Source organism: Nomascus leucogenys, chromosome 5 (assembly GCF_006542625.1).
Source record: "Nomascus leucogenys isolate Asia chromosome 5, Asia_NLE_v1, whole genome shotgun sequence".
In the NCBI taxonomy this organism is placed as follows: Eukaryota; Metazoa; Chordata; class Mammalia; order Primates; family Hylobatidae; genus Nomascus; species Nomascus leucogenys.
Genome location: NC_044385.1, coordinates 139,594,475 through 139,725,529, shown reverse-complemented (window position 1 = coordinate 139,725,529; position 131,055 = coordinate 139,594,475). Strand labels below are relative to the sequence as shown.

The 131,055-nt window shown below is 47.1% G+C and overlaps 2 protein-coding genes and 1 non-coding gene across 11 annotated transcripts; 2 read left to right on the top strand and 1 right to left on the bottom strand.

Moving 5' to 3' along the window:
• Positions 1-36,131: 36,131 nt before the first annotated feature.
• On the bottom strand, positions 36,132-94,870 carry TMCO3 (transmembrane and coiled-coil domains 3). Of its 6 annotated transcripts, none has more exons than XM_030813733.1 (13): positions 94,603-94,870; positions 89,794-90,314; positions 86,354-86,533; positions 83,467-83,658; positions 81,737-81,865; positions 80,053-80,145; positions 73,819-74,005; positions 62,915-63,032; positions 50,947-51,142; positions 45,445-45,595; positions 38,878-38,957; positions 37,840-37,989; positions 36,132-36,930 (listed from the first exon to the last, which is right to left on the bottom strand). In XM_030813733.1, the coding sequence occupies exons 2-13, from the start codon at positions 90,235-90,237 to the stop codon at positions 36,817-36,819; spliced, it is 2,034 nt and encodes a 677-aa protein (XP_030669593.1). In that variant the 5' UTR covers positions 90,238-90,314; positions 94,603-94,870; the 3' UTR covers positions 36,132-36,816. The 6 variants fall into 6 exon arrangements, with proteins under 6 accessions (XP_030669593.1, XP_030669595.1, XP_030669596.1 ...); XM_030813735.1 differs by lacking the exon at positions 94,603-94,870 and adding an exon at positions 93,969-94,161; XM_030813736.1 differs by lacking the exon at positions 94,603-94,870 and adding an exon at positions 93,522-93,634.
• Positions 94,871-94,972: 102 nt separating this feature from the next.
• DCUN1D2 (defective in cullin neddylation 1 domain containing 2) lies at positions 94,973-129,440 on the top strand. 4 transcript variants are annotated; one of them, XR_004030219.1, is made up of 8 exons: positions 94,973-95,274; positions 102,009-102,225; positions 105,340-105,508; positions 111,736-111,866; positions 123,624-123,775; positions 125,373-125,455; positions 127,098-127,194; positions 128,398-129,195. XR_004030219.1 is itself a non-coding variant. In XM_003279771.4 (7 exons), the coding sequence occupies exons 1-7, from the start codon at positions 95,272-95,274 to the stop codon at positions 128,475-128,477; spliced, it is 780 nt and encodes a 259-aa protein (XP_003279819.1). In that variant the 5' UTR covers positions 94,980-95,271; the 3' UTR covers positions 128,478-129,440. The 4 variants fall into 4 exon arrangements, 3 of the variants coding, with proteins under 3 accessions (XP_030669592.1, XP_003279819.1, XP_030669591.1); XM_003279771.4 differs by lacking the exon at positions 123,624-123,775 and having other exon boundaries at positions 94,980-95,274; positions 128,398-129,440; XM_030813731.1 differs by lacking the exon at positions 123,624-123,775 and having other exon boundaries at positions 94,981-95,274; positions 101,869-102,225.
• Positions 106,576-106,739, top strand: LOC115835345. The gene has a single exon (XR_004030328.1). It is a non-coding gene; the product is annotated as a U1 spliceosomal RNA (small nuclear RNA).
• Positions 129,441-131,055: the final 1,615 nt, after the last annotated feature.

Sequence of the window (131,055 nt, the reverse complement as noted above, 5' to 3'; positions counted from 1 at the left end):
AGCCACATGTTCCACAGAAAGCCCTCATTTCTCTTAACAAATGTTAACAGAATTCCCTCTAAAATTTTGGTTGATGATCCAAGTATTTTTAGCCACCGCCTTGCCTTGCAGTCTCTCGACTGGGTTGCTGAAATGCAAACTTCCTAAATAAGCCCATAACCCTCAGAATTTATCTAAGCCTTTGGCCTCCCTGTATCTCTGGAGCCTGGGCTGTTTAGGAGACAAAGTTCTTTGAATGATGCACTCATTCAGGTGTTGACTTGCACCACATGCCAGAGGCTGGGTTCAGCCCTATGGTTCGGGCCAGATACTGTCTTGTTTTGTGCATGTGGGCACCAGATTCAGCTACCGTCCCAAATATTACATGGAAATGGCCTGTGCTGTGTTTTACTAGAAGTGAACGTGTCCTTCCCAGGAAAAGTCTTCATCTCCAAAAAGCTGTGTGTGTGTCTGCTCCAGAGTCTCCAGGCATGGTACAAACTCTCCCCACCAATTCCACACCCCCATTAAACTGTCCTCTCTTTCAGAGAAAGAGAATTTTCTAATCCTGTTTTAATTCTAAATCTGCTAATTACATATCCAGATTGTCTTTTGTTTCCCTCCTCGATGACATTGGTCTTTTCTCCAACCATCTCCTATGTTCTGCCTTCTTCCATCACCATGACAAGAGGCCTTCGGTGGGAGGACAAGCAGGAGGCAGGGACTCATGGAATTTATTGGGAAAGTTAAAAAATAATATTCCTGGATATGCGTAAATGGCATTTTCTTGATCTTTGGTAAAATGTCAATAAAGGCATCTCTAGAAAACTTTGCTCTGCGTATTTGAGTGTATCATAAAACACAGGAAAATCTGTGTGCTTTCCCAACCTCCAGGTCTGTCCCGTGTGGCTCTCCTTTGCTCGCGCAGATCAGCACTCCTAAGTCCCCCCACCACCCCCAGACACAAAGACATTTTTGTCTCTCTCCTACTGCATTATTGCTCCTTTTTAAAATTCCCGGTCAAATCTCAAGTTCTCCCTCTTGGAAGGAAGGTCAGTTGTGATCCTGCCACATTAGCATGCTATAATATTATTTCTGTCTTAAAGACTATCGCATTCATTTATAGTCTGAAACCACAGTTCTTTCAAAATCACCCCTTGGAGCTGACAAATTCTAGAGGATCATCACCAAATTTATAAAAGTCGAATTTACCCCAATCGACCAATTTTGCCTACTCTTTAGACACATTCCCTTGCTTTGATCTGGAATCTTCTCTGGCTTTTGCAATGAGAGACCCCTTGGCATCTTGGCGATGGACTCCACGATTCTCCTGAAGTGTGCCTGCCCTGCGGCTTGCTTCGCTCTGGCTAAGATGATGTCAGGTGATGTTCTGTGGAGTCCCATGATTTCAGGTTGAAAGATCTATGTTCTGGCATCATCTCCTTTCCCCACAGCACCCATTTGTCATCAGCCCAAGGTGAAGCCAGCACCAGGAGCCTACAGAATAATTTTGTTTGAGAAATGTGGCCTCACATGCAACTGAGTGCCTTTGGGCATTTTTCTGCTGCCTGCCCACTCCTCTTATGGATTCACAGAAGGATCTTAGCATCCGCTGGACACTAATGCTGAGATGATGGGGCATCACATCACTATGGATAAATGGTCTTAGCCTCCGTGATGTGCAAGTTCCTTTAACTGAGAAATAAGTGGATAAATATAGTTTGTTAATAAGAAGACAAAACCACAGTTTCGAAACCCTTGCCTTCCTTGCATTCCTCCCTCCGCAAGCATTTCTGAGCTCCTACTAAGTGCCAGACACAACTCTGGGTGCTGATATTACGCAGATTAATAAGAGACTGCCCAGAGTCAAACTGGAGAGACAGATGCACCTGCAATTATAATGGATGTGACCTGGTGGGACACGCTCATATTCACGATTGGGAAGGGGGGTATGGAAGCACAAAACAATGATTTCTCCCTGCACACAGTTGGCAACCCTTCATGGAAAAGGTGACAATTGAGAGAGACTATGACCAGCTGAGTACACAGGTGTGTCTGAGTGTGTGTGTGTGTGCGCACACACAGACAGAAACAGATCAGTTTTGGAAAATGCTCTTAGCACTTTGTCCCATTATCCAGAACTTAGCTCATGGCCACATTGACCTATAAGATGCTGGAAATAGAGTCATTACCCTGGGCCATATGACTGCCTAAGCATTTAAAGATCTACAAAAGAATAACGTGGAGAACAGATATTGGGAGACAATTGGCAGTTTCTTCTGATTGATCAAGAGAGACTCATGTTTCAGAGAGGTGAGGAGGATCGATTGGAGAAAGACATCTGAGATAGGACATCAGATAGAAGACGAAGAACCAAGGGTCCTGGTGCAAACAAACCATGGCCAGCATGAGCTAAAAGCAGGCCACTGCAGGATCAGTGCTAATCAAGGTGCTAGCTCAGAAACAACGCAGCAGGCCGGGTGCGGTGGCTCACGCCTGTAATCTCAGCACTTTGGGAGACAAGGTCTCTTTTTGAGACCAGCTGGCCAACATGGTGAAACTCCGTCACTACTAAAAATACAAAAAAAATTAGCTGGGCCTGGTGGTGGGCACCTGTAATCCCAGCTATTCAGAGGTTAAGGCAAGAGAATTGTTTGAACCTGGGAGGTGGAGGTTGCAGTGAGCCTAGATCGCACCACTGCACTCCAGCCTGGGTGACAGAGCAAGACTCCCTTTCAAAAGGATTAAAAAAAAAAAAGCAATGCAAGCAGGAACCAAGCAGCCGGTCCAGACAGAACCAGGACACTGAACAGATGCTAGAATGAGTCTGCGCCAGATCTCATCAGAGCCCTGTGCTCCAGACTCACATCCTGCCTGGGAGCTTTCCAAGGGCTGTGCGTCCTCCAGCCCCTAGCTTTCCCACTCTGGATGGCAGCAAAGTAATAGTGCATCTTCAATGGTGGGAGGGGGCACCTGCCTCCCACCGTGTTTAGGTGCATTTTCTAAACACAAGGAGCTGCCTGGAGGGCAACAGCCCGCAATGCGCAACCCTGATAAAAGAGGCTCAAGAAGAACCATTGTGCCCCTTCCAGTACATGAGGATGCTGCAGAAAGATGGCTGTCTATGAACCAGCAAGCAAGACCCTCATGAGACTTAAATTTCAGTTGTTTATAAGCAGCCCAAACAGACTAAGACATCCACCCAGTCGTTCATACAGAAACCTAGAAGCCAAATACTTCATTTGCCCTCACTCCAACCACTTACCAACTTGACATATCTTTAATTCCTCTGTTTTTCCATCTCCTCTGCTACTACCCTGGCCAAGATAGCATCCTCTCCATTGAGGACTATAAAAATCACTCCCTTCATCCAATCTTGTATAATCTAATCTGCTATCTATTCAGCAGAGTGATATTTTAAAATTGGAGATTAGGCCGGGCATGGTGGCTCACGCCTGTAATCCCAGGACTTTGGAAGGCCAAGGCAAGAAGATTGCTTGAGGCCAAGAGTCTGAGACCAGGCTGGGCAATGTAGCAAGACTTTGTCTCTACCAAAAATTTTTAAAAAATTAACTAAGCATGGGCCAGTCATGGTGGCTCATGCCTGTAATTCCAGCACTTTGGGAGGTTGAGGCAGGTGGATCACAAGGTCAGGAGATGTAGACCATCCTGGCTAACATGGTGAAACCCCATCTCTACTAAAAATACAAAAAAAAATTAGCCAGGCGTGGTGGTGGGCTAAGTGCCAGACACAACTCTGGGTAGTCCCAGCTACTGGGGAGGCTGAAGCAGGGGAATGGCATGAACACGGGAGGCAGAGCTTGCAGTGAGCCAAGATCGTGCCACTGCACTCCAGCCTGGGCAACAGAGTGAGACTGCGTCTCAAAAAAAAAAATTAGCCAAATGTGGTGGCACATACTTGTAATCCCAGGTACTTGGAAGGCTGAGGCAGAGGATTGTTTGAGACCAGTGATCACACCACCGCACTCTAGCCTGGGTGACACAGTGGGACTTGGAAGGAAGAAAGGGAGGGAGGAAAGAAAGAAAGAGAGAGAGGAAGGAAGGAAGGAAAGAAGGAAGGAGGGAAGAAAGGGAGGGAGGAAAGAAAGAAAGAGAGAGAGGAAGGAAGGAAGGAAAGAAGGAAGGAGGGAGGGAAGGGAGGGAGGGAGGGTAGGAGGGAGAGAGAGAGAAATAAATAAATTAGGTCATGCTGCTTCTTGCTTAAAAAATTCTTCAATGGATTGACCTGCTTACTGGGTTGATGAGTAACTAGGAAGCATGGCAATAAATAAACTCCAAGTAAGACTTCTTATTTAATGCACTGCTATCTCATAAGGTATAGGAAATGTCTCCAGGGACTGTACTCTGGAGAATGTTCCAGGTGCACTTGAGAAAAAATTGTATCCTGCCATTTGTTAGTGGCATGTTCTATGTATGCCTGTTAGGTCCAGGTGCTCTATAGTGTTGTTCAAGTCCTTTATTTTTTTATTGATCTCCTGTCTGTTTGTTCTATTCAACATCTATAGTTGGGCACTGAAGTCTCCTACTATTATTATAGAGTTGTCTATTTCTCCCTTAAATTCTGTCAATGTTTGCTTTGTATATTTAGAAGCTCTGATATTTAGTACATATATATTTATGATTGTTGTATCTTCTTGGTGAATTGACCTTTTCAAAAGTTGTCCCTTTTATATATATCCTTCTTTGTTACTCATGACAGTTTTTGACTCAAAATCTATGCTGATCTTAGTATAGCCACTTTTCCTCTCTTTTGGTTACTAGTTGCATGAATATCTTGTTTTATCCTTTCACTTTCAACCTATGAATGTCCTTAGATCTAAAGTGAGTCTTTTGTGGACAGCATATAAAATGCGTTTTTTAATTTATTTTGCCAGTCTATAACTTTTGACTGAGGAGTTTAATCCATTTACATCTTTATACATTTTCTGCCCAGTAACATAGATTTAAAATTATTTTTATGTATTTGTCTTTTAAATCATGTAGGAAATAAAAGAGTGGAGTTATAAACCAAAAATATAATAATAACGGCTTTTCTACTTGCCCATGTACTTACCATGTATTTACCAAAGATCTTTATTTCTTCACCTAGTTACTGTCTGGTGTCCTTCCATTTCAACCTTGAAGGACCTCTCCTTTAGCATTTCCTGCAGGGCAGGTCTAGTGGTAATGAACTCCTCAGCTTTTGTTTTTCTGGAGAATGTCTTAATATTTCCCTCATTTTTGAAGGGTAGTTTTTCCAGCTGTAGAATTTACAGATTGGCAGGGTTTGGCTTTTTTTGCAGTGTTTTTTTTTCCCCCTTCACTTTAAATGTATCATTCCACGAGGCATTGGGCTTCCATGATTTCTAATGAGAAATTGGCTATTAATCTTACTGAAAATCCATTATAAGTGACAAATCACCTGCTGCTTTCAAAATTCTCTTTGTCTTTTGAGTTTGATTATGTATCTTGGTGTGGGTTTCTTTGAGTTTATTCTACCTGAAGTTCATGGAACTTCTTGGATTTGTAGACTCGTATCTTTCATCATATTACACACAATGACTAAGTGAGATTCCACAAATGCAAAGATGGTTCAACATAAGATAATCAATGTAACACATCACATTAATAGAACAATATGCAGTCGGCCCTTTGTATCTGTGGATTCCACATCCATGGATTCAACCAACCTTGTATTAAAAATTTATTTAGACCTACAAAGGTTGCATCTGTACTGAACATGTACAGACTTTTTTTTCTTGTCATTATTCCCTAAATACAGTCTAATAACTATTTTATAGCATTTATATTACATTATGTATTATAAGTGATCTACAGATGATTTAAAATACACAGGAGGGTGTGTTTAGGTTATATGCAAATACTATGCCATTTTAAAAAAGGGACTTTAGCATCCATGGATTTTGGTATCACAGAGGATCCTGGGACCAATCCTTCATGGATACTAAGGAACAACTATATATACACATATACACACACAAGCATGTATGTTTGACATGGTATGCCAATGTTTGCTGCAGCATTAATCACAATAGTCAAAAGATGGAAAGACCCTAAGTGCCCATCAACAGACAAATGGATAAACAAAACATAGCATGTACAAGTAATGGATTATTATTCAGCCATATAAGGGAATGAAATTCTGATATATGCTATAACATGGGTGAACCATTAAAACATTATGCTAAGTAAAGTAAGCCAGACACAAAAGGACAAATGCGGTGTGATTCCACTTATATGAAATATCCAGAATAGGTAAATTCTTAGAGACAAAAAGTAAATTAGCAGTTACCAGTGACTGTGGGTAGGTGGTTACTCCTCAATGATTACAAAGCACTGTTAGGGGTGATGAAAAATGTTGGAAATAATTAGTAACACTGTGAATGTAATTAATACCACTGAATTTTACACTTGAAATGGTTAAAATGGCAAGATATACATACACACACACATATATATACCATAGTTTTAAAAAATTATTAATATACCCCAGTTCAGAACAGTGAACTGGTTCTGAATTTTTAAATTATTAATTTAATTTTAAAAATTAATAATATACAAAGATACCATCATGTACTGTAACTGGGTGAATTGCATGGTATGTAAATTATATCTCAAAACTATTTCTAAAAGAGCTATAAAGGACATTTTGAGGACAATGGGGAAAGACCTTACATATTCCAAATATTAGGTAAAAGAAGGAAAAAATTATTATTTTGCTAAATGTGATAATGGCATTTTGGTAGTTTGGGAGATTATTTTTATTCTTAGAAAAAGCACAATGATGAATTTAGATACTAAGTGTCATTATTTTGACTGTTTTTAAGTGGTTCAGACAAAAGTGTGTGTTTTTGTGTATGTACTTTCATATGGGAGAGAGCAAGAGAAGGGGAGGAGAGAGAACGAATACGGCAAAATGATTTTTAAAAACTGCTTAATGTATGTTGTGTATTTTACTATTTGTTCAATCTCTCTGTGTTTTGAAATTTGCAATATAATTAAGAGAAAATCCCATTTCTATTCAAATGAAACAGAAAGTCCTAACGAGTGCAACAAGACAAGAAAAAGAAATAAAAAGGCACAAATATTGAATAGGAAGAGGTAAAATTCTTTTTATCCTCAGATGATGATTGCAGATCTGGAGCACCAAGGACTCAATTAAAGTTAATCAGTAAAGTTACAAGACTCTCTAAATACAAGTTCAATGCAAAATAACATTACTTACATTTCTATATACCAGCAAACTATTGGATAATATATTTTAAAAATATTTTCTTTTTTTTTTTTTTTTTTTTTGAGACGGAGTCTCGCTCTGTTGCCCAGGCTGGAGTGCAGTGGCGCAATCTCGGCTCACTGCAAGCTCTGCCTCCAGGTTCACCATTCTCCTGCCTCAGCCTCTCCGAGTAGCTGGGACTACAGGCGCCCCCACACGCCCCTATTTTTTTGTATTTTTAGAGAGAGGGGTTTCACCATGGTCTCGATCTCCTGACCTCGTGATCCGCCCGCCTCGGCCTCCCAAAGTGCTGGGATTACAAGCGTGAGCCACCACGCCTGGCCTAAAAATATTTTCATGTCATTTAAGAATACTTATGATGGCATGAAAAACAGCAACTAATTAGGAATTAATTTAGATGTGTAAAAGTTATTTTGAAAAAATACAAAATATTGCTTTACAAATCTAAAGTAGACCAAAAATATTGGAGATACAACATATTCGTTGATTAGAAGACGCAATAGTGTTAAGATAGCCCTTCTCCCCAAACTAACCTATGGGTTCAATGCAATCCCAATCAGAATCTCAGCTTTTTTTTTTTTTTCGGTAGAAGTTGACAACTAATTTTTTAATAACCGGACTTTACTAAGAGCATTATTAAGTTCACAGCAAAACTGAGCAGAAAGTACAGAGAGTCCTTATATACCTTCTTTCTTTCTCCCTACCCACAGACTCCTCAACATCCTTCCAGAGTGGTGCATTTGTTACAATCAATTAACCCACACTGACACATCATTATCATCCATAGTTCATAGTTTACATTAGAGTTCATTCTTGGTGTTGTACATTCTATGGTTTGGACAAATGTATAATGACATGTATCCACAATTATAGTACCACGGAAAATAATTGCACTGCCCTAAAAATCTTCTGTGCTCTGTCATTTTATCCCTCCCTCCCTTCTAATTCCTGGCAACCACTGATCTTTTAACTGTCTCCATTGTTTTGCCTTTTCTAGAATGTCATGGAGTTGGAATCATACAGTTGTAGCCTTTTTAGATTGGCTTTTTTTTTTGAGAGTCTCGCTCTGTCACCCAGGCTGGAGTGCAGCAGTGCAATCTCAGCTGACTGCAACCTCCATCTCCTGGATTCAAGTGAGCCTCCTGTCTCAGCCTCCCAAATAGCTGCAATTTCAGGTGCGTGCCACCACGTTGGCTAATTTTTGTATTTTTAGTAGAGACAGGGTTTCGCCGTGTTGGCCAGGCTGGTCTCAAACTCCTGACCTCAGGTGATCCACCTACCTTGGCCTCCCAAAGTGCTAGGATTACAGACATGAGCCACTGCCCCCAGCAGATTGGCTTCTTTTACTTAGTAATATGCACTTAAAGTTTCTCCATGTGTTTTCATAGCCCTATAGCTCATTTCTTTTTAGTACTGAATAATATTCCATTATCTGGATGTATCACAGTTTGTTTATCCACTCACTTATTGAAGGACATCTTGGTTGCTTCCAACTTTTGGCGATTATAAATAAAACTGCTATAAACACCCATGTGTAGAACTTTGTGTGGACATAAGTTTTTGACTCATTTTGGTAAATACCAAGGAGCACAACTGCTGGATCACATGGTAAGTGTATGTTTAGTTTTGTTTATTTTTTAATTTTTTATTTTTTGAGACAGAGTTTCACTCATTGCCCGGGCTGGAATGCAATGGCACGATCTTGGCTCACCACAACCTCTGCCTCCTGGGTTCATGCAATTCTCCGACCGCAGCCTCCCAAGTAGCTGGGATTACAGGCATGCACCACCATGCCTGGCTAAGTTTTTTGTATTTTAGTAGAGACGGGGTTTCTCCATGTGGGTCAGGCTGGTCTCAAACTCCTGACCTCAGGTGATCCGCCTGCCTTGGCCTCCCAAAGTGCTGGGATTACAGGCGTGAGCCACCGTGCCCAGCTGTTAGTTTTGTCAGAAACTCCAAACTGTCTTCCAAAGTGGTTATACTATTTTGTATTCTCACCGGCAATGCATGACAGATCCTGCTGATTCACATCATTACCAGCATTTGGTGGTGTCAGCAATTTGGTTGTTTGCCAGTCTAATAGGTGTGTGGTGGTATCTCATTGCTGTTTTAATTAGTACTTCCCTGATGACATATGATATGAAGCATCTTTTCTTATGCTCATCATCTTTGCCATCTGTATAGCTTCTTTGGTGAGGTGTCTGTTCAGGTATTTTGCCCATTTCTTTCTTTTTTTTTTTTTCAAGATGGAGTCTTGCTCTGTTGCCCAGGCTGGAGTGCAGTGGCACAATCTCAGCTCACTGCAAACTCTGCCTCCTAGGTCCAAGTGATTCTCCTGCCTCAGCCTCCCGAGCATAGGTGCACGCCACCACACCCAGCTAATTTTTGAATTTTCAGTAGAGATGGAGTTTTACCAGTCCAGGCTGGTCTCAAACTTCCAACCTCAGGTGATCTGCCTGCCTCGGCCTCCCAAAGTGCTGAGATTACAGGCATGAGCCACCGTGCCAGTTTGCCCATTTCTTTCTTTCTTTTTTTTTTTTTTTTTTTTGAGATGGAGTCTCACTCTGTCACCAGGCTGGAGTGCAGTGGCAGGATCTTGGCTTACTGCAACCTCCACCTCTCGGATTCAAGCGATTCTCCTGCCTCAGCCTCCCAAGTAGCTGGGACTACAGGCATGCGCCACCACACCCAGCTAATTTTTGTATTTTTAGTAGAGATGGGGTTTCACCATGTTGGCCAGGATGGTCTCAATCTCTTGACCTTGTGATCCACCCACCTTGGCCTCCCAAAGTGCTGGGATTATAGGCGTGAGCCACCGCGCCCAGCCCCAGTTGCCCATTTCTTAATCAAATTGTTCATTTTCTTACTGTTGAGTTTATAGATTGATTGCATTCAATCTATACTAGAGATGAAGTTGGGAAGAACTGACATTCTGACAATATTAAGTCTTTCTATCCATGAACATGGATGTCTCTCATTTATTTAGCTTTTCTTCGAGTTCTTTCACCAGAGTTTTGTGTTTTTCCTCATATAGATGTTGTATGTATTTTGTTAGATTTAAACCTAAGTACTTCATTCTTTTTTAGTATTACTGTAGATAGTAGTGTGTTTTAAATTTGAAGTTCCACTTGTTTTTTACTGGCATATAGAAACGCAATTTATTTTTGTTATATCCTACAATCTTGCTATAATTGCTTATTAGTTTCAGGAGTTTTTGACAATTCTTTTGGAGTTTTTACATACACAACCAGGCAGTCTGGTAACTAAGAAAGCTTTGTTTTCTCCTTCCCAATCTGTATACATTTTATTTCATTTTATTGTCTTCTTGCGCTTGCTAGAACTTCTAGTACAATGTTGAAAAGGATTGGTGAGAAGGAACATCCTTGCCTTGATCCTGATCTCAGCAGGAAAGATCTAGTTTCTAAATATGATGTATGATGTTAGCTGTAGGTTTGCTGTAGATATCTTTATCAAGTGAAGAAGTTCCCCTCTATTCTTAGTTTACTGAGTTTTTTTTTTTTTAATCGTAAATAATTGTTGGATTTTGTCAGGTGCTTTTTCTACATCTATTGATATGATCATGTGATTTTTCTCCTAATGTAATGTGATAGCACTAATTGATTTTTAAATGTTGAACCAATCTTGCAGACCTGGATAGATACCACTTGGTCATGGTTCTAAATTCCACTTGTTCATGGTGTATAATTATTTTTATACATTGCTGGATTTGATTTGCTAGGTTTTTTTTTTTGTTGTATTTTTGTTTGTTTGTTTTGTTTTGTTTTTGAGACAGTGTTTCACTCTTGTCTCCCAGGCTAGAGTGCAATGGTGCAATCTTGGCTCACTGCAACATCTGCCTCCCGGTTCAAGTGATTTTCCTGCCTCACTCTCCCCAGTAGCTGGGATTACAGGCGCCCACCACCATGCCTGGCTAATTTTTGTATTTTTAGTAGAAATAGGGTTTCACCACATTGGCCAGGCTGGTCTCAAACTCCTGACCTCAGGTGATCCACCCGTCTCGGCCTCCCAAAATGCTGGGATTACAGGCTCGAGCCACCACACCCAGTCTGATTTGCTAGTATTTTATTGAAGACTGTTGCATTTATGTTCATAAGAGAGACGAGTCTGTAGTTTCTTTTCTTGTAATGTCTTTGTCTAGTTTTGGTATTATGTTAATGCTGGCCTCACAGAATAAATTAAAACATATTCCTCCGCTTTTATCTTCTGGAAAAGATTGTAGAGAAGTGGTATAATTTATTCCTTAAATGTTTAGTAAAATTTACCACTGAACCTATCTGAGCCTGGTGCTTTCTGTTATTCATTATTGATTCAATTTCTTTAATAGATTTAGGTCTATTCAAATTGTCTATTTTTGTGTGAGTTTTGGCAGATTGTGTCTTCCAAGGAACTGGTCCATTTCATCTAGGATACCAAATTTGCAGGCACAGAGTTGTTCGTCGTATGCCTTTATTACCCCTTTAATGTCCATGAGTTCTATATGAGGTCTAATGGCCCCTCTTTCATTTTGGGTATTAGCAATTTCTGTCTTCTCTGTTTTTTCCTTAGCCTGGCTAGAAGTTTATGGATTTTATTAATCTTTTCAAAAAACTATCTTTCAGTTTTATTGCTTTTCGCTATTGTTTTCCTGTTTTCATTTCATTGGTTTCTGCTCTAATTCTTATTATTTCTTTTCTTCTGCTTACATTGAATTTAATTTGCTCATATTTTTCTAGTGCACTAATGTGGAGGCTTAGACCATTGATTTTAGATATTTCTTCTTTTCTAATATAAGCAGTCAATGCCATAAGTTCTCCTTTAAGCACTGCTTTTGCTGCACCCCACAAATTTTGATAAGTTGCATTTTCATTTTCATTTAGGTCAATGAAAGATTTTTAAATTTCTCTTGAAATTTCTACTCAGGCCATGTCTTATCTACAAGTGTGTTGTTTAATCAACAAGTAGTTTGGGATTTTCCAGTGACAACCCAACTTGAAATTTTATATAGAATACCAACAGACCTAGTAATTCCAAGACAATCTTGAAGAACAATAATGTTGAAGGATTTGTACTACCAGATTTCAATGCCACATTAAGAGAGTGTAGTGATGGCATACGGATAAATAAATATAGCTAAAGAGACCAATGACACAGAATAGAAAATCCCAAAATAGACTCACATATTATATTTACTTTATTTTCAACAAAGGCATCAATACCATTAACGGGAAAAGTCTTTTCAATAAATGGTGCTGGATCAGCTGGATCTCATATGGAAAAAAAAATGAACTTTGATCTCTACTTCACACCAAACCCCCAAATTAAACTGTATGACATTACATTAATTTTAGCTTTATGAAAGCTAAAATTAGATATTTTGAAGAAAATAGGACCTTGGGATAGGCAAGAATTTTTTAAATAGAGCAAAAATAGCACCAAGTATAAAAGAATAAATGTATAACTTGGACTTTTTCAAGATTTAAAACTCTTGCTCATCAAAAGCAAGTTTAAAAAATATTCGTAGACTAGGGAAATATTTACAACACTAATATCTAACAAAGAAATATCCATAACAATTAAGAACAACTACAAGTTAATAAATAAAAGAAAAATAACTCAGTTATAAGATTGTCAAAAAGACTTGAGCTATAGTAAAGAAGAAATCCAAATGGCCAAGAAACATGTGAAAATGTTCTCAGCCTCTTTAGTAATCAGAAAATGCAAATTAAAAGCATAGGCAAATACCATTTCGTACCCATCTGAATGGCTAAAAGGTAAGGGATTGACAACATCAAGTGTTGACAAAGAACGTGACACAAGTGGAACTGTCATATATTGGTGGTGGGAGTGTTAAATGTTAAAATTCTTTTGAAAAACTGACTTACATTCCCTAATGAAGTCAAACATACAACTACTCCATGGTCCAGCAATTCCACTCCCAGGAATATATCCAAGAGAAATCAATGCATTTGTCTATCAAAAGACATATTCTAGAGTGTCTATAGGCATCACTGTGTGTAATGGGACCTGTCCCAATGCTCCCTGACAACAGGACAAATTCTGATAGAGTCACACAATGGAATAAACTGTCCACAACTACAGGCAGTAATGGGGTAAAGTTCCTCATAAATACTGTTTTGAGCAAGAGTATCAAGACACAGAAGACTACATTTTGTGTGGATCCATGATTATAAAGTACCAAACAAGTAAAATGAATCTAGTTGGGACAGAGGCTGCTGGTTGGAAGGTGGGAGTAGGAGTGGAAATAAATGGAAGAGAACACAGGGGGTCTTGGGGTGCTGGGGAAGCTGTGTTTCATTGATCTGGGTCTAGGTTAAATAGGGGAGCCCAGTGAAAATTCATCAAACTGTAAACTTGTGATATTTGCACCTTTCTATACATATACAATATAGCAATGAAAAGTAAGAAACCAATCCAAAAGAAATCAAACCAATATCCGATTTAACAATAGAACAAAATATGAAATACAAGGAACAACTCTAATGAAAAATGTGTACAACACAATACTATAAAATACAACTGAAAGACAGAAGAACTAAATACATAAAGGTATATGCTGTTCATGGCTCAGAAGAGTCAGTGTTGTCGATGGGCCAATATATATACACATGCAAAGATTCTTGGTCTCATTAATTATTAGGGAGATACAGATCAAGACCACAGTCAGAAATCATTTTATGCCCATATGACAGGCAAACTTTAAGAAGTCTGACAATAGCAAATACTGGAAAGGCTGTGGGCCAATTACATCTCTTACACATGGCCAGTAGGAGTGTGAGCTGATACAGCCACTTTTGAAAATAATTTGGCACAATCCTATTAGGTTGAATATTTGCACACCCTGCTACCCAACAGTTTCACATTCAGGACCTGTCCAAGGGATCATGCTCAGCATCAATGTTTACGCTAACAAAAAAGTGGAAGGCAGCTCAATGTTCAACTATAGGACACCAGATAAAGTGAGGAGTATTCCCACAATAGGATAACAAGTGAGAATGAATGAAGTAAAATGTCCCTAACGCCCACATATAATATCATATCCTTCTTATAAAGTTTAAAAACAAAAAGACAAAACTCATGTATGCATTATATATATAAAAAAAAAATATATATATATGAAAAGAGACAAGCTAGAAAGGGTAACAAGTGTCAAAGTCAGAGTAGTTCTTTGGTTACTTTCGGGGGGAAACTTAGGGAGCTGTGTCTCATCATGTTCTTGGGTAGGGCTGTGGTTACACTAGGATTTGTTATGTTCAGTGGACACATAAACCAAGAGACAGAACTGGACCATGCCTGCAAGAGTGCAGCTGCCACTGAAACGAAGATAAGAATCAACCCTGTCTTCCTACCTGAGGGCAGGCTCTTCTCATTGTCAGTCCTTCCAAATCCTGCCAACTTCCAGGGCTCACCTGACCTCCACATGTTGACTTTCGCCTGTGTGGCCCCTCCTCTATCACACGTCAGCAAACCGGAGAAGTGAAGGGGATCTTAGAGCTACTTTTACTTCTTACTTTATATAATTTTGTTAATAGTGAAAATTATAGGCACTTTTTCTGGCACTTTTCTGTATTTCCATATAAATATATAAAACAAAATCTTAGTTTTAAAAATCTAGAGAACATGGGGCCGGGCACAGTGGCTCAGGCCTGTAATCCCAGCACTTTGGGAGGCCGAGGCGGGCATCATGAGGTCAGGAGATCGAGACCATCCTGGCTAACACGGTGAGACCCCGTCTCTACTAAAAACACAAAAAATTAGCCGGGTGTCTTGGTGGGTGCCTGTAGTCCCAGCTACTCATGAGGCTGAGGCAGGAGAATGGCGTGAACCCGGGAGGCGGAGCTTGCAGTGAGCCGAGATCGCGACACTGCACTCTAGCCTGGGCGACAGAGCGAGACTCGTCTCAAAATAAATAAATAAATAAAAAATCTAGAGAACATGTTTTAGTACAGAAGTTGGAAACTGGTGGTTTACCCTACCCAGGATTAAAAAGAAAAAAAGCAAAGAATATTGCCAACATTTAAAAATCACAAAATTTTATACAGAAGTCCATATTTCTGGCTTCTTTTTAAAAATCAGACGATCTGGCCAGTGTTTGTGCATTACTACTTAGCAGCTGCCTGCCAAGGCTGAGCGGCACCAAGTTCCCACCCTTCTGATGCCACACTCAGCTCATTCACGCTGCCTGCCTGGCCGCGGCATTTGTTCACCAATTTCTCTTTAGCATCTTCCCTTCCCTTACATGGTGCGCATGTTTGTCTCTGTGTCCTGACATGAAGGAAGCCTGTTCTTAGTAGCTCAGGGTCATCATCTCCTTGGGCAGATGAGGACTCTAACAAGAATCCAGGGAAATGACCGCACACCCTGGCACAGAGGTCACCCCAAGCCAGGCTCCAGGTGAGCCATCAGTAGACAGGGCTCCAAGGGTGAGGGCAGGAGGTGCCTGAGTTGCTGTCAGGGGTTGTTGGCCTAAAGAGCTGAGATCTGTCCTACTGGGAGGCGGGAAAATAAATCCATGATGGAACCAGACCATATTTCACAGGGAGACACAGGCGGGTGATAGGCACGGCCCGAGGAGACCACTTGACATTTTGGTACAGGCTGAAAAAGAAACAATTCAGAGTTCAGCCTTTTATAGAAAATTATCAAACCAATGTTTAAAAGAAACATTCTCACTCAACACCTGAGACTCACCTTGTCTGAGCTCAAATCACAGTGTTTGGGCCTCAGGGGTGGGCAAGAAAACTGGGTCAGGATCAGAGAGGGCTGCAGAGTGGGGTGGGGACCGTGGCAACACCAGGCTGGGCCCAGGCAATTCAGAAGGGCCCGGCATGGCATGATGCCCTCAGGACACTGACCAGAAACCAGACCTCAAAAAGAAAGAAAGTCGCGGCCAGGCGCGGTGGCTCACGCCTGTAATCCCAGCACTTTGGGAGGCCGAGGCGGGTGGATCACGAGGTCAGAAGATCGAGACCATCGTGGCTAACACGGTGAAAGCCCCGTCTCTACTAAAAATACAAAAAATTAGCCGGGCGTGGTAGCGGGCGCCTGTAGTCCCAGCTACTGGGGAGGCTGAGGCAGGAGAATGGCGTGAACCCGGGAGGCGGAGCTTGCAGTGAGCCGAGATTGCGCCACTGCCCTCCAGCCTGGGCGACAGAGCGAGACTCCGTCTCAAAAAAAAAAAAAAAAAAAAGAAAGTCGCACTCAACAGGGAATTCGGGTTCCCTCTGGCCTGCACCTTTTCCTTCTTTCAATCTTCTGATTATTAAAAGGGTGAATTACCTACATCAGGCAGGGCTGTGGCTGTGGCTCGGATCCCCGCTGTCGCCCGCCCCGGCCCCAGACCTAGAACCTGACGCTGGCCTCTGAGCGCCAGGGCCCTGCAGGTCTCTGCGATGCACATAGAGAGGAAATGTCCACGCCAGCTCAGACCAGACAGACTGAGAACAAAACAGGCTCTGCTGACAAGCGCACACGAGGCTCAGGGACCACGGGTACTTTCAGTCAGGCCTGAGCCGCGAAGGGCTGAGCAGCGCGCACCGGAAGGGGTGAGGACCCTGCCGGAAACCCACACGGACAGAAAGACGCCCTCGGAAGACCAGGATGACAGCAGTGCTGTGCGGGAAGACGGCACCGTGATCTACACTGGCAGAAGCTCTGCCCACGTAAGAGTATGAGGGTCTGAGGGGAAAGTATGAGGCGACGGTCTGTGGGTCTGAGGGGAGGGTCTGAGGGTCTGAGGGTCTGAGGGGAGGGTCAGAGGGTCTGTGCGTCTGAGAGGAGGGTCTAAGAGGACAGATTGAGGGTCTGAGAAGAGGGTCTGAGGATCTGAGGGAAGGGTTGGAGGGTCCGAGAGGAGGGTCTCTGGGTCTGAGGGGAGGGTCTGTGTGTCTGAGGGGAAGGTCTGTGGGTCTGAGAGGAGCGTCCGAGGGTCTGAGGGGAGCATCTGAGGGGAGGGTCTGTGGGTCTCTTGGGAGGGTCTGAGGGAAGGGTCTCAGGGTCTGAGGGTCTGAGAGACCTCAGGAAAGGGGGTCTGAGGGTCTGAGAAGAGAGTCTGAGAGGGAAGGTCTTTGGGTCTGAGAGGAAGATTGAGGGTCTGAGGGGAGAGTCTGAGGGTGTGAGCGGAGGCTCCGAGGGTCTGAGAAGAGGGTCTGAGGGGAGGGTCTGTGGGTTTGAGGGGAGGGTGTGTGGGTCTATGGGGTGGGTCTGGGGGTCTGAGGGGAGGGTCTAAGGGGAGGGTCCGTGGTTTGAGGGGAGAATCTGTGGGTCGGAAGGGAGAGTCTGAGGATATGAGTAGAGGGTCTGAGGGGAGGGTCTGAGGGTCTGAGAATAGGGTCTGCGGGTCTGACAGGAGGGTCTCTGGGTCTGAAGCGAGGGTCTGAAGGCCTGAGGGAGGGGTCTCATCCTCTGAGAAGAGGTTCTCAGGGTCTGAGGGGAGGGTTTCTGGGTCTGAGGGAAGGGTCTGAAGGCCTGAGGAGAAGGTCTCATGGTCTGAGAAGAGGTTCTGATGGTATGAGGGGAGGGTCTGAGGGGAGGGTGTGTGTATCTCGGGGGGTTCTGAGGGTCTGATGGGAGGGTCTGTGTATCTTGGGGGGGCGTCTGAGGGTCTGAGGGGAGGGTCTGAGGGTCTTGAGAGTCTGAGGGTCAGACAGGAAGGTGTTTGGGTCTGAGAGGAGGGTTGAGGTTCTGAGGGGAAAGTCTGAGGATATGAGGGAGGGTCTGAGAGGAGAGTCTGAGGATCTAAGGAAAGGGTCAGAGGGGAGGGTCTCTGGGTCTGCAGGGAGGGTCTGAGAGTCTGAGAAGAGGGTCTGAGGGGAGGGGCTCAGGGTCTGAGAAGAGGTTCTGAGGGTCTGAGGGGAGGGTCTCAGGTTCTGAGGGGAGTGTCTGTGTATCTCAGGGGTGTTCTGAGGGTCTGATGGGTCTTTATATCTCAGTGGGGGGTCTGAGGGGAGGGTGTGACAGTCTGAGAAGAGTCTGAGGGTCAGAGAGGAGGGTGTTTGGGTCTGAGAAGAGAGTATGAGGGGAGAGTCTGAGGGTATGAGAGGAGAGTCAGAGGAGGATCTCTGGGTCTGAGGGAAGGGTCGGCGGGTCTGAGAGGAGGGTCTGAGGGTCTGAGGAGATAGTCCATGGGTTTAGGGGGAGAATCTGTGGGTCTGAAGGAAGGGTCTGAGGGTATGACTAGAGGGTCTGAAGGTCTGAGGGGAGGGTCTGAAGGTCTGAGAAGATGGCCTGAGGGTCTGAGGGGAGGGTCAGAGGGTCTGAGGAAAGAGTCAGAGGGTCTCTGTGTCTGACAGGAGGGTCTGAGAAGAGGGTCTGAGGGGAGGGTCTGTTGGTCTGAGTTGAGGGTCTGAGGGGATGCTATGTGAGTCTGAGGGCAGGGTCTCTGGGTCTGAGAGGAGAGTCTGTGGGTCTCAGAAGAGGGTCTGAGGGTGTGAGAGGAGGGTCTGTGGGTCTGAGGGGAGGGACTGTGGGTCTGAGAGGAGGATCTGTGGGTTTGAGGAGCATCTGAGTGCCAAGGGGAGGGTCTCTAGGTCTGAGGGGAGGGTCTTAGGGGAGAGCCTCAGAGGAGGGTCTGTGGGTCTAAGAGGAGGGTCTGACGGGAGGGTCTGAGGGACTTATAGGAGCATCTGAGGGTCTGAGGGGAAGATCTGTGGGTCTCTTGGGAGGGTCTGAGAGGAGCATCTCAGGGTCTGAGGGGAAAGTCTGAGGGTGTGAGGGGAGGGTCTGAGTGGAGGGTCTGTGGCTCTGAGCGGAAGGTCTGTGAGTCTGAGGGAAGATTCTGAGGGGAGCGTCTGTGGGTCTGTTGGGAGTATCTGTGGGTCTGAGAGAAGGGGAGGGTCTGTGGGTCCCTTTTGAAGGTCTCTTGGTCTGAAAGGAGGGTCTGAGGGGAGGGTCTGTGGGTCTGAGGAAAGGATCTGTGGGTCTAAGAAGAGGGTCTGAGGGAAGGGTCTGTCGGTCTAAGGGGAGGGTCTGAGGGTCTGAGGAGATGGTTTGGGGATCCGGGAGGAGGGTCTGAGAGTCTGAGGGGAAGGTCAGAGGGGAGAGTCTGAGGGCCTGTGGAGAGGGTCGGAGGGTCTGTGTGTCTGAGAGGAGGGTCTGTGCATCTGAGGGGAGGGTCTGTGTGTTTGGGGGGAGGGTCTATGTATCTGAGAGGAGGGTCTGTGTGTCTGACAGGAGGGTCTGTGTGTCTGAGGGGAGGGTCTCAGAGGAGGGTCTATAGGTCTGAGGGGAATGTCAGAGGGGAGGGTCTGAGGGTCTGTGAGGAAGGTCGGAGGGTCTAAGAGGAGGGTCTGTGGGTCTGAGAGGAATGTCTGTGTGTCTAAGAGGAAGGTCTGTGCGTCTGAGGGGAGGGTCTATGTGTTTGAGGGGAGGGTCTGTGTGTCTGAGAGGAGGGTCTGCGTGTCTGAGGGGAGGGTCTCAGAGGAGGGTCTGTGGGTCTGAGAGAAGGGTCTGAGGGGAGGGTCTGAGGGTCTTAGAGGAGCATTTGAGGGTCTGAGGGTTGGGTCTCTGGGTGTCTTGGGAGGGTCTGACGGGATGGTTCCTGAGTCTGAGGGGAGAGTCTGTAGGTCTGAGGCAAGGGTCTGAGGGTAGGAGAATAGGGCCTGAGCATCTGAGGGGAAGGTCTGAGGGGATGGCCTGAGGGTTGGAGAATAGGGTCTGTGGGTTTAAGATGAGAGGTCTGAGTGTCTGTGGTGAAGGTCTGAGAAGACGTTCTCAGGTTCTTATGGGAAGGTCTGAGGGGAGGGTCTGAGGGTCTGAGTGGAGCATCTGTGGGTCTGAGGGGAGGGTCTGTGGATCTGAGAAGAGGGTCTGAGGGGAGGGTCTGTTGTTCTAAGGGGAGGGTCTGTGGGTTTGAGGGGAGAGAGTCTGCGGGTCTGAGAGGAGGGCAAAGGTCTGAGGGATGGGTCTATGGGTCTGAGAGGAGGGGCATGGGTCTGTGTTCTAAGAGGAGGGTCTCAGGGTCTGAGTGTAGGGTTTGAGGGTCTAAGAAGAGGGTCCAAGGGTCTGAGCAGAGTCTATGGGTCTGAGGGGAGGTTATGAGGGTATGAGAAGAGGGTCTGAGCATCTGAGGGGAGGATCTGAGGGTCTAAGAAGAGGGTCTGAGGGTCTGGAGGGAGGGTCTTTAAGTCTGAGGGGAGGATCTGAGGGTATGAGAATCTGAGGGGAGGGTCTGTGGGTTTGAGAGGAGGGGTGTGGGTCTGAGGGAGGGTCTGAGGGTGTGAGAAGAGGGTATGAGGGTCTAAGGTGAGGGTCTCTGGGTGTGAGGATCTGATGGGAGGGTGTGTGGGTCTGAAAGGAGGGTCCATGGGTCTGAGGGGTGGGTCTGTGTGTCTAAGTGGAGGGTCTGAGGGTCGGAGAAGAGGGTCTGAGGGCCTGAGGCAAGCATTTTAGCGTCTGAAGGTAGGGTCTGAGAAAAGGGTCTTAGGTTCTGAAGGGAGGATCTGAGGGGAGGGTCTGTGTGTCTGAGGGGAGGGTCTGTGGATCTGAGGGGAGGGTCTGTGTGTCTGAGGGGAGGGTCTGTGATCTGTGGTCTGAGGGGAAAGTCTGGGGGTGGGTCTGAGAAGAGGGTCTGAGGGTCTGAGGTGAGGGTCTGTGGGTGTGAGGGGAGGGTGTGAGGATCTGATGGGGGGTTGTGTGGGTGTGAAGGGTGGATCGGTGGGTCTCATGGGTGGGTCTCCGGGTCTGAGGGGAGGTCTGAGGGTCTGAGGCGAGCATCTTAGGGTCTGAGAGGAGGGTCTGAGAAGAGGGTCTCATGTTTTGAGGGGAGGGTCTGTGGGTCTCAGGGGAAGGTCTGAGGGGAGGGTCTAAGGATCTGAGGGGAGGGTCTGTGGGTCTGAGAGAAAGGTCTGAGGGTCTGAGGGGTGGGTCTGAGGGGAGGATATGTGGGTCTGAGAGGAGGGTCTGAGGAGAGATCTGTGGGTCTGAGAGGAGGGTCTGAGGAGAGAGTCTGTGGGTCTGAGGGGAGGGTCTAATGGTATGAGAAGAGGTTCTGAGTGTCTGAGAGGAGGGTCTGAGCGTCCAAAGGGAGGGTCTGTGCATCTCAGGTGAGGGTCTGAGGCAAAGGTCCTTGGGTCTCAGGGGAGGATCTGAGGGTGTGAGGGGAGGTTTTGAGGGTCTGAGAGGAGGGTCTGTGGGTCCGAGGTAAGGGTCTGAAAGGATGGTCTGTGGATCTGACAGCAGGGTCTCTGGGTCTGAGAGGAAGGTCTGAGGGTCTTAGGGGATTGCCTGTGGGTCTGAGGGTAGTGTCTCGGTTTGACAGGAGGGTTTGTGGGTCTGAAGGAAGGGTCTGAGGGTGTGAGAGGAGGGTCTGTCAGTCTGAGATGAGGGACTATGGGTCTGAAAGGAGGGTCTGTGGGTCCGAGAAGAACATCTGAGGGTCTTAGGTGAGGGTCTGTGGGTCTCTTGGGAGGCTGTTTCAGTGTCTTGGGAGGGTCTGTGCCTCTGGGAGAAGGGTCTGAGGGTCTGAGAAGAGGGTCTGTGAGTCTGAGGGGAGGGTCTGTGGTTCTCAGAGGAAGGTCTGAGGGGAGGGTCTGTGAGTCTGAGAAGAGGGTCTGAGGGGAGGGTCTGAGGGGTGCATCTGTGGGTCTGTTGGGAGGGTCTGTGGGTCTGCGAGGAGGGTCTGAGGGGAGGGTCTATGGGTCTGTTGGGAGGGTCTCTTCATCTGAGGGGATGGTCTGAGGCTCTGAGGGGAGGGGCTGTGGGTCTGAGGGGAGCATCTGCAGGTCTGACGGGAGGGTCTGAGGGTCTGTGGGTCTGAGAGGAGGGTCTGAGGACTGATGGGATGGTCTGTGGGTCTAAGAGGAGGGTCTGACAGAAGGGTCTGTGGGTATGAAGGGAGGGTGTGAGGATAGTTTGAGGGGGGCATCTGAAGGGAGCGGAGGGTTTGAAGGGAGGGGAGGGTCTGTGGATCTATAGGAAGTGTCCGTGGGTTGGGGAGGGTCTGCAGGTCTGAGGGGAGGGTCTGAAGGTAGGGGATGGTCTGTGGGTCTGTGGGAAAGGTCTGTGGGGCGGGGAGGTTATGGGTCTGAGGGGAAGGTCTATGAGTCTGTGGGAAGGGTCTGTGGGTTTGAGGGACTGCTTCAGGTCTGTGGATCTGTGGGAGGGGTCTGTGGGAAGTGTCTCTCAGTCTATGGAAAGGGTCTGTGGGGCTGAGGGAAGGGGCTGAGGGGATCACTTGTGGGTCTTTGCGAATGATCTGAGGGGTGGGTCTCTCAGGCTCTGAGTTAACTGCAGACATGATAAGTGCTGCGGAGGAGGTGTTAGGAGCTACAAAAATGCCACAGAGAGAGACCTCGCAATGTTGTTGTCAGGAAAGTTGATCCAAGAAAGTGTTGTGGATTTAAGATCTCAGGGATGAGTGGAGAGAGACAGCTGGGGTCGTGTGGACCAGAGGGAATTGGCGAGAAGTTCTTTAAGTCTGATGGAAGACTCTGAAATTTATCTTCAGAGTGAGTGGGAGCTGAGGCAGAGTCTGATTTATCTTCAGAGTGAGTGGGAGCTGAGGAAGAGTTTGGGGCAAGTGGATGGCTCTTTGTTGTTGTTGTTTTTAACTTTTTGTTTTAAATGAATTTGAGACTTACTAAAAAGTTGCAGAAATAGTACCCAGAGTTCCCACATAATCCTCCCCGGCTTCCCTCATATCCATGTCTGGCATGGCCATGACACAGATATTAAACCCAGCACCTAGTGTGACACCGTGGCCCGTGCCTGTAATCCCACAATTTTGGGAGGGCAAGACAGGAGGATCGCTTGAGCCCAGGAGTTCAAGACCAGCCTGGGCAACACAATGAGGTCTCATCTCTACAAAAAATAAAATCAAATTACCTGGGTGTGGTGGTGTGCGCCTGTGGTCCCAGCTACTTGAGTGGGGAGGATCACTTGAGCCCAGGAGTTGGAGACTGCAGTGAGTCATGATTGTGCCACTGCACTCCAGCCTGGGTGACACAGCCAGACCCTATGTCAGCCCTAACCATCCTTGTCCTGGGGCCTGGGCATGGATTTTGCTGTCTCGTGTTCTCAGGACTGTATGAAGTCCAGCCCATTTGGCAAGCATCCTGTGGAGGTAAGGCTGTCTCTCAGTGGCTCCTGAGCTGATGTGTCCACCTACAGGTCCAGGTGGTGTCTGCCGAGTCTCCTGGTCAAATCGCCGTCCTTCCTCTGTAGTGGATAATCGTCCTGGAGACACTGGGAGACCAAATCCTGATTCTCCTGGAACTTCTCTGATTTTGGCTTCCATGGGGGTCTTGTTGGCAGCAATCAGTTCCGTGGACTTTGCCTGGTGGTGATTTTCTGTTTCCCCCTTTCCTCAGGCATTTATCCATCGAGGTTCTCCTGCAGGGAAGAGCAGTTGGTCCCTCTTCCCCGTTTGCGTGTTGACACGGTCAGTGATGACAGCAGCGTGAACTTGCATGCATTTACTTTATTCTACAGTTTGCAATCAGCACAGCCATTGTGCATTTTGTTGCTCACACCACCCATGGTTGGCCCCTATGTCATCGCAGGGAATGACATTGACAGATTTACAGTTTAAAGCCCCTGCTTGCAGTGTGGGAGTGGGGTGTAACTGGCCAGGGATGGACGCAATGAGATAAGGCCCAGACTTCCCACGGTAGCAATGTCATCTCAGTGACTAACGAGGAGCTGAGAGCTTCCTCAGTATTCAAAGCCCTTCTTCACTGACCTAGCCCTGGGTAGAATGCGGGTTTAAAAAGCCTAATGTGGTACATGCTTGAGTCCCTCCGATGTTCTAGAAACAAAACCTGCTTTCCTTGAGACTTGCTTTCTTGTATTTGCTTAAAGACAACGCGACCTCTCAGCGTGGCAATTCCAGAAGCAGGTCACTGGACAACTTGTTAATTTCAAGCGCAGTGACTGGGATTTCAAGGTGAAGACTGGTCCACCCGCTGGCTTTCAAGAGTGAGGACAGTGGTGCCGCCTTCTAACTATGCTTTTTAACAGGATTCTGTTTGCAGTGTCACAAAGTGAGCCACTGGGAGGCAGCAGAGCCCTTGGAAGGGAGGTGCATCTGGCAGCCAGAGCTCATTGCGGGACCACCCACAGGCATGCGGAGCATCTTTGCTTTGTGGAGCCTGGCCCCAGGACTGCCGGGAGGGGAAGAGGCTCAGCTCCCACACCCAAAGAACCTATGCCACACCGGGGCCCTCTCCAGCCTCACTGGCAGTGTTTCTGGGACCACTCCCCAGATTACTTGTCCTGGGGTCTGCTAGGGCAGGGAGGCAGGGCAGCCCTACAACCCCTCTGCAAACACACACATGCTCTCACCACAAACAGAGTAGAACCGCACCACATGGATTCTGCATAACGCCACACTGGGGCCCTGGATGTTTCCCCCTCATCCACCTTGTTTAGAATGTAGAACGAAGTCCAAAGCTTTTCTTCTAACAGTTCCAGGCAGGTTGGCATATCGAATCAATCCAAACCCAGTCTGCCTGTCCTCGGATCCCCTCTGCACCACAAAGCCCAGGCAGTATGATCACCACTTGCCAGAGGCCCTCACAGCTGGGCCTTCACCTGCGACCTGGGTTCCACACACTGCTTTACCTGCATGAAGCTTGGGGGCAGAATTGGCCAACAAGAGGTGCAGCTACACGTGAGTGGCCTGGGCCTCCCGGAAAGCCTTTGGACATTGTGCGGACTGCAAAGGAGCTCCTGGGGCCCAGTGCCAGTGTTGCTCATGCTTGGGCACCTCTCCTGCCACATCATCCCTGGCGGTGACGTCCACCGGCTCTCAGCCCAGATGGGGAGACCATCGGTCTTTATCCCTGAGTAAATCTCAATCTGCTTCCACCTGCTGGGGGGGATTCTGTGGTTTGCAACTAAGCCTCTGGAACCGAGGGCAGGATGGGAGGGACGTGAAGTGGGCGCTACGTGGTGGGTGCTGGACAGTCCTTCCTGGTTGTGTGACCATGAGCCAGTGACAGCCTGAGCAGAGGGAGCCATGATGAAGCTTGTCGCTGTAGCGCGCCCTGGGCCTCAGCCTTGCAGCTCCAGGGGTGGAGCCCTTCCAGGAACAAACTCTTCTCTGCCACTCTGTGGACAGAAGGCCCTGTCCACGTAGGGGGCTCTCACTGCCATTCACACGCCTTGACCCTTCACTCCCCTCGTGAGACTCAGAGCAGCCCTTCTGAGAACAAAGCGCAGTGAACATCTCTGGAGACACCAAAGTCCCCTCAAGTGAGAAACAGACTCCTGAACGCAGGTTTTCAGGATGTGAACCCCGGCCCAGAGCCTTACCGATGGATGATGTGCCTATGCAGTCCCCAGGGTGCCTTTGACCTCTTATTCTGTAACTTCACATTTCAATTAAAGTGTTGAGGGAAGATGGCCATGACCAACACCAACTCAAAGCTGTCCATCAATACAGTGAAGAAAGCAGCCTCTGAAGTCAGCTTTCAGTGTGTGAAAGGCAGGCTGCCCTATTACAGGGCTCTCTCTGTGAATGTCACTGTCCTGTTGAGCAGCCTTGAGTGAACAACTGGACCTCCACGGCCACCATTTCCTCCCTTGCAAACCATCATGCTAGTCAGCCCCGGCGTCCAGGACCGACTCACAAGGCCACATCTTGGTGAGCGGCGGGGTCTCGGCCGCAGTTCAGCTGGGTAGGAAGTGCCCTTTGGCTTCTGCAGCAGGGCTCACTTTCTGTACGCCGCCCACCCACAGGCCCGTGGGACCCGTCTGTCTGTCCTTGGGCTGTCTCCCTGTGCCTGGGATGTGGCAGCAGTGGCCAGTGTCCTGAGCCCCTGCCCTCTGTGAGGCTACCACGTCCTGGCTGCTGGGCCCTCCTCTTGCCCTCCGGTCCCAACTCTGAAGTCTGAGAAGCTTTGTCCAGCCCCTCCCAGCTTCTGCCTACATTGCATGCCTGCCTCCCCTTTCACCCTCTCAGCAGAGACTGCAAATGTTCCTGCTGCTTAGGCTTTTGTAAAACAAACACCAGGAACACAGGAAACTAGGTTTGTCCTGGGGCTGGGGCTGCCAAGAACACCGAGATGCTGGGGGAGGAAATGCCCATCTCAAAATCTGCGCAACCCCGTCCAGACCCGCGACCCCATCCAGACCTGCCACCCCATCCAGACCCGTGACCCCGTCCAGACCTGCGTGTGCTCAGGGGGCGCAAGCCGACACTGACACCCGAAGCGAGCATGGGCTTAGAGAGAAAGCCCCCCAGAAATGTGCTCTTTTCCCACAGGGTGCAGGTGACACCTGCTCGGACACATCGGCTTATGGACACATTGGCTTGTAGGGACATCTCACCCCAGACCACTGAAGCAGCGGAGACACTGCAGTGATGCAATCACCCCCTTCATCAACCTTTAAATTTGAAATAGTGATGCCCCCCTTCACCCCACCCTCTTTTTTTTTTTTTTTTTTGAGACAGAGTCTCGCTCTGTCTCCCAGGCTGGAGTGCACTGCTGCAATCTCGACTCACTGCAACCTCTGCCTCCCAAGTTCAAGCGATTCTCCTGCCTCAGGCTCCCGAGTAGCTGTGACTACAGGCGGTGCCACCACGCCCGGCTAATTTTTTGTATTTTTAGTAGAGATGGGTTTTCACCATGTTAGCCTGGATGGTCTCGATCTCCTGACCTCGTGATCTGCCCGCCTCGGCCTCCCAAAGTGCTGGGATTACAGGCGTGAGCCACCGCACCTGCCAGTGACACCCTTTTATTGTAATCCTTCACATAGACAACAGCTACATGTATCCCTTTTCAATTATTTCCTCACAGCCCCTCATACCTCCCCTTGCCTCTAGTTCTTGGGTCTGTTTCTCTGGGCCACACTTCATCTTATTCATAGATCATGGAATAATCTAGTTAGATTGTGAAAGGAAAGATTCCAGTTACACACCCACGGAAAGAGAGCCACAGCCCCATCCCCAACCTCAAGAGCACCCCTAGCCCTGGGTTCTCAGGACTTCATTTCACAGCCCTCTGGTCATTGACCATGCCAGGCAGCCTGTTTCCTGCCCCTGCCATTTGGGCCCTCTTTCCTCAGTGACATTACACCTGGTGGCTTCAGACTTTCTTGACTGCCTCAGTGAGAAGCTACTTTTTGCATCATCAGCACACACAAACACACACGAGTGAGAAGTAGGTGTAAAATGGAACCAAAAGCTTCATGAGATGGTGCACCCTCACCCTCTATTCTGTTCCACTTCCCTTTCTAATGGCAGTCATCATCTTCCAAATTGAATTTGCTCTCCACTGACAGGTTGCTGTTTGAGAAAGAAGCCTCTAAACCATCCTTCAAGGGATCACAGCATAGCAACCACTCCCAACTCTGTTCCTTGGGCCCCTCCTCTGAGTGCCATTATTCTCACTGCCTGGATTCACTCATTCAGTCAATGAGCAAACATGTAATGAGGGACAACTGTGCAGATCCGTGCTCCTCATGAGAGGGTCCCGGGCCAGCAGCAACAGCAATGCCTGAATATTTGTTGGAAATGCACATTCTCAGGCCTGCCCCAGACCTCTGGGGTTTGCCCAGCAACTGGGTTTTGAGAAGCCCTCTCATGATGATTCTTATGTCCTCTCAAATCTGAGAGCCTCTCTGCTAGCTGATGCAGGCTGTGCCACATAGCGCCAAGTCCTCCCAAATGTGTTGACACCATGGGAACAACGCGTGGCCTAAGGGATCTCTTCAGAATGCTCTGTCACTGTTTCACACACTGAGGGACTAAGAACTGGGTGAGGGCCTGCTCCCCCTGAGGCTGCATGCTTTCAGATTGTTCTTTATGCCAAGTTGTTTTGGGAGCTCCCTGCTAAACTGGGGTTCCAGTACCAGAGTGGTTGGCAACCCTGCCCTCTGGAGAAATGCAGGGGCCAGATGTGATGTTTACCATGCGCCTTCTATGGGATGCTTCTCTTACCTGATGGATGGCCTAATGCCTGGTTGTCCATTGTGTGCCTGGGGTCCCTCACATGGGAAACTTGCTTGCAGTGGCAGATGCCCTGAGGCTCGTGTCTGACCCATGTCCAGGATTCGCCAGCCTGACCACTGCCCTAGGGCTGGAGCCCACTCTTATGTTCCCTCTGCCCACTGGGAACCAGGGAAACAGCCTGGGCAACCCCTAGTTCTTCTAGCGGAAGATGCAAATTCAACCCGGCCCCCACACATGCACAGCTGCACACACACCTGCACACACACACCTACACGTGTGCATCTGCATACATACACCTACAAAGACTCACTCACAGATCCTGCGTAGGGAGGGGCCCATGAGTCAGGAGGGCTGTCTTCCATCCCTGGGTCCCACCAGGCAGAAGTGAAGAGTTAAGCAGAGAGAGAGAGAGAGAGAGAGAGAGAGAGCGAGCACAGCAGCTAGTACTATAAATATATAGGGGAACAGGGTGTGGTCACTTTAAGTTCACAGGCAAATGCCTGACTAGGGCTCTGCTTCTAATACCCTGGCAGAAGCCTGGGCCCTGTCGTTCCCTTACACAAATGTTACGGCTGGGCTGGGAATAATGCCTCAAAAAGCTGTTGGAGAACCTTTCATGAGACTTCTTCTTGAGCTTTCTGGTCCTGTAGTAAATCTGATGAAAGCTGTGGACCCTCTCCAGGTAAATGCAAATGTGTACATGCTTGTGCACACACACACCTACACACAACTGCACACACTACATACACATCTACACATCCACACCCACACACGGGGACATTACCCCTGGACACACACCTACATACATGCACACACACCTACACACACACCCCCACATCTACACACACCTGTGCACACACACCCACCACACAACCCCACCCACGAGGGACATTACACTTGCACACACACATACCTGGACACACCTGTGCACACACACCTGCACATACCCACACATGCAAACATCTATGCATGTGCACCTACACATACACCCCTACACACATCTGCACACAAACACATCCCATACGCCTGTGCTAACATGCCCACCTGTACGTGCACACCTACACACAACTGCACACACCTGTGCACACTCGTCCACCCATGCACACCTGCACACCTGTACACACCTGTACACACACCTACACATACCTGTGTACACACACCTGCACACACACACACCTCTGTAGGCAGAGGACCAGTGGTTTGTTTCCTGGAGAGCTGCCTTCCTCAGGCCCCTCCAAGCTGACCAGCTGCTCTCTCCCCAGATGGGCAGCTCTTGTCCCAGAACTCTGCTTGGAATCCCCTCAGGGTGGTGCTCTGTGTGCTGGACTCCAAGCCATCTTTCTTGGTTTTGAAACATTTCCTACAGCAGCTTCCAGAGGAGGGGCTCGTGACTCTGAAGACATCTTTATTATGCTCTTCACGGCTCATTCTCCAGGTATCGGATCCTAGGTGGAATTCATTTTCCTTGGGAATCTCAACAGCTTCACTCTACTGCTTTCGTGTTGTTGAGAAGCCCAAGGCTTTTTTATCTCTGTCCCTTTGCCTGAGAGCTGATTTAGTTTCTTTCTGAAAGCTATTTAGAACTTTATTCAATGTTCTGAAATTTCGTGATGATGTGGTTTGTGAGGGACTTTTTTCATTTACTGTGTGGGTATCTGTGGTGCCCATATGACTGAGACAAAGAAATGGAAAATGGCAGGGAAAATGTAAGAAAATTAGAGGATCAAACCAGGCAGTCCATCATCCAGCCAAAAGAGGGTCCAGAAAAAGAGAACCAAAGACACCAGGGACAGAGCTGCCAGAAGCAACCTGGGAAAGTCCCCAGGTCTCAGGAGCATTGGCCAAGCTCCTAGGTTCCACCGTCTCTTCCCTCTCTCCTGAGTGTTTTTATTTTGGTAATCTTTTTTTTTTTTTCATTTCAAAGAGATTTTTTCTTGATTATTTTTCATGATATTCTGTTCTTATTTTATGGATGTACTATCTTTTCATACATCCCTGACAGTGTATTAATGGTAAGTTTTAATTTTATTTATTTATTGTTCTTTTTTCTTGGAGACAGACTCTCGCTTTGCCACCCAGGCTGGAGTGCAGTGGCATGATCTCGCTCACTGCAACCTCTGTCTCCCAGGTTCAACCGATTCTCATGCCTCAGCCTCCCGAGTATCTGGGACTACGGTTATGTGCCACCATGCCTGGCCACACACCTGGATTTTTTTTTTTTTGTAGTTTTAGTAGAGACAGGGTTTCACCATGTGGCCCAGGCTGGTCTCGAACTCCTGAGCTCAGGCAATCTGCCCTCAGCCTCCCAACGTGCTAGGCGTGAGTCACTGCGCCCAGCCTAATGATAGGTTTTTAAAACATTTTCCATGACATTTTTTTCTGCTTCCTGAATTCTCTGTTTTCATTCTTCTGCTTTGGTCTTACCTGTAGGAAAGCCCCTAGGTGGAGGCTGTTCATTCATATCCATATATATATCCATTATATATATACACACATTTTTTTTTGAGACAGGTCTCACTCTGTTGCCCAGGTTGGAGTGCAGTGGCATGATGATGGCTGACTGTAGCCTCGATTTCCCGGGCTCAAGCCATCCTCCCACCTCCTGAGTAGCTGAGACTACTTGAGCACCACAACACCCACCTAATTTTTGTATTTTTCGTAGAAACAAGGTCTCATCATGTTGCACAGCCTGGTCTCAAACTCCTGGGCTCAAGTGATACATCTGCCTGAGCCTCCAAAAGCACCGGGACTTCAGGCATAAGCCTGGGGAACAGCAAGTCTTGTTCATTCATATGGAAGAGTTAAGATGCTAAAATGCTCCCTGGAAGTTCTATGAGAGGGTGGGTTGTCTCCAGGGGTGTCATTCCCCAAGGTGAGCTGATGTCAGGTCTCCTGTCTTGGCTCACCCAGAGTGTCTGGAGGAGAGTCCTGCAGCCCCTTGCCTTGTGGAAGTTCATGAAGTAAAGTCACTATTCTGGGAGGAAGCCACACCTCTCTGTCCCAACCCCCTGGATTATAGGTGAAAATAAATTTTAACTTCTAATAATCTGATGTACTGCCCAAATTCTTGATGATTTTAGGAAGCCCAGTTAGTCTCCTCTTCTTTCCTGAAAAGCCCTAGCTGTTCACAGTGTGTTTTCACCACTCACTTTTGCCCAGCTCATGCTCAGGGGTTCACTTCTTCATGCACCACTGGTAAAAATCACAGGTGGCACGATTTCATCACTCCTTTTCAAAGCGTTGACGATGCCAGGCACAGTGGCTCATGCCTGTAATCCCAGCACCTTGGGAGGCCAAGGCGGGCAGATCAGCTGAGGTCAGGAGTTCAAGACCTGCCTGGCCAACATGATGAAACCCCATCTCTACAAAAATACAAAAAGTAGCCGGGCATGACGGTGGTTGCCTGTAATCCCAGCTACTTGGGAGGCTGAGGCAGGAGAATCGCTTGATCCTGGGAGGCGGAGGTTGCAGTGAACCGAGATCATGCCACAGCATTCCAGCCTGGGCGACTGAGCAAGACTCCATCTCAAAAAAACGAACAAACAACAACAAAAAAACCAAAGTGTTGACGATGACCAATCGATTGATTGGAAAGAGGAAACCCAAGCCCGATGGCTTTGTTCTTTTTTATTTTACTTTTGTTTTCTTTTCTACAGGAAGGAGGCTTTGGTCTTGCAAATGAGGGGAGCATTCCGGCCCAGGGGAAGCTCAGTGAGTAGCGGGTGTGGATTTGTGCTGCCGGACTTGGATGCATGACATGGCACAATTGTTTATTCTCCTTAATTAAATTTTGGCTGTGAGTTCCCAACTACCTGGCAGAAATTTAACCTCAATCATTTTTATGGGTGTCTCTCCTGCTCTCAGAATCAAACCAGAACATTCTGGAGAGAACCTCCAGTCTTCAGGCCCCTGTGGGGGAACCTAGGTGGTGTGGGGCCAGGTGTCCACGCCCCAGTGCAGAAACAGATGTCAGTTCCCCTTCCATGTCCCATGGGAACCTCTGGCACAGCTCCCTGGCAGTGGGTCAGGGTCCTCTCCCCAAGCCCTCATGACACCCAGAGGACCCACCCCTCACTGAGAAGCCCCACCCTCGGCCGACCCCTCAATCCTTCGGACACTCCATCTCTTTTGCTGCTTAAACCAAAGCCAAAAAGACGCCCCATCACCCTCCCCGGGGCGAGGGAAGGCAGAGGTCACAGGACACAAACCCCTCGCTGCTCTCAGGAGAAGTACCCTCCTTCCTTCTGGAAGGGATTGGAAAATGAGACCAGCCTCTCTGTCCAGTCCCCTGGCAGTGGGTGCAGCTTTCCATGGCCAGCCTGAGAGCTTCCAGGTGACTTGCTGGAGGGGGAGGAGCCCAGAGGTTTCCCTGATGAGCTGTGAAAGGGCTTCCTGAGGGCGCTGAGAGATTGAGCAAAAGGCAGACAGGGAGGAAGGGGAAACGCTGGGTCCCCAGGGGGATAGCATCTGTACATCTCAGGCCCTGGAGGGACGGGCCTCACAGTGACATGAGCATGTGTGGCTGCAACCCTGGAGTCCTGGACAGAGGTGAAGGCACCCAGGATGAAAGGACTCGGGTAGGGTGGGCTTCGGACAGACCCCTAAACTCCAGAAGATTAGCAGGGACATAGGCGAGGCACTGGAATCACACAGGAGAAGAGTCCCTGGGAAGCTGGCGGCAGCAGTGTTATTTGAAGGACACCACAGTCATGGTGTGAGCTCTGCACTGGAGGAGCGCCCTGTCCTGGACACGGGCCGTGCTGAAGAATGAGGAGCGTCACAGACTCGGGGACTCAGGCGTGTTCGTCTGTTCTCATGCTGCTATGAAGAACCTCCCCAAGACTGGGTAATTTATAAAGGAAACAGGTTTAATTGACTCACGGTTCTCCATGGTTGGGGAGACCTCAGGAAACTTACAATCATGGCAGAAGAAGAAGCAGACACATCCTTATTCACAAGGCAGCAGGAGGGAGAAGTGAGAGCACTAGAACAAACTGCCCCTTTCAAAACCGTCAGACCTTGTGAGAACTCACTATCATGAGAACAGCCTGGGGGACATCTGCCCCCATGATCCAATCACCTCCTTCCATCAACCCCTGACGATTACAGTTCAAAATGAGATTTGGGTGGGGACACAGCCAAACCATATCATCAGGGAAATATGGGGCGGGGAAGCCAGGAGAGGAGAAGGCAGCAGGGAGGAACAGGGAGACGTATGTGGCCCACCAGGAACTCAGGGACGCGGCTCCAGGCCATGGCCATGTCCTTGCAGTGCACTGCAGGGCACCAAGGGTGGGCACTGCCCAGTCCTGTGGGGATGAGCACGTGGTTACAGGAATGGGCTGAACTGAAGGAATTATAAAGAAAACCAAAATGGATTTCAAAATTTTTTCTTTAAAATATCTCCATGCAGTTTTTATAAGTTCCCATGACATTAATAAAAGTATTGTAAATTTCATTCATTCAAAAAATACATAAGAACTGCCTATTATGTATTATGCACCAGTGTTAGGATTTTTTATCCAAATATTTTTCCCAGTTTTGTTTGGCTTTTAAATTTGTTGATGATGCTTTCTGATATGCTGAAATTTTATATTTTCATATGAAATAGAATTTTTAAATAGTACAATTTCTTTCATTTCTCAGTGTCCCAAAGAACTTTTAAGTATCCTGTTTATAAATATTCAATTGACCCATGTTTATGGTCTAGCCTCATAGTCCTGCCGTGTGGGCCCGTGGGTCTCCCCGCAAGCTCTTACTTTCCCAGGGCCTGTCCGAGTTGAGCTGGGTGTTGCCCAAGTTGAGCTGGGTGTTGTTGGGTGATACAGGTCTGCATGGGCAGATGGGAGGCAGCTTTTGGGCATCGGGGAAAGGACACAGAAGCAGAAATATCAAAGAAGAAATAAAACTGGCCTTGCAGACACAGAGGCCTCGCTGGTTGAGAATGGCTGGTTTTGGGGGGAGTGCAAAGGCCGTGTAAGCTCCTGGCTGGAGCTCGAGACAGGAGACTGGACCACCCAGGTCCATGCTCCGGGGACACGTGGCCCAGGCACTCCCTACTGTCAGCTGTTGTTCAGGTTGTTATCGAGGCCGCCAACACCCCCTCCAGCCTCAAGCATCCAGGTTGGAAGCTCAGTTCCATAAGCCTGGTCTCAGATGTTGATCTGGTAGGATTTCACCCTAACCTGATGACAATTTTCAAATTTAAGATGAAGATGTCATGACCAGGCTGTTTAGCCTCTAGCAAACACGTCCCCACAAGACTCACCATGAGCCCGTCCTCCCACTTCTTTCTAGTGACATGCTACACACTGGGGAAATGCTGAGAGCAGCGTGGGGGCAATGTGGCTACTAGGTGCTTGCGTCGATCGGAGACCCCCGTCTGGATGACAGGGGCAGACATGATGGGGATAGGATGGGAGGGTGCAGCTTTCTGGAAGGTCTGGATGAAAGAGGAGTCATGAGGTCAAGAAAGGATTCTGCTGGGTCAGCATGGGACAAACGGGCAGGTCACAGATGAGGAAGTCACTAGCAGAGAGGTGGGGGTGAAAACGGGAGTGACGGGTTCACAGAGCCAGGTCCTGTGGCTGGAGTGGGGCAGGTGGGCCCAGCTGGGGCTTTCAGGACACCATTCCTGGGCAGTTAGGGTCTTGCCTGAGTGCTCAGTTAGGCAGAGACCCTAGCATGCTTTCTCTTGTCATTCAGGGCACTTCTTATTTCATCTTGCAGAGAGAGGCTAATTTCGTGTTTTGGGGGGAATTTGATGTTACTCTCTCATCAAGTAGGTTTCCTTCAGTTTAACAAAATTAAAAAGCCCCAGGTGGTCACAGGTGTTGGAGACAAAAAAAAAGTCACCCTGTTGCAGACTCCACCGTATCCTGAATGCCTGGATGGGGAGAAGGCGAGTGCACGGGAAGATGGAGTGTCACAGGCGTGGCAAAGCGGCACAGGGACACAGCGATGGGCAAGTCAGCCTCAGGCAGACAGGCCACACCCAGGTGCTTCACATGCACCTGGCAACATCTCATATATCACAACGAGTGGAGGAGAAAACAGCACTAGACCATTTGGGATCATTTAGAAATGAAAAACCAATGCTATTTTCTAAAAATAAACATGTTTGTATCATTTCTCTGTTAATCTGCTTCAGACTAGATACAACTTACTTCAAAATGTTTTAATTTATACTACTGCAATCCATAATTTATGTGTGCAATACATAATTACACCTGCCATTTTTACCTTCTCTATCTCAAGTATTTTGGTCAAATTATTAGGCTCTTAAAGCTGACACTTATAGGAAAACCCTGGCTTAAAGTACTTGCTATGTTGTACACAATAAATATGTTGAATTTTATCTGTCAATTAAAAAAATTCATGCAGCTGAAAAAGCCTAATATGGTACCTGCTACGGTTCAAATGCTTCTGTCCCCTCGATGCGCAGTGCAAGCGTTGGGAGGTGAGGCCTGCAGGGAAGTGTTTAGGTCAGGAGGAATCTGCCCTCGTGAATCAGTGCTGCCACACAAAGGGGCCTGGGGAGTGGTTGGCTCTCCTGCTCTTCCACCATGTTAGCACCCAGCCTTCCTCCCTCGGGAGGACCCAGCATTCCAGGCGCCATCCTGGAAGCAGAGAGCAGGCCTGACCTGCCAGCACCTCCATCTTGTTGTCTCCAGCCTCCAGAATTTCGAGAGATAAGTTTGTGTTCTTTGTAAATGACCCAGTTTCAGGCATTCTATTACAGCAGCACAAAACAGATGAGCACAATGTCCCTTAGGGAAGTCCTTGTGAGGCTCAGATCCTCACCTGTGCAGTTTTCTAAAATGGGGCACATAATCACCAAATAGATGTTTAAATATCAAAAGTTAGAACTTATCAATTAACACTGCATTAATTTGGTGTCTTGGAGAATAGCATGTTAATATAGAAATCATCTTAGTAAAAAAAATTGGCTGAAATTTTGTGTAAAGATAAACTCAATACAAAAAATTAATAAAAACAGATTTTAATAAATTTCAATTATACCCTGATCATAAATTATCTTTATTAAAGAATACATATTCTTGTGATCTAAAACCAAATATTTTAAGTGATATATCTAATAGAAATTGACATGAAATTATTTCATTTAAAAGTTACAATAAAAGGCAAATAGACATCCATATTTGCCTCATTTTAGAAAACATAGGCTTTAAGAATCAAAAGTAAGCTTCCAAGCTCATGGCCAGGATTACAACTTCATATTACAGAAATGTTTAATAACAAATATTTGACCAACAGATTATAATTCTGAAGTTGTACATTGTTAAAAGCCTTTTAATTTTGCTTCTTTACTAAAAAAACTATGAACTGATGAACTCACAATAGAAAATTAATAATAATTTCAGGGAAAAAAAAAAGGCACGTCCAGGCACCACATTCAAGGCGATTGGTAAAACGCAGTGTCCTGGGTCTACTGCACATAATCAATGGACTGCAAATAAACTACTCTGGAAAATTCTAAAATAGGACAAGAATATTCTGTAAAAGCCGGGATAACACGACTGCACTGACGCTTTGCTAGTGAGCTGTTCTGTTGCCAAGGTGCGAGCTTCCCAGAAGGAGCAGCTGCCAGCCATCTAAGCGCTCACTCCCCACAGACGCCTCCCTTCCACGGTCCATCACCTCCGTGCCGTCAGAGGCTGGACCGTCTCTCTGGTCTGGGCACACACCTCGTGATTGCAGCTCTCCACAGCACCGGGGCGAGCAAGAGGCTGAGTGTGGTCACACTCAGTATAAGGAGATACACCTGCAACAGCAAAGTGCAGAGCGAGTCACAGAGACTGTCAGGACTAGCACCTGCAACAGGAAAGCACAGGGCTGGTCTCACTGAGTTGGGAGGGACACGGCAAAGCTAGAGTCCTGAGGCTGAGCGCAGTCACACCAAGTGCTGGGAGGGACACCTGCACATCATAAATTCACTACTATCTCTTTAAAGCACATCGAAGTACAGCCAGAAGTTGAGGACATTGGGATGGAGGAGGGACTGTGATTTCAAGATCAATGATGCATGGTTAGTCCTGATGGGCCACAGGGTAACAGCTTTAGCCTGTGTTTTCCTGAAGGCCAACCCCAGGCCACAACAGTAACAAGCCAGCCTGCCCCACAGCTTCCCTGACCCTGGGGATGCGGCCTTGGGTCAGGCCTCAGGTGGAGCTTCCTGTAAGCAATTCTACTTTTCAGCAATTACTTCCACTGCACTCAACACCTGGACTTCTACCCGCCTCACACTTACAAAATGCAAGGAGACAAGCCCATGAGTCCAAATGCCCAGGGCCATCTCAAGTGTCCACAGGAACCTCCACCCAGCTCTCAGGGCACACTGGCATTACTGGTATTGCATGTTTCTGGGGTGCTACTTATGTGCACACTGGCAGTTCAGCTTTAAAAAGTTTTCTTTCAGAAGAAATATCTGACATTTAATTAGATTGTTGTAAAAGGTTAATGCAACAGTTCAAGCAGTACTAACTGCAACTTTCCTCTGAAAACACCACGTGCTGGATGAGCAGAGAGCAGCCAGGCCTCTGCGTGCCCACCTGGAGGAGGACCCTGCCCCCAGGCGTCGCTGTGCTGCCGAGCCGCCTTCGCCACACCCGACTCAAACCCAGAGTGCAGCCCATGCTGCCCGAGAAATGCTCCGTCGGGGGAAGCCACTCACCTCCCGAGAGATGACGCCCGCTCTTCGTGCCCGGCTCCCCAGGACAAAGGAAAACTCGCTGACCTGGGCAAGCCCGGCGGAGACAATCCACTTGATGTACTGGCTGCTCCTCGGCAGAATGAGAGACAGGACCAGCGCCGCCAGGAGAAACTGCAAGAGCGGTTCATCACGTCACTGCTGAAGACCGGACCCGCACAGAGTTAAACACACACGAAACAGAGAACCCAGACGAACCACAGGGACACTGCGATGGTCCCTGAATAACATGTCAAGTAGGGAAACGCACAGAAGCACTCCAAATACCCGAAGGCACCAAATACACACAAAACCTCTTAAATAATCCACACAGAACAAAAAGGCAAAATTAAGCCTTTAGGTTCATTAGCAGAAAATAATAAGCCTTGCCCACACCCCCCGGCCCCCGCCCCAACCAAACTAGATTAATAGCATTAAGCATGGGGTACTGAAGGTGGAAATTTCTTTTTAATACAGAGAGATGCGTGTCTCTGGGCTGAGCAGCTAAGAGCTGGTGGAGTGGTCCAACGATCATCACAGCTTCTGGCTCCTTAAAATGGAAACGACCTCAGTCACTGTCTATGAGCCAGAAAGCCACTGGTTGCTGACTAGGTCATCACACCTTCAATTAAATGTGAACACAGGCAGCTCGATCACTGGCAGTCACGGGGGACAGACGGAAAGTGCCTACACCATTTTCCGGTCTTTAAAAAGCACATCTGCATCTGTCAGAGGAGGATGGGCTGGACTGTGGCCAAGGTCCATCCTGAGGGTCCCAAAAGGTAGTTCCCCCCTTTAAACACCCTCAATTCTGAAACAATTGATCACATGGACAAACCCAGACGACCCAGCCTAATCTACATCTGCCTCCCCCGGGGTCCAGTGGCCCAGTGGGCCTCCTCCGAGATGAGGGGCAGGGCCGGCTCTGCAGGCCCGATGTGGGCCCCACTGGAAACCAGGGCCACAGGGAGGGCTGTGCTGAGCCTGCAAACTGGAAGGGGCGTGGACCCTTCCAGTCCATACCTTCATCACCACCACTGACAAGGTGAGGAACACCAGCACTGTGAGCTCGTACGCCACAAACGTGGGGAACACGTGGAGCCCTGTTGGGAACAGGACAGACATGTTACGACCACAGGACAGCCTCCCCCAGTGCACGCCATTTCTCACAACTTCAGTGTGTCACTTGCTTCAATACAGGAATTAGAATCCTAAATCCTCCCAAGTGCACATGTGAAAGCAACAGCAAATGCTAAAAAGCCGTCCCTTTCCTGAGCGAACCGGGGAAAAGCCTGCCCCAGGGTGACCTGTCTGATATGGTGGGATCCCAGCTCCACTCCCTGCAACGGGCCTCAACTGCAGAGAACACAGCAAAACACACAGAGGCGGCACTCGGCCTGGCGCTCCTTCAGGAAATATTCCAGCTAAGGTGCAGATGATCCCAGAGGCCACAGCCCCACAGTGCCCAGGAGTGCCAGGCTCACAGGACGCCTGTGGTCAATGTTCCTTTCCTTTTATTTGGCTCACACATTTTGAAAAACAACCGGAAACGTCGTATCTACATATTTCTTCTCTCTGTTCTCAGGGCTCTCGGAAACCATGTGTGGCTGCCCACTGGGCTGCTCAGTCCTGCTGTCCTGCCGAGTGACGCGGAGGGGCCGGTGGTGCTGGGGCTGGGCCTGAACTTGGGCTCAGCTCTCCAGCCACACCCTGGGGCCGCCCAGCCATGCATGTTGGCCCTTGGAGGAAGCCCGGCAGCCCAGAGGCCTCCTCTCGATCAGAAGGACCCAGACCCCAGGGTTAGGTGCGCGGAACAGGCCCATGACCTTTCTGCCGTTCACAAACCACTGTCTCTACCTGACCCAGAAACACAAATGTGAACGCTGGCCTTTTTTCTCTTGCTGCCACCTGGGGTTCTCTTGCGCTTGAGGGCTGCCTTCTCCGGCCACCCAGTCTTCTAGCCATGGCCCCTCCTCCTGGGTCTGGGTCTCAGAGCTGCCCCCTCCATGCCCACTCTCAGTGCTCCCCATGGCCCCTCTTACCCCAGCCACCAGCCTGGCCCCACTGTGTCCCCCTCATCAGCCCCAGCCCCATGGTGGCCTGGGGTCCACCTCCCTCTCTCCCCAGCTGTCAGCCGAGCCCCGGCCCCAGTCCTGCTTCCCCCCAGGATGTCTGTGCCTCTGCCCTGCTGCAATGCCCGGTCCAGGCCGCCTTTGGCCACATTGGTGTCTAGGAAGTCACTACCGTCACGGCCCTACGTCCACGCCAGCACAACTGAGACAAGCTCACAACAGTGTATGGCACAGGGGATGCTCCCACCCCTCCCCAAAGGGGGCCCCACTTCGCAGCCACACAGGTACCCAGGGCTCCCCACCTTGGGCGTACCGGGCTGCGTTTTCTCCCCGCTGCTGCCCGGTGGAAAGCCTCCCCTTCATCTCCAGCCCCACTGGCTTCCTTCCTGCTCAGGAATGTCCTGTTCCAGAGATTCCAGGCTTCCTTCCCACCTCCTACCTCTGGACTTTTCCACGAGCCTCTCTTCCTCCCCAGCACGCCCTGAGCCTCCACCTCTGTACCTGGTGCATCCCTCACCCCGGCCAGTCACTGATGCCCCGGAGGCTCCTGTGCTCTCAGCTGAGCTGGGCAGCTGTGTCCCTGCATCTGCCCCCCACCCCACCCTGGGCTGCAAGCTCCTTCAAGGCAGGGCTGCCCTGGGGACATGGCTCACTCCACCCCTGCCTGAGCTCAGAGCTCCTGGCCCGGGGGGCGGAGAGGGGTTGGGGGGAGTGAGCCAATAATTATGGAGCTGAATGCATTCCAGTCAGTCCCCAAAACAGCAATGAAAGTGAGAGACAGGAAACCTCCCTTCACTTTCTTTCATGAGCTATGCTGACTTTTCTATGTCGGGTCATTTATTCTCAAAACAAACATCAAATCTATACTTGGTGTAGCATTGAGAAACTGTGGGCTCTGGGCTCAAGTCTTGGGTTCCCGGAGCCCACCGGCCCTACAGCGCCCAGGAGCACCACACTCACTAACTGTGGACCCAGGTCAACGTTTCAATCTCTGTGTGCCTCAGTTTCCTCATCTGTGAATGTGGATTTGGAGGCTGAGTAAATGAAATATGCCATGTGAGGTGTGTGCCCAGCCCACGGCTGTGCTAAGGACGCAGCCTGCACAGACACCAGGCCATGGCGTGAAGGTGAGTGAGGCTGGCAGGGGTGCACACCTGCGTCCATCAGGGAGGGACGCCCAACGGCAAGGCAGCTCCCAGCGCTGTCCCAGAGCCAGCGGTGCCTGCTTCTGAATGCGGGGAACATGAGGAGAAGAGGATGAAACCCTTGCTGAAAATTTCACAAGACACACCCAATGACTGACATTGTCGATAAAGCTGGAAGTGACTAGGAATTAGGGAGCTGGGCAGGCATCTTCCACAAAGGCCAAGATGGAAAACACTTTGTGCTTTACGGGCCACTGAGCCACAACTACCTGCTGTGGACTGAGCTGTGTCCTGCCAACTCCTATGTCAGGCTCCAGCCCCAGTGTGGCTGTATCTGGAGATACCGTCTGTGGGAGCTACTTAAGGCAAAATGAGGCCATAAGCGTGAGAACCTAATCTCTCCGCGCAGGCCATGGCAGCTGAGCCACGGATGACGCAGCCAGGAGGCACCATCTGTGGAGCAGGCATGGCCCTCGCCAGACACCTGGATCTTGGACTTCCAGCCCCCACAACTGTGAGAGATAATCATCTACTGTTTGAGTGCCCAGTCTGGAGGATTTTGTTGATGGCCCGAGCTAATAAGTAGCCCAATAGCGGCTGCTGATAAAGAGTAAATGAGCAAGCGTGGCTGTTTCCATAGAGCTGCATTTATAAAGGCAGGTGGTGAGCAGGCCTTGGGCCGCAGTTGGTGAACCCTCGTCTAGTGGGAAGAGCACCTGCTCCAAAACCTGGGCCGGAGCCACACTGCCACACGCCATCCACGAGACCCCGACCTTGCTCCATGGTGCCTTCTGGGCCATCCTTGGGCACAGCAGCCCTTCCTCGCTCGGGGCCTAAAGATTGCCCTGCCCCTTTCACACCCTTCAGATGCAGCCTCAACTCAGAAGCACAGCCTGGGCCTCACCCAGCGGGCATGAGCCTCGGGGCTGGAACCTGAGAGTGACGCCTGCCGGCCTGCAGGTGGCTGTGGCTGGGGCTGTGGCTGTGGCTGACCTGCAGTGGAGTCTCTGCAGCTGCACCAGGCAGGCAGCCCAGACACATCTGCTGGAGCTGGGAGCTCCACCCAGGTTTCTGCCACCCTGAAGTGGACATCGGGTCCCACTCACAGAGGCAAAGGTGCCGTCTGAGGCAGGCAGATGCCATCTATGTGCTGCCTGGACTCCAGAACAAAAATAAGGTCCTGGCTGAGTTAGTGAAAAAAGTGAGCTATAAACAAGTTCTCGGATGGCAGAAAAATTAACTTGAATTCCCTGATATACTTAGTACAAAAAACTAGAGCAAAAACACACAGAATGATGTGAATAGAAAGGGTTCTCAACATAAAAGAATTCTAGTTTGAAGATAATTAAGGCAAGCATGTCTGTGTAAATAACATATTCATGAAATTTTAGATTTTTAACAAGAGCAGCTCTCAGACACGCACGTGCAACAAGACACCGGGTCACACGCCACGGCCAGGGCAGCCTGGGGCTGGAGCAACGTGGGAAAAATCAGGTTGGGCCTGATCCATTTTATTAGTCCTCGTCTAAAAGAAGTGAAAGGAAGATCAGGAAATCAGTTTATTTAGCTTGCTGAGGAGGCATCACCAGGAGCAAGGTTGGGGGCACAGGGGGAGGAAGTGGGGGTCATGCACAGAGGGAAGGCGGGGGGCAGGGGGAGAAGGTGGGGGTCACACACGGAGGGCAGGGGGCGCAGAGCAAGGGGATCAAACGGCAGCTGAGAGGCTCTCCCGGGACACACTGACTCGTGAGGCTGCACTGGGGTCAGGAGGTCACGGAGCCCCTGCTGAATGGTCCTATTTCACCTGAGGCAAGGGGCGCAAGCCTCCCAACTCTGTGCTGCTTTCAGGACTGCCTCGGCTATTTATGGCCTTTGAATTTCCACATAAAATTCAGAATTAGCTTTTGAATTTTCCATTTTGTTGAGGTTGTGCTGAGTCTGTGGCCCCTGTAAAGGACAGGGCATCTCAGACCCCGTGCTGAGTGGACAGCTGCCAGGGATGTGTCCCGACACCAGACCCCTTGTGATTCCACCCTTTCAAATCACTACTCCAGGCTGCTCCACAGACCCCGACAAAGGGAGATTTCCAGAGTGGCCCATCTCACTACGCTCAATTTAAACTTTTTGTGTCAAAATTAGTATTTCCTCCAAATGTGCCACTGACATGTTCGTTTCTGTGGCTGACCCTGAGCTCCCACGACTTGCCCTGTGTGGGCACCGATGCCCGTGATGAGGAGGTGATGAGAATAACACACGTTCTCCCCTGAAGGTGATCTGGACGCTTTCAATGCCCACTGACAGCACACATCTCGGCGGTAATAAAGCATGGCAGTGATCAGCAATCATGTGCGTGGCACCACACATCTCGGTGGCACCCACACATCTCGGTGGCATCCACACATCTCGGTGGCATCCACACATCTCGGTGGCACCCACACATTTCGGTGGTAATAAAGCATGGCAGTGATCAGCAATCATGTGCGTGGCACAATCTTCCTCCTGCAGAATAGCCCGAGCAGCCAAAGCAACTCCAAGAAAAGAAACAAAGCCGGAGGCACCGGAGTCCACCTGACTCCAAACTCTAGCACAGGCTACAGCAACCAGAACAGCATGGCACTGGCACAGAAACACGCAGGCCATTGGGGCAGGTAGAGGACCCAGAAATCAGGCCGCACACCCACAGCCATCGGCTCTTCCACAAAGCCTACGATAACAAGCACCAGGGAAAGGGTTCCCCACTCAGCAAACAGTGCTGGGATCACTGGCCAGCCACATGCAGAAAACTGACACCGGACCCCCTCCTGACACCACATACAAAAATCAAGTCAAGGTGTAATAAAAACTTAAATGTAAAGCTGAACACTGTAAAATCCCTGTAAGAAAACCTCTGAACATCGGCCTTGGCAAAGGTTTCATGAAGACAACAACAGACAAGTGAGACCAACTAAACCAAGGAGCTTCTGCCCAGCAAAGAAGCTCTCAGCAGGGCAGACAGCCTATGAATGCAAGAAAATACTTGCAAACTATGGATCTGACAAAGGTCTTATATCTGTAATCTATCAGGAACTTAAACAAATCTGCAAGCAAAAAGCAGCCCCATTAGGAAATGGGGAAGGACATGAACAGACCGTCTGAAAAGACATTCACACGGCCAACACGACACGTATATGGAAACAACGCTCAGCATCACTGGTCATTAGAGAAACGCAAATCAAAACCACAATGAGACACCATCTCACACCAGTCAGAATGGCGATTCTAAAAAGTCCAAAGGCAACAGACGCTGGTGAGGTTGTGGAGAAACGGCAGCGCTTAGACACCATTGGTAGGACAGTAAATTAGTTTAGCCGCGATAGAAAGTCTGGAGATTTCTCAAATAACTGAAAACAGAATTACCATTGGACCCGGCAATCCCACTGCTGAGTCTGCACCCAAAGGAACATACGTCCTTCTGCATAAAGACACACGTGCTCACACATTCATCACCACGCCATTCACAGTGAACACACGTCCTTCTGCATAAAGACACATGCGCTCACACTCTGCATAAAGACACACGCGCTCACACATTCATCACACCATTCACAGCGAACACACGTCCTTCTGCATAAAGACACACACGCTCACACATTCATCACCATGCCATTCACAGCGAACACACGTCCTTCTGCATAAAGACACGCGCACTCACACATTCATCACCACGCCATTCACAGCAGCAAAGACACGGAATTGGCACAGACTGTGAATTCCAAGGATCCCACTGCCCATCAACTGTGGACCAGATAAAGAAAATGTGGCACATATACATCAGGGAATGTTACGCAACCATAACAGAATGAAATCACGTCCTTTGCAGCAACACGGATGCAGGTGGAGGCCGTTCTCCTCAGGGAATTAACACAAGAACAGAGCACCAGATACCGCATGTTCTCACAAGTGGGAGCTCCACACCAAATACACGTGGACACAAAGACGGGAGCAAGAGACACTGGGGCCTGTGCGAGGTGGAGGCTGGGAGGAGGAGGGTGAGGATTAAAACACTACCGAGGGTCCTATGCTCATTACCTGGGTGACAAAATCATCAAAGCCCTGTGACACTCACTACCTGTATCACAAACCCACACACATACCCCGAGCCTAAAGGAAAAGCTGGACAGAAGAAACAGTATAATAAAATAAGATTTCTCTGCCCTCTATAAAGCAGACAACAGTTTCTGGCTACTAGCAATCCAAATTGAAATATGCTGAATACACTTAATTTTTAAGATAACCATTTTTGCTATATAAAATATATATGCACATAAACATATTACAGAACCACTCTGCATGTGTTTAACCAACACAACGATAATGTAAAGAAGGAAGATTACCTATGGAGGCGAAGAAAACGATGGCCAGGAAGTCGCGGATGGGTTCGATGGAGGTGGAGATCTCCTCAGTGACCACGGGGCCCTGAGAGGAGACGAGCGCTCCGGCCAGGAAACAGCCCAGCTCCATGGAGACGTCCAGCAGCTCTGTGACCTGAGAGAGGCAGGACGGAGCTTTACATGAGACCCCAGAGTGCACCAGGGTCACCCCCATCCCAAGGCCGCCCCGAGACCCAGCAGAACCACCACGACAAAACACAGAAGCTGCGCAAACGGAGCGTGTGTGTGTCTGGTCCTGGGGCCTCTGCTGGGTCTGAGAGGTGACATGTGGAGGCTGCTATTAGTTGAATTAACCTTACTGGGAGAAAAAAATTATTTAAAAATATTTGAAACAAATATCCATATAGATTGTGCTGAAATTTTTGAATGAGAATATTTTCCAATTGTTTTAAATATTTGTGATACGTTTTCTTTACCTTGAATCAGAATAGCCTGGTGGTAGTGTTAGAAACGCATTCCCATTACCAGCCTCAAAGCAGAGAGAAAGCGACAGGACGACAAGCAACGGCCCCAGGAGAGCACGAAGCCAGAGAGAAGCATCGGCGTGTCCGCAGAGGCTGATCTGATAACCCAGATTCATGGCCACATCAGAGTGCCGGCTGGACAGCCACGACACAGGAGCCTCAGGGCAGCTCTGCGAAACGCAGGCTTACGGCAGCCTTCCAGATGAGGCACGGCTGACACTGGCCAACCTGAAAGATGATTTTTATCTTGAGAAAACAAAACTGTAGACGATAGCAGCATCAGATGAAAAGAAACTCGTAAAGAACTAAGATTGATAATGGCAACAAAAACATCACATTCTGAGGGTTCAACCCAAAAGAAGGCCTGCACCTGACACTGCAGGACACTGAGACCCACGAAAGACAAAAGACTGAGATGACAGTGCCAAGGGCTCAGCACGGCGCAGCGGCGGATGCTCCCTCCCCTGGCCGACAGATGCACAGGAACGCCAAGAGACGTGTGTGTGTGTGAAACTGACCAGCTGAATCTAAAAACTCGAGTGGAATTTGGAAAGAGCACGAATAGAGCCAAGACGACCTTAGCACAGAACAAAGCTGGGCCCAAACATGGAGACGAAGCTGCGGTGCAGCCGAGGGCAGGCGGGCAGGGTCAGAGGAGCATGTGCACACACACACATGCACATGTGCCACAGGTACACACACCACACACAAAGCAGACACACACGAACACATACCACACGCATGCCACACAAAGCACACACATATGCATGCACACATGCCACACATACACCACACACCACATAAAGTACACACTCACGCACGTACACATGCCACACGAAAGCACACACATGAATGCACACACAAACGCATACACACACACGTAACATGCCACACACAAGGCACACACATGCATGCACATGTACACACATCACATAAAGCATACCACACACATGCACACATGCCACAAAGCACAGACACACGTACACCACAAAGCATACATGTACACACCACAAAGCACACACATGCACACGCATGCACACAGGTACACATGCCATGCATAAAGCACACACACGCACACGCATGCACACACAGCTACTTGGTTTTTGACAGGGTGATGCTACAGAAGGGGGGAAGGAGGTCTTTTCAACACATGGCATTCAGAAACGCTCGTGAATGAATGAATTCTCACCCACTCCCTCACTTCCAACACAACAGAAGCTCACCTCTGGGTGGACTGAAGATCTAACGAGAAAAGCACAGCAGAACGCTCACTGACAAGAGTAAAGGGCATCTTCACGACCCAGGGGCAGGCGGATCTTTCACACACAATAGAGAAGATAGCCACGAAGAAAACAACTCATAAGTGGATGACGCTGAAATTAAGAACTTCTGTTCATCAAAAGACACCGTTAAGAGAGTGAACAGGCGAGTCACAAACTGCGAGACATTGGCAAAAACATATCTGACGTGCCGGCATGGAATGTTTTTCAGCCATAAAAAGGGGTGAAGCGCTGGTGCGCACGGTGACGCAGCCAGACCTGGAGGGCGTGACGCTAAGTGGAAGCCAGACACGGAAGCCGCCACGTGACATGGCAGGAAGCAGTGGCCCACGGGGCCAGGAAGTGGCTCCGTGGCCTCAAGGAGGTGGGGAGAGAACTGAGAGCTATGGGGATTCCTTTGGGGAGGTGGATATAATTGGATAGTGGTGATGGTGGCAAAACATGTTGAATGCTGACTTTCAGATGATTAAAACGGCGAATTTTATGTGAATTTCATCTCAGTAAATAAATTTTTAAAAAGGACAAAAAAATCTGCCGGCATATAAAAAATAATTCCTACAAATGAGAAGAGAATCCTCACCCTACAGAAGAATGACCTGGAGGCTTTAATAGGAACACCGCCAGGACAACACCCAGGTGCCACCAAGCTTTTGAAAGGGCTCGAGGGACTGGCCATCGGGAAGTGGATGCTGGAGCCCCCATCAGAGCCTTGAGATGCTCCACACCTGGAGCAAGTGCAAGGAGGCTGTGGAGCACAGCGCGCTCGTGGCACAGCAGCAGGACAGGCTGAGCCTCCGGAAGGGCTCAAGAGACCAGCCATCAGGAAGTGGACACTGGAGCCCCCATCAGAGCCCTGAGATGCTCCACACCTGGAGCAAGTGCAAGGAGGCTGTGGAGCACGGCGCGCTCGTGGCATGGCAGCAAGACGGGCTGGCACGGCGATTTTGGGGAAACCCACGTCATGACTAAGGCTGAGCTCCTGTTTACTGTGATCCCTGCAACCCTACCTACACAGGTGCTGTACTAGGCTCATCAGCAGTGAAGCACCTTCCAGAAACATGAGAATGGGCAGCAGCTCTAAATGGAAACGAATCCTAAGACTGAATGGGGGAAAGAATACATTGTGGCATCGGGTGCAGATGTGCAGAAGGCCCAGCACCCCAAGCGGCTGGCAGCAGGTGCAAGGTGAGGGCTGCCCAGAGAGCGGGAAAACCTGAGAGCCAGGCAGAGTCACTGTAACGGAAGAAGCCACTGGGAGGGCGACACAGACATTGTCCAGATAAGACAATTTCGCTGGAAGTTATTTTCAAAGACAAAAATACTCTGGAATGGATAAAGCAATGTAAGAATTTAAATAAGTCACACTCTTAAAATAGTTAAAATCACTACAACCAGAAGCAAATCATAATTTTCTCCCAAGTTTACAAAACACTAGCAGGCAATTAAATTATATATAAGAAATAATTTTTGCTAATTTACTTTTTTAAAATGGAAACTTTTTTTTTTTAGACGGAGTCTTGCTTTTATCACCTCTGCCTCCACCTCCCTGGTTCAAGTGATTCTCTTGCCTCAGCCTCCCAAGTATCTGGGACTGCAGGCAGGCACCACCATGCCCAGGTAATTTTTGTACTTTTGGTAGAGATGGGGTTTCACCATGTTGGCCAAGCTGGTCTCAAACTCCTGACCTCAGAAGATCTACCCACCTTGGCCTCCCAAAGTGCTGCAATTACAGGCATGAGCCACTGCGCCCGGCCGGAAACTTTTTATTTTGAGATAATTATATATTAACCTGCAGTTTTAAGAAATAATACAAAGTCCTCATTACCCTTTAGTTTCCCCAATGGTAACATCTTGCCAAATTACAGCACAAGACCCCACTCAGGTGCCGATACAGACACAGCGAAGACAGTGAGCCCCCCTCTCAGGTGCCGATACGGACACAGCGAAGACAGCAAATGCCATCCCCAGCCCCTCCCCAGACCCCACTCAGGTGCCGATACGGACACAGCAAAGACAGCGAGTGGCATCCCCAGCCCCTCCCCAGACCCCCTCTCAGGTGCCGATACGGACACAGCGAAGACAGCAAATGCCATCCCCAGCCCCTCCCCAGACCCCCTCTCAGGTGCCGATACGGACACAGCGAAGACAGCAAATGCCATCCCCAGCCCCTCCCCAGACTGCCCGTCCTCAACTCCTAGGAACCACGAGCCTTTCCTCAACTTCAGAATCTTCTCACCTCATAAATGTGACATAAAAGAACCACACAGTACGCAGCCTTTGGGGGCTGCCTGCCCACTCTGCGCAGTTCTCGGAGGTGTGTGCCGGTGGTTTTACTGCTGGGTGGCGTTCCGTGGTATGGACATAGCTCGGTTTGTTGAACATTTATTTACCCACTGAAGTACCTTTGGACTGTTTATGGCTAATGTGAATAAAGCTGCTATAAACACCTGTGTACAGGCTACTGTGTGAACATGGCTTCGTTTCTCTGGGATAAACAGCAGGAAGAGCACCTGCCGGGCTGAACGGTAAGGGTGCACAGGTGCACTGTTGGGACAAAGGTGACGGTGCCCAGGCGCGCTGTCAGGACTGCTGAGACTCTCTATGGGGGTCCAGGAGCATTTCCCGCCACTCTCACGTAAAGACTGTCGTCTCAGTAAGGAGAAGCCCACTTTCCAAAATGAACTTTATTTTTTTAACCTTTCACATGGCAGAAGTTATACAGTTAATTAGCACGTGAGCAACCCAGAGTTAACTGTTTTTCCAAACTTAATTTTGTATTTCAGGTGCAAAGCTATTTGAAAATTTAAGACAGAGTAACATGGTTTGATATTAGTGTTTATGGCGCTTTTTAGGATCACAGTTTTTTTTTTGTTTTGATTTGGGGTCTCGCTCTGTCGCCCAGGCTGGAGTGCAGTGGCGCGATCTCGGCTCACTGCAAGCTCCACCTCCTGGGTTCACGCCATTCTCCTGCCTCAGCCTCCCGAGTAGCTGGGACTACGGCGCCTGCCACCATGCCCGGCTAATTTTTTTTGTACTTTTAGTAGAGACAGGGTTTCACCATGTTAGCCAGGATGGTCTCGATCTCCTGACCTCGTGATCCGCCCGCCTCGGCCTCCCCAAGTGCTGGGACGACGGGCGTGAGCTGCCGCGCCAATATGGGGTCTTGCTCTGTCACCCCAGCTGGAGTGCAGTGGTGAGACCACAGCTCCCTGCAGCCTTGACCTCCTTGGCTCAAGCCATCCTCCCAGCTCAGTCTCTCCGACAGCTGGTCTATACGTGAGCGCGACCACGCCCTGGCTAATTTTTCTGTTTTTTGTAGCAGAGGGGTTCTCACTCTGTTGTCCTGGCTATTCTCAAACTTCTGAGCTCAAGTGATTCTCCTGCCTCGGCTTCCCCAAATGCTAGGATTACAGGTGTGAGCCACTACACCCGACCCACAGATTTGTTTTTAATGAAATATTCACAAACAGTATTTTAGCAAAGTGCTTAGGAGTATGAGTCACACTAGTTAAACGGGTTTAGCTCACTGTATTATATATTGATGGGTAGTATAAGAAAGTGTGTATAAGATAAAAAATACTAGTAAATGTTTCAAATATTTTAACCATTATTAAAATGAAAAGGTAAAGAATGGATCACAAGAGTTCAGTGAAAGAGATTATATATCAGATTACATAAATAACATATAGTTTGAGAATTACCGTTAACATTAAGAAGATAAAGGCAGATATTCCCAAGATCAGGATTTCTTTGTTCCCCTTGCTTTCCATGTGAAGCTTCCGATAATACGGTCCAATGAGATACTTCTTTATAACAAGACATAAAAGAAAAACCGCCGCTAGCGAAAAAAGAATCTGACCAATCAAAACCAGGATTCGGAGAACTTCCATGACAATGCTAGGAAAGAAAAAAGAGACACGTGATTTCACTTCCAAAACACACTTCTCTAAAACTCAATAAAATAATCTTTCACTTTTTTTCTTTAACATGCTACAAAATAAATTACCTGAATCATACACATCTTTATTTTCAAATACAAAAACACCTATGAATCATACTCATCTCAGAAATTAAGTTGTGTTGAGCCAAAGGTAGAAGCTGGATTGATTTGCAGTCAATACTTTGGGGTGAATGTGTATTCTAGGATGTGAAAATTCTCGACTGATGGCGTTCCTATCTCAGCTGATGCCTGATGATAAAATTCCTCGCCAGGCCTCAGCTGCACATCAAAGTGTCCGTCAGGCAGCGGTTGCTCTCCGTGCCCCACCGCAGTCACCTGATGGACGAACTCCAGCGACCGTCAGCAAGGCACTCCCGAGGCAGCCAGCTCTGAAGTCTGTGTCTGTGATTCAGACACAGAGAAAGTGATTCTTTGCTATGTTCTGTTTAGAATATACTACCCAGATCTCAGAATAGATCACCATCTCAGTCAACAGACTTCCACTATCTGCGGTCTTTACAAATATACCTATATTTAACCTTAGCCTTCCACCACTCAGGCCGCAATTCTGGTGAAAGTTTCCTTGGTGGAAGAAACCTATGATTTCCAAGGGCATCAGCCTCTGCAGTCTGGCTTAAAGCACAAGTGCTGGAAACGCAAATCTCAAACTGCCACGATTCCTTGGGGAAATCAGAGCAGAGCTGGGCTTGAAGCAGAGAGGGATGGAATGAAGGGATCAACAGCGGCCACAGAAGCAAATGTGAGGGAGCATCATTCAGAACTCGCTGCAGGGCCCACGTCTTCGACTTGGAGGAAGGCCCCTTTCTGCAGCCCTGGCAGGAACGGAGACAGACTCACAGCCAAGCAGGCCAAGCCTGCCGCACTCCTGACAGCTTTGCCACACTGCCAGGCCCACGTTTGGCCCTGAGCCCAGCACCGTGGTCCCTGCCTGGGCTGCCACCCCTTCCCCCACAGCTCCAGTGGCCTCCTCTTGATCCATCTGCTCTCCACACAGAGGCCCAGACAGCTCATCAGGACCCTCAATCAGCAACCAGACGCTGGGATGGAACCCAGGCTTCTCTGCCCTGCCATGCCCTTCCACTGCCCCAGCCCACCCACACAGGCCACAAAGCCCTTTGCCTGGGAGGTCCCTACCCTAGACTCTTCTCCCAACAGGCTTAGCTGCGTTCCTCAAATTCCAGCCCCATCTCCAAAGGTAGAGCCTGTGCCAGTCTGGGGGCTCACTACTGCTCACCAGCTCATCTCCCTGTTTGAATCATTCGCAGGGCGGTTCCCTGCTGCAGACGTCTGGTCTCATTTGTTCATCATTCATTCCTTCCCTCTCCAAAACACAACAGCAGCTCCCCACGTGGGGAATGTCCTCTGCTGAGCTCACCCTTGCATCCTGAGCCCCTAGAGCACTGCGTGCCACCTATTACGGCAGCCCGGTAAGAACTGTACGATCCCCACTGCTACGTCACAGATAAGAACGGGGCAGAGACCAGGTGATCTGCTCCAGGCCACACGCCCAGCGCAGAGAGCTGGGGACGACCCAGGTATCTGACTCCAGCGCCAAGCCCCTAACGGCTACACAAGCTCTCCACAGCCACCATCCCCAGGGTTTGGATTTAGGTCTAATTCTCAGAAGACTCCCACAGTGTCCATCAAATGCACGGTGATGAGGGCTCAGAAAGATGCCAATCAGAAGCCACAGTGCGCTCAACTCTGACCTCTTTGAAAGATGATCACCGTCACAAGTGTCTCAGAATTCTGGCTCGCCGCCGTGCCACCTGCAGGTCCACGTGTGTGCTGCTCTTGATCTGCACATATGGGGTGCACCGTGTCCACAGCTGTTCTGGCTGTCTCAGCGTATTTGGACAAGCTTCCCATCAGCACATGTCTGACCCGCTGACAGGTGAGGAAGGGCTCCCTGGCGGGACGCACCATAATTTGCTCAGCCAGATGCAAGGGCTGTCCCGGTTCTCACACTGACTCCACGGTCATCCTGGTTCTTGGGCGCTGCAGTGACCAAGGAGCCTGTGAGTCTACTGATGGTGGCAGCGGGTACTCACTAAGGGAGCCAGGCGCCTCCCACTATGATAGGCACTGTCTGGTGGGCCGCCAGGAGGTTGCTCCAATTCCCATCCCAACAATGATGCCCAAGGCACCCCACTTCCCAACCTGGGCACCATCCAGCTTCTAACGGTGCCCAGTCTGATGGGCGGGCGGTGCCATCACCCTTCTTTGGTGTGAGGATGGGTGCTTCCTACTTTACTCAAGTCTAATAGCTGCTTTGCTGCTGACCTGTTTTCAAACTGAGTTATTCATATTTTTCTTATTAAGGTACAGGAGACCTTTATAAGATAAGAAACATAAGCCTCTGTCTTTAATATGGGCATAAACATCTGTTTTTCTTTATTACAGCCTTCTGTGTTCTGTTCTTTACCTGTGAAATATTTGGAGGGAAAGAGTTCTTTCCTCTAGGAATAATCAAGGTTAATTCTGAATAAAGCCTAATAAGAAAGCAGATCTATTATGTCGCAACTAATTTTATTTTTTTGATATTTTAAATAAAAATTTTCCCTGGTTATTAAAATTGAAAGGGAGGTTTTCCTAAATTACAGAAAAGTATATACAGTAGAAAAAACTTACTACAAATCTACTAGTCTACTAGTAGAAAATCATTAACACCTTGTTATATATATATATATTTCTAGTCTCTATTCATGTTCTTCTATGTCTAATTAAAATAATATCATATATATTTTTAACAGCTATCATATATAATTCACTTACCATACAACTTACCCATTTAAAGTATATAATTCAATGGTTTCCAGCATATTCACAAAATTACACAACTATTACCACAATCCATGTTAGAATATTTTCATCACCCCAAAAAGAAACCCTGTACCCATTAGCACTTCCTCCCCATCTCCCCCAAACTCCCCAGGCCCTGGCAACCAGTAATTCATTCTGTCTGTCTGGACTGGCCTAGTCTGGACGTTGGTATGAATGGAATCACACAGCGTGTGGCCTTTTTGTCCGGTTCTTTCAGAAGCATCGTGTTTCATCTGTGCTATAGGATGAATCACGCTCATTCTGTATTATGGCTGAATAATATTCCTTTGCTTGGATATAGTATGTTTTGTATACCTACCTGTTATCTAATTGACATTTGAGTTCTTCGTACTTTTTAACTGTACGAATAATGCTGCTTGAACATTCATGTACAAGTTTTTCATTGTGGTGAAATTCTCATACCATCAAATGTACCATGTTAACCATTTCTGAGTGTGTAACTCTGTGGTATCACTGGATTCACACTGTTGTACCCCCACCCCCATCATCACCGTGTATCAGTCTGTATGTGGATGTGTGTTTTGTTTCTTGTGGGTGAGTACCGAGGAGTGAACAGCTGGGTCAGATGGGAGCTCTGTGTTAGCATCATGAGGAACGTGGTCTACAATTCTGATTCTGGTTCTGTTTCTTTTTTTTTTTTTTTTGAGATAGAGTCTTGCTCTGTCGCCCAAGCTGGAGTGCAGTGGTGCGATCTCAGTTCACTGCAACCTCTGCCTCCTGGGTTCAAGTGGTTCTCCAGCCTCAGCCTCCCGAGTAGCTGGGAATACAGGCGTGTGCCACCACGCCTGGCTAACTTTTCGTATTTTTAGTAGAGATGGGGTTTCACTGTGTTAGCCAGGATGAATCTCAATCTCCCGACTTCAGGATCCGCTCCCCTCGGCCTCCCAAAGTGCTGGGATTACAGGCGTGAGCCACCGTGCCCGGCCTAATTCTGTTTCTTAAGTTTAACAGCATAACAGAGTATTTTTCCGAGTCATTAACTCTTTGTAAACATGAAGTGTCATGACTGAATTAGAACAATCTCGGTGGGATCAATACCTGTACTGCATTAATTTTTTGAATTGGAAAAAGGAAAAAAAAAAGCTTTAAAAGTGTTCTGATTAAGACAATGTCTTATGCCAAAATTTTAGACCTGCGTGTAACTGGAAAGAAAGTGGCAGTGAGATCAACGTGGTATTTGAGCTTTACAAATGCCCCGCAGTCTCTGCCAGGGCTCTGCTTGTTTAGCGTGGAGAGTCCGCCCTCTGTTGAGAATAACTGGTTGTGCGTGGAAAACGCTCAGACCTCTTAACTAGAAGTCAAGTCATCTCCCGCTAGCATGACAACCCTTCCTTCTGTTGTCCAAATTATGCTGTTCAACTTATGTTGAACATTGTAGCCAGAAGGAATAAGAACTGATTCCGATTTGGGGGTTGGGACTAAAAGCGTTATTTTTCTGATATTTAAAGGCATCTGGATCAAAGGAAAATGGCAGTCATAAGGACCCTCTTAGCGAATGAACTCTAACCACTGCTTCCACCAGCGGCTGCACTAAGTGCCCTGCCTGGTTTCCTTTCAGTCTTCCCATGGTCCACCAGGTAGGCACCGTTCCCACGTCCTCCCCAGTTCACAGCAAGCTGCCAGGGCTTGCACGGCCAGAGCATGGCCAAGCTGGGGCTCTAGCCTGGGCTGAACCTCTGGTAAACCCAGGTAAACAGCCGTTCATTCCTTCCATTTTCCTGCCTGCCTGGCTGAGCTACCGACAGCCGGGAAGACTTAACATAAGATCTGGCAAAAGGCAAATACTAAAAAATTCTTCCACTCCACCGTCTGCCATGAGGAAGCGCTTGTCAGCCGATCGGGCAGGGGCGGGGCTGGGGGCCTGGCAGGAAGCAGAACCCCCTGGCCAGGCCTCACACCACCCTTCCCAGGGACGCCACTGGTTTAAAGCCTCCTAATAAACACACGAACCACCCAGGATACAACAGAAAGTCGCTCGTCATATTAAGAATCGGGAAAATCACAACTTGAAGGAGAAGAGACAAGCACCAGACTTCACATCCAGACGAATGGATACTGGAGTTATCTGATGAGGGCACTAAAGCAGCCATGATTACAACGCTTCAAAAGGCCACAAACACTCTCTGTAAACAAATAAAAAACAGAAAATCTCAGCAAAGAAATAAAGGCTACATAAAAGAAGCAAGTGGAAATTATACAACTAAAAAAAATACAGTCATAATAAAAATCTCTGGGGATGGGCTAAGTGGCAGAGTGGAGACGAGAGAGGGCAGAACCGGTGACCCCGAGGACAGACAGAATTCATCCGCCTGAACAGAGAGAAACAGACCGGGGACGGTCAAGGCCTCAGAGGCCCGCAGGACCCTAACGAAAGAGCAGATTTCTAGGTTGCTGCAATTGCAGAAGGAGAGAACAAGTGGACTGCAACAGGGTGTGAGGAAATAATGGCCGAAAACTTCCTGTTAGCCAAGAGACATAAACCCACAGACGCGAGAAGCCGAGTGAATCCAAACAGAACAAACCCAGAGAAGTCTGCTCCGGGACGCACGGTAATACAATTTCTGAAAACTAAAGACAGAGAAAAAACCTTGAAAGCTGCCAGAGAGAAACCCCTCATTCCTTCGAGAGAAGCACAAGTCTAAACGGCAGCAGGTTTCATAGCTGGAACACAGAAGCCGGGAGCAGGGACAGGCGCTTCCCAGGCACTGGATGAGGAGAGCTACCACCTGGAAATCCACATCCCGTGAGATGCCCTCAGAGTGACGCGGGGACAAAGGCCATTCCCGGATGAAGAAAAACTTAGAGAATTTGTGGCCAGCAGATTAACTATGAAAGAATGACTGAAGAAAGTTCTCTACACAGAGAGGAAATGATTACAGAAGATAGATTGGAACATCAGAAGGAAAAGAAGACCACCAGAATGGGTAAAAACAGGTGTGAGGAGAATAGATTATCCTTTTCCTCCGGAGTTTTCAAAATCATATTTGATGTCTGCAGTAAAAATTACAAAACCATCTGCTGTGGCATTCAATAAAAGTAGAGAAAAGACAACAATTACACAGTCATGTGTCACTTCACAACGGGGACACATTCTGAGAAGCACCATGAGGCAGTTTTCATCATGTGCAGACATCCCAGAGTGCACTTACACGAACCCAGACCCACCCAGGCTGCCTGGCCCAGCCTCCTGCTCCTGGACCACACACCTGCACAGCATGTGACTGTACTGAATACTGCAGCCAACTGTAACACAATGATAAGTATGTGCATATCTCAACACAGAAAATACACACTAAAAGTATAGCATCAAAGGTAAAAATGGCACACCCGTACAGGGCGCTTGCAGGACTGGAAGTTGCTCTGAGTGAGTCAGGGAGTGAGGGTGAGTGAATGTGAGAGCTTCGGACGCTACTGTGCACCACTGCAGACGCCACAGACGCTGTACACTCAGGCTACACTGAACTGAGACGGTGTCTCACTGTGTTGTCCAGGCTGGTGAGTGGCGGTATGATCACAGCTCACTGCAGCCTTTATCTCCCAGGCTCAAGCAATCCTACAGCCTTTGCCTCCAGAGTAGCTGGGACTACGGGTGTGTGCCACCACACCTGGCTAATTTTTTTTTTTTTTTTTTGGTAGAGACAAGGTCTTGCTATGTTGCCCAGGCTGGTCTTGAACTCCTAAGCTCAAACAATCCTCCCGCCTTGGCCTCCCAAAGGCTAGGATTACAGGTGTGAGCCACCACACCTGGCCAACTATGCTGAGTTTATTAAAAATGTTTTTCTTTCTTCAGTATTAACCTTAACTTACTGTAACTTTTTAACTTTATAAACTTTAAGGTTTTTAAAAACTTTTTGACTCTTTTGTAATGACACTTAGAAACTGTACAGCTGTACAAAAAATATTTTTTCTTTTTATTTATTCTATAAGTTTTTTCCATTTTAATTTTTTTTTAACTTTTTAAACTTTTTTGTTAAAAACTAAGACACAAACACACATTAGCCTAAACCCGCCACAGGGTCAGCACCATCAGTGTTGCTGTCTTCCACGTCCACATCTTGTCCCACTGCAAGGTCTTCAGGTGGAAGGTGGAATAACAGCCACAGAGCTCTTGTCTCCTATGATGACAATGGCTTGTTCTAGAACAGCTCCTGAAGAACCTGCCTCAGGCTGTTTTGACAGTTAACTCTTTTCTTTATAAGTAGGAGTACACTCTAATGATAAAAAGTATAGTAAATACATAAACCAGTAGCAGTGATTTATTGTCGTTATCAAGTATTCTGTGCCACACCTAACTGGGTGGGTGAGACTTTTATATGACTGGCAGTGCAGCAGGTTTGTTCGTGCCAGCATCACCACAAGCGCGGGGGCATCACACTGCCCTGCGCCGTTACGATGGCTGCAACGTCACTAGGCAACAGGAATTGTTCAGGTCCATAGAATCCCACCTGCCACTGCTGTACAGGTGGCCCATCACTGGCCAAAATGTCATTATGCAGTGTGTGACTATTTAACATGTCGGCAGGGGGAGGGAGCTAAGTGGAAATAAGGCTTCTACGTTTCACATGAAGTGGTAAAACGTGGATTCCAGCAAACAGCAATAAGTTACGTGTGTCCACTATAATACCCAGAGCAACCAAGAAAACCACACAGAGCAACACACTCAAAACATTATAAATGAGTCTAAACAGAATCCCTGAAAACATGCCACACAGAGCAACACACTGAAAACATTATAAATGAGCCTAAACGGAATCCCTGAAAACACACGGGCAACCCAGAGAGATGTAAGAGAAAAAGAGTAACAAGACAAAAAAACAAATAAAATGCAGACTTAAGCTGCAACATATCAATATTTACCTGATATGTAAATGGTCTAAACATACCAATTAAAGTACAGAGACTGGCTGAGTGGATTAAAAAAAATCATCCAACAATATGTTCTCTACAAGAAACGCATTTCAAATACAAGGGCATAAGTAAGTTGAAAGGAAAAGTATGAAAAGGATACACCATTGCAGATACTGACCACGAAATATTAATATTATATTAATATCAGATAAAGTGAATTACAAGGCAAGGAAAATTACTAGAAACAAAAGAAATATGGCCAGACACAGTGGCTCACGCCTGTAATCCCAGCACTTTGGGAGGCCGAGGCGGGAAGATCACTTGAGGCCAGGAGTTCGAGACTGGCCCGGCCAACATGGCGAAACCTGGTCTCTACTAAAAAATACAAAAATTAGCCAGGTGTGGTGGCACACGCCTGTAATCCCAGCTACTCAGGAGGCTGAGGCACGAGAATCACTAGAACCCAGGAGGCAGGAGCCGAGATCATGCCACTGCATTCCAGCCTGGGCAGCAGAGCAAGACCCTGTCTTGAAAAACAACAAAAAAAGAAATATTACATAATGGTGACAAGATCAATTCACTACGAAGACAAACTGATCCTAAATGCGTATGTACCAAACAAAAGGGCCCCAAAATACATACAGCCAAAGCTGATAGAACTCAAGGGAGAAACAGACAAATATCCAATTCTAAGGGGGGACTTCAACACCATCTCCCTCAACCACTAATACAACCACAGCAAGAACACGGAATAGTGCAATTAACTGACATATATAAAAAAACTCCACTCAACAATAACAGAATGCACTATTTTTTCCTCCCAAGTGACTTTGGAGCATTTACCACAGACAGTATCACTGGCCATAAAACAAACCTCAACAAATGTAAAAGAATTGAAATCATACAAAATGTTCTCGGGCCACAGTGGACTCAAACTACAAATCAGTAACAGAAAGACATCAGGAAAAACTCCAGATGTTTGGAAATTAAGCAACACTTCTAAACAATCCATGAGTCAAAGAAGTATCAAAGGAAATTTTTAAAACTCATTGAACAAAATGATAATAAAAATACAACATATCAAAATATGAGATGTGGCTAAAATAGTGCTGAGAGGGAAATTTATAGCAGTAAATGCTTACAGTAGAAAAGATGAGAAGTTTAAAATCAACAATCTAAGTTAATACCATAAGAACCTAGAAAAAGAAAAGTAAAATAAACCTAAAGAGAGAAGGAAGGTGAGGATAGAAACTAATGAAATTGAAAACAACAACAAAATGAAAATCAATAAAACAAGGAACGAATTCTTTGTAAAGATTAATACAATTGCCAAATCCCTAGACAAAGACAATGCAAGTTATCAATATAAGCAATGAAACAGGGGATATCACTACAGACCCTGTGGACATCAGAAGAATCATAAAGGAATACGACACAAAAACTCTGTATATATAAATCTGACAACTGAGACAGAATGGAACAATTCCTCAAAAAGCTAAGCTACCACAACTCAGCAACATGAAGTAGATATTCTGAATATCTACTGTGACTATTAGGCAAATTAAATTTGTAAGAAAACTCCCCAAAAGGAAATCTCATGACCCAGAGGGTTTTACTGCAGAATTCTACCAAATATTAAGGAAGAACTGAAATCAATTTTATACAATGTTTTCCAGAAAATAAAAAGAAAGGAACACTTCCCAAAACATTTTGTGAACCTAGTATGACTCATTACCAAAACCCAGAGTACCAAAAAAAAAAAGAGAGAGAGAAGTACACATCAATATCTCTCATGAACTTAGACCCCAAAAGCCTCAATAAATTAGCAAATTGAAGGCAGCAATGTATAAAAACAATTATATACCTAAACCAACAGGGAATTATCCCAGGTATGCAAGGCTGGTTCAACTTTCAAAAACCAATGTTATCCATCATGTCAACTAGCTAAAAAAGAAGGCCGGGCGTGGTGGCTCACCCCTGTAATCCCAGCACTTTGGGAGGCCGAGGCGGGCAGATCACAATGTCAGGAGTTCAAGACCAGCCTGGCCAATAAGGTGAAACCCTGTTCTACTAAAAATATGAAAATTAGCTGGGCATGGTGGTGCACGCCTGTAGTCCCAGCTGCTCAGAAGGCTGGGCAGGAGAATTGCTTGAACCCGGGAGGTGGAGGTTTCAGTGAGCCGAGATCATGACACTGCACTCCAGTCTGAGCAAGAGTGAGACTCCATCTCAAAAACAACAACAACGGCCGGGCGCGGTGGCTCACGCCTGTAATCCCAGCACTTTGGGGGGCTGAGGCGGGTGGATCACAAGGTCAGGAGATCGAGACCATCTTGGCTAACACGGTGAAACCCTCGTCTCTACTAAAAATACAAAACATTGGCCAGGTGTGGTGGCAGGCACCTGTGGTCCCAGCTACTCTGGAGGCTGAGGCAGGAGAATGGCGTGAAGCCAGGAGGCGGAGCTTACAGTGAGCCGAGATCGTGCCGCTGCACTCCAGGCTGCACGACAGAGCGAGACTCTGCCTCAAACAACAACGACAACAAAGAAAAATTAGATAACTGTATCAATTGGTTTAGGAAAAGCAATTGACAGAATCCACCACCCATTCATCATAAAAACTCTCAGCAAACTAGGAATAGATGGGAATTGCCTCAGCTTGACAGAGTGTCTACAATAAACCTACGGCTAACATCGTACCTAACGGTGAGAGACTGAATGCTTCCCTCTGAGGTCAAGAGCAAGGCAAAGATGTCCTCTTACACAATCTTTTTCAACAAAGTACCGGACATTCCAGCCAGTGCAATAAGGCAAGAAGAAACCCAAAAGCATACAGGTTGGAAAGGAAGAAATAAAGCACACGAGACAGGTCCTAGCACCTCAATCTGGTTCCAAAAGAAGTTTCAAAAAGGTCCCCTAATTTTTGATCAGTTGTACTTATTGCTGTAAGAAGTGTAATAAAGGTAGCCTCTGGAGATTAGATGTAAAGCACAATATTTACACACATAAAGTATAGTATATTGGCTTAAAACAAACTCAAGCTTATAGTCCTATCCCACTTTAAGTTTCATAGGGCACCCTAGACTTTGCAACTGTCCTTATTTTCTGGCTGATATTCTTGGAATGTATTTGTACATGCGGCACAACCTACAACTTTCTGGATAAATTAATTCTTCCCATTTGGCTTCTCTCTCCATACGAACCCAAGTAGGTGCAGTTTACGTTTGGTAATACGATGTTGGGAGAATGAAAAGAAGGATCGGGGAAGTGGTAATGATGATGACAGTGACAATGACAACCACACAACGATCGCTCTCATACATGCACACATACCACACATGCATGCAGATATACAACCACACAATGATAGCTCTCATACATGCACACACACCACACATGCATGCAGATATACATGCAAACACACATGCATGCAGACACATGCAAACATAGATATACCCCACATATGCACACGTGGATATCCCCCAGACATACCACAGAACACGGACACACACCACACATGCAGACACATGACCCCCCACCACAGGCATGCCACACATACATGTAGATACACATGAATACATGCACACACATACCACGTAAGCACACAGATATACCCTACACCCACACACACACACACACACAGATACTCCCTCCCCATGCACACATACACCTGCATACAGACACTCCCCTCCCTCCACATCACTACGTTCTGGGCATTTTTCTAAGTATGTTTCTATCTGAACTCATTCATTCCTCCTGACTACTCCATCGGTGGGTACTACCACCCCTACTTGATGGAACACAGGACTGAGGAACCGTGAGGATAAGTCACCTCCCCGTGGTGAGGAGCTACGTGCAGAGCCAGGGCGTGAGCAAGGCAGTACTGCTCCAGGGACTGTGCACGGACGCCTGAGCCATCTGAGCTCAGAACATCCTTTGGAAAAGGTATTAAGTAGTATTTTTATGCACAAGTGATTGTAAACTAGAAAAACAAATTGCGTACACAAAGCATTTACCTAGAAGATGCACTGGCGCCCGCCTGTATGAGAGTCGGCATGATGGCCATGAAGAGCCCGAGCTGCACGTCCTGCGTCACCAGCATGCCGAGGAGCACGGTGCTGTAGTCAATGTCGCCTGTGGGGGGAAGGCATTGAAGACAGGTCTACAGCAACTCAAAAGTATCCAAAGTCAAAATAGTGCCATTTTACACACTTCCAAAATAACTCAAATTATTTTGGCACTTTACTTTTTTTTTTTTTTTGAGACAGAGTCTCACTCTGTTGCCCAGGCTGGAGTGCAGTGGTGTGATCTCGGCTCACCGCAACCTCCGCCTCCTGGGTTCAAGTGATTCTCCTGCCTCAGCCTCCTGAGTAGCTGGGATTATACGCGCCTGCCATCATGCCTGGCTAATTTTTGTATCTTTAGTAGAGATGGGATTTCACCATGTTGGTCAGGCTGGTCTCAAACTCCTGACCTCGTGATCTGCCTGCCTTGGCCTCCCAAAGTACTGGGATTACAGGCATGGGGCACTACTCCCGGCCGGCACTTTACATTTTTAAGAATAGACTTTAAAACCTCTTTGAGAACAAACACTGACGCATTTTAAGATTAAAAATGTTGCAGAGTAAATCATCAGAACACCTTTACTTCTACTACTTACTTGTTATTTATGTAATTATTGAAAAACCTCATGACAAAAAGATGACATGGCAAACAAGACGACAGGCTTGAATAATCACACCAATTTCACTGTGTCCCAGAAACACACAGAGAAGCCTTCGCTTCTCACCTTCACAGCTTCCTTGAGCTACTCCAGGTAGGCCTGACTCAGGCCCCTCTGGTCACGTGGTGTGCTCCACGTGTGCAGACCCACCCAAGCCACTGCACAGAATAAGCCTTCTCTGTGTGACCAACACAGACTTGGTGTCCAAATGGTGCAGACCCACCCAAGCCACCACACGGAATGAGCCTTCGCTGTGAGACCAAGGTGGCCCGGTAGACAAACACTGGCTCACGAGGGCAGGACAGTAGCAGCCATGACTAGCTGAAGAGACCAAGTAACAACTCTGGAAAGAAGAAAGGAAAACGAGACATTTTTCACGAATTCAGTAACTTGCACGAGCCTCCAAAGGTCTCCATTTTCAACGTACAGTTCCGGCTATGAACTCTGTAAATATGCTTCTAAAAATTACATTGTCATTCCCCCAACCCCACCCCAAACGAGATATTTTTTCTTAAAAAAAAAAAAAAAAAAAAAGTGGCTGGGCACGGTGGCTCACACCTGTAATCCCAGCACTTTGGGAGGCTGAGGCGGGTGGATCACCTGAGGTCAGGAGTTCGAGACCAGCCTGACCAACATGGTGAAACCGCATCTGTTCTGAAAATACAAAAAATTAGCTGGGCATGGTGGCGGGCACCTGCAGCTACTTGGGAGGCTGAGGCAGGAGAATCGCTTGAACCTGGGAGGCAGAGGTTACAGTGAGCAGAGATCGCGCCACTGCACTCCAGCCTGGGGGACAAGAGTGAGACTCCGTCTCAAAAAAAAAAAAAAAAAAAAAAAGCTACTGCTAGTAACAGATTTTAAAAGACCAATCGGATAGAAAAGGCTTATTTTAAAAAACCAGCAGAACCACACAAAACCCCTCGATGCCAGCAAAAATCTCTTTCTGGATAGAGCTTCAGGTAATCATTTTAGAAGGCTTGATTTACTTATTGTACAAAATTAAATTTCTGGTGAACAAAATATCTTGGCTTAGAATTTTAAAACAGTCTGAACAGATGATGACGTTAAGCTGCTGTGGCTACAGCTTTGTGCCTTTTAGGGTTACACGATTCAGGAGATGATAAAAATTGCCTCCCAACTAATATTGTCCATGCAGAGGCTTCACAGATCAGCGATTTTCACCCTAAGGCTCGCATGGGCTTGTGGTCACTGCACCTCTCTTTATCTCGCAGCCTTCGCAGGACGGGAGGGAGGCTGCGAGATGAGTCTGTGGGATGCGATGGAGCCGCGGCCACCCCACATCTTCCGCAGATAACACGTTCACGCCTGCGCCTCTTCTATTTAAAAGAAACAAAATCTCTCACTACATCTCACTGTTTAGAGACAGCCTTTGATGATATTACTGCCGGCATTTTGTAAATGTTTTAAATATTTTGTTCTCTTCCTTTGCACCAATCATAATGAACTGGCTGAAATCAACAGACACTCAACTGTCGCCCGCTAGACCATGGGCACTACAGACCAGAGACCAGGTCTTCACCAAGGTCCCTGGTGCAGGACCCCGAGTCCACACCCACAGGGCCTGCGCAGGAAACATCTGCTTGCGAGGGACTTCACGGGGCTGCAGGAGGAAGACAAGTGCTCGGAGTAGTGACGGACACAAAACTTCAGCAGTGCAACCAAACAAGATGAAAATATTACTACACTGAAATATGACAACTTCTCTAATTTCTCAACACTTTCACTATTGTCATCTTTCTGAAATTTGCACTACCTTCTTGTGCTTATCACTACTATAAGCATTTGGATTTCTTCCGTTCTCCATTCCTTTTATTAAACAGTGAAAATATACAGAGAACAAGGAGTATATCAAATGCCCACATACCCACTAAGGAATTTTGCTAAATTTTAAACCTGTAACATATTTGCTTCAGATTTTTAAAGAAATAAAGTCCTAAGGGTGCCGCCAAGGAGGTCTGTAAACCCCTTGATACTGGGCCCCTCTTCCCTCCACCCACAGTCCCCACAAGGAGCTCTGTAAACCCCATGCTGCGGGGCCCCTCTTCCCTCCACCCACAGTCCCCACTTGACCTTATTCTGAAAGTTCATCATCCCCTTGAATGCATTTCTACTTAATGTAACACCTATAGATTTGGAAGCAACACTGAGTTTATTATTTTGTAATATTAAACTTCACAGAAACAACAATTCCGCGACTTGCTGTTTTTGACCACCACTATATCTAAAAATTATCCATGTTGATGCAAAAAGCTCTGATTCATTTTTAAAACTGTTGTAGAACAGACCACAATTTATCCATTCATCTCTTGGTGGACGTTCAGGAATTGCATTTATTCACTAGTACAAAAATGGCTGCATGAAATCCCAGCACTTTGGGAGGCCAAGGCGGGCGATCATGAGGTCAGGAGATCGAGACCATCCTGGCTAACACGGTGAAACATCGTCTCTACTAAAAATACAAAACAAAATTAGCTGGGTGTGGTGGCGGGTGCCTGTAGTTCCAGCTACCTGGGAGGCTGAGGCGGGAGAATGGTGTGAACCCAGGAGGTGGAACTTGCAGTGAGCCGAGATTGCACTGCTGCACTCCAGCCTGGGCGACAGAGCGAGACTCCGTCTCAACAACAACAACAAAGGCTGCACAAATATTCCAGCACATTGTCGGGGAAACCTCCTTTCCCCTCGCTTGCATTTTCACAAGAAGGGAAAATGTTTCCTCACCACTCCTGGCCTCTCACCTGGTCCCACATACATTACTCCCAGAGAGACAAGGGCGCTCTTCCTGGGAACGGATAGAGCCCGTCTTCCTTTGTAAACCAGCCAGCCCACGGCACCTGGTCTCAAGGTTCTCCTGCAGACCTGAGTTTCACAGGGCAGGCCCTGCCCACAGAGGCCTCTGGAGGCCAACGCTGCATGTGGCTGGACGGTGAGTCTTGCTCCGAGGTTAAGAATGAAGCCTAAGAAGCTCATCACTGCCAGGCATGCAAACCACACCTTCTTCACAATCCAGCTGCCATTCTGACCTCCAGGTGCCTGCCTCCTCTGTTCCACTTTCTATGGGTTTTCAGCACAGGCAAGGCAGAGTGGAGTTATACATTTACTGGACTCCTTTGAGGGTAGGGTCCCTCGAAGGGGCTAGAAATCTTGAAAAATAGAAAAGGAGCAGAATTTGGACCAAAATCCATTAAAGAAGAGTGACTGAGCCTGCTGGTGTGGCCAGAGTTGATACCTTTAAGCTCTGGTGAGACAGTCTTAAGTTTGGGCTATATACGAATTTCTTTTTTTTTTCTTTCTTTTTTTTTTTTTTTTGAGATGGTGTCTCACTCTGTGGCACAAGCTGGAGTGCAGTGGTGTGAACTCGGCTCACTGGAAGCTCCGCCTCCAGGGTTCAAGCAATTCTTGTGCCTCAGCCTCTCGAGTAGCTGGGGATTATAGGCACGTGCGACCATGCCCAGCTAATTTTTGTATTTTCAGTAGAGACGGGGTTTCGCCATGTTGGCTAGGATGGTCTTGAACTCCTGACCTCATGTGATCCACCTGCCTTGGCCTCCCAAAGTGCTGGGATTACAGGCATGAACCATCATGCCTGGACATATACAGGAATTTCTAATAAAATTTCAAGCATATGCAGAAGTAGAAAGAAAAACACAGTGCATCTCAAGGAACAAATAATTCAGTTTCCATGATCAGGTAGACTAACCTTGTTTCATACACTAACCTCCACTCTACCCTCCCGAGGGAAACCCCAGTCATCCTCTTAACCATACTTTTCAGTATGCATCTCTAAGACACAAGGCTGGTATCCAAATTGGAAAGGATGAATTTAATGATCCTGTAGGCAAATGAGATTATCTCACATGTAGAAAATCCTAAAGATTTCACACACAAAAATCTATTAGAATAAACCAGTTCACAAAGTTGCAGGGCACAAAATAAACACACACAAGTCAGCTGCATTTCTTTTTTTTGGGGGGGGGGACGGAGTCTTGCTCTGTCAACCAGGCTGCAGTGCAGTGGCTCGATCTCGGCTCACTGCAAACTCCGCCTCCCAGGTTCACGCCATTCTCCTGCCTCAGCCTCTTGAGTAGCTGGGACCACAGGCGCCCGCCACCATGCTCAGCTAATTTTTTGTATTTTTAGTAGAGACGGGGTTTCACCGTGTTAGCCAGGATGGTCTTGATCTCCTGACCTCGTGATCCGCCCACCTCGGCCTCCCAAAGTGCTGGGATTACAGGCGTGAGCCACCGTGCCCAGCTGGCTGCATTTCTTATATACTAACAACGAACAATCTGAAAAGGAGATTAAGAAAACAATTCCATTTACAACAGATCAAAAAGAATCAAATACTTAGGACAAAGTGAACCAAGGAGGCAACACACTTATACACTGAAAACTTAAAAGCATGGCTAAAAGAAATGAAAGACACACTTAAATAGAAAAATATCTTGTATTCATGGACTGGAAGACTTAATATTGTTGAGATGTCAACACTACCAAAATTACAACTACAAATCCAATGCAATTCCTATCAGAATCCCAACGATGTTTTCTGAAGAAATAGAAAACACTGTCCTAAAATGTATATGGACTCTCAGGTGACCCCAAACAGCCAAAATAATCTTGAACAAAGTTGAAGGATTCACACTTCCTGGTCTCAAAACTTACTAAAAACTACAGTAATAAAACAGCAGCATTTGGAAATCATAGACTGCATTTCCACTTTTTAGTGGTCACCTTTTTTTTTTTTTGAGACGGAGTCTGGCTCTGTTGCCAGACTGGAGTGCAGTGGTGCAATCTCAGCTCACTGCAACCTCTGTCTCCCGGGTTCAAGCGATTCTCCTGCCTCAGCCTCCCAAGTAGCTGGGACTACAGGCACGTGCCACCACAGCCAGCTAATTTTTGTATTTTTAGTAGAGATGGGGTTTCACCATGTTGGCCAGGCTGGTCTCGATCTCTTGACCTTGTGATCCACCTACCTTGGCCTCCCAAAGTGCTAGGATTACCAGCGTGAGTCACTGTGCCCAGCCAGTTACCTTGTTTTTAAAAACAATTATTATAAAATACTTTGGATCAAGAAAAAAGGTACAAAGCATGTCATGAACAACCAGAGCCATCACTCAGCTTCTGAAAGAAATGTCACAAGCAGCTGACTGCCCTGCGTCCCTCTCTGATGGCATGCCTTCCCCATCTCTGGCACAGTCACCCGGCCACATTTGTCATTCTCAAACACTTCTTCTTGCTTTTAGTATAAAAGTTTGCATGTATGTAAAGTTCAGACTTTAAACACATAAACATGTTGTATTCCACATCTTCTATCTTTCCCTCCATGCTATGGAAGTAATTCACATTTGCTTCTGCAGCATTCCAATGTATGAATACATCTTAACTGTCCAGCATGTTACTGAATATTCAGTTGATTAATTTTTTGCTATTAAAAAAATGCTGTTTTGAATTATAATAATTTGCAAGAATTTTCTAGGATATGTATGTAGAAATGGAATTTTCTGATTGCAAAATTGTTCTCCAAAGTGGCTGAACCAATTTACATTCCCATGGAAAATGCTTAGATCTTGCAACTCCACATTCTTGCCAATGGTAGATCAGGTTAAAAATGTCTGCCAGGGCCAGGTGTGGTGGCTCATGCCTGCAATCCCAGCGCTTTGGGAGGCCGAGGCAGGAGGATTGCTCGAGGCCAAGGTTCAAAACCAGCCTGGGTAACACAGCAAGACCCCCATCTCTACAAAAAAACTAAAAACTTAGCCAGGCATGGTGGCACATGCCTGTCATCCCAGCTACTCACAATGCTGAGATGGGAGGATCGCTGGAGCCAGGAGGTTGGGGCTGCAGTGAGCCAAGATCGAGCCACTGCACTCCAGCCTGGGTGACAGCAAGACTAGATCTAAAACAAAGCTTAGCAGCAAGCTCGTGTGGATGGCGTCGATCTCAGTCCCATCAGCCTGCACCCCCGAATACTAGCGAGGCTCATGTCTTCCTGTTTGTTCATCATTTAGATTTCTTCTCCCGTAAGTTACTTGCTCAGATATTCTGTCTATTTTCCCATTAGGTTACTTTTTGGTTTGGATTTACAGACGTTCTTGATACATTCTGAATATTAATCCTTTGCTCTAAACAAACAAACAATAAATAACTACAGGAAATGTCTTCCTCGGCCGGGCGCGGTGGCTCACGCTTGTAATCCCAGCACTTTGGGAGGCCGAGGCGGGCGGATCACAAGGTCAGGAGATCGAGACCATCTTGGCTAACACGGTGAAACCCTCGTCTCTACTAAAAATACAAAAAATTAGCCAGGCGTGGTGGCGGGCGCCTGTAGTCCCAGCTACTCGGAGAGGCTGAGGCAGGAGAATGGCGTGAACCCGGGAGGCGGAGCTTGAAGTGAGCCGAGATTGCGCCACTGCACTCCAGCCTGGGCGACGGAGCGAGACTCCGTCACAAAAAAAAAAAAAAAAAGGAAATGTCTTCCTCTGGCCTGTGGCTTATTAAAAAAAAATGCCTTTCAATAAAAGTTACAGTTGTTCCCATAGTGAGGTTAGTATGAAAAAGAAAGTTACAAAGTCAAATGTGTCATAAGTATCAGTATTTTCTCTTTTGAATTCTGCATTTTATATTTTAAGGAATTCTACCCTAAGGTTATAAGGATATTTTCTATTTCCTTCTCCCAGTTCTAAAGTCAAGCTAATTTCATTTTCTTCCGTTTGGATAGCTAATTCCCACTCCTGGTGACTCGATCTCCCCGGCTTCTCTGCAGCGTGTGGGCTGTGGGCCCCGCTCCCCAGCTCCATCTCAGCCTGCGGTGCTGCTATCCACTGTGACACCCCCAGTCTTGAGAGCCAGCGGGGGACTCCTCACCTCAAATTAATGTTGGCTATTCTTGGCCTTTTGGTACCCACTGAATTTTAGGATCAGTTTCTTCAGTTTCATGAAAAATCCTGCCAGATTTTTTTTATTGGAACAGCTATGAGTTTATAAATTTGGGGAGAAATGACATCTTTATGAATGGAGTCTTTTTATGAACTCCATGAGCATAAATTCACTCCATTTGTGACTTTATCCTCAAAGGTCACAGCTCTCTTTTGATAAGTTTATTCCTGAAGCTTTTTTTTCAAATTACAATTTCTAACTCTGCTGTGGGTATATTACACATTTAACATGTCTAATTGTAAATTTCCTTTCAGTGTCCAAGTCCTTGAGTCTAACTACCTCCCAAACATGCAACCCTCCTATCTTCTTACTATCTAGAGTTTTAGCCTGGCCTTTAAAAAAACAAACTCAAACACCTCCTTTTCTAACAGTCATAACTGACTAAATTTATCACCTTCTAGCCCCCTCTATCTCCCTGCCCTCCTTTTCTAACAGTCATAACTGACTAAATTTATCACCTTCTAGCCCCCTCTGTCTCCCTGCCCTCCTTTTCTAACAGTCATAACTGACTAAATTTATCACCTTCTAGCCCCCTCTGTCTCCCTGCTGCTTCCACATCCAGCTCTGCCTCTGCAGAGCCTGGGTCCAAGCCCTGTGGGGACTGCGGGGTGGGTGGTGCTCTGGGGTCTTTGCACATCAGAAATGCCTGCATTTCACCCCCTACTCTTGGATGGTACTTTCACTGGGCACACATAACTTGTCTCCCCAGGGTGTGGGTTACCTATCCGCTATCTCGCACCATCTGACGTTGCCAAGGAGACGTGTCCTATCAGCCCATTTATTTGCTGTTCCTTTTTAAACCACCTGTCTTTTCTGCCAAGTATTCAGATGTTCCCTTCTACTTCACACTCTGCTGCAGAACATGACATGCCTGGGTGGACTTATTTCCCCTTATCCCATCAGTGTTGGAGATGGGCTCCTGTCTCGAGTTCTGAAAACCTACCAGGTCCTCTTTCCAATCCCAGCACCTGGGGCTCCAAGTCTATATATACTGACTCTCTCCATCTACACTCCAGCCCCCTTCCAATCCCAGCACCTGGGGCTCCAAGTCTATATATACTGACCCTCTCCATCTACACTCCGGCCCCCTTCCAATCCCAGCACCTGGGGCTCCAAGTCTATATATACTGACTCTCTCCATCTACACTCCGGCCCCCTTCCAATCCCAGCACCTGGGGCTCCGAGTCTATATATACTGACCCTCTCCATCTACACTCCGGCCCCCTTCCAATCCCAGCACCTGGGGCTCCAAATCTATATATACTGACCCTCTCCATCTACGCTCCGGCCCCCTTCCAATCCCAGCACCTGGGGCTCCAAGTCTATATATACTGACCGTCTCCATCTACACTCCGGCCCCCTTCCAATCCCAGCACCTGGGGCTCTGAGTCTCTATATACTGACCCTCTCCATCTACACTCCAGCCCCCTTCCAATCCCAGCACCTGGGGCTCCAAGTCTATATATACTGACCCTCTCCAACTACTCTCCGGCCCCCTTCCAATCCCAGCACCTGGGGCTCCAAATCTATATATACTGACCCTCTCCATCTACACTCCGGCCCCCTTCCAATCCCAGCACCTGGGGCTCCAAGTCTATATATACTGACCGTCTCCATCTACACTCCAGCCCCCTTCCAATCCCAGCACCTGGGGCTCTGAGTCTATATATACTGACCCTCTCCATCTACACTCCAGCCCCCTTCCAATCCCAGCACCTGGGGCTCCAAGTCTATATATACTGACCCTCTCCATCTACACTCCGGCCCCCTTCCAGTCTCAGCACCTGGGGCTCCAAATCTATATATACTGACCCTCTCCATCTACTCTCCAACCCTCTCCATCTACACTCCAGCTCCTGGGGCTCCAAGTCTATATATACTGACCCTCTCCATCTACACTCCACCCCTCTCCCTCTCCAGTCCCGGCCCCGGTGACTCCGAGTGTATATATACTGCTGATTTTGAAGTCTTTGTTAAGCTTCTCTGTCCATAAGTGCAGTTCACACTGTGACTGTTGAGTCTGTCAGCTCTTTTCCAGCCACGGATTTCTTCACAGGTGTGGGTGTTCCCGTGTGCGGGCCACTAAACCAGGAGCTGTTTTCGTGCATCGTTCCTGGTCCCCACTTGGTCTTTTTTCATTTCACTCAGCCCCCGACCCTCCATCCCTGTCCGGTCTCACAATGGGGCTGACCCTAGGACCAGCCCACAGGGATGCTGGGACCAGCACGGAGGAGGCCCATGGCCAGGGCCACCCATCCAGCGTCTAGCAGGGAGGCTGCATCCGTGTCCTACTGGCACCTCAGGCCCAGCAGAAGGCCGCAGATTTTTAAAAAGTTTTCCCTGCCTCCTTTCACAGAGGGATGCTTCCCAACTGCCTGTCACACAGTGAGGGCACGTGTGGGTCCCACATGCTCCAGCACCCTGCTTGGCCGCCCATGGCCAGCTCTGCTCAGCCTCTCAGTTGCTGGCACAGAGCCTGTCGGTTTACAGGAGAGGTCAGACACACCTCTTTGGTTTTCTCTTTCCGTATTTTCTCTTCTATGCCTGTGTGTTCTGTGCAGGGTGAACGTCAGACTGAAGTGACTGACATTTTGACCCCGTATTTTACTTTTACAAAATAAGAGCAAAACAGCGACAGCTTACCCAGTGGGTAGGAAGGCTATCAGAAACAGCAACCTGCCAAGCCTCCCCGCATAGGGACACGGTCCTGCCTAGGCTCCGAGCAAGTCAGCTTCCACTAAACAGTCACAACTTAGAAGCGCCAATGTTTCATACATACGATGAAACTAAGGCCAAAGCCAAAGAGTCGGGAACACCTTCAGTTACCAAAGCACCTTGACTTCACGGAAGAAAGTATCAAAAGTGTATCAATTCCCAGTGCCTGCTAGAATTAAAGCAGCAAAACATACGCAACTTCCTAAAATCCACCAATTCCACAGGTCATTTTCCAATGCTGACTGGTTTTTCAAAATCTTGGTCCAATTTCTCTCTGGCCCTCAATCAATCCCAACGGGCATTTTTCTTAATCAAGCGCAGAAGTGGAGGTTTGGAGGAGCTGAGTTCACAGGGACACCGTTTCCTTACGGAATGTAAGCCCTGGTATCCACCATAGTTAGGAAAGTCCTAAGAGGGGAAGTAAGACTTTGCAGTTTTTTCCTCACAGGCCCTCAGCTGTGAATCCAAGAGTCACCTACACGCGAGCATGAATTAGACACGCACTCAGAACATGCCGTCACCTACCTTCTTTGTCACCCCGAGCACTACCCACGAGGAACCTGGACACGAGGGGTGTGCTCGACAAGGACAGACACGTGGAAATGAAGACGCTCTGCGTGGGTCTGATCCGCAAGAGATGACCCCACAGCAAGCCAAATGCGATCATTAACAGTGTCATGTAACAGGGCCCTTGTAGGGAAATCTTCCACACCTTAAAGAGAACACAGTGATTCACATGCTTTTTAGTGACAACAGGCAATGACCACACCACAGACTTCATGCATTTCTGCATCCAGGAAAGGAGGCAGAACTGAGCTTTTGTGAAGCAACGCTGGGGTCATCATCTGAACACGGTGAACACTCACACAAGGCTTCCTCTGTGCCAGGCACTGTCACAGGGCTGCACACACACAACACACACACACACTGTCTCCCCACGTGTGTAAATAAAACTGAATCCTCAGAACAACTTGAGCTCAAGATGACAATTTCCCCCACTTTTAGATGAAGACACCGAGGCACACACAGCTTAAGGGACTCGCCCAAGGTCACGTGGCCAGTAAATGTTGGAGCCAGGAAGTGAACCTAGGCAGTGTGACTTGGCAATCGAAGCGGCTCTATAGGTGCCTCGGGGTGCACTCAGCACTGTGTTAAACCAGACGGGAAGGGGGAAGAAAGCACACTTCAATCCTAAAATAATAAAAACTACCAACTTATATAAACATAAATATGATACATCAACCAAAGAAATTAACCTGGAACTCCTGCTATTCCACTTGAAGTACTCATTCATATTTTTTTTCTCCTCACTGCATGGTCCCAATCAAAATAAGCATCAATTCCCTAATTCCAGGCCCTCTATGGAAAGCGAAAGTTGGGGTGGGGGGCCCTAGAAGGAAGGGATGCAGGGGCTGTGTGGCTAAACACAGGCGTCATGGAGCAGCCAGGCACATGCGGCTCCAGGGGGGCCCACCCGCCAAGCCCGCCAGCCCCAACGTACACAGGCAGCTCCAGGGGGGCCCACCCGCCCCAACATACACAGGCAGCTCCTGGGGAGCCCACCCGCCAAGCCCGCCAACCCCAACGTACACAGGCAGCTCCAGGGGGGCCCACCCGCCAAGCCCGCCAGCCCCAACATACACAGGCAGCTCCAGGGGGGCCCACCTGCCAAGTCCGCCAGCCCCAATGTACCTTGGGTGCTTCAGAGCATGTGAGCTTTTCCCTTCCCACCTAGTTCTTAGTGAAAAATAACACCTCTTGCAAAATTATAACCTTTTTTTGAGAATCAGGGAAAGGAGCAGACATGCCCCAGCTTCCCACGGTTGTGACCAGCTGGCCTGCTTGTCCACCATGGAGCTTCCAGACCCCAAAGCGGAACCACGGTGCCTTCCAACCCCACGGTGCCTTCCAACCCCACGAGGCCCCAGGCTCACTTCATCTGAACACTGAGAGGCCACGTGACAGGAGGCCGGCAGATGCCACCAAACAGCTCTGGGCTGCAGAGACTCAGGTAAGTCTCTACTCTGCTCGGCCCCCTCTCTCCTTCCACAAGGTGGGGAAGGGTCGGTCCCACAAAGGCTCTTCTGAATTTCTTTTCTCTACTTCCTATGCTTGGCAATCGTGATGGTTATCACAGAGTGCATCTCACACCCTTCCTCTTCCGAATATCACAGCCGAAGAGCAATGGAAGCACCCGTGCCGTCCACGCTGGCTGCAGCCTGAGGAGGCCACAGGCTTGGGGGTTACTCCTGCGAGCAGTGTTAGCCAGCTCTAATTCTGGGTCTTCCTAACCCTCAAGGGACACATGGAGTTGAGGCTGATCTGCCGCTAACTCGCTGTGCGCCCTGGGTGGGTAGCAATCTCTCTAGCTTTAGTTTCTATAGAGAACAGGCGAGACTCTTGTTATCTCTGAGGTCATTACCAGGGTGAACCTTGTCTGACCTTATTATCTTGTGTTACCCCACATTCCAGCCAGGAGGGCCCTGGGAGCAAGGTGTCGAGACACCACAGTGGGAAATGGCTCCAGGAAAGGCCACAGGGGCACAGGTGAGAGTAAGAAGCTTCCTGTTCAACATGGGACCTGTGCATGCATCAGAAACCCCACCTGCAGGCGCACCCAGGTCAGAATCAGTGGGTTAGCAAGCCCACCAGATGGCCACATGTGGGCTGGAGGTCAGGAGGCACTGACGGGCGGGCCCCTTGGCACCCCCGGCGCCAAGACATATTCTCCTGAAATCCCAAAATACAAGCCACAGGGTAGGGGCACATCTACGTTACACCTGCCTCACCCAGCAGCCCCTGAAGGGCCCAGAACGCCAGAAGTGCTCAACAGGTATTTGTAGTTAGAACAGAGAAGATACAAGACAGAAGCCAACAAAACTCCCAACCCCAATGACTCGACAAGCGATCTAGAGAGAGGCAGAAACTGACAGACTCTTAAGAGATCAAGTTTAAGGAACAGTTGAAGTCAGGCTAGAGGAGCGAGCAGCTACAAGGGCGAGAACAGAGCGGGCAGCTTTCCTCAGCACTACGCACGGCGCGGTTTCGGGGCTTCAGTCTTCTGAGTAGTTTCTAATCATATCTTTAGAAGTCCTAAGAGGGGCCTTTCTGGCAAGTATTAACATTTCAAAAACCCAAGGAAATTCTTTTCCCACCCGCAAGTGTGGTGTGCAAGCTAACCCACGTGGCAGGAGGCTCATCCGTTCAGAAAAGTGACTCCGGCTATCTCAGGCTATTCTAAAGCTTGGCCAGATACTTACACTTGAGTAATAAAAAGGGGAAAATAAACACATTGCTTAATGATGTCGTTTTCTGGGTGGATACAGATCTGCAATCTGAGTCCATGGACCTAGAAAAACAGTGGGATGCCGTCTCCATGAACCAGGGTGGGGCCAGACTCCGAGGGCTCCCGCCAGGGACAGCAGCACAGGCTCAGCAACGGGTGAGAGGAGTTGGGACCGGGAGACCCTCGTCAGCACCAAGACACCCGCACATCCCAGACACAGAAGGAACCCTGCCCAGCCCCACTCAATCAGGTGTCAGCAAGGAGTTTCACAGACGTCTCCTGAGTCCCAATCCAGTGTCCTTCCATGCATCTGACTCTGTCACCACGCAGGGCAGCTGAGCACAGCTTACCAACAGAGAACGCCAGCCTCTTGCTGAGCCCCCGAGTCTACACCACCAAGCAGGCACTTCAGAACCAGGTGCAAACCCTCGGAAGCACGATTAGATGACAGCAGGCCTGGTGAAGCACGTGCTCACGCTGCTCACAATTATCTCAACGTTACGTTATACAACATTATTTTTTATTTAACTGTGAATACTATAGTGGAGAAAAATACAAACTATGAAAATGCAGAGCCAGAAGACACTGGAGTCTTCTAGATTCCTCACTGTATAGGAGAGGAAACACAGGTCCAGGCAGGTAAGTGCCTTGTTGAAGCTCTGCTGCACAGCCAGAACTTCATCCCCTCCCACCTCCCCTAGGGGTTTGCCCTAAATTGCCCTTTGCTGTAAACTTCTCTAAATTACACACACACATACACACACACACACACGCCCATGCTGTACCATGGAATGGAGGCCTCGTGTTTTTACAGAGCCTTATGGGACACTGGTGAGACAGGGCACTGGACAGCCACACCCCCTTACCCCCCCCCATGACAGGCTCCTCCACAGGCCGGGCAGCCACGCGGCTGATACCCCCTTACCCTCCCCACCCATAACAGGCTCCTCCACAGGGTTAACAGCAAGGATGACACCGCTTTTCCTAAGGACCCAGGAGAGTGGTGAATTCTCTTTAATCATTGAGCTTAGAAATTAACAATTTACAAGAAATATAAAAAGATGCAAAGTACCTGGAGAACACCCTAAAGTTAATTCAGAACACCTTATGCGGATGCGTGTCTTCAGGAGTGTTCACAGGAAAGGGAGAGCAATGAGAAGATGGACAAATGGAGCTTTCAGCGGAAAAACAGAAGGGTAAAGAAAAAAAGTTCTAGGTAAGAGGATGAAATGAGGAAGCAAATGGGAAGAGTACAAAGAAAAACATGCCAGCGAGATCAGAGTTGACTTCTGAAAGTAAACACAAGCCTTTAAAAGTATTTTTCCTTGTAATGACAAAGTACTGACTGTTTATTATGGAAAATTTGGAAAATATGGAGAAGAAACCAGAAGTCATCATGGTTACCCGGCACGTTTCTTTCCCGTTTTTCCCCCATGTATTGGTGCTTCTTTTACATTGCCGCAGTCATGTCACGTGCTCCTTTTCCCCCCCAAGTTTAGCTTTCTAACCGATATTTTGCTTTGCTGCTGATGCTCTTGTAACTTTACAATGGCTACCTAACACTCCATCAGTAGTCACGTCACAGTTCAACTGACTGTTAGACACTCAGGACTGGTTCCACTGTTTCTTAAAAATTTACAAAGAGGAGGTGAAACCTTTTGTGGATAAATTTTTAAAAAAACTTATGTTTGATTCTTTCCTTTGGAGAGAGACCTAGAAGAACTACCGGGTCAAGGCATATGTACATTTTAAGGCTTTTAGGTCAAATTGCTAGACAGCTCTCCAAAAAGAGTGTACAAATCCAAAGAGCTGGAGAAAATCTCCACAATCTATACATCCGACAAAGGACTAATATCCAGAGTCTACAAAGAACTCAAAAAAGTCAGCAAAAGAAAAACAAACGATCCCATCCAAAAGTGGGCTAAGGACATGAACAGACAATTCTCTAAAGAAGATATACAAATGGCCAACAAACATAAAAAAATGCTGAACATCACTAATGATCAGGGAAATGCAAATCAAAACCACCATGCGATACCACCTTACTCCTCCAAGAATGGCCATAACCAAAAAATGAGAAGAATAGATGTTGGCAGGGATGTGGGGAACAGAGAACACTTCTGCACTGCTGGTGGGAATGTAAACTAGTACAACCACTAAGGAAAACAGTGTGGAGGTTCCTCAGAGAACTAAAAGTAGCTCTACCATTTGATCCAGCAGTTCCACTCTAGGGGAAAATAAGTCATTATACGAAAAAGACACTTGCATGCACATGTTTAGAGTAGCACGATTTTCAATTGCAAAAATACGGAACCAGCCCAAATGCCCATCAATAGAAAATGTGGTATTATATATACCATGGAATACTACTCAGCCATAAAAAGGAACAAAAAAGGGGTATTTTTAGCAACCTGGATGGAATTGGAGACCAGTATTCTAAGTGCAGTAACTCAGGAATGGAAAATCAAACATCGTATGATCTTACTCCTAAGCGGGAGCTGAGCTATGAGGACACAAACGCGTAAGAATGACACGCCGGACTTTGGGGACTTAGGGCAAACGGTGAGGGGTGGCGAGGGATAGAAGACTACACATGGGGTACAGTGTACACTGCTCTGGTGACAGGTGCATCAAAATCTCACAAATCACCACTAAAGAACTTATTCATGTAACCAAACACCACCTGTCCCAAAAACCTATTGAAATAAAAAAATTTAAAATTAAAAAAAGAAAGAATACTACATGAGAGGGCTGAGTGATCAGGCAAACCAGACACTGTGAATTAAGTCACTTTGTTTAAAATGACCAAGTTTTTCATGGAAAAAAAACCCAAAAATACAAAAAGGGTGTAGGGTTGTGATTCTCATGAATCTGGTTCAAGAATGCCTGTTACATCTGACAGTCACTTAAAAACTTTCGCTAAGTCGATACTAGTTTTCCAGCTAGCACTGCAGGCAAAGTGGTATCTGATCTTAATTCACAGGGTGTTTTTGTTACCAACAGTGTTCATTTTCTCTCTCCCCACCCTGGCTTTTAATCAGCTACTTTCCTCTTTTGTGCGGTGTCTAGAAAAACAAAGTGTCTTTTAATTAACTCACTTCCAATTCACAAAGTTTTTTCTAGGGTAACACACTGACTATGCAACCTCTATGACATCTGACCCTCTAACAGTTTTGCACCTTCTTGGAGGGAACCATCTATTAAAGTTCACACACATTACTTTCCAGACCCTTCCTGAAGTTAGCCATGTGAAGGCTAATTCCAATTCTTCATTGAATTTCTACGCTTTCAAACCTGATGTTTTTTATCTTTCTGAATTTGTTCCAAAAACAACATCAAACCGAAATATCATATTCTATTCTAAAAACATTTAATTTGATAGTGAATTCATCAACAAGTGTTAAAAGTGTATGAACCAAAACCACATGATGTGAAGTTCCTTAGAGGCAGTAATAGGTTGATGAGGTCCTTACCTTTCTTAGCTTTTCTGGAGAAAATTCTAAGCCAACAAGAAAAAGAGTAAAAAACACCCCAAATTCTCCTAATGTCTCCACTTGCACAATAGACTGAAAAACACACAAAAAAAAACCATATAATTTTACATGTTTAACATATTAAGTATACTTAACGATCATGCCCTAGTATGCCCAGTGGAAGTATCCAAAACACACACACACACACACACACACACACACAGAGTAATCACACAGTATACTTCTATTAACCACTTCTCACTTTTGGCTAGTATGTGCTTTGATTTTTATCTTGGTCTATTTATAATTACATTATTTTCCATGGTTTAGCTGATTCATTAAGAATTACAATTTTTACAGCATCCAGTTGTATATGTTACCCAGCCACTTCACCTTATTTCTTGGTTTAGGAGCACCTTTGCTATTAAGAAGGAAAGAAATTTGTATTTGCTTTTATTTGCAAAGGGCAAGAAGTAATTTTTCACCTCTGGTGTTTTATACTTGAATCACGTGAAAAAGACCTACTCCAAAAACTAAATTGAAACAGCCGTTCTTCTCAGAGGCCATTCTGCCAAGGCGAGCCCTGTCCTGGGAGCCCCCACACGTGGGCTTGCAGCTCCCCTGCCGGCCAGCTGCTCCCCAGGCCCAGGGTGCTGGGCACGCTCCTCTTCACCAGCTGGGGCTCGAGCTCCTCAGACCCCTCCTGCTGCCCTGTGATCTGGAGAAAGCCCTGGGGCTCCTGGGCCTGGTCCCAGGCTCAACCAGCAGCAGAGGGAAAGAGGCTTGGAGGGAGCAGGCTGCACTCCTCCCCATCCCACCCCCTGGCACGCCTCCCTCCAGTGGGACTCATGGCACCCACTCTGGCACCTGCTCTCCACGCTGCTCGCACTGTGAGTGTTGTGGGGAGATAGCTGGAAGCTCGGGAACCTTTCCTCCCTGTGAGAAGTGCCATCAGTGTGACGGGGCCCAGCAAATAACCCCACTGCCCACTGCCTTGACCGGGGCTAATCAGCTTTTCCATGTGTTGCCAATGGGATGCTTAAAAACAATGAGCCAGGCAGGGTGGCTCATGCCTGTAATCTCAGCACTTTGGGAGGCCGAGGCAGGCGGATTACGAGGTCAGGAGTTCAAGACCAGTCTGACTAACATAGTGAAACCCCGTCTCTACTAAAAATACAAAAAATTAGCCAGGTGTGGTGGTGTGCACCTATAATCCCAGCTGCTCAGGAGGCTGAGGCAGCAGAATCGTGAACCCGGGAGGCAGAGGTTGCAGTGAGCCAAGATTGCACCATTGCACTCCAGCCTGGGTGACAGTGCGAGACTCTATCTCAAAACAACAACAACAACAACAACAAAAAACAGTTAATGCAACACTTTGGTTGTATTCAGCACGTGAAAGGCGGTCTGAATAACCTGGTCCAGCATGTTACTGGAAATGGAGTCATTAAAACTAATGGAAACAAGCAGGGGTGTTGTCTCCAGTAACACCACCCCTTCACTAACAGGCACAGCAACTTCCTGAGGGTTCAGAGACTTCCCATGACACCTGAAAGGACATCTTCTTTGAAATGGTTTATACGAAGCTGGTATCTTCATTAATCACATTCAATACCTTTTAGTCTTCATGAATTCTCTTTTTATATTCTGTTAAACAGATACCAAAACAATCAAATTTTGTTCTTACCTTAATACTATTTAGTCCTGAAGGTCCCAGAAGTACACCACAAATAATGTAACCAAACATTGTAGGCAATCCTATGGCTGTACATAGCCAGCCACAAGGCAAGGACAGCATTCCTATGGTAACAATGTCCTGAGGAATAAAATAAGTAAGAAACAGAAGTGTAAGATAACAGTGGTAAGAAGAGGGCTGGCCGGCTGAGGCAAACAGGACGTAGTTCCCTGATTTCATTTGATGGGAATGAAGGGCGAAGACAAAACCACCGATTTTCCTCACGTTGAGGGTCCCGGAGAAGCTGAAAACATGAAGAGTGTATTCTGGGAATAGATGGAGTTAGTTTTTCATGGCCTAAAGATTACAGTCACCCCTCGGTATCCTTGGGGCAGTGGTTCCAGGATCCTCCCCCGCCCCCCGGACCAGAATCCTCGGATGCTCAAGTCTCTGATACAAAACGGGACGGTATGTGCATGTAACCTGGCACATCTTCCTGTATTCTTTAAAGCACCTCTAGATTACTTATGATACCTACACAGTGGAAATTGTTGTCATATTTTATTTGTATTTTTATTGTATTGTTATTCTTGGGTCTTTTTTCTGGATATTTTCATCCACAGTTGTTTGAATCTGAGGATGCAGAGCACGTGGACACAGAGGGCTGACTGTATAGCAAAATTTTTGTTTTGCTTAAGCCCCATTAGAGTGTTCTAAGAATTCTGAGTCCTAGAATTCCACTGAGTTTTCTAATCTGGGAAACTCTCAGCGCTGGTGTCCAAACTGTAATTCACATGGCTTCGCCGTAACGGGTGCAGGCAGGAATCTATAGTGGGCGCTGGCACTGCTGTGCTTGCAGCCCTGAAGGTCAGCGAGGAGCAGGATACTTACAGTCTCAAAATCTCTCCCTGGAAATTGCTTATTCATTACAAAGGGAGAAAGAATAGCTTTACAGAGACGTCCACCCCTTCTTGGAGGGCACTGACAGTGTCATTCGGCAGCCCCAGTCCTCCCGGGACCCATTCTATCGTGACCACATCTCTCTCTGGCTGGGTCCTCTTCCTCTCGCCTGAGACAACCCCGTCTTTGAGCCTAGATTCTCTGGCTTGGTTTCTGCTCCTGTATAAACCTCCAGTCTCTGCTGGAGACCTGACAGTGTATCAGATCTTGCCAAGCTTCCCTGAGGGGCTGCACCTGTCACGGCCATGCCACTCCCTCCTGAGTGACCACCCGAACCATGATGCTCTCAGCTTCAAGTACCTCCCTGCATAGCCTTTGTCTAGACCGAGTTCCTGGGAGGAAACAGGTCTAAATCCAGCTCCATCTGGAATGCCAGGAACTGCTGGATGGGTTCTCATGCTCTGCACCCCAGGGCTAAATGAAGTCATATATGACTCCTTAGCCAAGACCTCTCTGCCTTTTCAGGATTTTTAATTTTAGTGAAAACGGTTTTTAGATGACTAAAGCTTTAATCCCATCACCGTAACTCCTAATTTCAAAGTCTTCCAAATTCTCCAAAACAAAATTAACTTTCATTTTAAATATTAAAGTATCTTATTCCTTTAGAAAAAAAGATTAGAAGTTAAGGGAAGATGCCTCGAATCACAGAAAATGTATGGAATTCTAGTAAAATCTCTGTTAGAAGGAAGGCTGTGCCTTGTTTGGAAGATAAAGCTCGGTCATACTGACACCATGAACCAGGAAATAGGGGGAAGGCAGGCATCCCCACCACGACTCACTACCTTTATAAAGTGGTGATCTGCACGTGGGATGGTTGAGTCTCTGGGCTTTGTCAAAATATACTGGTTGTTCTGGGAGTCAATCAGCATGCTAAGGCCCAGGTCGTCCTCCACTTCTCGTTTTGTTATATTTTGCTTAGAATTGGCCTCCTCTTCCTCCACCCTCAGAACTGCCTCAAAATTGACCCCCTTGACCTGCAAGAATAATAATATTATGCAATTAAAATCCATTAAATGCTTTCAATTTTTAGAGAATGAATGCTAAACAGAAGAATATTAAAAATGTATCAATCAATGTTCATTCGCGGTGAATCAGGACTTCTTTTTCAATTAAAGAATTTCAGAATGGATAGGTTTAGGGTTTCTGCTGCTTTCCAAGATCTACTTTACCATTCTTTCAAGAAATTCATAGCCCTTAAAATACAAGTTCTCCTTTAATTCCATAATTAGTAGATTTTAAAACACCTTGTTTCTTCTGCTCTATTTTTATTCTCTCTGCTTTCTTCTCTAATCTTATTCTGATTTGTTTTTATTACCCAACCTTTTCGTGAGTCCTCATCAAGACCTACAGTCAATTTTCGCCATCAGTCCCACTTTTTTTCTTAGAATCTTAAACACACTACAACAAATGAGCAGCCTGAATTCCTGCTTCAGAGATGAAGATCATTTTCTGCAAGAAGTTCACTGTTCCCCTGTTACAGGTGTTCAAACAAGAGTGACTCCATCTTGAATATGAGCAGGGTAAAATGAGGATGAAACCTACTGGGCTGCATTTCCGGGAAAGGCATTCTTAGTCACAGTGAGAGGTGACGGCGTGCTGGCAGTCCTCACAGCCCTCGCTCGCTCTCAGCACCTCCTCTGCCTGGGCTCCCACTTAGGGGGCACTTGAGGAGCCCTTCAGCCACCACTGCACTGTGGGAGCCCCTTTCTGGGCTGGCCAACGCAGGAGCCGCTCCCTCGGCTTGCGGGGAGGTGTGGAGGGAGAGGCGCCAGCGGGAACCGGGGCTGCGAGCGGTGCTTGGGGCTAGCTGGAGTTCCGAGTGGGTGTGGGCTTGGTGGGCCCTGCACTCGGAGCAGCCGACCGGCCCTGCTGGCCCCAGGCAATGAGGGACTTAGCATCCGGGCCAGCGGCTGCGGAGGGTGTACTGGGTCCCCCAGTAGTGCCAGCCCACCGGCGCTGCACTCGATTTCTCACCGGGCCTTAGCTGCCTTCCCGCAGGGCAGGGCTTGGGACCTGCAACCCACCATGCCTGAGCCTCCCACCCCCTCCATGGGCTCCTGTGCGGCCCAAGCCTCCCCGACGAGCGCCGCCCTCTGCTCCACGGCACCCAGTCCCATCGACCACCCAAGGGCTGAGGAGTGCGAGCACACAGCACAGGACTGGCAGGCAGCTCCACCTGCAGCCCCGGTGTGGGATACACTGCATGAAGCCAGCTGGGCTCCTGAGGCTGGTGGAGACGTGGAGAACCTTTATGTCTAGCTCAGGGATTGTAAACGCACCAATCAGCACCCTGTGCCTAGCTCGAGGTTTGTGAGTGCACCAATCCACACTCTGTATCTAGCTGCTCTGGTGGGGCCTTGGAGAACCTTTGTGTCCACACTCTGTATCTAACTGATCTGATGGGGACGTGGAGAACCTTTATGTCTTGCTCAGAGATTGTAAACGCACCAATCAGCGCCCTGTCAGAACAGACCACTCGGCTCTACCAATCAGCAGGATGTGGGTGGGGCCAGATAAGAGAATAAAAGCAGGCTGGGCAACCCGCTCGGGTCCCCTTCCACACTGTGGAAGCTTTGTTCTTTCGCTCTTTGCAATAAATCTTGCTACTGCTCACTCTTTGGGTCCACACTGCCTTTATGAGCTGTAACGCTCACCACGAAGGTCTGCAGCTTCACTCCTGAAGCCAGTGAGACCACGAACTCATCAGAAGGAAGAAACTCCGAACACATCCGAACATCAGAAGGAACAAACTCTGGACACGCCGCCTTTAGAGCTGTAACACTCACCGCGAGCGTCCGCAGCTTCATTCTTGAAGTCAGTGAGACCAAGAACCCACCAATTCCGGACACAACAGGATGAGACAGGAGGTTGGCAAGACTGGTATCACAAGATACAGGCCTCAAAGACCCCACTGACAAAACAGGATGCAGTAAAGAAGCTGGCCAAAACCCACCAAAACCAAGATGGCAATGAGAGTGACCTCTGGTTGTCCTCACTGCTCACTATATACTAATTATAATCCATTAGCATGTGAAATGACACTCCCACCAGCACCATGACAGCTTACAGCCATGGCAACATCTGGAAGTTACCCTGTGTGGTCTAAAATGGGAGGAACCCTCTGTTCCAGAAACCCTTTCCCAGAAAATTCATGAATAACCCACCCCTTGCTTAGCATGTAATCCAGAAATAATCATAAAAATAGCCCTCAGGGCTGCTCTGCCTATGGAGTTGCCATTGTTTTGTTTCTTTACTTTCTTAATAAACTTGCTTTCACTTTATGGACTCGCCCTGATCCAAGAACTCTCTCTTGGGGTCTGGATTGGGACCTGTTTCTGGTAACACCCCAGTAGATCAGCATTAAACCCAACTGTCCAGGCTGTCCTGAGACTAGAGTCCCAGTGTCCCAATCCATCTGGCCTCTGGAAAATGCAGACAAGTTGCTGAGGAGGGGAACTGACTGTCGGTGTTCAAAATATAAAAGGAAAATAAAGGATAGTTAGCTTACTTCTACAAGACCAAATTATTTTCTCTATGACAGAGAAGCGTTTTAGTTTGTCTTCATTTTCAATCTACACTAAAAACATACACGTGAACAATTTCAACAACACGTCTTCCGATCAGTGAGCGGCTCAGGAGGTGAAGCAGCAGCTGTTCTGGAGCGCTCACCGATTTATTGTCGTCAAAAGCATGTTCCTCTATCTCTTCCTCCAGGCGATCCGCTGCCTTTCTTACATCTTCAAGAATCTCGTCGAGCATGGATAAACTTTGGTTTTGATGTTGCATATTTTTAAGGGCTTCAACTTGATGTTTTTCTGCTGCTAGAAGTTCCATATATTCTGTTTCTTCCTATTCATTTGTAAGAAAAGAAGAGTGAGATATATTAAGAAATAAGCTAAGACATGACTTTCTTAATCACTCCTCCTGCTTTCTTTGTCAAATGTCCCTGTTCATATGTCAATAACTTAATTCTGGTCAGCCAGGGAAGTCACGTGTCCTAGTTATTCAAACATAACTGAGTTTAGCCAAATGTTTAGGGAAAGTATTTTGTGTATGTACATCAACACATGTAAGACACATTCGTTACACAAAAGTAAATGTAATATCTGTAGGTCATCCGCTAACACAAAACTCACTCAGCACTGACTGTGCTCCAGACCTATCATGTATGTGCGTGCGGCGGTACCTTCCAACCAGATGTGAGACCTGAATGTGGAGCTACTATCTAAATTCAGGCACAGTCAGATTCAAGTTACAAGGGACAGCTGTTCCAAAACACATGTAGAAACCAACCGCATTAATCATTTGAAGAACTGATGGGTGATGCTGGCAATATAATTTAGTAATGTATTTTACACAATTATATTTCATCAATAATCTTACTTTTAAACATTTATTCTTAGGTAAAGGGGTGGGACATAGGCCAGAGCAGAGAGGACCAGAGCCTAGAAGAACATCGTTGCCTCAATTACCAGGTAGTCACAAGACATCATCTGATGCCACTGACAAAGAGCTGCAGGTCTCACACACAGCTGAGGTCTCACTCAGCTGCGGATCTCACACATAGCTGCAGTTCTCACACAGCTGCAGGTGTCCCACAGCTGCAAGTGTAACACACAGCTGCAGGTCTTGGACAGCTGAGGTCTCACACAGGCACAGGTCTCACACAGCTGCAGGTCTCGCACAGCTGCAGGTCTCGCACAGCTGCAGGTCTCCAGAGCTGCAGGTCTCCAGCTGCAGGTCTCACACAGCTGCAGGTCTCACAGCTGCAGGTCTCACACAGCTGCAGGTCTCCACAGCTGCAGGTCTCCACAGCTGCAGGTCTCCACAGCTGCAGGTCTCACACAGCTGCAGGTCTCACACAGCTGCAGGTCTCAACAGCTGCAGGTCTCACACAGCTGCAGGTCTCACACAGCTGCAGGTCTCACACAGCTGCAGGTCTCACACAGCTGCAGGTCTCACACAGCTGCAGGTCTCACACAGCTGCAGTCCACAGCTGCAGGTCTCACACAGCTGCAGGTCTCACACAGCTGCAGGCTCACACAGCTGCAGGTCTCACACAGCTGCAGGTCTCACCAGCTGCAGGTCTCACACAGCTGCAGGTCTCACAGCTGCAGGTCTCACCAGCTGCAGGTCTCACACAGCTGCAGGTCTCACAGCTGCAGGTCTCACACAGCTGCAGGTCTCACAGCTGCAGGTCTCACCAGCTGCAGGTCTCACACAGCTGCAGGTCTCACACAGCTGCAGGTCTCACACAGCTGCAGGTCTCACACAGCTGCAGGTCTCACACAGCTGCAGGTCTCACACAGCTGTAGGTCTCACAGCTGCAGGTCTCACACAGCTGCAGGTCTCACACAGCTGCAGGTCTCACCAGCTGCAGGTCTCACCAGCTGCAGGTCTCACAGCTCCACAGCTGCAGGTCTCACACAGCTGCAGGTCTCACACAGCTGCAGGTCTCACAGCTGCAGGTCTCACCAGCTGCAGGTCCACACAGCTGCAGGTCTCACACAGCTGCAGGTCTCACACAGCTGCTGCAGGTCTCACACAGCTGCAGGTCTCACACAGCTGCAGGTCTCACACAGCTGCAGGTCTCACACAGCTGCAGGTCACACAGCTGCAGGTCTCACACAGCTGCAGGTCTCACACAGCTGCAGGTCTCACACAGCTGCAGCCCCGCTGCGTCCACACAGCTGCAGGTCTCACACACCCCCACGCTGCAGGTCTCACACGCTGCAGGTCTCACACGGCCACAGCTGCAGGTCTCACACAGCGGCTCACCGCTGCAGGTCTCACCAGCCACACAGCTGCAGGTCTCACACAGCTGCAGGTCTCACACTGCAGTCCACAGCTGCAGGTCTCACACAGCTGAGGTCTCACTCAGCTGCGGATCTCAAACATGCTGCAGGTCTCACACGGCTGCAGGTCTACCACACAGCTGCGGATCTCACACAGCTGCAGGTCTCACGCAGCTGTAGGTCTCACAGCTGCAGGTCTCACACAGCTGCAGGTCTCACACAGCTGCAGGTCTCACACAGCTGCAGGTCTCACAGCTGCAGGTCTCACACAGCTGCAGGTCAAGCACGTGACTGGAGGGCTAGTATAGCTGCAGGTCACCGGCACCTGGCGTATCTCAGCATAGGAGATAATAACTAGCGTATGTTAAAATACTGTTGATATGTTATGAAGTGTGCATACCAGGAGCCAATGTTACTCAAACTCGTATTTTTTCTCTATAATAAAACCACCACAAATCTGGACCCTACCAATATATCTTCACATCTCTACTGTACACAGGGTCACAGTAGTTCATGCACATATCACACAGGCAAGACAAACGAATCCGTGTTATTGAGAACCTTGATTGATACATTTGCCTGATGATCATATTTCTCTCCCCCAAAATATATTTTGGTAAAGAAAGTTTAATGTCTGTATTTTCTCTAACGTTTATGCTGTGTAATAATATCACAGGTTTTTCTATGAAGATGACATGATACTTTATATACTTAAAGGGCTTGGCATGATGCTTGGTATAGAAGAGGTACTCAAGAAATGATAGCTTTAAAAAATGTAAATAGCTAATACAACATCTGATACAGTAATTTCAGAAACTTCTCATCATTTTAAAAGCATACTTGGTCAAAGTCCTTAATTTAAATGTATATATTAGTTTAAAACTAATTTTAATATTTTTATTTTCGATATATGACACTGAAGAAAAGTCAAACTTCACACTAAAAGGAATTCCTGTCAGAAACTCAGCAAATATTGATTTAAGCTATATTTATCTTTGCATCAGTTTACTAGTACAACTTGAATAACTTTTTGAATTACCAGGGGATTTCTCTATAGAGAAAAGTATGAGACTGGCTCCTTCTAGAAGTAAGAACTACACTATTATGCAAAAGGAAAAGATTCTCCCACATGAGAGATTTTTCTAGATGTGATTTCCTATGAAAGACAACACCTGAGCGACATCAGCAGCATTCACGCCTTCCCTTCCTGTCTGCTCCCCAGCTCCCCGTGGGCTCTCTCTAGGATGAGGGTGTGGGCACACACTCTCCCTCTCTCTCTTCACCTCTCTCTCCCTCTCCCTCTCTAGCACTGACCTTTATTGCAGCCTCTCTCAGGGCCTCCAGGCGCTGCCGGCTGCTCTCCTTCATGTTCACGACATCTTTGTAATCCCCCTGCAGGGCTCTCTGCAGTCCGTAGACGGCTTGGAAAACGGAATTTTCACTTTCATTCAGCTCTTTCTGGAAAATTTCAAATGTGTGCACCTGAAACAGTTTCTCTTCATCCGACAGGCCCACGTCTTTCTCCACTGCTCCAATTGCATTTTTCAGTTTGTTCAGAACCGCATTCTTCTGGCGGAGAAGCCCTGAGAGCTTCCTGCAGCTGTCCCGGACCCAGTGCCGGCTCTGAGTGGCGGCCACCCCTCGCCCGCGGTGCAGTTTGATCACACGCTGCGCCACCTCCTCGTGCTCCACAGCCTGCACCGCCCAGGGAAGGACAGGAAACAGCACCCAGAAGAAGCTTCTTCCCAACACCTTCATGATTCAGGTTTGTGCAGGGCACAGCAATCCACAGGTCTCTGCCCCACTGAGCTTGCATGTCAGATACACATTTTCAGCTGAAAAAGAGTTATTGTCACATGTAGTTAAACAATGATTCATTGACTATTGATCAGAGTATTAAATAATCAGATCCGGAAAACTGACACCTTTCTGAAGAAAATATCATTTTTCCTAGATAAATATCAACATCTAAACTATTTATTGCACTGAGATTAAAATCAAATACTGAATGTTGATGTACCTTGTATGGTGCCTTGTGAAGGGTTGAGATGATTAAAGGTCAGCTACATCTTTATAGAAAGGATTAAAGGTCATTTTTTGGGGGGAACACAGCCTCATATCTCTATCAACTCTACCATGTGCAAAAGACAGAAACCAAGTCTATTTAAGAGAGTCCATGTTGGTCGAGCACAGTGGCTCATGCCTATAATCCCAGCACTCTGGGAGGCCAAGGCAGGCAGATCACCTGAGGTCAGGAGTTCAAGACCAGCCTGGTTAACACGGTGAAACCCCGTTTCTACTAAAAATATGGGCCTGGTGGCGCACGCCTGTAATCCCAGCTACTCAGGAGGCTGAGGTAGGAGAATCGCTAGAACCCAGGAGGCAGACGTTGTAGTGAGCCCAGATCACACCATTGCACTCCAGCTTGTGCAAAAAGAGCAAAACTCCATCTCAAAAAAACAAAAAAACAGAAAGTCCATGTTATCAAAGCCCAGAAAATACCATCAACTTCCCCTCACAGGTCAGTGGGTTGCCTGGGGACACCACACTCAATGTCACTCTAGAAACAAAATCTTCTGAGCTACTGTTAGCTCTGTGGGCTTCTTAAGATCATTTGAAATTTTGTCACATTTCCAAAGTCAGTCTACAGTCAAGTGCTACCAAGATGTCAAGAATTAAATAAATATATATATATGTCACAATATCTAGATCTCTAGAACTTTTTGTTATCATCCTAATTCAGTCTCCTTCTCTTCCTTTCTTTAGGAAGACCTAAAACAATACATACTAATTTATCCTGGCAAGGCACAACACAGACAGGAACCTGCTTTCTGAACATTACTGCTGGGGGAATGAGAACGGTTTCAGTGCGGCTGTAGCCGTGGCGTCCAGGTGGTGATGAGCAGGGGCAGGGGAGGGCGCCCAGATGGGAGCACTGTTTAGAAAGCAGGTGGAGACAGTGGCCAGCAAAGGTCACTAAGGCAGAACAAGCTGAGAGGAGGGAAACCGAGACTGTGGAAGGAAGGAGTAATAAACGTAGAGTCAGTGGAATTTGGCCACTAGGAGATCACCAGTCACAAGTGGCTATCCCAAAAAAGGCAACAAAACCAACACCTACCACTTATGCAGATTTACAGTTTAAAGGAAGCAACAACAAAATATTAACCTAACCATTCTTCATAGCAGCATCCAGTGGACTGTTACTCAGGAATTCCTACTCAACCGTCACATATTACAAAGATTCCCCGACCTGGAAACCTGGTTACTAAAAGATGTATCTATATATCTATACGTTCATTTCACCGCTAACCCAAATTCTAATTGGTTTAATCCAGTTTCCCAGGCAAAGTAGGTTAGATGCAGCAAAAGTAAGGGTGGCATTTCTGGAGGCAGCATTCTGCCCAAACCATGAAATGGCAGCCACAGAAAGAGACAAACCTTATGCAAAACAAACAGGAGAACTCAAAAAGCCTGGAGGCCAGATGACTCAGTGAGGGCTCAGCGACTGTCTGCACTCCAGCAGGTCCTGAAGACAGTACCGTGTTAGACAACAGGCATCACTGATCAGCATCACAAGCAACAGTCACCAAGAAAAGACTATATTCTGGTTAGAAAGTGTTCAATTTCAAAACATTCTTGGAGACTGACTCCTAAAAGGAGAAGCACACTCCACGGAGAATTCACTTACCTAGAACAGGTAACTTCCTAACAAGGTAGGATAAATGATAATGTGCTGTTCCAATCACTCAATTTTATGTTAGTTTCAATACGACTTTAAGTACACGTGTACAACTTTAAGTACACATTTACCACCTTAAAAACAAACAATGAGGCAATCATTTAGTCATGCCTTAGCCATATAGCTGAGCTGTTATTTTAATGACTCACTCAATTGCTAAGCTTCTCTCGGTCGGTCCAATGGAGCTAAATAAATCAACAGCTACTTCAGAAGTGAACTTTCACTATTTTCCAGAACCAAGACAGAAATTTGAGATGCTTTGCTTACACTTCCCAGTTCCCCCAAAAGATCCCAAAAAGTGATTCTTCGATGGATTTTATGCTTCAGAAACATAAGTTTCAACACAGCTCATGTGTGAATGACACCTCTATGTTCATTTCTGGTTCCTTCCTCAATCAGGTTCCTAAAATTAGTTGTCCCTCTAACGGAGGTATTAATTTTTATGGGAAATCTTTGAGGATTTTAGTTGTAGTTATACTAAAATTTCCCACTGAAACATACTCATAACATGAAACTGAAATTATTTATGGACCCTTAAAATACAAATCACCCTTTATTCAAACTCATTTCATTTTACCTTCAAACTTGCCTCCAAAACCCTATGGACTACTAAATTGTAGCGTGTTTTTTGAGCAAATTAGTAAACATCTTTAGCTGTTCTAATTATTAAAAAGACACTTTGGATTCCTGCAACGTGTTTTTTTTGTTGTTTGAGAGGAGTTTTTCTCTTGTCACCCAGGCTGGAGTGCAGTGTTGTGATCTCAGCTCACTGCAACCTTTGCCTCCCAGGTTCAAGCGATTCTCCTGCCTCAGCCTCCCAAGTAGCTCGAATTACAGGCACTCGCCACCACACCCAGCTAATTTTTGTATTTTTAGTAGAGACGGTGTTTCGCCATGTTGGCCAGGCTGGTCTCGAACTCCTGACCTCAGGTGATCCACCCGCCTCAGCCTCCCGAAGTGCTGGGATTACTTTTTTAATAATGAATTCTTAGAATTTCTGTATCTTGAGCTATTGATACACATAACAGTGCGGATGTATCTCAAGGCTGAGTGAAAAAAAATCTCAATTTTATTAAGACACACAGGTGTAGATTCACACTCACTGGTGCATGTATAGTTGGTGCAATCTCAACAGGTCAGGGGATTTGATCACAGAAAACTTCCCGCATATACTGTGGTTTTGCAAGGTGCTACCATTGAAGAAAACAGGGCACAGGCACTCTGTAGGATTTCTCTGTATTACTTCTTACAACTTCATGTGAATCTACAACCATCTCAAAATAAGAAGGTTTTCAAATTCTACCTAAGGCCAGGTGCGGTGGTTCATGCCACTGCTGTGTTACGACACAATTATCTGTATTCCCAGCGCTCTGGGAGGCTGAGGTGGGCGAACTGCTTGAGGCCAGGAGTTGGAGATCAGCCTGGGCAACATAGCAAGACCCTGTCTCTATTAAAAATGAAATAATAAGCCGGGCGTGGTGCCCCCTGTGGCCCCAGCTCCTGGGGAGGCTGAGGCGGGAGAATCGCTTGGGCCTTGACCAGCCACTGCACTGCAGCCTGGGCGACAGCAAAACTCTGTCTCAACAACAACAAAAAATCTTTAGAATATTTAAGTCAAGCCTGTAGCAGAAAAAAAACCACAAATATTTCACATGTAATCCAATCATTAAGACACTCCTTTTGAAAAAGCCCGTAAATAAGATAAATTTGGAAGACAGAATAATCAGAAAAACAGGCAGTGAATAGTGACCCGATACGCAGCCGTCTTGATTCCCCCGCGCGGGCGTCCACACCCTGGGTCACGGACACCGTGAGGAGCCGTTCGGAGCCACAGGAGGGGCGCCAGGGACAGGGCTGCATCTCCGCGGCCGGCCCTGGAGGCCCCGAGTCCACCAGGGCGGCCAGGGTGGGAACGCAGGTTCCATTCCAGGTTAGAACGTGGGCCTCAGCGAAGAGCGCCTAGGCAAGGCCTGGAGGAGCAGGACCCCAGGCCGCACAGACCACCCGACCCCGGGAGACAACACCTGCAAGAGAAGGGGAGCCACGGGGAGAGAGAGAGGGGAGGGGAGCCCCAGGGAGGGGAGAGAGGGGGAGGGGGGAGCCCCAGGGAAGGGGAGAGAGGGGGAGAGGGGAGCCCCAGGGAGGGAGAGAGGGGAGGGGAGCCCCAGGGAGGGAGAGAGGGGAGGGGAGCCCCAGGGAGGGAGAGAGGGGAGGGGAGGGGAGCCCCAGGGAGGGAGAGAGGGGAGGGGAGCCCCAGGGAGGGAGAGAGGGGAGGGGAGCCAGGGGGGGGGGAGGGAGGGAGGGGGAGGGGAGCCACAGGGAGGGAGGGCAGGAAGGAAGGGGACCCCGGGAAAGAGCCCCGGATGGACAGGCCCGTTGCTCACCGGGACGCAGGGGGCCGCGCCCGCCCGTCTGGCCCGAGCATCACCGTTCCGCGGCCTGGGCCGGGCTCTGCGGCGCCAGGAGACGAGGGGCGGAGGGGACGCCGTCTCCCGCCTCGGAGCGCAGCGCCCGAGGGCTTCCCTGCATCCCTTCCCAGGCGGGACCAGGACCGGGAGGCCGGGAGGGAGCGGCCGCCGCTCTGCCCAGCACCGCCCCCGCTCGGCGCCGCCGACCCGGACTCCCGTCCAGCCGCAGTCGCGGCCCCTTTAAGAGGCGGGGCGTGGGCGGGTCCTGTCGGGCGTGGGCGGGTCCCGTCGGCCGCGGGCGGCGGAGAGCACGTCGGGAGGTGGAGTTCCGTGCACAGACCCGCCGCCCACCTCCTTCGAAGAGCACCTCCCGGCCGGCGTGGAGCCTGGCAGCTGCAGGCTGGCGTCGGACTCCGCAGGGGCGAGCCAAGGCCGTCGCAGAGGGCGGGACGCGCAGGGGCGGTGGGGCGCGATCTCCCGTGGGCCCCCGGGCGGCGCTGAGCATGCCGGGAGTGGGAGTCCCCGCGGCCGTCTCCTGCCAGTGCCCCGGAGCCCAGGGCCGCGGCCGTCCGAGGACGAGGGCGGAGCGGCCGCCGCGCCTGCGCAGAAGGCCGGGGCCGGCTAGACGCGGGCGGCGCGGGGGAGATGGTAGGTGGCCCGGCGTCGCCTCTGCCCGTCGGGGTCGGGCGCCAAGGTCGGCGCAGGCGGCGCGCTGGATGGGGGAGGCCGAGCCCAGCGAGCTGCGCGGGGCGTTCCGCGTGGATCCGAGGGAGGAGGCGCCGCGGGCCCGCGAGCCGGAGAGGTGGCGTCGGAGGCGCGGGACTGCGGGGAGCGCGGGTTTGACCCGGAGCCGCGAGGGACGACAGGGAGTGAGCGGAGGGCGGGGGCCGGGAGGAGCTGTAGGGGCCTTGGGGCAGGGGCCCGGGGCTTCCCAGGGCGGCTCCGAAACGGGCAGTCGAGGCAGGCGAGGGCTCGGCTGCTCCTGCGGGCGTCTGTGCAGATGCTGAGGCTGTTGACCAAAACAGCGCAAGGAAAGAATCCGCGAGAAGCTCAGATTCGCGGGGGAGGCCCTGCCGCCGGGAGGGGAAGGAGAGGCGCAGCGGGGCTCTAGCGCGGGGTCTAGCGGGGCTGTAGCGTGGCTCTAGCTGTGCATCTGTGGAGCTGGTAGAGTTCTGCAGCTCAGGAGGGAGGCTGCTGGAGGTGCCCATCAGTTACTTTGAAATGTGGTGGAAATGGTGATGGATGGGATTTATTCAGTCCACATCGGTTCAGAGGCCAGCAAGGTGCTGCTGGGTGTGACTGGTGCTGGGCCAGGCATGATTTTGGCGTTGAGGGAGTTGATGCCCCAGCAGGAGAGACAGGCACCAGATGCACAACTGTTTAATCACAGTTGGGACAAGGGCTAAGGCACGGGTTCCAGGAACCTGTAGGATGCGGGTGTGGGAGTGGTGTCAGATGCTGAGGGTGTGAGTTGAACTGTGGAGAATTTCTCTGGAAATTAGCCAGAGAAAAAGTGAGGTGCCGGGGCAGCCAGCCGTGTGCGGCTCCGCAGAAGAAACAGAATGCACAGACCCTTAGTGGTAGGCGATGGTGACGTATAGGAGCTGAAAGATTGTCCTGGCTAAGGCACAGAGAGCCACCGGAGAAGCGACACGGTAACGTGCAGAGAGGAGTGGAGGGTGAGGACAAGCTTCAGGATGGGAGAAGAGCCACAAAGGAGACTGAGAAGGGCCGGTAGCAGAAACCAGGAGACTAGAATGTGTCGAAACCAAGAGGATGGAGTTTAAAGGAGGAGGGAGCCATCAGCAGTGCCGAACAAAAGAGCAGCTGAAAAGATCCCACTGACCGCAGCAGCCGAGCTTTTGTGACCCTTAGGGGTTACTGCGGAGGCCGGGCTGGAGCGAGGTAGGATGAGTTGGGATGCACACCTGGGCAGGTAGAGCTAGCTCGCTCCAGCTTTTAGGAGGATAGGGGCAGAGTGGACAGGAACTTAGTTTGGGGAAAACTTGAACATGTTCAGGATGCTGGAGAGGAGCGTTCCGCTGCTGCCGAGGTTGGAGATCCAAGAGCAGGGATGAATTTAATTCCCCCTCCCTGTAGCGTGCTGTATACCGAAACAGAGCCAAAGTGATCCATAAGCTTACGCAGTTTATTTGATCAACATGATTGTCCTGCCAGACCCGTGTAAGTTGACCCTAAGGACATTTTAAGAGTAATTTATTTCCATTTTACATATGGGTATCCTTGGTGCCAGATTATATGAGTCGTTTTTCGCAAGGTCACAATTAAAGTGTTTGAGACTTTTTTATAGTTTAGAGATTTTATTTGCTGTTTCCACTGGATTGTCCAGATTTTTATTTCAAGAATTATGTACATTTTAACAGAATAAAATAATGAAACCTAGAAAATGCCTCCCCCCTGCCCCATGTACACACTTTAAAAGCTGGCCTTAATAATTTAATTTGCATGACGTGGTAAACCTCAGTGAAGGTTGTGAGCTTGAAGGACGGCCCTAGTTCCAGTGTATCCACCTTCATTAGATTGACCTGGGTTCAGTCCTGTCTGGCTGCACTCAAAGCTTCCTGCCAACGTCTGGGCCTTTGTTAATTTGACCTGGGTTTAGTCCTGCCTAGAGGGACTCGGGGCTTCTTTCTCTCCCCTGTAGTTTTTTAGTTGACGAGCCTTTTGTTTCCTAAGAAGCTTTATGCCAGTTCCCTTTTTCACAAGAGGTAACTTGGGTCTCTTAGTCACTTTTGGACATGAAGCACCTAGTCTTTAGACTTAGCTATCGATCATTGCTTTAATCACTGTTATTTTATGGAGAAACCTGTAAGGGGTGACATCAAATGACTGCAGCTTTGTTGACTGGCCAGAGGCCTGTTAATGGACTCAGCCTAGACCCCAGAGCATCTCTTGCTCATTCAGAACCAGTGCCTTGGCACCACTGTGTGGTTCAGGGTTTGCTGGAGTATCTTGTGACATCAGACAATTTGAGTAGATTGCGGGGGGATCTTTGTGTTTCTCGATACCAACTTCTGTCCACTCTGTAGCTAACAGTAGTGATTCAAAGCCACTTTGAATGGCCTGGATCCATGTGCTCCTGCATCTGTTCTTCTAGAGTTCCAAGAAATTAGGCTGCTGGTGTAATGGTGTTGTCACGTATTAGGGGAGGCTTCAAGGGGTTATCAGCAGGAGCTCAAGATCAGACACCGTCATATCTTCCAGATTTCCACATACCAGATTTCCTGGTGGTGGAGTCATCAGTTGTATAATGCTGGTTAAATAATTCAGTCGCTGAAGAGTATATTCTGCTGATTAGTCTTGGAAGGTCTGAGGGTACAATGTTGAACTTTTTTAGGTGAAATTCGCATAACATAAAATTAACTATTTTAAAGTGTACAATTCAATGGTGTTCAGTACGTTCACGAATTTGTGGAACCACCACCTCTATCTAGTCCTAAAAAATTTTTGTCACCCCGAACTCTGTACCCATTAGCAGTCACTCCTAACTCCTCCCTTGCCCCAGCCCCTGGCTACCACTCACCTTTCTCTATATATAGATGTGCCCATTCTGGATATTTCATATAAGTGGAATCGTACACTGTGTGGCTGGAGTCGTGCACTGTGCGGCTGGAGTCGTGCGCTGTGGCTGGAGTCGTGCGCTGTGGGGGGGGGGGGGGGGGGGGGGGGGGGGGGGGGGGGGGGGGGGGGGGGGGGGGGGGGGGGGGGGGGGGGGGGGGGGGGGGGGGGGGGGGGGGGGGGGGGGGGGGGGGGGGGGGGGGGGGGGGGGGGGGGGGGGGGGGGGGGGGGGGGGGGGGGGGGGGGGGGGGGGGGGGGGGGGGGGGGGGGGGGGGGGGGGGGGGGGGGGGGGGGGGGCGTGGCTGGAGTCGTGCGCTGTGGCTGGAGTCGTGCGCTGTGGCTGGAGTTGTATGCTGTGAGGGTGGAGTCGTGCGCTGTGAGGGTGGAGTCGTGGGCTGTGTAGCTGGAATCGTACACTGTGTGGCTTCGTGTGCCTGGTTTCTTTTACGCAATGTCAAAAGTTCATCCATGTGGCATGTATCAATACTTCATTCCTTTTTATGGCCGAATTATGTTCCGTTATAGGGATATACTAAATGTTGTTGTATAACCATGGCAGAATTTTTAAATCTAGCAATGATGACCACTTCCATAATAAGGGTGTCATGGCTGTTCCTAGTGGTGGGCCATTTTGGGGGCTGCACTTCCGTCTTTATCCTGAGGTTTTTGAGGTAATTCTTGGCTTTGCTCACCCTCCCTTGGGAAGCCTGTCAACTTGATAAAAAGACTCTAGCTGTATCTTTTGTCAGCTTACTGTCAGGGACTATAGGATCTGCCGTAATTTAGCTAAATTTGATCTTACCAGAGAATACAACCTTGAATTTTTTGTTTAGTTCTTTTCAAAAGCTCAGTTTCAGGAAATAATGTAGTGAATATGTATTCCATTTATTCCTCTAGAATCTAGATCCGGGTCGGTAAACTACAGCCCACAGGCTAGCTGTCTGTTTTTGTAAATTGAGTTTTATTGGAACACAGCCTACGGCTGTCTGCTTTTCCAACAGACCCACGGGCCTGAGATGGCAGAGATGGCTGCTGTCTGGAACGTTAAGAGAGAAAGTTGGCTGAGTGAAGGCTTCTGATCTTCTTCATCTGTTCTTAATCTGAGTTCTACCTTCCCCTTATGAGGACTTTGCAGATGGGCTTAAGCCATCTGTGAAACCCCTGAAATTTTATGCAAAGCTGCCTGCACATGTGAGGTCCATATATGTTTTCCTGGAGGGCGGACCTGTGACTCATCAGATTCCAGAAGGGATCTAAGACTCCCAAATGCTCAACACTCATTGTTCTGAGTAGCCAAAATGTTAATTGCCTAGCCTCACCTGAATTAGCAGTTCTCTAAGTGTTTAGTCTCAGGAGTTCGATGTGGTTTTTGGGTTTGTTTTTTGTTTTCTAACTTTTAGGTTCAGGGGTACATGTGCAGGTTTGTTATAAAGGTCGACTGTGTGTCATGGGAGTTGGTGTACAGATTATGTCATCAGCCAGGTACTAAGCACAACAGCCAGTGGGTAGTTTTGGGATCCTCTCCCTCCTGCCACCCTCGAGCAGGCCCTCGTGTCTGTTGTTCCTTCTTTGTGTCCACGCCTGCTCAGCGTTCAGCTCCCACTTACAAGTGAGAACATGTGGCATTTGGTTTTCTGTTCCTGCGCCAGTTCACTTAGGAAAATGATCTCCAGCTCCATCCATGTTGCTGCAAAGGACATAATCTCGGTCCTTTTTATGGCTATGTAGTATGCCATGGTATATATGTACCACATTTCCTATATGTTTTTAAGAATGATTGGAACCCCAGTCATTCTTAAATGAGAGCTCTTGTTTATGTGGGTAATAGTCATCAATATTTACCATATTAGAAATTAAAATAGTATTAAAATATTTCTATATTTAATTAGCAATAATAAACCCATTACATTTTTGCAAATATCTTAATGTCTGGCTTGATAAAAGATAGGGTCTCAGATCTCACATTCATTCCTGTGATACCACAAGCCTTGCAGCCCACGGATGCCTCTGCTGTGCACTCTGTGAGAATGAGAGTGAGCAAGGCCAGTGACGGCTTAGGACGCTCGGGAAGGTAGTTCTGTGGAACTCCTGAAAGGCCTCAGGACCCAGGGTCCCAGATGCACACGGGAGAGTGTGTATCTGGACAGCGTTATCTTAATGCCCCTGCAGAATCGTCCTCTGGTATTTTGGCATCAGTATGCTTTTTGATTGCCTGTCTCAAAAAAAAAAAACTTCTGGAAGCTGGCTCTGCTGTACGTGGTTGGCATTTTGGTGAGGAATCGGCATGTGTGAGGGGACATTGAACTTTATGAGGAGCCGCAGGAGATGTTTCCCTCAGGTTTTAGGCCAGAAGGGTCTGTACCACTTCTGAGCTGCTGGTAAGGTTTTAGATCTTATGAAAACAGATTTTCCTAACTAATCATGTTTTCTTTGCTGTGGCACGGGGGAAGCTTGGAGCCTGATTTCCAGCTCTTACATGTGACAGGCACGTCCTTGTACTAATGGCACCCCTTCCTCATTCACACCTTGTTATCCTTCTATATACTTTTGTTGAGTTATAATTCATTCCATGTGTTTTTATAAGTTGTCTCATCTTTATTTGAACAAGATTGAGTATAAATCCTTTTGAGTAAAAAATTTCCTGCTTATATTATTGTGTAAAGCATTTTTGTAAAACATTAGCATCCAGTGGATTCCAGGGTCTGTTTGGATTTAGAGAAGTTGGTGAATCACTTTCTTTTCCAGTGTTGCTTTCATCAGGTTACTTTATTTATTTATTTATTTCTTGAGATGGAGTCTCGCCCTGTCGCCCAGGCTAGAGTGCAGTGGCACAATCTCAACTCACTGCAGTCTCCATCTCAGGTTCAAGTGATTCTCCTGCCTCAGCCTCCCAAGTAGCTGGGACTATAGGTGCGTGCCAACACGCCCAGCTAATTTTTGTATTTTTGGTAGAGATGGGGTTTCTCCATGTTGGCCAGGATGGTCTTGAACTCCTGACCTCAAGTGATCCGCCTCAGCCTCCCAAAGTGCTGGGATTACATCATCAAGTTACTTTAGATAAGTGGAAACTCAGCCCTCCTATATCTGGAAGTGTCAAGATGTTACTTTGTTTCATTATATACTATATATAGTACAGCTACTTGGCAGTTTTATTATTTATTGCCTGCCCGGAGCCTCTGTCCTATTTTTTCATTTTATTTCTGTCTGGTGTACAGAGGCATTCTTGTTATTAGTATTACTGTTCCCATTTAATCATAACAGGCTTTTTTGTGCCTGCTTGTGAAACTTTCATAGATTACTTTTAACACTATTCTTAGTTATTTGTGTACATTTTCATCAATGTGATTCTGTGATTTAAACTGGGGAAAAAAATCTCCAAACCGCACAGCCTCTTTCCATTCATTAAAGCCTGAACTTTATTGAAACCAAAGAAGACTGCAGCTGCGGCCCCGGTGATACCGTGAGGTCCTTGCCTTGTGTCCTCAGAGGCTACATGTGCATTACAGAGTTACTGAGAGTTTTAGAAAAATGATAGTCACACCTCATGCAGAGTGAACTGGGTAGAGATCAGAATGTATTTTGTATAAAATGTTAATTCTCATAATTTTTGAAGCTTAGACTGCCTGTTTATTACAGTATAGATGCTGTTGTTTCCATTTTCAGAAGACTGTGCGGTCTTTTTAACTGATGAAGAGCAAGGCTTTGTCTCTAATTCTGCCCAGTTAAAGTGCAGGCGTTAGGCTAGAGCTGGGACAAACCTGGAGCGGCTTCATTGGCTTTCCTACTTCTTTTGCATCCCAAAGCATAAGCTTAAATCGTCTCAGAAGGACAAGGTCCGCCAGTTTATGGCATGCACTCAGGCTGGCGAGAGAACTGCTATCTACTGCTTAACGCAGAATGAGTGGAGACTAGACGAGGCCACGGACAGCTTCTTCCAAAATCCAGACTCGTTCCACAGGGAGTCCATGCGGAACGCTGTGGACAAGAAGAAGCTGGAGCGGCTGTACGGCAGGTACAAAGGTAAGAGGAGACTGCAGCAAAACCGGACGGATGTCGGCCTCCGCGAGCGGCCTGCGCGCTGCACTTCCAGGGTTCTGGTGCCGGGGCAGGTCTCCGGGCTGCCGTGGCTTGTCCTCCCCACGCTCAGCGCTCAGCTGCAGAATCCACTTTCTTCTGTTTAAATGGGGTTGGGACTGTGATTGGTGGGGGTGGGGAGGGTGAGAAGGGGGGAGTCAGCGATGGAGCAGGGCCAGGCCCGTGCCCGCTTGTTCTGTGCGGTGAGTCTGACGCTGCACGGCCTGTCAGGGAAAAGCTGCTGCTGGGAGCCTTGGTGTCTTGGCGTGACTGTGTCTGTTAATACAGTATTTTTTTCAAGCACTTCTATTTAGGCTGAAATATTGATGATGAGAAGGTTAAGAACAACATCAAATCATGAAGATGATCCTGAAGGGAGGGTAAACCTTAGTGTTTTCCTTGCCCGGGCAGTGGCGTGTCAGCCCTGAAATAGCTTCAGTGGTTAGAGAGGCTTTGGGAAAAGCTCTCAGCAAAGAAACTTTTTGTTGCAGATTGTGATTTTTATTGACATTAGTGCTTGGATCGGAGCGTCTTGTCAAAATGCTTCTTGTCAAAATGTGCCTTGAACTAACACTGCGGTGATGAGCATACGCAGATCCACGCCCCTCTGCAGGCTTTAAATTTCATATCCAATGCAGAGGGAGAGGCAGCAGTCTAAGAGCTGACTTACTTTGCTTTTCCTTTCTAGCAGTTTTTAAGGCTAAGTTTTCTAAAACTTTAAAACAAAACCAAGTCCTGACTCATTTAAACAAGTGTTAGCCCAAATATACAATAATTTCCTGGGCTTTAAGTTATTGTTTATTTATTTATTTATTTATCGGTGTCTGTGTGTGTGTGTGTTTGCGTGACCGAGCCTCGCTCTGTCGCCAGGCTGGAGTGCAGTGGTATGATCTCGGCTCACTGCATCCTCTGCCTCCCACATTCAAGCGATTCTCCTGCTTCAGCCTCCCAAGTAGCTGGGACTACAGGTGCGCGCCACTACGCCCAGCTAATTTTTGTATTTCTAGTACAGATGGGTTTCACCGTGTTGGCCAGGATGGTCTCTCTCTCTTGACCTCATGATCCACCCGCCTTGGCCTCCCAAAGTGCTGGGATTACAGGCATGAGACACCGCACCCAGCCAACTTCTTATTTATTATTTTCATTTTTTACTTTTTAAAATACTGTGTGTGTTCTTTAGTCTTTCTTTTTAGATCTGAAAAGTGGGTTGAAAATTGCTTTAAAAAATCTTGACTCAGAAACATATTCAGGGGTAAAACAAACCAGGTTTGTACTTATTGTAGTTCCCAAAGAATGAAAATTGTTTTTAGTTAAGCTTTAGTCTACTTTAAACATTTTTGGCTAAGTTAGTTGTTGAGCTAATTTTGTAAGTCATATGCTGATTTTTATGCAGATTTTTAAAAGTTATTTAAATATATACAGCTGCCTTTGAAAAAATACTTGTGTATAAGAGGAAAATTTTGTCTTTGGATGTTACTGAAGCTTCATCCCTTCATTATTATTTAACTTTATTCATGCAATTATAGTCAGTTAAAGTAGAAACGTGGTACAATCACTTAGGCTCTAAAAATAAACGTAGTTCTAAGACCGTTGACAAATATAACCTTGGTTATTACATTAACATATACAAACGAACGAGTACTTGCACAATTACCTGAAATGTTGAACATGGTTGTAATGAAATTTATTGAGATGGTTTATTAGCTCAGAGCATTGTAGATCAATATTTCTATTCATGAAGTATATAGTATTAGGAGATGGAATTGAATAAGGTGATAAGTGGGGATTTTTTTTACAGAACCTCTGTCCCATAAACTATGCTGAGGTTGTTTTCTCTCTGATATAAGAGAATAGAGTTAGAAGGATGTTTATGGTTTTTTTCATTTTTGTTACCAATTTTTCTTTTTTTTTTTTTTTTTTGAGACGGAGTCTCACTCCATCGCCCAGGCTGGAGTGCAATGGCATGATCTTGGCTGACTGCAACCTCCACCTCCTGGGTTCAAGCGATCCTCCTGCCTCAGCCCCCCTAGTAGCTGGGACTACAGGCGTGCGCCACCATGCCTGGCTAATTTTTGTATTTTTAGTAGAGACGGGGTTTCGCCATGTTGGCCATGTTGGTCTTGAACTCCTGAGCTCAGGTGATCCACCCACCTCAGCCTCCCAAAGTGCTGGGATTATAGGCGTGAGCCACCATGCCCGGCTACCAGTTTTTCTTTGGTAACTATATATATGTGGTAGTATACTACTTAAATGACCAAAGTTAAATTTTGTGTGAAAGGGAAGAAAAGTTTATCATACCTAATCTTTTTTTGAGCAAAGAAGCTACAGGTTTTCTATTTTTACCTTCTAAACCAACAATTTACCTATGCATTATGATAATATGATATAATCTGTCTGAAATTACTAGCTTTAGTGAAGTCTTGCTGGGATGCCTTAAATATATTTTACTGTTTGATTTTCTGATAAACAAATGCTAAGTTCTTTAATTTTATTTCTAAACTAGAAATAGGGGGTGGGGAACCTGAATTTCTAAGCTATTAAATGTGGATACATAAGCTAAATGATTCTGAAAAATAGTTATTGTCCAGTACCATTAGAATTAGCAAATGAAATCCCTTAAGAAAAACATCAATCATTTACTTTGGCAGAGTTGTGATAAAAAAAAACTCAAGGTACTGTAAATACTTTATCAATACAGTATCTTTTATAGCAGTCTGCCTTTGGGTGAGCTAAATTTCTGTAAACTTGGATTTTTATTTCACTTTAGGGAAATTAAATTTTTCTTAGTGAACAGATCTTCTCAAAAAAAAAAATTCAGTGATTTTTTTTCCCTAAAACCCAGAAACCTAGATTTTAAAAATAGGACCGTTTTCTGGATAAATTCATAGTTGCTCACTATTTCTTTCATGTGTAGTAGAAAACTGCAGCCTGTTGATTGATGTGTTGGAAACATGCTTGCTAGAACGATGTAGTATAATCGAATGCCAGGATTCAAACCTCCTATTGTAGAATTACTTTTCAAAATAGCATAACTTCCTTTTCCCCTGGTATTAACTACAGATCCACAAGATGAAAACAAAATTGGAATCGATGGGATTCAACAGTTTTGTGATGATCTGAGCCTGGATCCTGCCAGTATCAGTGTATTGGTCATAGCGTGGAAGTTCAGGGCAGCAACTCAGTGTGAATTTAGCAGAAAGGAATTTCTAGATGGCATGACAGAACTTGGGTAAGTCAATTATTCTTAGCTTAAATGTTTTCAGAAATGAAAATACTTTTAACATTGTTTTCCAGCGACCTGTACATACTAATTTCATATCTGCTTATTTTCTTTGTCGGTCAACAGTGGACCGCTTATACAACAGTGGTCCTGTAAGGTTAGAATGGGGCTAAAAAATTCCTGCATCCCAGCCATCATAATGTCATAGCACAATCCATTGCCTGTGTGTGGTGACGCTGGCACAGACAAACCTACTGTACTGCCAGTCGTATAAAAGCATAGCACATCCAGTTATGTGCAGTATATAATACTTGATAATATAAAGGATTATGTTACCAGTTTATGTATTTACTCTACTTTTTATTATTTTCGAGTGTACTCCTACTTGTTTGTTTGTTTTTTGAGATGGAGTCTTACTCTGTCACCCAGGCTGGAGTGCAGTGGCACGATCTTGGCTCACAGCAAACTCCATCTCCTGGGTTCAAGCGATTCTCCTGCCTCATCCTCCTGAGTAGCTGGGATTACAGGTGCCTGCCACCATGCCCGGCTAATTTTTGTATTTTTAGTAAAGACGGGGTTTCACCATGTTGGCCAGGCTGGTCTTTAACTCCTGACTTCAGGCAACCCACCTTGCCTCAGCCTCCCAAAGTGCTGGGATTACAGGCAGGAGCCACCGTGCCTGGCCCAGATGGATTTTTAAATATCACCTGTTCATATTGTTTAACATAGATACAACTAAAACAGCTTTGAGGCATACAGGAACTCTACAGATAAGGAGGACCGTTTCATAATGATAAAGGGTTTATCTCACCAGGAAGGCAGTTGCACTTATGTTTTTATGTATTTATTGAAGAGTCCCAATGTATTTAAAGCAAAAATAAGCAACTACAAAGAGAAAGATACAAATCTGTGATCAAAGTGAGGAATTTTCACACACGTCGTAGTAACTGATGGAATGCGTAGATGAAAACTCAGTGAGGAAATAGAAGATTTGGACAGCACAACAAATGGCCTAGGAGAACATTTAGAACGTTGCCTTCAATGTTGAAGAATACATATTCTTTTCAAAAGAAAACAGAACAGCCTGGCAGAAGAGATACCATGATCATGAAGGTGATTTTCCCAGGGCTGGGCTTATCCATTGCATTCCAGATGTACTGACGCCTGTGATTTTCCCAAATGTGGGAAACTGGACTGCATAATTTGTGGTAGTGGGGGGCTATGTTTGTGTTCTCTCCTGGTGTTTAAAATTTAAAAAAAAAAAAAAACTTTATTAAAGGCACAGAATGTTAATAAAAACGGACAATAACCTGGGCTATTAAGTAAATTGCAACAATTTTCAGAGGTTTGAAATGATACAGAGTATGTTTTCTGACCACAGTACAGTTAAACTAGGAATATAACAAAAAGATAACTAGGATATGTGTGGATATTGCATACCTCTGAGTAACCCTTGGGATGAGAAAGAAGTTACAATGGAAATTAGAAAATATCTTGAATAATGAAAATACAGTATATGTAAGCTTGTAGAATTCAGCTTATTAAATGCATATTTTAGAAGGAAGGAAAAGCTGAAAATCAGTGAGCAAAGCCTTCCATCTCAAGAAACAGAAAAAGAATATAGAAGGAAAGAATTAATATTTTTAAAGAAGCACTAATTTACAAGAATAATTAAATAGAAAAGAAGTTGTCATTAGGAAGGATCAGTAAAGCCAGAAGCTTCTTATCTGAAAAGACTTGTAAATGTGGTAAATCACAAGTAACGTACATGGATGAAAAGGGGGACAAGATGGTAGGTGCCAGAAGCATTAAAAAAAAAAAAGTCTGTTATGAAGAGCTTTATGCCAGTAAATTTGACAACGTATGTGAAAAATATATCTTACTAAAACTGACACATGAAGAAATAGAACATCTTAATAGTTCTGTAACTCTTAAGAATTTGAGCCTGTAGTTTAAAATCTTCTTAAAGAGACAACCCCTGTTTGGGATGACTTAATTGGCACATCCTACCAAACTCCTAATGAAAAGGAAAATCCCCAATTTTAAACATCCTCTTCCAGAGAATAGTAAAGGAAGAAATATTTCACAATTTGTTTTTAAGGCCAGCAAAAGCTACATGACAAAACCAAGGAAGAACATTTGAGAATGGAAAATTATAGGCCACTCTCAGCTGTAAGACTCAGAAGATGCATAAGATGATTATAAGATGCAAAAATCCTACACACAGTATCAGGAAACTGACCAGTCATTAGCAAAAAACCCAAGACGATAAGCCCAGGATGATACATCATGACAGAGCTGGTTATATCCAGGAATGCAAGATCCGTTTAATGTTACAAAGTCAATCGGTGTAATTAATTTACCATGGTTAACAACAGAAAAAAAAGGATCATCCCAGTGCATAAGATGGATTTGATCAAATTCAGTGTTTCTTCATTTAAAAAAATAAATAAATAAAACTCGTAGAAAACTAAGAATAAGAGGGGCAGTTCTTAATCTGGCCAAAAGGAAAAAATTCCTATGGCGAACATTATACTTACTGGAATCGTAAGCCACCTTCCCTTTGAGACAGAACAAAACCCGAATGACTGTTTCTATTCAGTATTAAACAGGAGATCATAGCTAGTCCAACCCATGGATAAAATATTCAAATCAATAGTGGCGTTAGCCAAACTACAGGATCCAAGGTCTGCAAATAAAACCCTGTTCTATTTCAGGGCACCAAGTGCAACAACCAGCAAAACAGTAACATTTAAAATCTATGTCATTTTTCAGTATCTTCAAAAATACAAAATACCTAGAATAAATCGGATTAAAGATGTGTGATACTCCCATAGAGAAAATAGTAACTCATCGAGAGACAGGAAAGAAGACCTGAATAAATGGAGAACTATACTTCATTCGTAGGTTGGAACACAGCGTTTTATCCTTAGCTTTTTATATTGAATGTGATCTCAATTTAAAAATCCCAATAGATAGTGGGTTTATATATGTGTAATTTGACAAGCTGATTTGAAATTTCTATGAAAATGCGCAGTCAAAAAGCAGTTCTTGAAGAAAAAGAACAAGATGGGAAGATTTGCTGTACCAGATAATTGGAACTTTTAAAGCTGCGGTAGTGAAGACTACATGGCATCAAGTGCCAGATCAGATGAATAGGCCAGAGACCATGGAGCAGAATGGAGGGCTCAGAAAGAAGTCTGTGTATGTGGGGACTTCTGGTTTATGACAGAGCTAGACTTAAGTGGAGAAAGACGTGTTTTCAATAAATGATACTGGGAGAATTAGCTAGTATTTTGGGGAAAAATAAATCCTGACCTCTACCGCATACCACATGTAAAAATCAGTTTCAGATAGATTGTAGATCTCAGTATGAAAGGCAAAAGCAAATAGTCTGTAGAAAATAATATAGGAAAATGTCTCTATGACTATGAAATAGGATAATTTTTAAAACATCAACAAAAACAATAAATCACCATAAAGAAAAATACCGATAGAGTGTATTATAGCAAAAATAAGAACTTCTGGTTAAGAAACATCAAGGTAGTAGAAAGGCAATCCATGTTCTGTGTGAAAGTTCTTTAAAAATTCCTGGCAAAGGCTTGTATCTTTAATATATAAAGAATTTCTACAAAACAATAAGAAAAAGACATTGAAAAGCAACCAAAAGATTTGACAAGCACTTCACAAAAGATGCACAAGGGCCAGTTAAAATATAAGATGCTTAATCTCATTCACTGGGGAAATGCAGGTGAAAACCACAGTGAAATAGAACCCCATAGCAAACCACCCTCTAGGGTGCTAAAAGAAGACACAATAGCAAATGTGAGTGCAAATGTGTGGGGCGGGACTCCAGCGTACTGTTTGACGTCAGTTACTAAATGGAAGGTGCACAGACGCTGTGACCCAGCCGTCCACTCTGGAATGTGCCTGACGTGGTACATTCACAGGTATGTTGTGATCTGTGCACAGAAGGGTTGACATCATGACTCCAAACCAGGAAACTAGAAACAGCCGGAATGTTCACCAACAGTAGCGTTTATGAATCATAAAATATGTATATAACAAGAATTCTATATGGCCGAGAAAATGAGCAGCTGGAGCAGTGCATACCCACAAGAATGAACCTCTCGGACATCACAAAGGCAGGAACAGCCAGACGTGAGGTGGTGCACACTGAGTTCCTGATTACATCCAGCTAGAGGCATGGTGAAGGACTGCTCCAGTAGGTGGTGGGGCACAGTGGGCCTGGCCCAGAAGTCTGATTGTCCATGCCTCCCTGGAGGGACGAGGAGGCTGAAATGGCAAAGAGCCCTTAGCTGCCACCCACTCCCTTTTTTAAGAGGGTCACACTGTTGTGCCAACTGGGGTACAGTGGGTTGCTGGGACTTCAGGCACATGCCACCACGCCTAGCTAGTTTTTATTTTTCGTGGAGACTGGGTGTCTCTATGTTGCCCAGACTGGTCTCAAACTCCTGGCCTCAAGCGATCCTCCGTCCTCCACCTCTGAAAGCGCTGGGATTACAGGAATGAGCCACTGCACCTGGCCCAGCCGCCACCCTTGATGTGGATGGTGCTTACGCTGACCTTCACCTGCAGTACAGTCATGCGTCACTTAGAGACAGGGACACGTTCTGAGAAGTGCATCGTTAGGAAATTTCATTGTGCAGATATCAGAGTGTGCTTACACAAACCGAGATGGTACAGCCCACTACACGCCTAGTCTGTGGTATAGCCTGTTGCTCCTCGGCTGTGAACCTGTTCAGCAGGTGACTGTACTCAGTTCTGTAGGCAGCTGTAACACAATGGTAAGTCTGTATATCTAAACACACCTAAAGGTGGAAATGATCAAGCGTTGTGCTAGACGTTGCAGTGGCTCTGACGCCCCGAGGGGCAGGAATCTAGGTGCCGTTATGATTTTATGGGACCACTGTCACATATGCCTTCTGCTGTTGACCAGAACTTCGCTGTGCGCACAGGACTGCGACTGCACACAGGACTGAGTCATATATTTGTGCTTTTCTGTGTATGTCTTCATGGACTTTTCTAGCTGCTCTAAAGCTTTCTCCGATGTTCTTTCCTTACGTCTCCTCTACTTGAGTAAGTGTTGCTTTTATTCTGTGCTTTGCTGTGCAGTCAAAATTACAAAGATAGACTTTGTTTTACTATTGTCGATTTCTGCCTTAGAGGCTGTTGACTGTTTTTAAAGGTTATTGACTTTTTGATGGAAAAATTCAATTTTAAAACAATATAGAGCTGCGTTTTACAATACTTGGATATTTTAAATCTAACCTGCTATAATGAAGAGATGCCTAAAAAAGGTAGCTTAAGATTTATATGAGTGGCTGGGTGCGGTGGCTCACGCCTGTAATCCCAGCACTTTGGGAGGCCAAGGCAGGCAGATCACGAGGTCAGGAGATCGAGACCATCCTGGCTAACACGGTGAAACCCCATCTCTACTAAAAACACAAAAAATTAGCCGAGCGTGGTGGTGGGCGCCTGTAGTCCCAGCTACTTGGGAGGCTGAGGCAGGAGAATGGCGTGAACCCGGGAGGCGGAGCTTGCAGTGAGCCGAGATCACACCACTGCACTCCAGCCTGGGTGACAGAGTGAGACTGTCTCAAAAAAAAAAAAAAAAAGATTTATATGAGTTTATTTTTCGCTTGTATGATGGGACAGAGGTAACAATGGCCCAGGCTGGCAGGGCGACTGCCATTCTGCAAGTCACTGAGAAATGGAGTATTTCCGTATTTCCATTACCTCGTCTCTGCCATCTTGTCACCTCATGCCCTGTCACTGCAGGGCAGGGGCCTCTCTCCGTGGTCAAAGCTACCAAGTTAGACCACACCCTTGTTCCAGTTCTCAACAAGAGGGCAAAAGATGTTGGTTTTGGGTTTTACTTTTAGTAATTTTATTGAGATCTAATTCACATAGCATATTTTCTCTCATTTAAAGTCCACAACTCAGTGGTTGTAGTGTATTCCCAGAGCTGGGCAGCCGCCACCAGTATCTGTCTCAGAGCATTTTGAATTCCTTTTAGCAAGCGAGACATTGCACCCCTTACCTTCTCTTACGTCATCACGGAGAGCCTCAGGCCGCGCCTGGGAAAGGAAGTTGGGAAATACTGTCTCCAGCTGGAGCTGCGTGCCTGGTCACAGTTCCTGCACAGGTCACTAGGGGACAGTCGACTAGGGAGGTGCGCCTGCCACAAGACAAACCACTCTCTGTCATCGCAGGTGTGACAGCATGGAGAAGCTAAAGGCTCTTCTGCCAAGACTGGAGCAGGAGCTGAAGGACACAGCCAAATTTAAAGATTTTTATCAGTTTACCTTCACCTTCGCTAAGAACCCAGGGCAGAAGGGTTTAGGTGAGTATGAAATCCAAATACGTAAAATGCCAGATCCTAATGAGGTTTTCAGTGGACATGAGCAACATGATTTCTGTGCAGCCAACTGTAATGTTTTTGGGTTTTGGTTTGGTTTTTTTGAGATAGGGTCTTGTTCTGTCACCTAGGCTGGAAGTGCAGTGGTGCAATCACGGCTCACTGCAGCCTCAATCTCCTGGGCTCAAGCAGTCCTCCCACCTCAGCCTCCCGAGTAGCTGGGACTACAGGTGTCCACCAGCGCATCTGGCTGTCTTCATTTTCGTTTTAGTTTTTAGTAAAGACAAGGTCTCGCCTTGTTGCCTATGCTGGTCTTGAACTCCTGAGCGCAGGCCTTCTTCCCACTTAAGAGCGTTGGGATGACAGGCATGAGCCACCGCGGCTGGCCCAGCTGTAACGTTACCACCCTCTTGGTTTCTTTTCTTCACACTTTGCTCTGTATGTAGGTAGATGAGTTTATAACACCATGTGCCTGAAAATCTCAGTTGATAGCGTCTCTCAACTTCTGGGTTTACATATTTAAATTTTAAAATGTAAACTAATTTGTAAATGTCCTGTATCAGTTCATAATTGTTCTCTCTGTGCCACATAGACCCAGCCCGCCTACCAACAATTCAGCCCACTTTTGCGTTTTATTTTAAAATACTGTACTCCATTTGTATGGACCATTAATGTGGCCCCTTTGCGTGGACAATAATAAATATATTTTTTACTTGAGGAGTCTGCATTCGCTTTAACTGTCACTCCTAACCCTGCAGCAGGGATTCAGGGACTGCAGTGAAGGTGGAGGTGGAGCTGGATTGGGCTCTGGGAGGTGTGCATTGATCACCCGAGACGGCAGTTGCACAGAGGAACAAGCACAGGGTCAGAGGCATGGGGCAGAAGGACAGGGAACGCAGGCACAGAGGGGCAGAGACACGGGACAGGGATAGAGAGACGGGGGACAGAGGGACAGAGGCACAGGGGACAGAAGGACAGGTACAGGAGCAGAGGCACGGGGGGGACACGGGCAGAGGCATGGGGGACAGAGGGGCAGAGACACGGGACAGGGATAGATGAGGGACAGAGGCACAAGAGACAGAGGCACAGGGGGACAGAAGGACAGAGGTATGGGAGCAGAGGCGCAGGGGGACACAGGGGCAGAGGCACAGGGAGAGAGACACAGAGGGCTGGTGAGACATACCAGGTGCTGAGACGCGTCTTGGCCCCACACTGGTTACTGAATTACAGTGCCTGCTGTGCAAGGCGCTGGGGCCTGTTGGGCTCTCGCTTTGCCTCTTGAGTAACAGTAGCAGTGTGTGCTGCGTCTTGGCTCAGGAGCCTGCCGCGTGCGGCACCTGGGGACATCAGCAGTGCCAAGACCCCCAGCCTTGCTCAGGGCTGCAAACTGATGAGAACCTGTCCTGCCCTTTCTGTTTGTGAGCTGGGATGATCACAGAAGGAAGTCTTTCCGTCTCCTGGTGTTGGGTGCCAGAGGTGCAGGCTGCTCAGAAAGGGCTGATGACCTCAGGGCGAGTGTGTTCCCTGCTTCCGTGGACCGAGGGTCAGTTTATTGTCATGTCCCCGTGAACTCATGGAGTGCTGTTGGTGTGCTCTGGTGGTGGTGACCGCTCCCTTCCTGTCTGCACGGCAGGCTGCCCTGGGCTCGTCCAGTCGCCTTCTACTCCAGACCTGGACTCGCTTTTTCTCCAAAGAGCCCTGATTTCTTTTAATGGAAACTGGTTTCAGGCCGTGGCAGAGTTGCAGCTGGTGCTCATTCAGAGTCGTCATTTCCAGGCTTTTTATTTTTTAATTTTTTTATTTCTTATTCATTTGGATGCTTCTAAACCACAGTCAGGACTACAGATTATTTTTCCTACTTGAGCTTGTCTGTATTGCAGCTGTGTTTCCCTTCTCCTGCTCTGGTTCTCAAGGGCGCAGGTGATGATAGCATTAGAATATCCATGGCGACGTGTTAGCCCAATCCCACATGGCACACACCACAGGCTCAGAGTGACGAAATGAATGCTGTCTCCACCAGTAGAATTACTGTGAGTAGTGGAAAAGGGCGTGGGGGGCGGTAATACACTCTCCCCCAACTTAAAACAGTAGTTGGGCTTTGCCTTTGTTTTCCACGCACACAGCTAGGCCTCCCCTGTCGTTGTGGGTGGTCCTCACTCTGTGTTCCCCAGCGGCCCCTGCTCATCACCAGGGCTTCCGTTGATGTCTCTCTGCTCACAGGTTTTGAAATTCATTCTCCAGTGGATCCCCAGGAAGTGCTTTTGGGGACAGTATTCCCTGAGTCCTTGCGTGCTGGGTATAAAATCCTAGCCTCCTTTTTGTTCCTTTGAATGTCTTCAGTGTGTCGCTCCACTTTCTTCTGGCGTAGATCGTTATTGTCAAACAGAATGATGATAAGCCAATCTTCTTGGCCTTATAAGTTGCCTACTGTTTTGCCTAAATACCCAAACAAAGGCCATTTTTTCTTTTGCTTTGAAGCCCAGTAATTTTACAAAAATGTGTCTGGGTGTTGTGGGTCATCCACGGTCAGTGTTCTCATGTATGATGCTGAGTGCTTTCAGTAAGTACTTTCTAATCTCTTTTAATTTCAGGGAAAATGTTCTTGAATTATAGTTTTAAGCATTTGTTCTGTTCCTTGTATTTGGTTTTGGTCTCTATGGAAACTCCTGTTACCCATATAATTGGAGTTGAGTCCCCTGTGGAGTTGGGTCTTGTTTGGAGTTGGGTCTTGTTTGGAGTTGGGTCTTGTTTGGAGTTGGGTCCCCTGTGGAGTTGAGTCCCCTGTGGAGTTGGGTCCCCTGTGGAGTTGGGTCTTGTTTGGAGTTGGGTCCCCTGTGGAGTTGGGTCCCCTGTGGAGTTGAGTCCCCTGTGGAGTTGGGTCCTCTGTGGAGTTGGGTCCCCTGTGGAGTTGGGTCCTCCGTGGAGTTGGGTCGCCTATGGAGTTGAGTCTTCTGTGGAGTTGGGTCCTCCGTGGAGTTGGGTCGCCTGTGGAGTTGAGTCTTCTGTGGAGTTGGGTCCTCCGTGGAGTTGGGTCGCCTGTGGAGTTGTGTCCCCTGTGGAGTTGAGTCCCCTGTGGAGTTGAGTCTTCTGTGGAGTTGAGTCTTCTGTGGGGTTGGGTCCTCCGTGGAGTTGAGTCGCCTGTGGAGTTGTGTCCCCTGTGGAGTTGAGTCCCCTGTGGAGTTGAGTCTTCTGTGGAGTTGGGTCCTCCGTGGAGTTGGGTCGCCTGTGGAGTTGAGTCTTCTGTGGAGTTGGGTCCTCTGTGGAGTTGAGTCGCCTGTGGAGTTGTGTCCCCTGTGGAGTTGAGTCCCCTGTGGAGTTGAGTCTTCTGTGGAGTTGGGTCGCCTGTGGAGTTGAGTCTTCTGTGGAGTTGGGTCCTCTGTGGAGTTGAGTCCCCTGTGGAGTTGGGTCCTCTGTGGAGTTGTGTCCCCTGTGGAGTTGGGTCCTCTGTGGAGTTGAGTCCCCTGTGGAGTTGAGTCCCCTGTGGAGTTGAGTCTTCTGTGGATTTGGGTCCTCTGTGAAGTTGAGTCCCCTGTGGAGTTGGGTCCCCTGTGGAGTTGGGTCCTCCGTGGAGTTGGGTCGCCTATGGAGTTGAGTCTTCTGTGGAGTTGGGTCCTCTGTGGAGTTGAGTCCCCTGTGGATTGGGTCCCCTGTGGAGTTGGGTCCTCTGTGGAGTTGGGTCCTCTGTGGAGTTGAGTCCCCTGTGGAGTTGTGTCCCCTGTGGAGTTGGGTCCCCTGTGGAGTTGGGTCCTCTGTGGAGTTGAGTCTCCTGTGGAGTTGAGTCTTCTGTGGATTTGGGTCCTCTGTGGAGTTGAGTCCCCTGTGGAGTTGGGTCCCCTGTGGAGTTGGGTCCCCTGTGGAGTTGGGTCCTCTGTGGAGTTGGCTCCCCTGTGGAGTTGGGTCCCCTGTGGAGTTGAGTCTTCTGTGGAGTTGGTTCCCCTGTGGAGTTGGGTCCCCTGTGGAGCTGGGTCCTCTGTGGAGTTGAGTCTTCTGTGGAGTTAAGTCTTCGGCAGTGTGCGTTGCTTTCTCTCAGTCCTTTTTATCTGTACTTCATTTCTCTTTTATTTTAAAAATGATCTTCCTTTTTCACCATCTCCTCCTCTGAAGTCATCACCCATCTTGTGTCACATAATGGCAATGATAGGTTCTGAGAAATGCATTGTTAGGCAGTCTCATCCTTGTGTGACGTCACAGGGTGCGTGTTTGCAAACCTGAGTGGCATAGCCTATTGCACGCCTAGCAGTATGGCACAGCCCATGGCTCCTGGGATACAAACCTGGACAGCGTGTGACAACTGTAACACAGTGGTGAGGATTTGTGTATCCAAACACACTGAAGCATAGAAAAGGGCAGTGAAAATGCACTTTTGCAATCCTGTGGGACTGCTGTCACTTATGCGGCCTATCGTTGGCTGAGACGTTGTGCCATGTGTGGCTGCCTTTGAGTTTATCTCCCTCATGTGCCTTCTAGTAAAGTAATTTCCGGAATGATTTTCCTTTGTTTCTAATTCTTGAGTGTGATTTCCTCATTACTAAGTTTTCCTAATTCTCATTTGTGGTGTTTCATGTTTTGTTTCATTTCTTAATGTCCTTTAGCCTATTTTGAAGTCAATGGTCACACTTAAAAAACCTTTTTAATTTATTTTGAAACAGGGTCTTGCTCTCTTGCCCAGGCTGGAGTGGAGTGGCACGATCATAGCTCACCGCAGCCTCTAATTCTTGGGCTTAAGCGATCCTCCCACCTCAGCTTCCCAAAGTGCTGGGATTACAGACATGAGCCACCACACCTGGCTTAGCATTTTGTTTTAGAGTTGAGGTCTCCCTCCGTTGCCCAAGTTTAAGTGCAGAGGTGTGGTCACGACTGCAGCCTCAGGCTCCTGGGTGTCAGTGATCCTCCCACCTCAGCCTCCCAGCTAACTGGGACTGTAGGCACGCAGACTGTGCCTGGTTAATTTGTAAACTTAGGAGAGAAGGAGTTTTACTGTGTTTCCCGGGCTGTTCTCAAACTGCTGGTCTCACGCCATCCTCCCACCTCAGGCTCCCAAAGTGCTGGGATTACAGGCGTGAGCCACGGTTTCAGCCGAAGGTCGCACTTTTGATCTGTTCTGTTGGTGTGTTTCCCAGCATGCATTCATTTTCTAGGGGTGACTTCTGTTTGTAGTATCTTTTTTCTTAGGATAGCATTGTACGGGATTTGATCTCAGGGCTGTTCTGTTGCTCATTTTTATGTGAAATTAGTTTTCCTAGTGTTTCAGAAGGAGGATGGTTCGGGGCAGCTTTTCAACTTCATGGTGATCCCTCTTGGCTGTGTATGTGCAGGCGTGTAGCAGACAGAAATGTCGGCTTTGCTGTCTGAGATTGTCTGGCACTGCTCCTCTCCCCTCCTCAGCTTTTCTCTCTTTCCCGTCTCCATTGTCCCTTTCCCGCCCATCCTTTTCTGCTCCCAGGTGCTTCCCTGTTGGTGGCCTCTGCCTTCAGCCACAGCCTAACTCAGGGTCATCCTTACCTGGTCTTGGCGCGTAGGAACCTCCAAGGCCCTCCTGTTCTCACATCTGTCAGAGGCCCTGTGCCCCCCACGTCCCCGGCACGACGGCACCACACGGGTCCTATTGCTGGCAGTGGCTCATCCCCTAGCTTACAACTTGGGTTTGTGATGATACTTTCTCACCTAAATTTATGGTAAATGTTGCCTCTGGGTGTTTGGCTTTGCTTTCTAATTGCTGCATCTGCTTTTATGCACAGATTCAGGAAGGTTAAACGCTGTGCTGCCTCCGCCCCGCCTGTCCAGGGCCCTCCCCCGCCCCCTTTTAGTGCTGCATCCTCGTAGGCCGCTTGTCTGAAGGAGAGGGTGATGGAGCGTGGGACGTCTCGCATTTAAACCCGTCAAGTCAGGAGTCCTTGGGGGTTTATTTCCCCAGGACTGTTCTTTTGTCTTTTCTTTTAACCATTTTAACTATTTTTAAGTGTACGGTTCAATAGCACTAAGTACATTCACAGTGTTGTGTAAACATCACCAGTATTTATTCCCATAACTTTCTCTTCTTCCCAAACTGAAACTCTGTCCCCATCAAACACTGACTCCCCACTCCCCTCTCCCCCAGCCACTGGCAGCCCCCATTCTACTTCTGGTCTCTGGAGTTGACTCCTCTTGGGGCCTCACGTAAGTGGAATCACACAGAATGTATCCTTTTGTGACTAGCTCATTTCGCTTGGTATAATGTTTTGTCGTAGTGTATGTCAGAATTTCCTTCCTTTCTTAAGGCTGAATAATATTCCCTGTATGCATAGACCACATTTTGTTTATCCCAGTGGACACTTGGGTTGCTTTTACCATTTGGCTATTGTGAATAACACTGCTATGAACATGGGTGTACACATATCTGTTTTAGACCCTGCTTTTAATTCTTTTTTTTTTTTTTTTTTGAGATGGAGTCTCGCTGTGTCGCCCAGGCTGGAGTGTGCAGTGGCGCGATCTTGGCTCACTGCAACCTCTGCCTCGCAAGTTCAAATGATTCTTCTGCCTCAGCCTCCCAAGTAGCTGGGATTACAGGCATGCATCACCACGCCGAGCTAATTTTTTGTATTTTTTTAGTAGAGACGGGGTTTCACCATGTTAGCCAGGATGGTCTTGATCTCCTGACCTCGTTATCTGCCCACCTCGGCCTCCCAAAGTGCTGGGATTACAGGCATGAGCCACCGCACCTGGCCCTGCTTTTAATTCTTTTGGGTATATACCCAGAAGTGGAATTACTGGAATGTATGGTAATTCTGTTTAATTTCTTGAGGAATGAGGAACCACCATATTTTTTTTTTTACATTCCCATCAGCAACGAAGCTGAGCATCCAACCTCTGCACATCCTGCCAACAATCGCTGTTTTCTGAATAGCGGCCATCCTGATGGATGTACCCAAGACTGCTCTTTATAAGCTGACATTTTACTTTGGGGACTAAAACTCTCCTTTTTTTTTTTTTGCAGTGGTGTCACAAATTTTAATGCAAAATAGGCACTCTGAAAACAATAGGTAAAAAATAAAAATAAAGTTCAACAAGCTGTCTTTGAATTTACAGCAGACTACACCGGTGATCACAGACCAGTTTCACAATTGCCTCCAATATGCACATTATAGCAGTTACATCCAAGTATTATATTTTTAAAATGCACATAGTAACATCATGTTTCTCAGATGCTGTCACATCCTCCAGATATTTCTACCCAGAGATACAGTAAACGGGCTCCTCTGCTGTGTACCACCAGCATTATTACTTGCGGTCTAAACTGGCTGAGCTCCATCACTGGTTCTGGTGCTTTTAAGTTTTTTTATATTATGTGGGGGAAAAAACGAGGTTTAACATCCAAAGGACAGGCCGGGCACGGTGGCTCACACCTGTAATCCCAGCACTTTGGGAGGCCGAGGCAGGCGGATCACAAGGTCAGGAGATCGAGACCATCCTGGCTAACACCTTGAAACCCCGTCTCTACTAAAAAAAATACAAAAAATTAGCTGGGTGTGGTGGCAGGCGCCTGTAGTCCCAGCTACTCAGGAGGCTGAGGCAGGAGAATGGCGTGAACCCAGGAGGCGGAGCTTGCAGTGAGCCGAGATCGTGCCACTGCACTCCAGCCTGGGCGACAGAGCAGGACTCTGTCTCAAAAAAAAAAAAAAAAAAAAAAAAAATCCAAAGGACAGTGACAGCAATGGGGATTCTTTAACAATATGCCATCCCGTCCACCTGGATTAAGCTTCCAGCCTTAACCAGCTAGAGAAAAGCCCGTTTCACCACTAAACATAGCCTCCAGGAAATGTGGCCAAAGATTTACTGTACCAACCACGGAGACTTCGCTCTTGGTCTGCAGACTTACCCTGCCCCTGAAAACCTATGCTGAAATTTAAGTTAGTTTCCACACTCGGGGCAGTAAAGGTTTATTCTAAAGGCATTGAAGATTTATTATTTTGCCTCTGAGTGGAGAAATGACTTAGCATATCAAAAGAAGGAGAAAAGAAAATCTACACTGAAAAGTATTTCTACATCTATAGAGTGACTCTGTTTGTAAAATAACTGTTGATTTATGAGCTACATACCAGATGTCAGATTCTGTCTACTTTTAACAAATGAAAACATTTGGTTTTCTACAATAAAACTCTTATTTTTTATCTTCGCTATTCCACTCTATTTCTTTCTAAAAGGCTGAGGCAAAATAGTCATTAAAGTTAAAGCTCATTTTAGTTTAGACCCTGATTACTCAGTAACTATCATCAGTATTCTCAAGAAACCATTACCACTCTTTTCTAGTGAGCTGATATCACATCACTGCACTCCAACCTGGGTGATAGAGTGAGACTCCATCTCAAAAAAAAAAAAAAAAAATATATATATATATATATACACACACACACACATACATACATACAAGAATTATCTGGGTGTTGTGGTGTGCACCTGTAGTCCCTGCTACTCAGGAGGCTGAGGCAGGAGGATTACTTGAGCCTGGGAGGTGGAGGCTGCAGTGAGCTGAGATTGCCCCACTGCACTCCAGCCTGGGCGACAGAGCCAGACCATATTTAAAAAAAAAAAAATTACAAGAGAATAATAGTGCGGAAGAAGACTTGGGATGAGCTCCTTCAGCGTTCTTGGGCTCAGTCACTTGGTAAGGACAGGGCCACCTGTGCTCCTGACAGGTGCTGGTTTCTGCTGTGGCTGTTCTTCCATCTCATGCAGGTTTTTTGTTTTTGTTTTTTTTTTACACTTCTCTCTGTTTCCTGATCCCCTCACCCCGATTTCTCTGGCAATAGTCACCCAGACAAGAAATGCTGCTTCTCACACTTTTCTAAAATTCGGCCATTTCAGGTCTGAGTGTAACGATCATGATTTTTCAAGGAAAGTCTGGGTCATGCTTTACTTTTGAGCAGTTTAATTCTCAGAAGTCTATCCAGCTTCCTTTGCAAATTGAGGATTAGTCTGATCCAAATTTTAAAATAATAGCAATTACTTTTTATTGTTAAATGTTTATCAGGAAGGACACTGAAATTTCAGTGAATGATAAAACTTTTTTTCTGACTATTTTGAACTGTTACTTTAATGTCTCAGCATAATCTTAGGATAATTCAGCTTCTATTAGAGATAATCATTTATATTTATTGATACTCTGCAATGCAGGGGATACTTCCTTTAAATGTTGACATGGAAAAATTTTTTTTTTTTTTTTTTTTTTTTTGAGACGGAGTCTCGCTCTGTCGCCCAGGCTGGAGTGCAGTGGCGCGATCTCGGCTCACTGCAAGCTCCCCTCCCGGGTTCACGCCATTCTCCTGCCTCAGCCTCTCCAGTAGCTGGGACTACAGGCGCCCGCCACCACCCCGGCTAATTTTTTGTATTTTTAGTAGAGACGGGGTTTCACCGTGGTCTCGATCTCCTGACCTCGTGATCCGCCCGCCTCGGCCTCCCAAAGTGCTGGGATTACAAGCGTGAGCCACCGCGCCCGGCCGACATGGAAAAATGTTAAAAAGATTAGCATTTTATCTGGCTGTCATATGTAGGTATTATCTTTAAGAATTGTTATCTTATACTGCCATGTTAACTTGACACATACAGGGAAGTATTACGGAGCTTTTCTAGGCCCTTGGCAAAGCCAAGGTTGGCATCGCGGCAGAACTTGTTGGAAACACAGGCCCTGGGGCTTCAGCCAGGCCGGCCGCCTGGGTTAGTAATGACTGCGCAGCAAACACCTCAAAACACAGTGGCTTCACATGACAGTCATTTTGGTAGCTCATGATCCATTGGGTCAGGAACTTGGGCAGATTCCACTGAGCGGCCCTTCTCTTCCATCCGTGCTGCTCTCTGCCGTGGCCTCCCACCTGCCCCCAGCCACCCCGCTTGGGCCTCCTCACAGCGCGGTGGCTCAGGCAGAAGCACTGGGCCTGCAGAGGCTGCCACGTCCCCCACAGCGAAGTCCAGCTGCCCCATCCTGGAAACGCGCAGCGTCCCTTCCACTTGGTGCCACCACTTCATTCCATGGTAATTTCCAGGAAGTTATAAATTAGAGTCTAAATTAATTGCCCAGTTCAAAGTTGCAAAATTTTCTTTGTGCACGAATGTTTCAAGGAAGGTCAGTATATGGGTAAAGAGTGTTTTGAACCATTTTTAAGATTCAGGACCTACCATGTTCAGCCTGCATTTTATAAATTCCCTTAAGCGTCAGAACTTTCAGTGGCAGAATAGGCCGTTGAAAGCTGCAACAGATTTATAGTTTATCTTTGAATTCCTCACTGAGAACAAGGACTTGTTTATTCCTGTAGATACTTAAATGAAATGTTTGTCAGAATCATTCACTATAGGATGGGAAGCATTACTGGTTTTGTTTCTTTGCTTCATGACAATAGCTGAGAGAATATGAAATTTTATTAAAGAAAACAATAGCCTCCTCGGGAAAATGGTTAGATTGTGTGAACACTTCAAATAGATTATACACTATTTTTAGAAAAGTTTTTTGAGGGCTTTTTAAAAACAGAAATCAAGCAAGAAGAGTAATTTTATGACTATAACCCAGAAATAGAGCCGTCAGTTTACGATTTCCAAAGATTACATGGTCTGTCTTGTGAGGAATTAAGTATAAATTGAACAGATTGAGACAAGTGTCCAACTGTTCCTAGAAAAATCATGGACTGCTGTGGGAACGTGGAGCCAAAAGACACAGATTTACCCTTTATTTCCTTCGTGTGTGTGTCCGTGTGTGTGTTTGTGTCTGTTTCTATGTGTCTGTGTGTCTCTGTGTGTGTCTGTATCTGTGTGTGTCTGTGTCTCTGTGTGTGTCTGTGTCTCTGTGCATCTGTGTCTATGTATCTGTGTCTCCGTGTGGGTATCTGTGTGTGTCTATGTGTATCTGTGTGTGTGTGTGTGTGTGTGTGTGTGTGTGTGTGTGTGTGTGTGAGAGAGATTGTACTGTATTGTTTTTATGTAAGATGATGCTTTACTCTTAACTAATGGTTAACCTAACAGAGAGGATAAAGTTACTTGGCTCTGTTTTAATGTAAGAAACAACATAGTTACATACTGGCTAGAGTCTTGAATCAATTGGCTTTGGGAATCTTTTGTATTTTTGTTTTTGTTTTTTAAGAGGTGAGGGTCTTGCTCTGTTGCCCAGGCTGGTCTCAAACTCTTGACTTCAAGTGATCCTCCTGCCTCGGCCTCCTAAAGTGCTATGATTACAGGTGTGAGCCACTGTGCCCGGCCAGCTTTGAGAATCTTAATGTTTGAGGAAGTGAAGTTTCATGAGAGCTAATTTTTATGTCTGCCCTAAGGTACTTTTTTGATAGAGGACACATCTTCATTATCTAATCCTAAGTGGAGCATCACAAGCATGAATTTTAAATAGTAATGCCTTCTTCTAACACGTTTTCACTTAGGAGATGAGACTTTTTAGACGTTCTGGGAAAGAAAATAGCTGCTATAAAGATGTAGCCACCAGAGTAGCTGTTGGCCTTGATTTCCACTCTCAAGTTCTGCCGTTCTGAGTTGTTGTTTTTGTTGTTGTTGTTGTTACTGTTTTGCAAATGGCTAAGTCCATTAGGACAATATTAAACATTTTTATATAAATAATAATAAATATTGAAAAAGCATGTATTTACTTTTGATAATGTGATTGACAAACATACAAATCAGGTCCTTTGTAGGAAAAGTTTTTAGGACCAAAACTAACCCAAAGTAACTAGATTAAATGTATGCCATAAAACTCTATTTTTTTTTCCTCCCCAGGTTCACCTCCATTTCTCAATGTGAGAGCTTTACATCATTAAGATGAGTTGAATATAGATTTCAATTAATGTTCTTCCTAAGTGATAAGGATGTAGACTTATAAGCAGGACAAGACTAATCATCTTCTTAGCATTTTACTGCGGGTCCCATCGGTAAGGTCTAGAGAGCTGTTCCATATCTCAGTTACTTGGCACTTTCTGACTTTCTCTTTCTTTCTAATTCAGACTCCAGGGTATTCAAAACTGATAAAGTTGGTCATGAAGCCTTTGCACATGGGGAATTTAGAGGCGTTTTATTTAAAGTGGGTTTTGCTACTCATACGCCTCTTGCTTATCCCATTTTAATAATGATCGACCCTGGAAATCTTGCTAGAGCTCCAACTTTAATAACTTCTGTTTAAGTGGGATTAAACCAGATTTAGAAAAAAATCTTTTGAAAAGTGTTTAGTTATGTACTTTGCATTTAAACTAATATATTACCTAACATTTATTAATCTGCTTTTCACATTAATCTTACATAAGTATAACTCTTCTTTTATTGCCTAAAAGTGGTGAACACTATTCAACATGATTAAAGAAGGTCACTTTATTTTTATTTTATTTATTTGTTTAATTTTTTTTTTTTTTTGAGTTATAGTTTCGCTCTTGTTGCCCAGGCTGGAGTGCAATGGCGCGATCTCGGCTCACTGCAACCTCCGCCTCCCGGGTTCAAGTGATTCTCCTGCCTCAGCCTCCTCCCCAGTAGCTGGGATTACAGGCATGAGCCACCACGCTCAGCTAATTTTGTATTTTTAGTAGAGACGGGGTTTATCCATGTTGGTCAGGCTGGTCTCAAACTCCTGACCTCAGGTGATCCACCCGCCTCGGCCTCCCAAAGTGCTGGAGTTACAGGCGTGAGAAACCGCGCCCAGCCGGTCACTTTGAAAAAATAGAATTCTGAACCCCTTTATATACTTGCTGTGTCAAGCATATAAAAAGAAATCGTTATCAAGCTTCTGGTGAGCAGAGAATAAATCAGTGTTTCACAAACTATGGATTGGAGACAGCCCTGAAACTCAGCATTCATATTCTATTAGACATCTTTAGTAGCAGAGATTTGTATAGAAGTCGTGAAATAATCACCACCTTCTCGTGTGGGAAAAGTGAGGGGTTGGCTTTGATGGATACGCAGTGTCGATGTGTAGATGCGTCAGTGAGAACGCTTTCCCTGCCAGGTGCCGATTTGATTGATGCTTTAGGGACAAATCGGAGCCCTCCTAAGGCCTCTGTAATACTTGTGAAACAGGTTCTGTCTTAGCTTATGTAGTAACAAGGCAGGTCTATTTGAAAGTGAACAGTGTGTCCCTTCCTTTCTAAACTGGTCCTTTGATTTGCAGTTTGACACTCAGGCCAGTGCCCTATTTTTAAAAACAAATGATATGCATTAATAGTATCCAGATCAGGTCAGGTTTAAAGAACACCCAATATGTATGGAAATGCAAGTCTCCAAAACTGATTAATTAGGGGAGAATTGTGTGCATATCCAAATAACTTAATATACAAATCCTTTTTAAAGGAGTTTCCCCAGATTTATAAAATTAGACTACATACAGTTCTCAGAAGCATTTCCGTAGAGATTAAGCCTCATGACTCTTGGGTGAGATTGCCACATTTTATTAAGTAAATATCGATGTGCTAAGAAGTGGTCGTTTTTTGTGCAGTAGAAAAAGAGCGTGAGATTTACTAACTGCTCTTTCTCTCTTTTTGCCAGACTTAGAAATGGCTGTTGCATATTGGAAATTAGTGTTATCTGGAAGGTTTAAATTTTTAGATCTCTGGAACACATTCTTACTGGTAAGTGTCCTCCTGCATCTTGCTCTGTGCCCACTGTGGAGGGAGGTCGGTAGGTATGAGGCTGCATGTAATCATCCACTTCAGGTCTCACACGTGGAGGTTTTCAGCAGATGAACGTCCCACACAAAGATCCGCAGGTCCAGACAGGTTGCCACTTGGCTCTGTCACCTTGCCGGAGACCGCAGGGCTGAGCTGGGGCCGCTCCGGGGCCTCCTCAGAACGTGGCTCCTTGGCAGTCATGGGAAGTTCCTCTCAGGCTGGGGTTCCTGGAGACTCTGCAACCCCAGCAGACCCTGTGTTGTCTCCTCCAAGGACCTAGACAGCAATTCTGTCTTTCCACTGAGAACTCCGAATCCTCGACACAGTGCCAGCACCACACTTCTGTAGTCTGGTCTGGGCTCCAGAACTGCGGATTGTATCTGGCGGTACCCAGCCACTGCGTGTGTCTATGGTCTGAGGCCATTTCTAAGTGTGTCTTACCATGCTCAGGAGGAAAAGAGGCCTTTGTGGGCCCTCTGGAGAGACACTTTGCTGGTGTGGGGCAGGGCTGCGTCATGCCAGCCCGTCTTGCTGGCAGCAGGTGCAGCTGTGGGTTGTTGGAAGTGAGTGGCCACAAGCCTGGTGATGGCAGAGATCCCCAGACCTCTGGCTGTTCTGTCTACGAAAGTGAAAGAAGTGGTCTTCCACCGCCCAACCCACGGCCGTGCCAGGACCCGCACTGCCTCCATTCACCTGACACTGGGTGACACAGACTTTGCCACTTATGAGTCCTGTGGCCTTGGGCATGTCACTTTCACATGCCTCTGCTTCCTCATCTGAGAATGGCACCCAGAGAGCATGGCAGGTGGAAGGTGATGTCACTCAGTCCTGTGGGTTTGCCATGGAGAGATGTCTTTGCAGCTATGTGTTTCATTCCATCATGTGCCGTATTACTTCTCTCGAAATATCCAGAGATCAGTAATGCTGTGCCCACAGCCCCCTTACGCCTTACCTGGGGTCAAACCTAAGTCACAGATGTTTCCCAGAGAACTTCACGCTCTTGTGTGCGGAGATGGGGATGAAGGCGCTCACAGTGTCATTGTAACGGCAGAACACTGGAAAAGCCAGTGACCATCCACAGGAGAACGGACTAAAAAATCAGAGTATTGGTGCGATGGAGCACAGCTTTGGAGCCACGGAAACAAACGCACATTCACACACGTCAGCCCGCATACATTCCAGACATTATGCTGAGTGGGAAAAAAACAAGTTGCAGAAAACTACATGTAATTTGATAGCAGTTAATGTTTTAAAATGTAAGAGAAGCTTATGAGCTGTTCGTGAATATATATATATATACGTGCAGCTAATGGGCAGGTAACGAGATTAAAATGCTGCCCTTCTATGTGACAAAACAGGAGTTTATAATTGTAATATTTAAAATGTTTTGTTTTTAAATAAGTCTGCTTTCTATATTTGGACCTTGGCATTGTTGTAGCACTTAACATTTATACATAACACTATTACTCTTAACAATTTTATTGTACTTGTTCCTAATCAAATTAATGAACATTAATTGAAGATGGCTAGGCCACTATAATATATGAGAGTTAAGCTCTGTATTTTAAATCTGGTGGGTTTATTTTTTTCTCTTATATATTAGGAACATCACAAAAGATCAATTCCAAGGGACACATGGAACCTCCTACTGGACTTTGGAAACATGATTGCGGATGATATGTCTAACTACGATGAAGAAGGTACCGGAAGTTGTGCTTCAGATGATTGACCGAAATGCTCACACCTGAGAACGTTAACTTTTCCTGCCTCTAGAGTGGTGACCCCGTCACTGAGATGGGCGTGGTGATAATACTACCCCCTTCCTTATTATTTTCTGTAAATCATACAAAAGAAAAATGGAGCTTTATATTTAGTGTAAATCAAGAAGACAGTCCTCTAAGCCAAAGCATTTCAGAATTGGATGTGCAGAGTAAGAGACCCCCATGGTGGAGCCATGGAGTTAGGTGTTGGGAAACAACCACTCCCAGATTCTCAGTCCTGCATGATGCCTTAGGTTAGTTCCACACTGCGCTCTTTAGGCTGACTCGGAGATTCCAGCTCCTGTCTTCTTGCATAAATATATCTCTACATATGTGTCTCCCCCTGTGTTTAGGACGCTTCGTTGGAGGGCGTTTGGAGCCTGCTGTGTGCTGGGCACGCTGCCACCTTAGAGAGGGATGGTCTCTGGGTGGAAGGCCTCCCCTCTAGGCTCCCACCCGCTTTGCTTCCTCCCTGCCCCTTCGGCGGGCAGTGATCTGTTCTGGGCACTGGCGCTGGGCCTTTAACGGGTGGTTTACGTGTCTGTCTGCCTGTTTTAGCTTCTGTTTCTCTTTGTGTCCTCCACACTTTGCACCGTCCCTAGATCAGAGGCACCCAGTAAATGCTTGTCAGATGAAAGAAGGGATCATTGAATTTCATTGACAGAAGCGCAGCTTCCGGGATTGAGGCAGCAGTGCAGGAGCTCAGAGGGCACTCAGGGCTGCCGGGGGTGGGGAAGGAGCAATGGGGTGGTCCCACTTCGGAAGAGCCGCAGGAGGGAGCACCCGCTGCTGGCAAGAATGCCAATGACCTGAGGAACATGCCTCCTGCTCCGCGGGGGTCCATTTAGCTCCCTTCCTGAGCAGCTGGTGTGACTGCCTGGGGCACTCACCGAGCATGCGGGGCCACTGTGAGCCCACAGCCCCCTAGACACACCAGCACGCACACACCAGGGCTCCCGACCTGGCCGTGCTAGGGCGAAAGAACTGGGTAACTTGGGTTGGTTCATTCTGTGAAACACACATGGTGTGGACCTCAAATCATTTGGGTTCTTGAAATGTAAATGTTGGATTGACATGTGACACAGTGCTTTGGAGATAAAAATGGTGCTCTAACGGGTTTTCTGTTTGCTTGCTTTCCTTTAGGAGCTTGGCCCGTTCTTATAGATGATTTTGTAGAATATGCACGGCCAGTAGTCACAGGTGGAAAACACAGCCTTTTCTAGGCAGCAAGTTAAGCAGGAGTAAGATTATGAAATGATTTGTATCCTGCAAGGAGATTTTGGTCAGTTCCTGGGTGCATTGTCGCTGATTCCAGAAGTCATTCTTGACCAGCCATGAAACCAGAGGAGCCATCCCATTCTGCCGGAGGACAGCAGCGGCTGCTTTGTGGACACCGCAGGAAGTTCCTCGGGACACGGCTGCTTTGGGATGTTTGGAGATTTGTCATCATAGCTATTGTGTTAGGAAATTTCTGCATGATTTTTTAATATTTACAAAACACTAAGGTAGAGCCATAGCGTCGCCTGTGGGACCGCAGAGCATGCTGCATAGCTCGCGCCGCCAGGAGAACCAGCATCCAGCAGAGCGCTGCCAAATGACGTTGCAGTCGCACTGGAAACACAGCATGTGTCCTCTGCAGGATGCTGCGTTTTTATACAAGTCAAAGCTGTTCAGAATGTGCCCTAAAGGAGATGATCTTGTCGTAGAGTCTAATGTTTTTTAAAATTGGTGCCAGGAATTCAAGATTTATATTTTTTGAATTATCGAATATCTAGATTTACCAGCTCTATTTTTGTTTTCATTTTCTGTAGATATTCATCTGAAAATCATTTTATGGTTCTCAGTCCCCATGTAGCTTTGCACAGCAACGGCACACGTGGCACGATTCCAGCAGTTTATCTCACACCATTTATACATCAGTGGGCCTCTCTTACTTAAATATTATTTGACCTGCCTAAGAAGCTTCATAAAGTATGTTTTTTAAAATATATTTTAATTACATTTAAAAAGACATTTTTCCATGAAAAACATTTCTTTTATGAGTGATGAAATTATAGATTTTAAAATCAAGGCTGGGCACCATGGCTCACACCTGTAATCCCAGCACTTTGGGAGGCCGAGGCAGGCGGATCACGAGGTCAGGAGATTGAGACCATCCTGGCTAACACGTGAAACCCTGTCGCTACTAAAAAATACAAAAAAATTAGCCGGGCATGGTGGCGGGCGCCTGTAGTTCCAGCTACTTGGGAGGCTGAGGCAGGAGAATGGCGTGAGCCTGGGAGGCGGAGCTTGCAGTGAGCCGAGATCGCGCCACTGCACTCTAGCCTGGGCGACAGAGCAAGACTCTGTCTCAAAAAAAAAAAAAAAAAATGAAATAAAATAAAATTGGTGCCAGGAATTCAAGATTTATATTTTTTGAATTATCGAATATCTAGATTTACCAGCTCTATTTTTGTTTTCATTTTCTCTAGACATTCATCTGAAAATCATTTCATGGTTCTCAATCCCCATATAGCTTTGCACAGCAACGGCACATGTGGCACGATTCCAGCAGAGTTTATCTCACACCGTTTATACATCAGTGGGCCTCTCTTACTTAAATGTTATTTGACCTGCCTGAGAAGCTTCATAAAGTATGTTTTTTTAAAATATGTTTTAATTACATTTAAAAAGACATTTTTCCATGAAAAACATTTCTTTTATGAGTGATGAATTATAGATTTTAAAATCAAGGCTGGGCACGGTGGCTCACGCCTGTAATCCCAGGATTTTGGGAGGCCGAGGTAGGCGGATCACCTGAGGTCAGGAGTTTGAGACCAGCCTGGCCAACGTGGTGAAACCCTGTCTCTACTAAAAATACAAAAATTAGCCGGGTGTGGTGGCGCACGCCTGTAATCCCAGCTACTCAGGAGGCTGAGGCAGGAGATTCACTTGAACTCAGGAGACAGGTTACAGTGAGTCGAGATTGTTAACACTGCATTCCAGCCTGGACAACAGAGTGAGATTCTGTCTCAAAATAAATACATACATACAATAAAATCGAATGAGTTGGTTCTTTCCACCCTCCTGTGGTGCCCATAGTGCCCAGCATCCGGACCTCTGTGCCCCTGTGCACATTTGGAAGCTAAAATGTACATTGTTGTCCGAAAAAACCCAACCCCAAAACCTTCATCTGATTGGTGAGCTGAAGTCTGTCCTTGCGCCATGTTATCATCTGTTTCTCGTGTCCTCCTGGTCGAGGAGAACCCAGGAGTGCTGCCCAGGCGTGGAGGGCTGGTATCGAGTTGTGGACATCACTGTGGACCCTACCTCATGTGCCGAGACTCTCATGTCACAAGCGTGCCTTGCTGCCCCGCCTGCAGCACCGTGCAGGAAGTGGACCAGCTGGAGCTGCTCCCCAGCAGAGAGGAGAGTCGCCGCAGACGACCCAGCTGCGGTGTGAGAGAGCATGACCCAGACACGCAGCTGGGTTGGCTTCTGAGAACAGGACTCACCCTGGGCTTCAGGAACATCTGATGACTGAGGTTCGTGTGCTTGGCGGCTGCAGGACGAGCTGTCGATGCTTCTCAGCAGAGATGGTCACAGAGGGCAGCAGGGACAGGACTGGAAGGGACCTGCAGCCTGCAGACCCCGCCTGGCCCCCGCTGGCTTCTGGCTGGTCCAGTGATGGGCAAGTCACAGACCTTCCCCAGGCTCTGCTTCCAGAACTCTAACGGGAAACCGGGCCTGTCTACCTTTAGAAGTCTTTGATTCTCAGAGAGCATTTGTCTAATACAACAAAAACTGGCTTTAATAAAAACC

Excerpts from the sequence above, each read along its gene's own strand:
- DCUN1D2 (XM_003279771.4), top strand. Across the intron at positions 102,226-105,339 it reads GCTGTACGGCAGGTACAAAG|ATCCACAAGATGAAAACAAA; the intron begins GTAAGAGGAGAC and ends TATTAACTACAG. Across the intron at positions 125,456-127,097 it reads TCTGGAACACATTCTTACTG|GAACATCACAAAAGATCAAT; the intron begins GTAAGTGTCCTC and ends CTTATATATTAG.
- TMCO3 (XM_030813733.1), bottom strand. The coding sequence starts at position 90,237 with ATGAAGGTGTTGGGAAGAAGCTTCTTCTGGGTGCTGTTTCCTGTCCTT. Across the intron at positions 80,146-81,736 it reads CAGGACTAAATAGTATTAAG|TCTATTGTGCAAGTGGAGAC; the intron begins GTAAGAACAAAA and ends TGTGTTTTTCAG. Across the intron at positions 38,958-45,444 it reads CGTTTTCTTCGCCTCCATAG|GGCTCCACGTGTTCCCCACG; the intron begins GTAATCTTCCTT and ends TGTTCCCAACAG.